This window comes from Rhinoraja longicauda, chromosome 8, assembly GCF_053455715.1.
Source record: "Rhinoraja longicauda isolate Sanriku21f chromosome 8, sRhiLon1.1, whole genome shotgun sequence".
In the NCBI taxonomy this organism is placed as follows: domain Eukaryota; kingdom Metazoa; phylum Chordata; class Chondrichthyes; order Rajiformes; family Arhynchobatidae; genus Rhinoraja; species Rhinoraja longicauda.
Genome location: NC_135960.1, coordinates 69,040,913 through 69,184,610, shown reverse-complemented (window position 1 = coordinate 69,184,610; position 143,698 = coordinate 69,040,913). Strand labels below are relative to the sequence as shown.

At 48.8% G+C, this 143,698-nt stretch overlaps 3 protein-coding genes and 1 long non-coding RNA gene across 7 annotated transcripts in view; 2 read left to right on the top strand and 2 right to left on the bottom strand.

Moving 5' to 3' along the window:
- LOC144596373 (ceramide synthase 6-like) overlaps positions 1-25,542 on the top strand; it is a 140,419-nt gene extending 114,877 nt beyond the window's left edge. The window contains exons 8-11 of the mRNA XM_078404630.1: positions 7,292-7,398; positions 15,944-16,100; positions 22,867-22,890; positions 24,662-25,542. Of these exons, the coding sequence (XP_078260756.1) occupies positions 7,292-7,398; positions 15,944-16,100; positions 22,867-22,890; positions 24,662-24,805 (432 nt within the window). The 3' untranslated portion in view covers positions 24,806-25,542. The remainder of the gene's footprint in view (positions 1-7,291; positions 7,399-15,943; positions 16,101-22,866; positions 22,891-24,661) is intronic.
- Positions 25,543-37,837: 12,295 nt separating this feature from the next.
- Positions 37,838-100,605, top strand: nostrin (nitric oxide synthase trafficking). The gene is made up of 16 exons (XM_078404590.1): positions 37,838-37,932; positions 47,024-47,109; positions 61,824-61,907; positions 65,127-65,189; positions 72,402-72,483; positions 72,617-72,679; positions 75,189-75,287; positions 76,520-76,645; positions 80,114-80,212; positions 81,878-82,003; positions 84,294-84,402; positions 85,054-85,142; positions 90,074-90,199; positions 91,941-92,151; positions 96,445-96,531; positions 97,950-100,605. Exons 1-16 carry the CDS (start codon positions 37,906-37,908, stop codon positions 98,078-98,080), a joined length of 1,608 nt encoding a protein of 535 aa, XP_078260716.1. The 5' UTR covers positions 37,838-37,905; the 3' UTR covers positions 98,081-100,605.
- On the bottom strand, positions 98,881-116,540 carry LOC144596068 (kinetochore protein Spc25-like). 2 transcript variants are annotated; one of them, XM_078404185.1, is made up of 7 exons: positions 116,474-116,540; positions 113,899-114,044; positions 111,310-111,375; positions 111,073-111,219; positions 109,122-109,226; positions 105,558-105,656; positions 98,881-100,853 (listed from the first exon to the last, which is right to left on the bottom strand). In XM_078404185.1, the coding sequence occupies exons 2-7, from the start codon at positions 114,038-114,040 to the stop codon at positions 100,735-100,737; spliced, it is 678 nt and encodes a 225-aa protein (XP_078260311.1). In that variant the 5' UTR covers positions 114,041-114,044; positions 116,474-116,540; the 3' UTR covers positions 98,881-100,734. The 2 variants fall into 2 exon arrangements, with proteins under 2 accessions (XP_078260311.1, XP_078260312.1); XM_078404186.1 differs by having other exon boundaries at positions 116,457-116,489.
- Positions 116,541-125,573: 9,033 nt separating this feature from the next.
- Positions 125,574-134,568, bottom strand: LOC144596341 (uncharacterized). Of its 3 annotated transcripts, none has more exons than XR_013547592.1 (7): positions 134,401-134,568; positions 133,776-133,855; positions 133,328-133,378; positions 130,978-131,056; positions 130,517-130,619; positions 127,153-127,231; positions 125,574-126,796 (listed from the first exon to the last, which is right to left on the bottom strand). It is a non-coding gene; the product is annotated as an uncharacterized LOC144596341 (long non-coding RNA). The 3 variants fall into 3 exon arrangements; XR_013547591.1 differs by having other exon boundaries at positions 130,569-130,619; XR_013547593.1 differs by having other exon boundaries at positions 130,573-130,619.
- Positions 134,569-143,698: the final 9,130 nt, after the last annotated feature.

Sequence of the window (143,698 nt, the reverse complement as noted above, 5' to 3'; positions counted from 1 at the left end):
AGAGGCGGTCCCGCCTGCACATTCAAGAAGTCGGCCATGGGGACGGATCTGCCCGCTCTGGCCGGGCCGGAGTTCCAGAGCCCCGGCCGCAGGGGGCTAATTCAACCCGCCGGTCGGCCGCGGAAGTCCCGATGAGGTCGGGATCGACCTCCTCACACGGCCTAGGGGACACATCTTCGGGGGGGAATCCCAGGGGGGATTAACGAAGGGGCAGGACCACTAGCCGGTCCACTTGAACCAATCTGATCTCCCGGTGGCTGAGCACTTCAACTCCCCCTCCCACTCCCAGTCTGACCTTTCTGTCATGGGCCTCCTCCAGTGCCATAGTGAGTCCCACCGGAAATTGGAGAAACAGCACCTCATATTTTGCCTGGGCAGTTTGCAGCCCAGCGGTATGAACATCGACTTGTCCAACTTTAGATAGTTCCTCTGTCCCTCTCTTCCCCTCCCCCTTCCCAGATCTCCCTCTATCTTCCTGTCTCCACCTATATCCTTCCTTTGTCCCGCCCCCCTGACATCGACCCGAAACGTCACCCATTCCTTCTCTCCTGAGATGCTGCCTGACCTGCTGAGTTACTCCAGCATTTTGTGAATAAATACCTTCGATTTGCACCAGCATCTGCAGTTATTTTCTTATACTAGCTGCCAGAAAATCAGTGGTGGATCTGTGATCGTATTTTGTGAAATGGCAAAGGAGAAAGTCACAAAAGCGAAGTTATATTTCCATTCGTTTTGCTTGCTTATTTCTATTTATTTGAACACTGATTGGGGACAGTTTCATGGATAGGATAGGTTTAGATGGGAACGGGCCAAACATGGGGCGGCACGGTAGCGCAGCGGTAGAGTTGCTGCTTTACAGCGAATGCAGCGCCGGAGACTCAGGTTCGATCCTGACTACGGGTGCTGCACTGTAAGGAGTTTGTACGTTCTCCCCGTGACCTGCGTGGGTTTTCTCCGAGATCTTCGGTTTCCTCCCACACTCCAAAGACGTACAGGTTTGTAGGTTAATTGGCTGGGTAAATGTAAAAATTGTCCCTAGTGGGTGTAGGATAGTGTTAATGTACGGGGATCGCTGGGCGGCACGGACTTGGTGGGCCGAAAAGGCCTGTTTCCGGCTGTATATATATGATATGATATGGGCAGGGGGGACTAGTGTAGATGGGGCACCTTGGTCAGCATGGACAAGTTGGGCCGAACGGCCTGTTTCCATGCTGTATGATTCTTCCGAACCTCTGCTTCTGATACCCCTTCTTCTGCTTAATGCGGCACAGTGGTGCAGCGGGTGGAGCTGCTGTCTCACAGCACCAGAGACCCTGGCTCGATCCTGACCGAAGATACTAGAGGAACAAGATAGACCACTCGACCCTCAAATCCACGGCGCCATTTTAGTAGGCAGAAACCTGCAGAAACATTTAAAAACAAAAATAACAAAAATCTGTGAATTGATAGATGAGATATATTCTGCATTTTAACGGTATCATCACACATACTGTTCCCCCAAAACACTGATTACACTGCGAGAGGCAGAGCGAACGGCGGGTTTTGCTTACCAAAATGGCTCCTTTGCGTACTACCCTTCAGTATAGGCGATTTCAACGGAGTGGTCCATCTTGTTCCTCTAGTATCTTTGATCCTGACCTCAGGTGCTGTCTGTGACATGCGTGGGTTTCCTCCGGGTGCTCCGGTTTCCTCCCACATCCCAAAGGCATGCGGGTTTGTAGGTTAATCGACCCCTCTGTAAATTGGCCCTAGAGTGTAGGGAGTGGATGAGAAAGTGGGATAGCATGGAACAGGTGTGAACGGGTGATCGATGGACTCGTTGGGCCGAAGGGCCTGTGTCCATGCTGCATCTTTCATTCAATCAATTCTGAAGGCATTGAGTGTTTGGTTTGACAATGTTTAATTTTCCTCAGTTTAACATCTTCATGCATGACACCAAGCTGTGTGTGCCAATCATATAGTGCCAGTGGCCCTAGTTACCACAGTCCAGGTCTCACGGAACACACTCAAAACAGAGCCAAACTCCGTTACTCTACTCTATCTGTTCAACATTAGTCGGTTCATTGGCAGCCCACTGATCTTTGCGTTTTAGCTGGAAAAAATACCCCAAAAAGTTGTTTGAGCAATAATGCAGTTTTAAGTAACGAACATCATATCCCGGTGCTGGAGTAACTCAGTGGATCAGGCAGCATCTCAGGAGAACATGGATAGGTGACGTTTTGGGTCGGGACCCTTCTTCAGACCCATTGAGCTTCCCTAGCACTTTGTGTCTTTCATTGGCAAACCAGCTTCAGCAGCTCCTTGTTTCTACGTCATCGTATACACTAGTTAGAATGATGGTTGAAATTAAAACTGGGAGGTTCAGTGGAAGTTGTGTCCTGGGACAGAATACATAGAAAATAGGTGCAGGAGGAGGCCATTCGGCCCCTCGAGCCAGCACCCCCATTCATTGTGATCATGGCTGATCATCTACAATCAGTAACCCGTGCCTGCCTTCTCCCCATATCCCTTGATTCCACTAGCCCCTAGAGCTCTATCTAACTCTCTTTTAAATTCATCCAGTGAATTGGCCTCCACTGCCCTCCGTGGCAGAGAATTCCACAAATTCACAACTCTCTGGGTGAAAAAGATTTTTCTCACCTCAGTTTTAAATGGCCTTCCCTTTATTCTTAGACTGTGGCTCCTGGTTCTGGACTCCCCCAACATTGGGAACATCTTTCCTGCATCTAGCTTGTCCAGTCCTTTTATGATTTTATCCGTCTCTCTAAGATCCCCTCGCATCCTTCTAAACTCCAGTGAATACAAGCCTAGTCTTTCCAATCTTTCTTGATATGACAGTCTCTCCGTCCCAGGGATTAACGGAGTTTGACTCTGTTTTACAGTAGATTAATACAGTAGAGTAACGGAGTTTGACTCTGTTTTACAGTAGATTAATACAGTAGAGTAACAGAGTTTGACTCTGTTTTACAGTAGATTAATACAGTAGAGTAACAGAGTTTGACTCTGTTTTACAGTAGATTAATACAGTAGAGTAACAGAGTTTGACTCTGTTTTACAGTAGATTAATACAGTAGAGTAACAGAGTTTGACTCTGTTTTGAGCGTGTTCCATGAGACCTGGGCCGATACTGGATGATAAAGAAAACAATATTCTAATTCCTGGTATGATCATCACTCACTTGACAAGTAGAACAGTCCAAAGTGCTTTTACGAATATCAGTCTGAAGAAGGGTGTCGACCCGAAACGTCGCCCATTCCTTCTCTCCCGAGATGCTGCCTGACCTGCTGAGTTACTCCAGCATTTTGTGAATAAATACCTTCGATTTGTACCAGCAACTGCAGTTATTTTCTTAGAAACATAGAAACATAGAAAATAGGTGCAGGAGTAGGCCATTCGGCCCTTCGAGCCTGCACCGCCATTCAATATGATCATGGCTGATCATCCAGCTCAGTAGCCTGTACCTGCCTTCTCTCCATACCCCCTGATCCCTTTAGCAAAAAGGGCCACATCTAACTCCCTCTTAAATATAGCCAATGAACTGGCCTCAACTACCTTCTGTGGCAGAGAATTCCACAGACTCACCACTCTCTGTGTGAAGAAATGTTTTCTCATCTCGGTCCTAAAAGACTTCCCCCTTATCCTTAAGCTGTGACCCCTGGTTCTGGACTCCCCCAACATCGGGAACAATCTTCCCGCATCTAGCCTCTCCAACCCCTTAAGAATTTTATATGTTTCTATAAGATCCCCCCTCAGTCTTCTAAATTCCAGCGAGTACAAGCCCAGTCTATCCAGTCTTTCCTCATATGAAATCCCAGGGATCAATCTGGTGAACCTTCTCTGTACTCCCTCTAAGGCAAGAACGTCTTTCCTCAGGTTAGGAGACCAAAACTGCACACAATACTCCAGGTGTGGTCTCACCAAGGCCCTGTACAACTGCAGCAGAACCTCCCTGCTCCTAAACTCAAATCCTCTTGCTTTGAATGCCAACATACCATTCGCTTTCTTCACTGCCTGCTGCACCTGCATGCTTGCTTTCAATGACTGGTGCACCATGACACCCAGGTCACGTTGCATCTCCCCTTCTCCCAATCGGTCACCATTCAGGTAATACTCTGCTTTCCTGTTCTTGCCGCCAAAGTGGATAACCTCACATTTATCCATATTATATTGCATCTGCCATGCATTTGCCCACTCGCCTAATCTATCCAAGTCACTCTGCAGCCTCCTAGCATCCTCCTCGCAGCTAACACTGCCACCCAGCTTCGTGTCATCCGCAAACTTAGAGATGTTGCATTCAATTCCCTCGTCCAAATCATTAATATACACTGTAAATAACTGGGGTCCCAGCACTGAGCCTTGCGGTACCCCACTAGTCACTGCCTGCCATTCCGAAAAGGACCCGTTTATTCCTACTCTTTGCTTCCTGTCCGCCAACCAATTTTCTATCCACCTCAACACTGAACCCTCAATACCGTGTGCTTTAAGTTTGTACCCCAATCTCCTATGTGGGACCTTGTCGAAGGCCTTCTGAAAGTCCAGATATAACACATCGACTGGTTCTCCCTTATCTACTCTACTAGTTACATCCTCGAAAAATTCTATAAGATTCGTCAGACATGATTTGCCTTTCATAAATCCATGCTGACTTTGTCCGATGATTTCACCTTTCAAATCAAATGTCCTTTTTTTGATTCAGTAAAACACAAAGTGCTGGAATAACTCAGCGGGTCAACCAGCAAGTCTGGAGAACATGGTTAGGTAACGTTTCAGGTCGGGACCCTGCTTCAGTCTAAAGAAGTGTCCAACCTAAAACGTCGTCTGTCTATTCCCTTCACTAACGCTGCCTGACCCTCAGTTTCTCAAGAATTTTTGTCTTTCACTCAAGATTCCAGCACCTGCAGTTCCTGGCGCCTCCTTTTCTTTACTGATATTTTAATGAAAGCATAGTTGACTAAGAAAAATGAATGATGTGACCGAGGGTGAGCTCAGAACAGCTCCTTTTCAGAGTTGGAATTCACAGTTCCTGCAGCTTTTCTGCAAAGATGTACAACGGGTGTGGAAGAGATTCACCAGGATGTTACCTGGCGTTGGGGACTTGAGTTACAGGGAGAGGTTGGACAGGCTAGGACTTTTTCTTTGGAGTGTAGGAAGCTCGAGGATGACTCTACTGAGGTGTACAAGGTCGTGAGGGGCATGGATACAGTGAACGCTCACGTACTTTTTCCCAGGGTAGAAGGTTCTAAAACTAGACGGCACGGGCTTAAGGTGAGAGGGGAGTGATTTAAGATGGGCCAGATGCAGGCAAACGGGACGAGCCCTGTCTGCCAACTAGGTCGGCATGGACAAGGTGGACTGAAGGGCCTGTTTCTGTGCTGTACAACTCGAAGGCCATTGATGTGGAATTCTCTGCCTCAGAAGGCAGTGAGGGCCAATTCTCTGAATGCGTTCAAGAGAGAGCTGGATAGAGCTCTTAAAGATAGCGGAGTCAGGAACGGGGTACTGATTGAGAATGATCAGCCATGATCACATTGAATGGCGGTGCTGGCTCGAAGGGCCGAATGGCCTCCTCCTGCACCTATTGTCTGTTGTCTATTGTCTCTAATGTTACAATTGCATGAAATGACTGCCAATCCAGCATGCAAAGATAATGATTGCAGGGATTATTTTAGTAATTTTTTTACAAATAGTAAACAACCAGTTTAAAGTTTCTCAAGTAACTCCACTGACGTCGTTACCCTGACCGCGGGTTTTCAGAGATCAGTGTAAATAATTTATCCCGGAATTAGTCATTGATTAAGAGATCAGCCACTTGATGAAAGCTCAATTTATTGTTCTTTATAAAGTATTTATGTACAAGCTGGCTGCATAATTGATCTTCTTATTTCATCCACATTATTTCCATTTTCTGAACCTAACATCTTGGCAATTGCATGTTCGTGTTTGCAACTGCAACTGTACAACTCCTCTTCCTTCTGTCATGGGGAAGACTGACTACCCCCCCTTCCCCCCCCTCCCCAATCTTTGCACACCCCCAATCCTGGACTTTCCACCAGGCACTTTAATTTCATGGTCCATGTATCTTGTTGTGTTTTACGACTGTTGGCAGGCCAATTTCCCCTCCTGGGATAAATAGGGTTCTATCCTGCCCCTTTTCCGGGGTTACGTCCGTGCCCGGGTGGTGTTGGAGAGGGACTACGCGCTGTCCACGGGCACCCTGGGGGGTTTCCGGGACCGCTGGGCACCGCGGGGGGTGGAATGTCTCCTTGACATTTTTCAGTCAGAGAGTTGTGAATCTGTGGAATTCTCTGCCTCAGAAGGCAGTGGAGGCCAATTCTCTGAATGCATTCAAGAGAGAGCTAGATAGAGCTCTTAAGGATAGCGGAGTCAGGGGGTTTGGGGAGAAGGCAGGAACGGGGTACTGATTGAGAATGATCAGCCATGATCACATTGAATGGCGGTGCTGGCTCGAAGGGCCGAATGGCCTATTCCTGCACCTATTGTCTATTGTCTATTGACAAGGAGTGTAAGATAGTTGTATAATAGTTTATTGTTTGTCTTGTAGTATGGTGGTGGCTTCTGTTTTGTTTTATTGTATTGTAAATATTATTTTAATATTTGAATAAATATTTTTAATTAACACTTTTTTTTTTAAAGTTCTATCGTGTCGTATGAGTTTGATGTAGGGATTATATTTAAATATACTCACCTTGTGACATTTGCTGCATGGAATAATTCTGTAATTTAATATTATTGGTGACTGGCCACGGATTAAGAACTCTGGTGCCACTTTTGATCTGCTTGTAAGCCCCCCCCCCCCCTCCTGAAGACGAGCGAATGAAAGATTTCCTAATGTAGACGCAAGGAACTGCAGATGCAGCACTACATCAAAAAATGACATACAGTGGTGGAGTAACTCAGAGGGGTCAGGCAGCATCTCTGGGGAACGTGGAAAGGTGATGTTTCGGGTCGGGACCTTTCTTCAGTCCAAAGAAGGGTTCGACCCAAAATGGTGTCTGTCCGTACCCTCTACAGATGTAACCTGACCCACTGAATTCATCCAGCACTTTGTGTTTTACTCAATGTTCTAGCATCTGCAGTTCCTCATGACTCCTTTTCTTTCAGTCAGTTGGTCTGAAGAAGCATTCCAACCCAAAACGTCGCCGATCCATGTTCTCTAGAAACTCTGCCTGACCCGCTGGGTTACTCCAGCACACTGGGTCTTTTTAAAGATTTCATAACATCAGTCAGATATTGAAAATCCGATACCAGTGTTTTTTTATTTGATTTGCAGGCAGCTAAGATGGCAAACTATGCCAAATGTCAAAGGCTGTGCGAGCTGCTGTTTGTAATATTTAGTTTGGTCTTCATAAGTACCAGGCTGGGTCTCTACCCAATATGGTAAGTAAACAGTTCCTCTGCACCCCAATATCTTCAAACACAAGATGCTTGATTTCACAATCATGTGTGCCAAATAATGATATCTTTTGTTTGTTTGTGTGTGTGTGTGTGTGTGTTTGTGTGTGTGTGTGTGTGTGTTTGTGTGTGTGTGTGTGTGTGTGTGTGTGTGTGTGTGTGTGTGTGCGCATGTGTATATATCTTTTGACATCAAGAGTCAAGAGTGCTTTATTGCCCTATGTCCCAGATAGAACAATGAAAATCTTACTTGCAGCAGCACAACAGAATCTGTAAACACAGTAAACATTGTAAATAATAATAATAATAATAATAATAATAATAATATTAGTCTATTGTAGTTCAGAGCTTATTTGAGGTTGTAGTGTTTAATAGCCTGATGTCTGTAGGGATGAAGCTGTTCCTGAACCTGGACGTTACAGTTTTCAGGCTCCTGTACCTTCTTCCCGATGGCAGGGGTGCAATGAGTGTGTGTCCAGGGTGGTGTGGGTCTCTGATGATGCTGGCTACCTTTTTGAGGCAGCGACTCCGATAAATCCCTTCGATGGTGGGGAGGTCAGAGCCCATGATGGACTGGGCAGTGCTCATAACTTTTTGCAGTCTTCGCTCCTGGGCGTTCAAGTTGCCGAACCAGGCCGTGATGCAACCAGTCAATGTGCTCACTGCTGTACACCTACCTGTAGATGTTCAAGGGAATCCTCACTGACATCACAAATCTCCGTAATCTTCTCAGGTAGTAGAGGCGTGGATGTAGATCGATCATGGCTGATCTATCTCTCCCTCCCAACCCCATTCTCCTGCCTTCTCCCCATAACCCCTGACACCCGTACTAATCAAGAATCTATCTATCTCTGCCTTAAAAATATCCACTGACTTGGCCTCCACAGCCTTCTGTGGTAATGAATTCAACAGATTCACTACCCTCTGACTAAAGAAATTCCTCCTCGTCTCCTTCCTAAAGGAACATCCTTTTATTCTGAGACTAGTGGAAATATCCTCTCCACACCCACTCTACCCAGGCCTGGAGTTTGTGTCTATCTTCAGTATAAACCAGCACTTGCAGTTCCTTCCAACGCAGAGCGTGATTATCAATGACTGTGAAGAGGTGCAGGCAATGGCCCGAGAGGAATGCAAATGGAAACCTGTTATCACCTTGCACACTTTTTAAACAATAGACAATAGGTGCAGGAGTAGGCCATTCGGCCCTTCGACCCAGCACCGCCATTCAATGTGATCATGGCTGATCATTCTCAATCAGTACCCTGTTCCTGCCTTCTCCCCATACCCCCTGACTCCGCTATCCTTAAGAGCTCTATCCAGCTCTCTCTTGAATGCATTCAGAGAATTGGCCTCCACTGCCTTCTGAGGCAGAGAATTCCACAGATTCACAACTCTCTGACTGAAAAAGTTTTTCCTCATCTCAGTTCTAAATGGCCTACCCCTTATTCTTAAACTGTGGCCCCTTGTTCTAGACTCCCCCAACATTGGGAACATGTTTCCTGCCTCTAACTTGTCCAACACCTTAATAATCTTATACGTTTCGATAAGATCCCCTCTCATCCTTCTAAATTCCAGTGTATACAAGCCTGGTCGCTCCAGTCTTTCAACAAATTATCTTAAATTGTTTTATTTATACGTCTACATCCTTAACGTTCAGGTTTAGGTTTATTATTGTTACGTATACCAAGGTATGGTGAAGAGCTTTGTTTTGCATGCTATCCAAACAGAGCAGATAATACTATCATCAGTTTAGTTTATGGTTCTAGTTATGGATCTAGGCAGACAAAACATGTAGGAAGGAAATACAGATGCTGGTTTAAACCGAAGATAGACACAAAAAGCTGGAGTAACTCAGCGGGACAGGCAGCATCTCTGGAGAGAAGGAATGGGTGACGTTCCGTGTCGAGACCCTTCTTCAGACTGAACCCGTAACGTCACCCATTCCCTCTCTCCAGAGATGCTGCCTGTCCCGCTGAGTTACTCCAGCTTTTTGTGTCCACCATAAACAGGCCGAGACTGTTTTTGTACACACAAAGTGCTGGGGTAATTCAGTGGGCCAGGCCACGTCTCTGGAGTAAAAAGATGGGCAACATTTCACGGTCACGGTGGCACAGCGGTAGAGTTGTTGCCTTACAGCGAATGCAGCGCCGGAGACTCAGGTTCGATCCTGACTACGGGCGCCGTCTGTACGGAGTTTGTACGTTCTCCCCGTGACCTGCGTGGGTTTTCTCCGAGATCTTCGGTTTCCTCCCACACTCCAAAGACGTACAGGTGTGTAGGTTAATTGGCTGGGTAAAATGTACAAATTGTCCCTAGTGTGTGTAGGATAGTGTTAATGTGCGGGGATCGCCGGGCGGCGCGGACTCGGTGGGCACTGTATCTCTAATTCTAAAAAAATAAATAAAAATTATTTCAAGTCGGAACCCGAATCTGACTAAATGTTCCGACCCGAAACATCACCTATTCCTTTTCCCCAGAGATGCTGCCTGTCCTGCTGAGTTACTCCAGCACCTTTAGTCTATCTTCAGTATATACCAGCACCTGGAGTCCCTCTCTACTCAGAGACTATTCATGGTTGCTAACCATCTTTAGCCATTCTAAGTATAACATTGAAATCTGTATGTGGCAGATAGTTTCAGCTCTGCACTGGTGAGGTTGAGGGATATTTGAAATAGCTTTCTATGAAATGGATGCTTGTGTACAACGGTGAGGCAAAGACTATAAAGAAGCACAACAAGCTGTCAAGAGAGTTTACAGCAACAATTCACAATGTGCCCCCCCGACATCTTTGACAGTTCAATGGATTTCCTGTCATCTAACCTATTGCCAGCAGTTTTATATCATAGATTGCACCTCACAGCAATTTCAGTAAAAATTTAAAGAGGCACAACGTCATCTTTAGTGTTAGAATTCTGTTTCAAACCATTAGCTTTAGCCTTTGTCTAATGAATAGCACTTTTACCGAGGGAGAACTTCAGGGCCAAGAATCTATGTTCATTTCTATTTAAAATCTAGCAGCTTTGAAGATATAAACTTAAAACATGTGTAGGAAGGAACTGCAGATGCTGCTTTAATGGTATGTTGGCATTCATAGCGAGGGGATTTGAGTATAGGAGCAGGGAGGTCCTGCTGCAGTTGTACAGGGCATTGGTGAGACCGCACCTGGAGTATTGCGTACAGTTTTGGTCTCCTAATCTGAGGAAAGACATTCTTGCCATAGAGGGAGTACAGAGAAGGTTAACCAGATTGATTCCTGGGATGGCAGGACTTTCATATGAAGAAAGACTGGATAGACTCGGCTTGTACTCGCTGGAATTTAGAAGATTGAGGGGGGATCTTATAGAAACGTACAAAATTCTTAAGGGGTTGGACAGGCTAGATGCAGGAAGATTGTTCCCGATGTTTGGGAAGTCCAGAACAAGGGGTCACAGTTTAAGGATAAGGGGGAAGTCTTTTAGGAGCGAGATGAGAAAGTTTTTTTTCACACAGTGGTGAATCTGTGGAATTCTCTGCCACAGAGGGTAGTTGAGGCCAGTTCATTGGCTATATTTAAGAGGGAGTTAGATGTGGCCCTTGTGGCTAAAGGGATCGGGGGTATGGAGAGAAGGCAGGTACGGGATACTGAGTTGGATGACCAGCCATGATCGTATTGAATGGCGGTGCAGGCTCGAAGGGCCGAATGGCCTACTCCTGCACCTATTTTCTATGTTTAACACCGAAGATAGACACAAAAAGCCGGAGTAACTCAGCGGGTCAGGCAGCATCTCTGGAGAATAGGAATAGGTGGTGTTTTGGGTCGGGGCCCTCCTTCAGACTGAGAGTCAGGGGAATGAGAGATGTAGACGGTACTGAGGAGAAATGAATGGAAAATATGCACAAGTCACTGATGATCAAGGAAATGTGGAGCACATGATATGCCATTGTTGGCTGTGGAACAGGTGATTAGGAGAATACAGACAGAAGAACTCACTGGGATGACAGTAGAACGACAACTAGGGTGGGGGGGGGGGGGGGGACAAGGGGGATGCAAGGGTTACTTGAACTTAGAGAAGTCAATATTCATACCACAGGGTTGTAAGCTGCCCAAGCGAAATATGAGATGCTGTTCCTCCAATTTGAGTTTGGCCTAGGACAGAAAGGTCAGTGCAGGAATCGAAGGGAGAGTGAAAATGTTTAGAATCGGGAGATCGCATAGGTCTAGGCAGACCAAGCAGAGATGTTCAGCGAAATGATCGCCCAGTCTGCACTTGGTCTCGCCGATATACAGGAGTCCACACCTGGGACAGCGGATACAGTAGATGAGGTTGGAGGAGGTGCAAGTCAACCTCCGCCCCACCTGAAAGGACTGTCGGGGTCCCTGGACCGAGCCGAGGGAGGAGGTCTAGGGACAGGTGTTGCACCTCCTGCGGTTGCAGGGGAAGGTACCTGGGGACGGGGTGGTTTGGGTGGGAAGGGACGAGTGGACCAGGGAGTTGCGGAGGGAACGGTCTCTTGCGGAAAGTGGAAAGGAGTGGGGATGAGAAGATGTGGCTAGCGGTGCGATCCCGTTGGAGGTGGCGGAAATGCTGGAGGATTACAACGGCCAGTTTGCAGAGGTTACAGGTTAATTGACCTCTGTAAATTGCCCCCTGCTGTGTAGGGAATGGGAAAGTAGTCCAACATAGAGCGACGTGTGAACGGGTGATTGATGGTACACACCCAGTTCTTCCACCGCCCCCCAGTCACCCTGCTCCTTTCCCCATTTCTGTCCTCTCATCTCCCATCCCTCAGTCCCCCATTTCTCTTCTATCCCCCCACTTTCCCCCTCCCTTGTCCCCTTCCACCCACTTCCCTCCCTCCAGCTTTACCTTTCACTCCTCCTCTTCTCTCCTTATCTGACACCCTGTTGTCTCCTGTTGACTTCCAGCCTTTGTCACTTACTCCACCCATCCGCCGATCACCCCCGCTCACCTGTATCCACCTATCACTCCCCAGGCTTTGTCTCGCTCCCACCTCTCTTTTCCAGCTTTCTCCCCCCCCCTACTCCATCAGTCTGAAGAAGGGTCCCGACCCGAAACGTCGCCTGTCCATCCCCTCCACTGATGCTGCCCGACCCGCTGAGTTCCTCCAGCACTTTGTGTTCTATCCAGGGTAAAGGCCTGTGACCAATCCATGCCACTCATTGCATGTATTTACCACTGAACAAGTTTCAGAAAAAAGTTTCCGTTTAGCGGTAGAGTTGCTGCCTCACAGCGCCAGAGACCCGGGTTTGATCCTGACTGCGGGTGCTGTCTGTACGGAGTTTGTACGTTCTCCCCCTGACCTGCTTGGGTTTTCTCCGGGTGCTCCGGTTTCCTCCCACACTCCAAAGACTTGCAGGTTTGTAGGTTAATTGTAAATTGTCCCTAGTGTGTGTAGGATAGTGCTGGTGCACACGGTTTCACTGGTCGGTGTGGACTCGGTGGGCCGAAGGGCCTGCTTCCACGCTGTATCTCTAAACTTTAAACTAAACTAAAAGATTTATATGACGGATAAAATCAAATTAAAATATCTCAAATGAATTGACCATAATTTGTCTCACTGCAGTGTTTAGCATCGGGAGACCGCATAGGTCTAGGCAGACTGAGCAGAGAAGTTCAGTCAACCCCACTCCTTTCCACTTTCCGCAAGAGGCCATTCCCTCCGCAACTCCCTGGTCCACTCGTCCCTTCCCACCCAAACCACCCTGTCCCCAGGCACTTTCCCCTGCAACCGCAGGAGGTGCAACACCTGTCCCTTTTGACCTAATTTTAAATGGACTGCTTTCCTTTGAGGCTTCGAACTGGGAGCCTGACAGCAGGACAATTGATTTCATAGCACCATTGTTAAATTCAATTTATAACCTATTTTGATCAAATGTGAACCTCAGGGATTCAGACGGTAAAGAAAACGGATTGCACAAATTAAAAAGATGAAGCTAATTTAAAGTTTATAAAACAAAGGCATTGCTAGTATTGATTCTGACTCTGAGAAATAAAAGATGAAACAGGTTACTGCCAAAAGATTCTTGTTTTGTTTGTGTGAATGGGGGCAAATATCAATAACATGGGTCAGATGATCTAATGTTTGGGCATGTTTTTACAACATTAACTGTGACTTGATCGTATGGATTCAGAACGGTCTTACTAACAGAAGGCAGATTTCTGGTTGCTGTTGAAGGACAATATTCACGCTGGAGGTCTGAACAGTGGAGTTCCGCAGGGATCTGTGCTGGGACCTCTGCTGTTTGCGATAGAGGTAAATGACTTGGACGTAAACATAGGTTCATAAGCTTGCAGATGACACTAAGATTGCTTGAGTCACGGACTGTGAGGAAGGCTGTCAAAGTATACAGCGGAATAGACAATAGACAATAGGTGCAGGAGGAGGCCATTCGGCCCTTCGAGCCAGCACCGCCATTCAATGTGATCATGGCTGGTCATTCTCAATCAGTACCCCGTTCCTGCTTTCTCCCCATACCCCCTGACTCCGCTATCCTTAAGAGCTCTATCTAGCTCTCTCTTGAATGTATTCAGAGAATTGGCTTCCACTGCCCTCTGAGGCAGAGAATTCCACAGATTCACAACTCTCTGACTGAAAAAGTTTTTCCTCATCTCTGTTCTAAATGGCCTACCCCTTATTCTTAAACTGTGGCTAAGAAACTGTGTAGAATGTAGATCAGCTACAGAAATGGGCAGAGGAATGGCAGATGGCAGTTCAATCCAAGAAAGTGTGAGGTGTTGCACTTTGGGAGGTCGAACGTGAAGGGAAAATATACAATGAATGGCTTGACCCTCAACTGCATTGATATACAGAGAAATCTCAGGGTCCAAGTCCATAACTCCCTGAAAGTGGCAACACAAGTAGATGGAATGGTAAAGCAGGCATATGTTATGCTTGCCTTCATCGTTCAGTGCATTGAGTACAAGTTTCATGAAGCCATGATGCAGCTTTGTAGGACTTTGGTCAGGCTGCATTTGGAGTCTTGCGTGCAGTTTTGGTCGCCCCATTACAGGAAGGATGTGGAGGCTTTAGACAGGGTGCAGAGGAGGTTGACCAGAAAGATGCCTGGATTAGGGGGCATTAGCTGCAGGGAGAGGTTGGACAGACTTAGATTGTTTTCTCTGGACTGCTAGTGGTTGTGGGGAGACCTGATGGAATTATATAAACTTATGAGAGGCATAAATAAGGTAGACAGTCAGAACCTTTCTCTCAGGATTGAAAAAATAAATACTAGAGGGCATAGCTTTACGGTGAGGGAGGCAAAGCTTAAAGAAGATGCACAGGGCAACTTTTTACACAGTCAGGTGGGTAGCTGTTACGTGCTGCCAGGGGTGGTGGTGGAGGCAGATACGATAGTGGTGTTTGAGACTTTTGGATAGGCACATGGATATGTGGGGGATGGAGGGATGTGGATCATGTGCAGGCTGATAGGAGAAGGTCTTGGCATCATGTTGAGCCCAGACATTGTGGGCCGAAGGACCTGTTCCTGGGCTGCACTGTCCAATGTTCATTGTTCTATGTTCTCTATTTGGCTTTGAGAAATAAGCTGCCACCTCAGCGATAAACATTAGGGGCAATGTCTGTCCTTGTGCCGTGCTCTTCGATGTACGACGATGAGTTTTAATCTGCTTTCTCGGCGATTGAAACTGTTTTCAGGAAAACTGTAACGTCCAGGTTCAGGAACAACTTCTTCCCTACAGCCATCAGGCTGTTAAACACTACAACCTCAAATAAGCTCTGAGCTACAATAGACTATTATTATTATTGTTATTATTATTGTTGTTATTATTATTATTGTTATTATTGTTGTTATTATTATTATTATTATTATTGTTATTATTATTATTATTGTTATTATTATTATTATTATTATTATTACTATTGTTGTTTTTATTATTATTGTTATTATTATTACTATTGTTTTTATTATTATTGTTATTATTATTATTATTATTATTGTTATTATTATTATTATTATTACTATTGTTGTTTTTATTATTATTGTTATTATTATTATTGTTATTATTATTGTTATTATTATTACTATTGTTGTTTTTATTATTATTGTTATTATTATTATTATTATTATTGTTATTATTATTGTTGTTATTATTGTTATTGTTATTATTATTATTATTAGTATTGTTATTTTATTATTATTGTTATTATTATTATTGTTATTATTATTATTATTGTTATTATTATTGTTGTTATTATTGTTATTGTTATTATTATTATTATTAGTATTGTTATTTTATTATTATTGTTATTATTATTATTGTTATTATTATTATTATTGTTGTTATTATTGTTGTTGTTGTTATTATTGTTGTTATTATTATTGTTATTATTGTTATTATTATTGTTATTATTATTATTATTATTATTATTATTTACAGCGTACTGTATTTACAGATTCTGTTGTGCTGCAGCAAGTAAGAATTTCATTGTCCTATCTGGGACATATGACAATAACACACTCTTGACTTACAGACGCACTCTCTGATGACCATTGTGTACCTTGTTTCAGGATATTAAACACGACCTTGTTTGAAAGTTGGGAGATAGTTGGTCCCTATCCATCCTGGTGGGTGTTCAACCTGCTGCTGTTGTTGCTACAGCTACTGCACAGCTTCTGGTCGTACCTCATCGTCAGGATTGCGTGTCGGGCCCTCGCCAGGGGGAAGGTAGGTCCTCCTCACCACTGTACTTCATCTCTGTGTCTTTCCACCGACTGAGAGCACACAGCAAAAGCTCTTCACACGTGACAATAAACTCAACTGAACTGAAACTGAAACAATAATGTGAATTGTCACGGTAATCTTTTTTAAGTTTGGTTTAGTTTATTTAAGATTCAAGATTCAATTTATTGTCACATGTACCAATTAAGGTACAGTGAAATTTGAGTTACCTTACAGCTGTACTAAGTGGAAAGCAACAAGACACACAGCCACATAAAGTAAAATGTAACATAAACATGCACCACAGCAGATTCCACATTCCTCATTTATTAATACAAACAAAATATTTCTCCTTTCTAAAGGTACATCCTTTATTGTGAGTCTCTGGTCGTAGACTCTCCCACTAGTGGAAACATCCTCTCTATATGTCTAATGTTCTGTGTGGTGTCCAGTCAAATCTCACTGTACATGAGTCCAATGGGTCCTCTTCTGGAACAGCAGAGAGTCGCCACGGTCCGACGCCATCTTGCAACGCGCCCAATCTCTGAAAAATCCGATCTTGTTCCAGGGAGATCTACAGTTCCTTATTGCCTCACGTGAAGGCCAGAAGCAAAGAGGTCCTTCTGCAGTTGTACAGGGCCCTAGTGAGACCGCACCTGGAGTACTGTGTGCAGTTTTGGTCTCCAGCGTAGGTTTACTAGGTTAATTCCCGGAATGGCGGGACTGTCCTATGTTGAAAGACTGGAGCGACTAGGCTTGTGTACACTGGAATTTAGACGGATGAGAGGGGATCTTATCAAAACATATAAGATTATTAAGGGGTTGGAAACGTTAGAGGCAGGAAACATGTTCCCAATGTTGGGGGAGTCCAGAACAAGGGGCCACAGTTTAAGAATAAGGGGTAGGCCATTTAGAACGGAGATGAGGAAAAACTTTTTCAGTCAGAGAGTTGTGAATCTGTGGAATTCTCTGCCTCAGAAGGCAGTGGAGTCCAATTCTATGAATGCATTCAAGAGAGAGCTAGATAGAGCTCTTAAGGATAGCGGAGTCAGGGGGTATGGGGAGAAGGCAGGAACGGGGTACTGATTGAGAATGATCAGCCATGATCACATTGAATGGCGGTGCTGGCTCGAAGGGCCGAATGGCCTCCTCCGGCACCTATTGTCTATTGTCTGTTGTGTCCTGGGGGCCCTGGATGGGTGAAGTAGGGGTGGGCCTGGCCCAGCGCCATGCCCTCGGCTACTTCCACCGCAGCTCCGTGCAGCTGCCACAGGCTGTGCTCCATCCGCGCACTCACTCGCCCGGCTGCTGGAGGACCTCCCACGGCCACCTCCACCGACACCGCCGCCCACGACCACGGCAAACCCACCGTCCATCCGTCACCTCCACCGACACCATGACCACGGCAAACTCACCGTCCATCCTCCACCGACACCACCGCCCACCACAAACCCACCGTCCGTCCATCACCGCCCATAACCACCGCAAAAAGCCTACCCCTTAATTAATTAATGAATAAGTTTATTGGCCAAGTATGTGCATATACAAGGAATGTGCCTTGGTGCTCCGCTCACAAATGACAACACCAACATACAGTTAACAATTAAGAGTAAAACATAAACACATCAAAACAATAAGGATACAACATTACGGTCTAAACATGTGGGTGAAAATAAACCAGAGCATAAAGGAGACTACAGACTTTGGTTATTGAGTGGAACTATCACTCGTGGAAAAAAGCTGTTTTTATGTCTGGCTGTGGCTGCTTTGACAGTCCGGAGTCGCCTTCCAGAGGGAAGTGCTTCAAAGAGTTTGTGGCCAGGGTGAGAGGGGTCAGAGATGATCTTGCCCGCTCGCTTCCTGGCCCTTGCAGTGTACAGTTCGTCAATGGGGGGGAAGGTTGCAGCCAACAACCTTCGTAGCTGTGTGAACGATCCGTTGCAGCCTCCGGATGTCGTGCTTGGTGGCTGAGCCAAACCAGACCATGATGGAGAAGGTGAGGACAGACTCTATGATGGCAGTATAGAATTGGACCATCATTGCCTGTGGCAGATTGTGTTTCTTCAGTTGCCGCAGGAAGTACATCCTCTGTTGGGCCTTTGTGACTGTGGAGTCAATGGTGGCCCCCCATTTAAGGTCCCTGGAGATGATGGTTCCAAGGACTCCACAGACTCCACACTCTGCTCCCGTGTGCTGGGGGTCTCCGGGTCCCGCTTCCCGAGCTGATCACGGAAATTTAAGGAGGTTTCCGAGGCTGCGGGAGGTGAGGTCACGGGCCGTTCACAGCCGCCATTTTTACCCTTCAACCCCCACCGCCGCCATCTTGGAATCATGCTCCTGAATGCTTCCGTTCCATTCCAGAAGTCACATTGGGTCGAACAAATACCAAGCATGTTCTAAATCTTCTCATCAACTGCAAACGTGCACCAGTACTGTGTGAAATGTCCTGCACCTTCTCAGGAAATTGCCCAAGCAATGCATCACGTCATGTTCAACATCTCCCCCCACATTTGCCTGTCTGAGCTCCTTCAATGAAAATTATCCCAGGAATGATTGGGTTAACATATGTTGAGCGTTTTATGGCACTGGGCCTGTACTCGCTGGAGTATAGAAAGATGGGGGAGGAGGGGGACCTCATTGAAACGTACCGAATAGTGAAACGCTTGGATAGAGTGGATGTGGAGAGGATATTTCCACGAGTGGGAGAGTCTAGGACAGGAGGCCAAAGCCTCAGAATAAGAGGATGAACCTTTAGAAAGGAGATGAGCAGGAATTTCTTTGGTGAGGGGGTGGAATTCATTGCCACAGACGGCTGTGGAGGCCAAGTCAACGGACATTTTTTAAGCGGAGATAGATAGATTCTTGATTAGTACGGGTGTTAAGGGTAATGGGGAGAAGGCAGGAGAATGGGGTTGAGAGGGAGAGGTAGACCAGCCATGATTGGATGGCAGAGTAGAATTGATGGGCCGAATGGCCTAATTCTGCTCTTATGACTGATGAACTTATAATGTTGACTCTCTGCCTCACCACTTGAAACCAGCTGACTGGAAGGAACAGATGCACGATTGACCCCAATTTGATTTGTGAGGAGCAGATTGAATCTGTGCCACTCCTGGCCCCAGCCCATGTGCTTCACTCCAATCCACTTTGAATAACATTTGATCGGCGGCAGGAAATTGCCATTTCCTCTCTCAGGAATACTCCCTGACAATATCGGGGAAGGCCGCGGCTGCAGAGGGATGATCACTCGGGCTGTTCCCACAGTCGGGATAAATATGGCTCGGGTTTCCTGAGGATCCAGGGTCGGTGTCCAAGGTTTCCTGCGATTGTCTTCATGCTGACGATTCCCGCCGGAAACAGTCTCCGTGTGTCCACGCATGCATTCAGCTGTGTGGTCGCGCTGCAGGAGGGGGCCGGGCTATCTTTCCAACCTTGATACCACCCTACGAGGAACCACGCATGTCCAAGGACCGGCTTGTAGTCTACAGATGTAAGATGATGCCCAAATCCATGCAGGGTACTGATTGTGAATGATCAGCCACGATCACATTGAATGGCGGTGCTGGCTCGAAGGGCCGAATGGCCTCCTCCTGCGCCTATTGTCTATTGGCTCTCTGTGTGCTGTTTCCAGCAGTGGATCTCCCAGTGGAGGCCAGTTCGTTGGATGCTTTCAAGAGAGAGCTGGATAGAGCTCTTAAGGATAGCGGAGTGAGGGGGTATGGGGAGAAGGCAGGAACGGGGTACTGATTGAGAGTGATCAGCCATGATCGCATTGAATGGCGGTGCTGGCTCGAAGGGCTGAATGGCCTCCTCCTGCACATATTGTCTATTGTCTATTATCACGTATTACAATTGCTTCACTCTTTCAAACCTCCCAGCGTCGTTCTCTTAACCCTGTATTCATACACTGTGAACGGCTTGATTGCGATCACCTATAGGCTTTCCGTTGATAGACACAAAATGCTGGAGTAACTCAGCGGGACAGGCAGCGTCTCTGGAGAGAAGGAACGGGTGACGTTTCGGGTCGAGACACTTCTTCAGGCTGATGTCAGGGGAGTGGGCGGTACATAGATAAGGAAGCGTAAGGTGTGAAAACAGGGCAAAGGGAATGGAGATCAAGGACAATATAGAATGGATCATTGTTAGTTGGGAGAAGGTAACAACAAAGCAAACAGAGATAAAAATGTAGTCGGAGACAATAGACAATAGGTGCAGGAGGAGGCCATTCGGCCCTTCGAGCCAGCACCGCCATTCAATGTGATCATGGCTGATCATTCTCAATCAGTACCCCGTTCCTGCCTTCTCCCCATACCCCCTGACTCCGCTATCCTTAAGAGCTCTATCTAGCTCTCTCTTGAATGTATTCAGAGAATTGGCCTCCAATGCCCTCTGAGGCAGAGAATTCCACAGATGTAAGACTGGGCAGAGAACTGGGAAGGGGAGGGGATGGAGAGAGGGAAAGCAAGGGCTACTTGAAGTGTAATCTACAGGTGCAAGATAGACATAGAAACATAGAAAATAGGTGCAGGAGTAGGACATTCGGCCCTTCGAGCCAGCACCGCCATTCTATATGATCACGGCTGATCATTCAAAATGGGTACCCCGTTCCTGCTTTCTCCGCATATCCCTTGATCTAAGAGCTAAATCTAACTCTTGAATACATCCAGTGAATTGGCCTTCACTGCCTTCTGTGGGCAGAGAATTCCACAGATTCACAACTCTCTGGCTGAAAAGGTTTTTCCTCATCTCAGTCCTAAATGGCCTCCCCTTATTCTTAAACTGTGACCCCCGGTTCTGGACTCCCCCAACATGGGGAACATTTTTCCTGCATCTAGCCTGTCCAATTCCTTAAGAATGTTATATGTTTCCTGCTTTCTCCCCGTAGCCCTTGATTCCGTTAGCCCAAAGAGTTATAGCTAACTCTCTCTTGCAAACATCCAGTGAATTGGCCTCCGCCGCCTTCTGTGGCAGAGAATTCCACAGGTTCACAACTCTCTCAGTCCTCTTCTCAGTCCTAAATGGCCTACCCCTTATTCTTACACTGTGACCCCTGGTTCTGGACTCCCCCAACTTAGGGAAACATTTTTCCTGCATCTAGCCTGTCCAATCCCTCAATAATTTTAAAAGTTGCTATAAGATCCCCTCCCAACCTTCTTCCTTTTGTTCTACCCCCTCTCCCCAAGCACAACCCGCCCTTTCCCCCAAACTGTAATCATTCCTTCCCGGTCACCATACTTCCTCACTAATTCCCTGTGCCATGTTTTACCACACCAATCCTTCCTTAATGCCTCATTCCCTCTTTACTATTCGGTCATTCCTTCATCTCCCCGCTCCTGTCCGGCAGAAGGTACAGAAGCTTGAAAGCATACACCACCACACTCAGGAACAGCTTCCTCCCCTCTGTTATCAGGCTTCTGAACGGCCATTCCATAAGCTAAGGCACTGTCCGATTCACCTCTACCCCATTGCGGACTTTGTCTTTGGAACTGATGCGCTACAATGCTGAGAACTATATTCTGCACTCCGTATCTTCCCCTTTGCTCCACCTGTTGTACTTGAGTTTGACTTGATTGCTTTTATGTATAGTATTATCTGATCTGTTTGCAAGGCATGCAAAACATAGCTTTTCACTGTAGCTCGGGACATATGACAATAATAAAGCTAAGCCTGAACCGCTGAGTTCCTCCAGCACTTTGTGTTTTGAGCAGTAAAGTCTCTTGTGGTTCCACAGCTGATCGTGTGGCTGCCCACAGTAAGCCAGAGTTGTAGACAGGACACTGTACCGCAAGAGTGACAGTACATAAGTTCATAAGTCATCGCAGCAGAATGAGACCATTCGTCCCATCGAGTCCACTCCACCACTTGATCATGCCTGGTCTGTCTTTCCCTCTCAACCCCTTTCTCCTGCCTTCTTCCCATAACCCCTGACACCCTTACTAATCAAGAACCTTTCAATCCATGCTTTAAAAATACCCAATGACTTGGCCACCGTCTGTGGCAATGAATTTCACAGATTCGCCACCCTCTGACTGAAGAAATTCCTCCTCATCTCCATTCTAAAGGGACGTCCTTTTATTCTGAGGTTGTGCCCTCTGGTCCTGGACTCTCCCACTAGTGGAAACATCCTCTCCACATCCACTCCATTCAGGGTTTTCACTATTAGGTGGGGTGATAGAGATGTACAGCACGGAGAGAGATGTACAACCCTTTGGGCCAACTGGTCCATGCCGACCAAGACGCCCCACCTAAACTAATCTACGAGGAAGTTACAGTACATTACTAGTCTAGCTTGTGTCTGGAGTAGGGTTGCCAACTTTCTCACTCCCAAATAAGGGACAAAAGGTGACGTCACCACCCCGCGGCCCACGTGACCTCACCCAGCCAGCGGCCATGTGCTCCCGCTCCACCAATGGCGGCCGCCCGGGCTGGGAGGCGGGTTGCTACACAACCTCCGTTAGGGGCCTCCGGGCCTACACTGCCCGGGCCCACACTGTCCGGGCCGACAGCGGCCCCCGGGCCTACAGTATCCGGGCCTATGCTGTCCAGGCCCACAGCGTCTGGGCTTACAGCGCCGCCCGGGCCTAATACGGGACAAGGGCGGTCCCATTCGGGACAAACCAATTTAGCCCTATATACGGGATGTCCCGGCTAATACGGGACAGTTGGCAACCCTAGTCTAGAGTTCATTTGTGATGAACATTTTTGGAAGTGGCTCCGTACTAATTGATTCTCTTTCTATCTGTCCTTTCTCTCCCTTGCACACACGCGGAAGTCCGGGAAGTGGAACCCTTTGCATGTAAGTTGTACTGGTTGAACCCTCGCAGCCCGTCGCCATAGTGCGTTCATCCTTTGCCTTGGATCACGGGCAATTTACCCCATGAACCATTGTGTTTCCAACGGGATCCTGTCCCCAGATGTTCATGGTTGTTACATGTCAGTCTGCAGGTGTCTAGTCGGCCTGCACTGACAATCTTGCTGTGAGATTTTCCATCTCTGCAGATGGAATTTCACTATTAGGTGCAGCTTGCATTGTGATTGCCGGCGGGAGATATTGGGATCCTCAGGTGTGTTCAGCAGATCTGGTGTACTTAGCTGTGGTAAAAGATTACGGGGAGATGGCAGGAGAATGGGGTTGAGAGGGAAAGATAGATCAGCCATGATTGAATGGCAGAGTAGACTCAATGGGCTGAATGGCCCAATTCTTTTCCTAGAACTTATGAACAAAATATTTGACATTCATCCTCTTCTAAAGTAAAAGTTAGAAGGCATTTCATGCCATCTCCCAGACCTACATAAAGGTGAGTGGTTAGTCAATGAGCTTGTGAAGAATGGAAAGTCATAGATGGCTGTGGGGGCCAAGTCAATGGATATTTTTAAGGCAGAGATAGATAGATTCTCGATTAGTACCGGTGTCAGGGGTTATGGAGAGAAGGCAGGAGAATGGGGTTTAGAGGGAAGGATAGATCTGCCATGATTGAATGGCGGAGTAGTCTCGATGGGCCGAATGGCCTAATTCTGCACCTATGACTTACAAACTTATATTGCAATACTCTCCTGAGGGGTGACCTGGGTGCTCACAGATCATCGCCATTGAATGGTGGACATCTCAAAAGGTTCTTGATTGTGTTGGCTACTTTCCTGAGGAGGAATTTCTTTAGTCAGAGGGTGGTGAATCTGTGGAATTCATTGCAACAGACCAGTGGTGGAGGCCAAGTCATTGGGCATTTTTAAGGTAGAGGTAGATGGATTCTTGATTGGTACGGGTGTCAGGGGTTATGGGAAGAAGGCAGGAGAAGAGTTGAGAGGGAAAGATAGATCAGCCATGATTGAATGGCAGAGTAGACGCGATGGGCCGAATGGCCTAATTCTGCTGCGATGACTTATAAGCGTATGAACTTTGTACGTTAATTGGCCCTCTGTAAATTGCCCCCGGTGTGTGCGCAGTGGATGAAAAAGGTGGGCTAATATAAATCTACTGCTGCACAGTGGTGCTCTGGTTTCCATCCCAAACACTTACAGGTTTGTAGGTTAATTGACTTCGGTAAAAAAGATTGTAAATTTAGTTTAGTTTCGTGTAGAGATACAGCACGGAAACAGGCCCCTCAGCCCACTGAGTCCGCACCGACCAGCGATCCCCGCATACTAACACCATCCTACACACAATTTACAATTATACCAAGCCAATTAGCCTACAAACCAGTACTTCTTTGGAGTGTGGGAGGAAACCAGAGCTCCTGGAGAAAACCGATGCAGTCAGGAGGATAACGTACAAACTCTGTACAGTTAGCGCCAATAGTCAGGATCAAATCTGGGTCCCTGGCGATGTGAGGCAGCAACTCTACCGCTGCGCCACTGTGCTGCCCCTAGTGTGTAGGATAGTGCTAGTGCACGCGGTGATCGTCAACAAGCGTGGGCTCGGTGGGCCGAAGGGCCTGTTTTTTGCGCTGTCCCTCTAAAGTCTAAGGAACTAGCCGTGTGAACGGGCGATTGATGGTCGGCGTGGGCATGCTGAGCGGAAGGGCTGTATCTCAAAACTAAACGCAACTAAAGTGAGCTTCATTCCTCAGGTATTGAAGGACGACCAAAGTGACATTGAATCCAGCTCTGACGAGGAAGACTCCACAGGGTCGGCCGCAAGTCGCGGGCACGCCGGCGCCACGAACGGGACCAACGGGTACCTTAGCGGCGGCGTTTACTTAGAGGAGCACTAGCCCCTCGGCCGGAGAATGTCACACAGCGTCGTGGGTCTGGTCGCTCCAAGCATTGCACGGACGGGCTGGCAATTCTACCCTGGGAGTATCTCACCAAGTGTGTTCCGATGCATTCTACTCATGTCTCTCCATCTCACACGAAGGTTTAGGAATATCAAACCCATCCCGATAGTGCACCGCCATCACCTGTATGAGAATGAATGGCAATAAACTTGTCGATGTGGGCATGCCCTGCATGTCGTGTCGTGTCGTGTCGTCCAGCGCAATGGGAACAGTATTTTCATATGTCTTGTCTTTGTATATCACATTATTTATTTTTATATGTTTGAGATTTGTGGGGGAAAGGTGGGGGGGAAGTGTTCAGTCTTTTACTCTTTGTTTGGGAAGAGTAGAGTGGTTTTAGATTAATCATGTTGCGCACTGCTCCAACTGCTGCAGACCTTTCACAAGCCGCGGGGTCACCTCCAGTTATCTACCCAGCAACTGTGGTTCAAGCAGCACTCGTGATATGTTTAGTGGGGTTTTTATTTTGTGTGTGTTTCTACTTCTTCTCTTTCAACGGTTCCTTTAGCCTGATGTTTGCACAAAGGCCTTTTTTTGTCCCCAGCGAGAGTCAAAATCAAAATCGCTTGAGATGACCAGCTAAACCTTCCGGCAAGATTGCTTTCAGTATATTTCCAGCTACTTCTGAACTTCTGACACTGACTCCTGATAAATAAAAAACGTCGTCCTGTGCCACGCCAACACAAAATGTCACTCTTCTTTGTGCATCACTTTCAGTTTAGGTTGATTATTGTCACGCGTGCCGAGGTACAGAGGAAAGCCTTGTTTTACATGCCGTCCAAACATATCAGACGTACCATACAGTCAAGTCAAACTCACAGCTAGAGCAAAGGGACAGATACAGGGTGCAGGATATAGCGCTCAGCATTGTAGCGCATCAGTTCCAGAGACAAAGTCCAATGCCCGCAATGGGGTAGAGGTGAATCGGACAGTAACCCTAGCTTATGGAAGACCATTCAGAGGTCTGATAACGGAGGGGAAGAAGCTGTTCCTGAGTGTGGTGGTGGGCGCTTACAACCTTCTGCCTGACGGGAGCTGGAAGATGAAGGAGAATGACCGGGGTGGGACAAGTCTTCCTGTGTCACACCAAGGCAGCGTTGTGTAGATGGAGTCGATGGTGGGGAGTCTGGTCTGTGCGATGCACTGGGCTCCATCCGCAACTCTCTGCAATGTCTTGTGGCCTTGGGCAGAGCTGTTCCCAAACCAAGCAGTGATGCGACAATAGACAACAGACAATAGGTGCAGGAGGAGGCCATTCGGCCCTTCGAGCCAGCACCGCCATTCAATGTGATCATGGCTGACCTGACAGTCTGCTTTCTACGGTGCTTTCTACGGTAGGCACCAGTTGTAGCACCGACCTTCAATTCCTATGTCCCGAGGAGAAGCTGCATGATTTATGAGAGGGAGAGAGAACTCTTTATCCATCTCCACACCCTGGAACTCTTCCAGCAGATCGGTAAATATAAAGGCAGGATTTTACGAACGGAGGTAAACAGAAAATGGCCACGCCATGGTGCGGTGGTCGAGCTGCTGCCTCACAGCGCCGGAGACCCGGGTTCGATCCTGACTACAGGTGCTACCTGTGTGGAGTTTGCACGCTCTCCCCGCGACCACATGGGTCGTCCGGGCGCCCTGGTTTCCTCCAACGTCTCGAAGACGTGCGGGGTTTGTAGGCTAATTGGCCCTCTTGTAAATTGTCCTTAAAGTATAGGGAGTGGATGAGAAAGTGGGAGAGCATAGAACTAGTGTGAACGGGCGATCGATGGTTGGCGCGGGCCGAAGGGCCGAAGGGCCTTGTTTCCACACTGTATCAATTTAATTGTAAATGAGGAACCATCAACCAAGTATATTAACATCAAGAATTTAATATGTATTTGCAATGGGGCAATAATACTCTCACCTGCTGCTGCTGAACAGGTTGATTAATCCCTCAACACTAATATACAATAACCAACAATACAATTAATCCATGATCAGTAACATGAGGTAACCTGACCATAACTGTGCAAAACCAAAGTCGGTAGTGGAAACAAAGACATGGACCATAGAAGATCGCAGTTGCTGAGTTTAGTGTGCAGCGTTCAAGAGTCTGATGGTTGCTGTGAAGAGGCTGTTATTCAACCTGGTGGTCACAGACATCCATTGATAAAGAACATAGGAAGAGCACAGCAAGTATTATGTGATGAGGTAAAGTCAACATGGTAAGGAGGAGATGGAAGCATTGCCTTGGAGGTAGGCAGCTTTGGAATCACACTGGGGACCTTTGTACCTCTCATGTTTGAGTATTCAAAGTGGACATGAGAAGGCACGACATGAAGGCACGGTGTGGTAGAGTTGCTGCCTTACAGCGAATGCAGCGCCGGAAACTCAGGTTCGATCCTGACTACGGGCGCCGTCTGTACGAAGTTTGTACGTTCTCCCCGTGACCTGCGTGGGATTTCTCCGAGATCTTCGGTTTCCTCCCACACTCCAAAGACGTGCAGGTTTGTAGGTTAATTGACTGGGTAAATGTAAAAATTGTCCCTAGTGTGTGTAGGATAGTGTTAATGTGCGGGGATCGCTGGGCGGCACGGACTCGGTGGGTCAAAGGGCCTGTTTCTGCGCTGTATCTCTAAATAATCTGAGAGATAGCTGGGTAAAGGTCAGCTGGTTCAGGGCAAGGAAACGACAAAGTGTATCTGATCCAGCATTCACAAGAAACTGCAGATGCTGTAATCTCGAGGACAAACCCAAAGTGCTGGAGGAACTCAGCGGGTCAGGCAGTATCTGTGGAGGGTGTGGACAGGCGTTGTTTTGGGTGAAGACCTTCAGGCTGTATCCATTCCTTGCACAGATGCTGCTGGACACATAAGTTGAGGGGGCAGAATTAGGCCATTCGGCCCATCAAGTCCACACCGCCATTCAATATGGCTGATCTGTCTTTCCTTCTAAAACCTCATTCTCCTGCCTTCTCCCCATAACCCCTGACACCGGTACTAATCAAGAATCTGTTAATCTCCACCTTAAAATATCCACTGACGATCTCCACAGCCTTCTGCGGCAATGAATTCCACAGATTCACCACCCTCTGACTAAAGAAATTCCTCCTCATCCCCAATATATGGAATGGGTGACATATCAGGTCGAGACCCTTCTTCAGACTGAAGAAGGGTCTCGACCCAAAACATCACCTATTCCTTCTCTCCAGAGATGCTGCCTGACCCGCTGAGTTACTCCAGCACTCTGTGAAACGTCACCTATCCATGTTCTCCAGAGATGCTGCCTGACCCAATGAGTTACTCCAGCACTCTGTGAAACGTCACCTATCCATGTTCTCCAGAGACGCTGCCTGACCCACTGAGTTACTCCAGCACTCTGTGAAACGTCACCTATCCATGTTCTCCAGAGATGCTGCCTGACCCGCTGAGTTACTCCAGCTTTTTGCTTCTTGTTTAGTTAATCAGCATCTGTAGTTCCCTGTTTCTGCCGATATTCCATTGCCAATTTAAGGAGCTTCGTTTACTCTTCAAGCAATAACAATGGGTATTTGAAAGCAGAGATGGGTACGGGTGTCAGGGGTTATGGGGAGAAGGCAGGGGAATGGGGTTGAGAGGGAAAGATATATCGGCCATGATTGACAGGCGAGGTAGACTCATTGATAACGAATAGCCTAATTCTGCTCCTATGACTTATGAACTTCTGAAGTTATTTGTAAACTAAATTCCTGTTCCCCTCCAATTCAAATATGTGAATACAATTGAAAACAAAAGTATCACCTTTCCAAAGCTAAAGGTCGCAAAGTGATAGCTAATCACTTTAATCTCTTCAAAGTAGTGAGGTAAGTCTGTAAGGTAAGAAAATAACTGCAGATGCTGGTACAAATCGAAGGTATTTATTCACAAAATGCTGGAGTAACTCAGCAGGTCAGGCAGCATCTCAGGAGAGAAGGAATGGGTGACGTTTCGGGTCGAGACCCTTCTTCAGTGAGGTAGCACATTTAGTGGCGTTCGCCAGGATATATTTCCTGACATTCATACCACATACGTTCATCATTACAGAGCGCAATTTAAGAGGCTTGTGGTTGATCTGATTGTGATCGCACCTTTACATTCCACCTGCCCTCAGGAACCCTACAGGGCGGCACGGTGGCGCAGCGGTAGAGTTGCTGCCTTACAGCGAATGCAGCGCCGGAGACCCGGGTTCCATCCCGAATACGGTTGCTGTCTGCACGGAGTTTGTACGTTCTCCCCGTGACCCGCATGGGTTTTCTCCGAGATCTTCGGTTTCCTCCCACATTCCAAAGACGTGCAGGTTTGTAGGTTAATTGGCTTTGTAAATGTAAAAATTGTCCCTAGTGGGTGTAGAATAGTGTTAGTGTGCGGGGATCGCTGGTCGGCGCGGACCCGGTGGGCCGAAAGGGCCTGTTTCCGCACTGTATCTCTAAACTAAAAAACTAAACTAAACTACATACTGTATCCCTACTAAACACAAAGATGTAAGTCAGTATAGTAGTATAGCAGTATAGTACACAAGAGTCGCCTCTTTACAGGTGTCATCTTCGACCCTTCACGTACGAAAGTGTACTCAGTAGAGCCTCAGAATAAAAGCAGAAGGGACTCGACCCGAAACGTCACCCATTCCTTCTCTCTGAGGAAGGATCTCGACCCGAAACGTCACCCATTCCTTCTCTCTGAGGAAGGGTCTCGACACGAAAAGTAACCCATTCCTTCTCTCTGATGAAGGGTCTCGACCCGAAACGTCACCCATTCCTTCTCTCAGAGGAAATGTCTCGACCCGAAACGTCTCCCATTCCTTCTCTCTGAGGAAGGGTCTCGACCCGAAACGTCACCCATTCCTTCTCTCCAGATTTGCTGCCTGTCCCGCTGAGTTACTCCAACATTTTGTGTCTACCTCAGAATAAAAGGACGTACCTAATGATTTTAAAAATATATATATATACCTGTGTCAATGTTTTACTGAAGCCATACTTTCCCACCAGCACGGAGCTTGCCTGGCAGATCTGAGAGGCCTGGGTCAGAATTGTTTGGTTAACTGTTGCCCCTCCACACCGCTGTGCTGTTAGCTTGGCCCTCTCCATCACATCACTGGAATCTGCAGAATGCAATCCACCACATCTGAGTTTAAAGATATAAGATAACATCCACTTTTGTGTTGGATGCCTTCAATCCTTTTCGTAAGTATTAAGTCCACACTAAGTTATAACCAATTCTTAGGATGTTTTGTAATATTTTAAAGACTATTATCTGTCTTGTTTTAGAGTTTACTTTTTTTTTTTACCATTAGGTTCTTTTTGGAAGGAGATGAGGAGGAATGTCTTTAGTCAGAGGGCAGTGAATCTGTGGAATTGTTTGCCACAGACGGCTGTGGAGGCCAAGTCAGTGGATATTTTGAAGGCAGAGATAGATAGATTCTTGATCAGTACGGGTTTAGATTTAGAGATACAGCGCAGAAACAGGCTCTTCGGCCCACCGGGTCCGCGCCGCCCAGTGATCCCCGCACACTAACACTATCCTACACACACTAGGGACAATTTTTACATTTGCCCAGCCAATTAACCTACAAACCTGTACGTCTTTGGAGTGCGGGAGGAAACCAAAGATCTCGGAGAAAACCCACGCAGGTCACGGAGAGAACGTACAAACTCCGTACAGACGGCGCCCGTAGTCAGGATCGAACCTGAGTCTCCGGCGCTGCATTCGCTGTAAGGCAGCAACTCTACCGCTGCGCCACGGTGCCGCCCGTTTATGGGTGTCAGGGTTTATGGGGAGAAGGCAGGAGAATGGGGTTGAGGGAGGGAGAGACAGATCAGCCATGATTGAATGGTGGAGTAGACTTGATGGGCCGAATGGCCTGATTCTTCTCCTATCACTTGTTCCCCAGCATCTGCATCTTGTGAACTATCCGACCCGTCCCCAACCAAGGGATGTGGATCACGTATCCGTCCCCTCCCCCTCTAACCCCCCCACCCTGCATCCTGTTGTCTGCTTTGCTAGTAGCCTTTCAACGCAGTGGAGTTGAAATGCACACTCCACTTTCTTCAAAATGATGCTCCGTGCCGGTGCTGTGGCAGGTGTTGGCAAGTCTGCACTTGTCCCGCCTGCCCGCATTTGGCCCATCTCCCTCTACCTGGCGAAATGTCTTTCAAATGCTGTTACAATCCCAGCTTCAACTAACCTGCTCCGGCAGCTCGTTCCATACCCCCACCCCCCCTCTGTGTGAAAACTTGCCTCTCAGCTTTCCTCCCTCACCTTAAACCAATGTCCTCTGGTTCTTGATTCCCACTTGCTCTGGGTAAAATTCTGTGCATTCACCCTATCTATCCCCCTTGTTTTCCCTTTCATTTTGGCTCGTATGGGTCCGTGCTACAGTGAGAGGTTGGGTCGGATGGGACTTTATCCCTTGGAGCGCAGGAGGATGAGGGGTGATCTTTTCAAGGCGTACAAAATCATGAGGGGAATAGATCGGCTGATGGACCCTTTGTGCTGCACAACTCTCTGAGGATAATTTGAAAAATGTGCAGGCTATTCAGTGTGTGTCATTGTCATTATTTATAATCATTGAACATTGAACAGTACAGCACAGGAACAGACCCTTCAGCCCACAATATCTGCACTGAACATGAGTTAAACTAAGCTCTCCCCCTCTCACCTTAAAGCTATGCTCCCTAGCATTTGACATCTCTACCCTGGGAGAAAGGTTCCGACTGTCTTCCCTGTCTCAGCCTCTCATCATTTTATATACACTTCTATCAGGTCTCCCCTCAGTCTCTGACGTTCCAGAGAAAACAAATCCAAGTTTGAGTTGAGGAAGCCTCCCGTGTAACCTTGCGAAACACTTCACAACCTAATGGTACTTCGCTCCCTACAGATAACGTTGTCTCGGTTGTGCGGCACGGTGGCGCAGCAGTAGATTTACTGCTTTACAGCGCCAGAAACCCGGGTTCGATCCTGACTACGGGTGCTGTCTGTACGGAGTTTGTACGTTCTCCCCGTGACCTGCGTGCGTGGGTTTTCTCCAAGATCTTCAGTTTCCTCCCGCACTCCAAAGACATACAGGTTTGTAGGTTAATTGACTTGGTATAAATGTAAATTATCCCTAGCATGTGTAGGATAGTGTTAATGTGCAGATATCGCTGGTCAGTGCGGACCCTGGTGGGCCGAAGGGCCTGTTTCCGTGCTGTATCTGTAAACTAAATAGTTTATTTTCACTACTGAGATTGTGCGCAAGGATTTGTATTTGAAGATCAATACAAAAATGAAACTTTACTTGCCTGTAAAAAGGTCAATTCAAAGGAAGTCTAAACATTTTCTGAACCAAAACAAAGTGCTTGACGAATGCCGTGGAGAATGGGATCCAAGCCCACAACAGGAAATGCAAGTCATTCCACTCATAACCATTTAAACTCAGGGGATTTCAGCCGGGGGCTGTTAACGACATGTTTCCATTGAATTCTGTGGAAATGTTCAGCCTCCGTGTGGCCTGTCAGAAAGCAAGAAGGGCGTAACATCACTAATAACTTCCACAAATTCATCATGTCAACATAACCTTGCAGGTACCATCGTTCCATTAAAGAGACACTTGGACAGGTAGGGTGTGGCAAGGAACCGCAGATGTTGGTTTAGGCTGAAGATAGACACAAAATGCCGGAGTAGCTCAGCGGGTCAGGCAGCATCTCTGGAGAGAAGGAATGGGTGACGTTTCAGGTCGAGACGAATAAGATTATTAAGGGGTTGGACACGTTAGAGGCAGGAAACATGTTCCCAATGTTGAGGGAGTCCAGAACCAGGGGCCACAGTTTAAGAATAAGGGGTAGGCCATTTAGAATGGAGATGAGGAAAAACTAGGGTGAGAACTATTTCATGCTTTGATTGTGTGAAGGAAGAACGAATTGCTGTTCACATCTGTCTTGGCAGCTGCGATCTCCAATTGAATCGAATCAGATGCCCTCGTTTGATTTAGATTTTTAGATTTAGGCCCTTTGACCCACCGAGTCCGTGCTGCCCAGTGATCCCCACACATTAACACTATCCTACACACACTAGGGACAATTTTTTACATTTACCCAGTCAATTAACCCACATACCTATACGTCTTTGGAGTGTGGGAGGAAACTGAAGATCAGAGAGAGAGAGAGAGAGGAAGAGGAAGAGGGAGAGGGGGAGGGAGAGGGAGAGGGCGAGAAAAGGGATCGAAAATATCCCTTTTCTCTAAGGTTTACAGTTGCACGTTCTCCAGAGATTAGGGCGGCGCGGTGGTGCAGCGGTAGAATTGCTGACTCGCAGCGCCAGAGACGCGGGTTCGGTCCTGACGACGGGTGCTGTCCGGGTGGAGTTTGCACGTTCTCCCCATGACCGCGTGGGTTTCCTCCAGGTGCTCCAGTTTCCACCAAAATCCCAAATTTGCAGGTGAATTGGCTTCTGTAACTTGCAGGCTCGTGCTGGTGGACAGGGTGATCGCTGGTCGGTGGGCCGAAAGGCCTGTTTCCACGCTGTATCTCTAAATTAAAAAGCAAGATTAAATCCTGCTCTGCGTTATCCCAACAGGTTGTGTTGCAAAGCTACACTGGTTGGCACAAGCGACTAGGCTTGCCAACTCTGGCTGGGACCCACTGGTCTGGACACACCCTTCATTTTCATACAAATTCCTCACCACACACCCACATTCTACCTTTCAACAGCTTCAACCATTTCGCAAACTTCAGGAGAGTGTGCAGAGGTGGGTTCACCAGAACGTTACAATGACTCACAGTGCTGGAGTAACTCTGCAGGTTCAGGCAGCATTTCTGGAGACCACGGATAGGTGACGTGTTCAGTCGACTCGAAACCCTTCTTCAGACTAGACCAGAATGCTAGCCTGGATTAGGGAGGTATTAGCTACCGGGAGAGGTTAGTCAGACCTGGACTGTTTTCTCTGGGATGTTGGAGGCTGCAGGGAGACCTGATAGAAGTATTTAAAATTATGAGAGGCAGAGAGAGGGTAGACAATCCCTCTGCAGTTGTACAGGGCCCTAGTGAGACCGCACCTGGAGTACTGTGTGCAGTTTTGGTCTCCAAATTTGAGGAAGGGTATTCTTGCTATTGAGGGCGTGCAGCGTAGGTTTACTAGGTTAATTCCCGGAATGGCGGGACTGTCGTATGTTGAAAGACTGGAGCGACTAGGCTTGTATACACTGGAATTTAGAAGGATGAGAGGGGGAATCTTATCGAAACATATAAGATTATTAAGGGGTTGGACACGTTAGAGGCAGGAAACATGTTCCCAATGTTGGGGAAGTCCAGAACCAGGGGCCACAGTTTAAGAATAAGGGGTAGGCCATTTAGAATTGAGATGAGGAAAATCTTTTTCAGTCAGAGAGTTGTGAATCTGTGGAATTCTCTGCCTCAGAAGGCAGTGGAGGCCAATTCTCTGAATGCATTCAAGAGAGAGCTAGATAGAGCTCTTAAGGATAGCGGAATCAGGGGGTATGGGGAGAAGGCAGGAACGGGGTACTGATTGAGAATGATCAGCCATGATCACATTGAATGGTGGTGCTGCCTTGAAGGGCTGAATGGCCTCCTCCTGCACCTATTGTCTATTGTCACAATCAGAACCTTTATCCCCAGGGTTGAATAATCAAAGACTAGAGGGCATAGCTTAAAGGTGAGAGGGGTAAAGTTTAAAGGAGGTGGGCGGGGGAAGTTTCTAACACAGAGGGTGATGGGTACGTGGAACGTGCTGCCAGGGGTGGTGGTGGAGGCAGATTCAATAGGGGTATTTAAGACTTTTAGATAGGCACACGGATATGCAGGGAATGGGTGGGTATGGATGATATACTGGCAGAGCAGATTAGTTTATCTTGGCATCGAGTTGAGCATTGACATTGTGGGCCGAATGGCCTGTTCCTGTGCTGTGCTTTTTACTTTAGACACAGCATTGCCCTTCGGCCCACCGAGTCCGTGCTGACCAGCGACCACCCCGTACACTACCACTATCCTACACACTAGGAACAATTTACACTTTACAGAAGCCAATTAACTTACAAGCCTGCACGTCTTTGGAGTGTGGGAGGAAAGCGTACAGGCGGCACCTGTGGTCAGGATCGAACCCAGGTCTCTGACACCATAAGGCAGCAACTCTACTGCTGCGCCACTGTGCCGCCATGTTCTATGTTCCATTACAGCTGCAAACAGAAAGAATTAAGGAGGAACTCATTTAAAAAGGTTATGGTGATCCCTTTAGTAGCACATGTGGGGACAGGATGGGTGGTCTTTATTCTGCTGCCTTGGTGCCATGTCATGATTCATAAAGAACAACACCCGCTCACCTCAGTTTGGGACATCAATTAAAGTCAACATTGCCTGCAAGTTGGACATTAGGCCTTGCACATTCCAGAGTATTACTGCATCAAGATTTCAAGATTCAATTTATTGTCACATATACCAATTAAGGCGCAGTGAAATTTGAGTTACCACACAGCCATATGAAGTGAAAAGCAACAAGACACCCAGCCACATAAAATAAAATGTAACATAAACATCCACCACAGCGGATTCCACATTCCTCACTGTGATGGAAGGTAATAAAGTTCAATCATCCTCTTTGTTCACCCGCGGTCGGGGCTGTTGAACCGTCCGCAGTCGCGGCTGCCGACTGTTTGAGGCCCTCGCGTCGGGATGATCGAAACTCCCCGCGTCGGGACGGTTGAAACTCGTGGAAACGCATGGAGCTCCCGAGTCGGCCTCTTCTTACCAGAGACCGCGGGCTTCACGGTGTTAAAGTCCACAGGCCCCGCGGTTGGAGCTCTCCAGAGCCGATCCCCGGCAAAGGACCGCAGCTCCACGATGTTAAAGTTCGCGCCGTGCCCGCGGCATGAAGCGCCGGGCCGGTCTCCAGGAAAGGCCACCAACTCCTCGACGTTAGGCCGCAGTGGGGACGGAGATACGATACGGGGACAAATCACATCTCCGTCGAGGTCAGAGGTTGAAGAAAAGTTTCTCCCAATCCCCAACTCACCACCCCACCCCCCCCCCCACATAAAACAAACCAAGGAACAATAAAACATACTTTAAAATAATAAAAAACAGTGGAAAGGACAGGCAGACCGTTGGCGCCCGGTGCATCTAACATCTGCTACATCTGGAGGCAATTGAACTAGCCATAATTTCCAGGTCACAAGTTTCTGGTCAGGATCCCCGCATCACTGAGTCACAGGGAAGTGCAGGCGCTGGAATCTGGAACTAAACCCACAAACTGCCGGAGGAACTCAGCGGGTCAGGCAACGTCTGTGGAGGTGATGCCGGGGAGAGGAGGAGAACGTCTTCCAAAAAAGGGTCCCGGCCCAATATGGGGCAACTAAACACAAATTGCTGGAGTAACTCAGCGGGTCAGGCAGCATCTCTGGAGAACATGGAAAAGTGATGTTTCACAGGGTGCCGGAGTAACTCAGCGGGTCAGGCAGCATCTCTGGAGAACATGGATAGGTGACGTTTCACAGAGTGCTGGAGTAACTCAGCGGGTCAGGCAGCATCTCTGCAGAACATGGATAGGTGACGTTTCACAGAGTGCTGGAGTAACTCAGCGGGTCAGGCAGCATCTCTGGAGAACATGGATAGGTGACGTTTCACAGAGTGCTGGAGTAACTCAGTGGGTCAGGCAGCATCTCTGCAGAACATGGATAGCAACGTTAGGGGTTGGGACCCTTCCTCTGGCTCACTGTAGCTTAGTGTAGGAATAGTGTAAATAGGTCAGCATGGACTTGATGGGCTGAAGGGGCTGTTGCTGTTCTGTCTCTGCAGTAACTGTGCTGTGTATTAGAAACATATAAAATTCTTAAGGGATTGGACAGGCCAGATGCAGTTAAAATGTTCCTGATGTTGGGGGAGTCCAGAGCCAGGGGTCACAGTGTAAGAATAAGGGGGAGGCCATTTAGGACCGAGATGAGGAGAAAACTATTTCACCCAGGGAGTTGCGAATCTGTGGAATTCTCTGCCACAGAAGGCAGTGGAGGCCAATTCACTGGATGTTTTCAAGAGAGAGTTAGATTTAGCTCTTAGGGCTAACGGAGTCAGGGGGTATGGGGAGAAGGCAGGAACGGGGTACTGATTTGGGATGATCAGCCATGATCACATTGAATGGCTGTATTTATTCACAAAATGCTAGTGTAACTCAGCAGGTCCTGCTGAGTTACTCCAGCATTTTGTGAACAAATACCTTCGATTTGTACCAGCATCTGCAGTTATTTTCTTACACATTTGAATGGAGGTGCTGGCTGGAATGGCCTACTCCTGCACCTATTTTCTGTTTCTATGTGTGACCTTCTGAGGGGCAATCTTGGCCTACACTTTTACAGTCAGCCTGTTAACTGACGACAGCTCTGAACTTGTGTGTGCAGCAGATCTGCCCAGTGTGTACTTGCATTCATACCAATCCTTGTCCATTGCGTAATAGTGGGTTACACCCATCCATAAACAATCCCAATCGGATGAGTAATTTAGATCAGTAAAAGCCACAAAGCCAGGTGATAATTTGATGGTTTATTTTACATTAGAATCCACCAAGACCACCCCCCCTGTTAACCATCTGGGCTCTCAGATCCACGCCACACAGTGTGTTTAGTTTGTACCCTGGTATCTAGATGTGTGTGTGTATATATATATATATATAGAATAAAGTATCTAACTGTGGTCTACATTTATCTATAGTGTAGATGGATGAGTAATAACTGTAATGGAAAAGCCACAACTCTTGGATTTTTTTTCCTCTCTCTCTCTCATGAGAATTGAACTAAAGTTGGGAGGTGAGGGAGGGGTTATATTTTGACAGTGGTTCCCCTCCTCGTTGCAGAGGACAGAGTCTAATCGTGGCCCCTCTGTGCCCAGGGCGAGAGGGTTGGACTGGATGTGTGGTGGGCGGGCGCTAGGACCCGGGCGGTCGCTGCTGTTGTTGCCTTTATCAGACGACTGCTCAAAGTTCAAGTGCAAACTCGCTGCCTGCACCTTATTCCCTGAAACTTGTGTTAGTCCGGGGGCAGACAGAGACACACAGGGAGAGAGAGCAAGATGAAAGACCCCGTCAATGGATGCACTGTAAGTCCCATCATTTTTGTCCAGGTTTCTTGCTAAACTAGTGAATGGGAGGTGATTAGAAATCCCCTTAATTTAAAGTTGGGCAAAAGTTTGGGGTAACTTCTGTGTGTTGCAGATGTCAACAGTGTCAAACGTTTTTTTTAACTTGTTGCCCTAATTGCTGGCTGCCCTGAAAATCCGGTTGCTGCTTCGTCCAGAACTGTTTAATTTCCAGTGCAAGTACAAACGTGGGTTGATCCATGGAGTGAGTGAGTGAGTGCCTTTGCACAGCCCCAGACAGGCGTTGTTATCCTGTAGGGAGGGAGCTGTGGCTCAATGGATAATATAAACTCGGTGCGAGAGTGTAGCAAGGAACAACTGCACAACATGCTGGTTTAAACCGAAGGTAGAGCTGGAGTAACTCAACAGCATCTCATAGAAAGATAGAAACATAGACAATAGGTGCAGGAGGAGGCCATTTGGCCCTTTGAGCCAGCACTGCCATTCAATATGATCATGGCTGATCATCCACAATCAGTAACCCCTGCCTGCCTTCTCCCCATAATCCCTTGATTCCACTAGCCCCCAGAGCTCGATCTAACTCTCTTTTAAATTCACCCACAAAATGCTGGAGTAACTCAGCAGGTCAGGCAGCATCTCAGGAGAGAAGGAATGGGTGACGTTTCGGGTCGAGACCCTTCTTCAGGTCAGGCAGCATCTCAGGGGAGAAGGAATGGGTGATGTTTCGGGTCGAGACCCCTCCTCAGACTGAAGAAGGGTCTCGACCCGAAACGTCACCCATTCCTTCTCTCCTGAGATGCTGCCTGACCTGCTGAGTTACTCCAGCATTTTGTGAATAAATACCTTCGATTTGTACCAGCATCTGCAGTTATTTTCTTATATTTTATATTCACCCGGTGAATTGGCCTCCACTGCCCTCTGTGGCGGAGAATTCCACAAATTCACAACTCTCTGGGTGAAAAAGTGTGTTCTCACCTCAGTTTTAAATGGCCTCCCCCTTTATCCTTAGTCTGTGTCCCCTGGTTCTGGAAGAGAATCTCTGGAGAGAAGGGAATGGGTGTTGTTTTGGGGTCGAGACCCCACTTCAAGGAAAGGATCACCGGTCAGTCTACATTTGAGCACCGAGCTGGGGAGGGGTAGAGCAGGGAAACGGGCCCTTCGGCCCACCAGTGACTACTGGAGTTTCGCAGGGGGCCGGTGCTGGGGCTGCCACTCGGCACGTTGTATATCAATGATTTGGATGAGGGGATTGAAGGCTTTGTGGCCAAGATTGTGGATGATACGGAAATAGGTGGAAGGGCAGGTACAATACAATACATACAATCTATCTTTATTGTCATTGTACAGGGGTACAACGAGATTGGGAATGTGCCTCCCATATGATGCAATAATTTAATTAGCTAGTCAGTATTAATTTAAACAACCCAACGAAACAAATTGTAACAGTTTTAAAACAGAATAAAGTGCAAGTAGATCTGTGCCGGATCACTGTGCGATGTGACCATCCGGCTCAGCAGGACCGGTTCATAGCAGCTATGGCCCTGGGGATGAAGCTGTTCCTGAGTCTGGAGGTGCGGGCGTAGAAGGCCTTGTATCGTCTGCCCGATGGTAGAAGTTCGAACAGACTGTTGCAGGGGCGTGAAGAGTCTTTGTGGATGCTGGTGGCTTTTCTGAGGCATCGTGTGTTATAGATGCCCTCCAAGGCTGGTAGCTGTGTTCCGATGGTCCTCTGAGCTCTATGGACTACCCGCTGAGAGGACCATCGGAACACAGCTACCAGCCTTGGAGGTAGTGCAGAAACTTACAAGTAGTGCAGAAACTTACAAAATAGGTGCAGGAGTAGGCCATTTGGCCCTTCGAGCCAGCACCGCCATTCGATATGATCATGGCTGATCATCCAAAATCAGTACCCTGTTCCTGCTTTCTCCCCATATCCCCTGATTCTGTTAGCCCTAAGAGCTAAATCTAACTCACTCTTGAAAACATCCAGTGAATTGGCCTCCACTGCCTTCCGTGGCAGAGAATTCCACAGATTCGCAACTCTCTGGGTGAAAAGATTGTCCTCATCTCAGTCCTAAATGGCCTACCCCTTATTCTGCAAAGAAAGCAAGGACTCTGCAGAAGGACTTGGGCAGGTTGGGAGAGTGGGCAGAGAAGTGGGTGATGCAATATAATGGAGCAAACTGTGGAGTCATGCATTTTGGTAGAAGGAATAAAGGCGTAGTCTATTTTCTAAATGGGGAGAGAATTCAGAAATCAGAGGTGCAAAGGGACTTGGTTGTGCTGGTGCAGGATTCCCAAAAAGTTCATCGGTAGTGAAGAAAGCAAACTCAATGCTCACATTCATTTCAAGAAGGCTTGTGTATAAAAACAGGGATGTAATGCTGAGGCTCTATTAGGTGCTGGTAAGGCCGCATTTGGAATATTGTGAGCAATTCTGGGCCCCATATCTGAGGAAGGATGTGCTGGCTCTGGAGAGGGTCCAGAGGAAGTTTACAAGAATGATCCCAGGAATGAGTGGGTTAACCTATGATGAGCGTTTGACGACACTGGGCCTGTACTCGCTGGAGTTTAGAAGAATGAGGGGGGACCTCATTGAAACCTACAGAATAGTGAAAGGCTTGGATAGAGTGGATGTGGAGAGGATGTTTCCACTAGTGGGAGAGTCTAGGACCAGTGGTCACAGCCTCAGAATTAAATGACATTCTTGTAGGAAGGAGATGAGGAGAAATTTATTTAGTCAGAGGGTAGGAATCTGTGGAATTCTTTGCCACAGAAGGCTGTGGAGACCAAGTCGGTGGATATTTTTAAGGCAGAGATAGATAGATAGACAGATAGACAGACAGGCAGGCAGGCAGGCAGACAGGCAGACAGACAGACAGACAGACAGACAGACAGACTGACTGACTGACAGACAGACAGACAGACAGACTGACTGACTGACTGACTGACTGATTGATTGATTAGTACAGATGTCAGGGGGTATGGGGAGAAGGCCAGAGGATGGGGTTAGGCGAGAGAGATAGATCGCCATGATTGAATGGCGGAGTAGACTTGATGGGCCGAATGGCCTAACTCTACTCCTATCACTTATGACCTAATGACCTTGCCTGTACGAACCAAAAGACTGCATTTGAGCATAGAGTCAAGGAGAGGTAGAGCAGGGACACTGGCCCTTCAGCCCACTTTATCTGTGCTGGACCAAGAGTGTCCATTTGAGCATCGAGTCTTGGAGTGGTACAGCAGGGTGACAGGCCCTTCAGCCCACCATGTTTGTGCTGACCAGGTGGGCATATTTGCCTGTGCGTAGCCTAAATCTCAGGGGATGATTAATGAATCTAGCTCCATGTTTTTCAGCAGATTGTTAGCGTGTTGAGGGGGTGGCCTTGGATAGTGCCTGCGGACAATCCCAGATTGTTAGCGTGTTGAGGGGGTGGCCTTGGATAGTGCCTGCGGACAATCCCAGATTGCATTAATTTAGGCGTGCAGATGATTATTACCGTCCTTACATAGAAACATAGAAAACAGGTGCAGGAGGAGGCCATTTGGCCCTTCGAGCCAGCACTGCCATTCATTGTGATCATGGCTGATCGTCCACAATCAGTAACCCCTGCCTGCCTTCTCCCCATATCCATTGATTCCGCTAGCCCCTAGAGCTCCATCTAACATCTATTTAACTTGCCTACCATCTAGCTCATTAGAGAACATTGGACTATCTTTAATTGGACGTTATCTTGCACTGAATGTTATTCTCTTTATCCTGTAAAAGTACACTGTGGTCGGCTTGATTGTAAATGTGTATAGTCTTCTTGTTGACTGGATAGCACGCAACATAAAAGCTTTTTGCTTGACCTCGGTACACATGACACTGATAAACTAAACTATCTAACTAGCAGAAGGACTGTATTGGTGGCAACTGTAGCAAATGACCTGATAATTGAGACCCGGGTTCGATCCTGACTCCGGGTCCTGTCTGTTCGTTGGCTGTTTGTACGTTCTCCCCATGAAAGGGCGGCACGGTAGCGCAGCGGTAGAGTTGCTGCTTTACAGCGAATGCAGCGCCGGAGACTCAGGTTCGATCCTGACTACGGGTGCTGCACTGTAAGGAGTTTGTACGTTCTCCCCGTGACCTGCGTGGGTTTTCTCCGAGATCTTCGGTTTCCTCCCACACTCCAAAGACGTACAGGTATGTAGGTTAATTGGCTGGGTAAAATGTAAAAATTGTCCCTAGTGGGTGTAGGATAGTGTTAATGTACGGGAATCACTGGGCGGCACGGACTTGGTGGGCCGAAAAGGCCTGTTTCCGGCTGTATATATATGATATGATATGATATGACCACGTGGGTTTTCTCCGGGTGCTCCGGTTTCCTCCCACACTCCATAGACCTGCAGGTTTGTAGGTGAATTGGCTTCGGTAAAATTGTAAATTGTCCCTAGTGTGTGTAGGATAGTGCTAGTGATCGCTGGACGGCGCGGACCCGGTGGGCCGAAGGGCCTGTTTCCGTGCTGTTTCTCGAAACTAAACTAGATTGGTGAAGGGGGAGAGGAGGCAGATTGTATTCAAACAGGAGCTAACCCAGAGTACATTAAACAAGGAGGTAAAATTCTGACCGATGGAGACGCGTTTTATTGCCGCGTGTCCTGAAACGGGAAAATTAAATATTTACTAGCAGCAGCACAACAGATATGTGAACATGTTGTTGGAAGGAACTGCAGACGCTGGTTTAAACTGAAGATAGACACAAAAAGCTGGAGTAACTCAGCGGGACAGGCAGCATCTCTGGAGAGAAGGAATGGGTAACGATTCGGATTCGAGACCCTTCTTCAGTCTAGTCAGGAGAGAGGGAAACGAGAGGTATAGACGATGATGTTCTAGAGAGACAACAATGAATGAATGATATGTAAAAAAAGTTGCAATGATAAAGGAAACAGACTTTTGTAAGCTGTTTGTAGGGTGAAAATGAGAAGCTATTGCGACTTGGGTGGGGGAGAGATGGAAAGAGAGGGAATGCCGGGGCTACCTGAAGTGAGAGAAGTCAATGTTCATACCACTGGGCTGTAAGCTGCCCAAGTGAAATATGAGAGGCTGTTCCTCCAATTTACGTTTGGCCTCACTCTGACAATGGAGGAGGCCCAGGACAGAAAGGTCAGTGTGGGAATGGGAAGGGGAATTAAAGTGTCCGGCAACCGGGAGATCAGGTAGGTTCAGGCGGGCTGAGCGAAGGTGTTCAGTGAAACGATCGTCCAGTCTGTGTTTGGCCTTGCTGATGTTTAAGAGTCCACACTTTGAACAACGGATACAGTAGATGAGGTTGGAGGAGGTGCAAGTGAACCTCTGCTGAACCTTAAAGGACGGTCGGGGTCCCTGGACAGAGTCGAGGGAGGAGGTATAGGGACAGGTGTTGCATCTCCTGCGGTTGCTGGGGAAGGTACCTGGGGAGGGGGTGGTTTGGGCGGGAAGGGATGAGTTAACCAGGGAGTTGCGGAGGGAACGGTCTCTGCGGAAGGTGGAAAGACGTGGCTAGTGATGGGATCCCGTTGGAGGTGGCGGAAATGTCCGAGGATTATATGTTGTGTGCGATGGCTGATGGGGTGGAAGGTGAGGACTAGGGGGGGCTCTGTCTCTGTTGCGACTAGGGGAGCTGCGGGGAGCAAGAGCGGAGCTGCGGGGTGCCGAGGAGACGTGCGATGGGCTCCTCTATGATGGGAGAGGGGAACCCCCGTTTCCTGAAGAAGGAGGACATCTCGGATGCCCTGGTACAGAACACCTCATCTTGGGCGCAGATGCGGCGTAGACGGAGGAATTGGGAGTAGGGGAGAGAGTCCTTGCAGGAAGCAAGGTGGGAAGAAGCGTTGTTGAGATAGTTGTGGGAGTCAGTAGGTTTATAATGGACGTCAGTCGATAGTCTATCACCTGTGATGGAGACGGTGAGATCAAGAAAGGGGAGGGAGGTGGCCAAGTGTATAGTGCTCTGTAGGAATTCAGGAGGAACTCAATTAAAAAGGAATTAATAATAATAATAATAATAATGCATTACATTTATATAGCGCTTTTCAAACACTCAAAGACGCTTTACAGGGATTTCTAGAACATAGAGAAGTGAATAAATAGATAAATAAGTAAACGAACAGAGAAAGGAGACAGAAGGTGAGGTGACGGTCAGTGGTTGAAGGCAGTGCTGAAGAGGTGAGACTTCAGTGATGTTTTGAATGTGGTGAGTGAGGGGGAGTCTCTGACGGTTTGGGGTAGTGAGTTCCATAGGGTGGGAGCAGCGATGGAGAAAGCCCTGTCCCACCAGGATCTGAGTTTGGTCCGGATGTGGGGGGATAGGAGATTGGCAGCAGCAGAGCAGAGGGTGCAGGTGGGAGTGTGGCCTGTGGAGGAGGTCAGTCAGGTAGGATGGGGCCAGGTTATGGAGGGCTTTGTAGGTCATGAGGAGGATTTTGGTGTGTGTGTGCCTGTGAGAATGCCCCCAGGTCTATATAGTTCGGAGCTTATTTGGAGGTTGTCGTGTTTATTAGGGGCTTGCTTATCCTAATAAAGGGACAATATCCTGTTGGGGATACAGGAAGTGTCAGTAAAATCATTTTACATTCAGAAATAAAGGACAAATGAATGACCTTTCCCTTTGGGGCCAACCAGAAACTGTGGAGCTGTGAGGGACTATCAATATCCAGTTCCACTAGATTACGGAGAATAAGAAGCCTTTGAGGGTTAAAGGGGCATGTGCTGTTCTACCCAGAGGTTTGCTACACAAAGGTGAGGAAGTAATGTTTCAATTGAATATATTTAAGGCAGAGATGGATAGATTCTTGATTACTACAGGTATCAGAGGTTATGGGGAGAAGGTGGGAGAATGGAGGTTTGGAGGGAGAGATAGATCAGCCATGATTGAATGGCGTTGACTTGATGGGCCGAATGGCCTAGTTCTGCTCCTATCACTTGTGATCTTGTAATTGAATGGACTGTTGTTTTTTCCTTCTTCAGACTAGTCGGGGAAAAGGGAAACGAGAGATATAGACGTCGATGTAGATCATTGATTTAAATGGCAAACAGCAATGGGCCCAGCACCGATCCCTGAGACACAGGCCTCCTGTCTGAAAAACAACCTTCCACTATCACACGGTCCATATTCCTCGTGGGTGCCTCGTAAAGCATGGTGGTGCAGCGGTAGAGTTGCTGCCATCACAGCACTTGCAGCGCCAAAAACCCGGGTTCCATCCCGACTACGGTTGCTGTCTGTACAGAGTTTGTACTTTCTCCTCGTGGGTTTTCTCCGAGATCTTTGGCTTCCTCCCACGCTCCAAAGAGGTACAGGTTTGTAGGTTAATTGGCTTGGTATCATTGTAAATTGTCCCTAGTGTGTGTACGATCGTGTTAGTGTGCGGGGATCGCTGGTCGGCGCAGACACAGTTGGCCGAAGGTCCTGCTACACTGTGTCTCTAAACTAAACTAAGTCACCCTGTGTTTCCTTCCATGACGCCAATTCTCTATCCAGTCAGCTAGCTCTCCCTGGATCCCATTGCGATCTAACCTTCCAGAGCAGCCTGCCGTGCAGAACCTTATCAAAGGCCTTACAAAAGTGTACAGAGACTACATCTACATTAGTTTAGAGATACAGTGTAGCAGGACCTTTGGCCAACTGAGTCCGCGCCGACCAGCGATCCCCGCACACTAACACCATCCTACACACACTAGGGACAATTTACAATTATACCAAGCCAATTGTAGTTGTACAGGGCCCTAGTGAGACCGCACCTGGAGTACTGTGTGCAGTTTTGGTCTCCAAATTTGAGGAAGGATATTCTTGCTATTGAGGGCGTGCAGTGTAGGTTTACTAGGTTAATTCCCGGAATGGCGGGACTATCATATTTTGAAAGACTGGAGCGACTAGGCTTGTATACACTGGAATTTAGAAGGACGAGAGGAGATCTTATCGAAACCTATAAGATTATTAAGGGGTTGGACACGTTAGAGGCAGGAAACATGTTCCCAATGTTGGGGGAGTCCAGAACAAGGGGCCACAGTTTAAGAATAAGGGGTAGGCCATTTAGAACTGAGATGAGGAAAAACTTTTTCAGTCAGAGAGTTGTGAATCTGTGGAATTCTCTACCTCAGAAGGCAGTGGAGGCCAATTCTCTGAATGCATTCAAGAGAGAGCTAGATAGAGCTCTTAAGGATAGCGGAGTCAGGGGGTGTGGGGAGAAGGCAGGAACGGGGTACTGATTGAGAATGATCAGCCATGATCACATTGAATGGTGGTGCTGGCTCGAAGGGCCGAATGGCCTCCTTCTGCACCTATTGTCTGTTGTCTATTGTCTATCCTGCCCTTGTCAACCTACTTGCTAACTTATTCAAATTTGTGAGACAGAATCTGCATCTGCATGCATCAAGCTACGGAGCGGCTACTTTGCAGATTTGCCTAATGAGAGTTAATGTTAAGAATCAAAGTATGAAAATGGTGGAGTCTGTTTGACTATCTTTAATTGACCTTTTTCTCTCGGAGGGTAGTCCGTGTGTGGAACGAGCTGCCAGAGGAAGCTAACGAAGTGGATATAAAATGCCTTTTAAAAGACATTTGGACAGGAGTATGGGTAGGGAGGGTTCAGATGGCTTTGGGCCAAATGCAGGCAAATGGGACTAGCCCAGTGTGCCAACTTGGCACACCATGGACACAGTGGGCCGAAGGGCCTGATTCCATGCGACTCTAGTTGGAGGTCCTGTCTGTGCATTCCAATGACTGTGCTGTAGAGGGTTACTGTGTGGGAAAAATAAATGATGCTAATTTGACGTAGACATGATGGGCCGAAGGGACTTGTGTTTATGCGACGTACAATCAGTGTTGTGCGCCTGCCTGTTTTTCGAAAACTTTTTAAAAAATGAATGTATAAAATGAGTAGCAATAATTTTAGGTTGTGATGAGACTGTGTCCCTTCAGGGTGTCGGGGGTTAATGGGGAGAAGGCAGGAGAATGGGGTTAGGAAGGAGGATAGATAGATCGGCCATGATTGAATGGCGGAGTTGACTTGATGGGCCGAGTGGCCTAATTCTGCTCCTATCACTAATTCACCGGTCTCTGATTGTTTTCAGTATGACCGCGTCTATCGGCACATCAAGAAGTTTGCCAAAACCGGTGACAACTACTGCAAGGAGCTCATCTCCGTCCTACAGCAGAGGTAGAGTACGTGCGGTCGGTGGCGACGTTGTGCGGCGTGGTGAAATCAGTCGTTTCATTGTGGAAGGATGACCTTGTGTCACGTACTCAATTAACTATTGGAAGGACGTTTTGTCCCAGACCGTGCTGGTCCGCCTACAGCAAGATGAGAAGTACTCTTGTGATGTTGTAGAGTCCCAGAGCTGTGCACCACGGCAGCAGCAGCTGGCCCTTCGGCCCACTTTGTCCATGTCCCATCAATTACTGGACGTTACCTTGCACTGCACGTGATTCCCTTTATCCTGTGACTGTAAACTGTGGACGGCTCGATTGCAATCATGTTTCGCCCACCCGCTGACTGGATGGCACGTAGTGAAAGCTTTTCACGGTAGCTCGGTGTAAAGTGACAATAAAGGAAACTAAACCAGTTGACACGTTGAGCTAGTCCCATTTGCCTGCATTTGGCCCATGTCCCTCTAAACCCTTCCCATCCATGTATCGGTCCAAATGTCCTTTAAATGTCATCATTGTTTCCATAGCTTCCTCTGGCAGCCCGTTCCAGTTACAGACTACCGTCCGAGTAAAACAGTTGCCCCTGAGGTCCCTCTTAAATCTCTCCCCTCTCGCCTTAACCCTGAGCCCTCTAGTCTTAGAATCCTCTACCCTGGGAAAAAGACTGTGAGCGTCCACTCTATCCATGCCCCTCACGATCATGTACACCTCAAAAAGTCACCCCTCACCCTCCTACTCTCCAAAGAAAAAAGTCCCAGCCTGTCCACCCTTGCACCGTAACTCAAGCCAGCAAGCCCAGGTAACATCCTGGTCAATCTCTTCTGCACCCTTTCCAGCTTAAAAGGGCCTGTCCCACTTAGGCGATATTTTAGGCGACTGCCGGCGACTGTCAAAGTCGTAGCAGATCGCCAAAATTTTCTTTTACCCGACGACAATGACCACGACAATGCCGAGTCAGGTCGAGATTACAGCGTCTTCTGAAACATCGTGAAATTCCCACGCTGTCAATGCTTCTCCGGCGTCCTAATTTTCGCTGAAATCACCGACAAGTCTGTAATTACTTGAGAGCTTTGAAATATAACATCTTGCCCGGGTTACTTGAAAACCAAGCTTCACGGTAACAAGGCATAAACTGGATTGACTTCCAGTTTACTAATAGCAGTATTAAGAAATTTAATTTTAAACGTGGTTAAATGGATTTTTGTGCGGAGTGTTGGCGTTCTTTGAAAATGTACGGGAGATGCATATCTGGTTTCTGGGTTGCATATCTGGGTTGGGAGCCCACTTTAAATGTAATCGCTGATGGCCATAAACATCGGGAAAATTCTCACGCTTACCTGACCGTCAAACTGTCGCCTCCAATCAACCTGTCAATTGTCCTGACGATAAATAAATTGGTTAAACACAAGTATTTTATGGTATCTTCAAATGACTTTTCTTATTTTAATATTACGTGCTTCCAAATGCATCAAAGAGAACCTAGCAAACCTGGGGACAGCATGCGACAGCGCCCGCAATAAGCTACGATACCTGGCGACAAGCCAGCTGTCGCCGAGAAATTTCATACTGGTTGATTTCTCAGCGACGCGCCGAGATCCACTACGATTCTTTGAAGACTCCTCACGATAATGCCCACGACACCCCGGCAAACTGTCGGCGACAGCCTAGTCACCGGCAGTCGCCTTAAAATCGCCTAAGTGGGACGGGCCCTTTAATGACATCCTTCCTGGAGCTGGGTGACCAGAACTGCACACAGTGCTCCAAGTACGGTCTCACCAACGACTTGTACAACTGCATTATGATGCCCCAACCTTTGTGCTCGATACCCTTAAGTTCAATTTCAATTCAATTTTTCTTCAATTGGAAATTTAATTAAAGCAAACGCAATAATAACACCACTCAGGTTCTTCAGATATTCCAGTTGATTTAGAAATTAGGATTGAATTTAGGACTGCACGGTGGCGTAGCGGTAGAGTTGCTGCCTCACCGCGCCAGAGACCCAGGCTCGATCCTGGCTACGGGTGCCGTCTGTACGGAGATTGTACGTTCTCCCCGTGACCTCCCGTTTCCTGAGTGCTCTGGATTCCTCCCACACTCCAAAGACGTGCGGGTTTGTGGGTGAATTGGCTTCAGTAAATTGTAAATTGTCCCTGGTGTGTGTAGGATAATGTTACGGACTCGGTGGGCCGAAGGGCCTGTTTCTGTGCTGTATCTCTAAACTAGTAAACTAAACTAGTAAGAAGAACTAGTTGTATCCTGTCAAGTAATTTTAAAGATGTGCCATTGTAAATATTGCTGGTTCATTCCAGATATATCCGTCATCAAATTTTAAAAAAAAAACAACAGTGATTGTTAGACAAAGCGAATCTTTGTTCTTGCTCACTGAATTATTTTAAAGTGTAATATTTAATATTTTAGTCATACTGCATGGCAACAGGCCCTTAGGCCCAACTTTCCCATACTAACCATGATGCCTCATCTAAGCTAGTCCCATTTGCATGCTTTTGGCCCATATCCTAAACCTCTCTATCTAAGGCCCCCTCGGTCATGGCTGACCGTGGGTGATGCATCCTAGTTGGCTGCTTGCTCCACACCTCGGCTAGACCAGCGTCGCTTGTGGCTGAAGAGACCAATGCGGGAGTGACAGTCTATGTCACAAAGGTCACATTTGTGTGTGGTCTCTGGTCTGTTGAAGTTGCTGCGCTCCTTTCTGCGTGCCCGCTTGTCTGCCGCTGCGTTCATCAGTTTCTCCTCCCCCGTTTTGAGATGTTGGTTCAGGGTACCACAAACCTTCTAAACCTTAGCTAGACTCAAAAAGCTGGGGTAACTCAGCAGGTGAGGCAGCATCTCTGCAGAACAGGAATAGGTGACGTTTCGGATCGAGACCCTTCTTCAGACTCTAATCCTTTCCTATCTGTGTACCTGTCCAAGTGTCTTTTAAATGTTGTTCTAGTATGTGCTTCAATTACTGCACCCCCTCTGGCAGCTCGTCCCATTTACCCACCACCCTCTGATTTTCACCCAACAAATTCAAATATGAATGACCAAGATATGAAGTAATGAAAAGGTTAGTAAAGAAAATGTTGGGAAAATATTTAAAGTTTTAAGCCAGCAACAGTTTTTGATAACTGCAAATCCTCTTGAAGCAGGAAGTGAGTGTTATTTTTTTTTGTCAACAAAAAAGTACTGGTTTGTAAGTCAAGTAAAGATTTAACTACATTTATCAACTATTTTTTCCCCTTAAATATAGCCTCTTCTATTTTCATTTTGTGATCAATCAACTTCCAATTTAAGAAGCCAATCAATAAAAAGTTTAAAATCTAATTAAAATTCTAAAAATGTGAAAATCTATCTTTTCAAAGGTGCATCGTAAAACATGGTGCATTCAGAGTTGCTGCCTTACAGCGCCAGAGACCTAGGGTTGCCAACTGTCCCGTATTAGCCGGGACATCCTGTATTTTGGGCTAAATTGGTTTGGTCTGTACGGGACCGCCCTTGTCCCGTATTAGGCCCGGACGGCACTGTAGGCCCGGACACTAGGCCCGAACACTATAGGCCCAGACACTGTAGGCCCGGACACTGTAGGCCCGGACGCCTCTGTAGACCCGGACAGTGTAGGCTAACGGAGTGTGTTATGGGAGCAGGTCTGAGTGGGTTCGCCGAACAGAGGTTGCGTAGCAACCCGCCTCCCGGCCCGGGCGGCCGCCGTTGGTGGAGCGGGAGCACGTGGCCGCTGGCTGGGTCAGGTCACGTGGGGCGCAGGCGGTGACATCATCTTTTGTCCCTTATTTGGGAGTTAGAAAGTTGGCAAACCAACAGAGACCCAGGTTCGATCCTGACGACGGGTGCTGTCTGTACGGAGTTTGTACGTTCTCCCTGTGACCGCGTGGGTTTTCTCCCACGCTCCAAAGACGTACAGGTTTGTAGGTTAATTGGCTTCTGGAAATTGTAAATTGGACTCTGCAGGCTGAAAGGCCTGTTTACACATTATATCTCTAAACTCTAAAGTTAAGCCTAAAGTAAATCCCAAAGACCTGCAGTTTGTAGGTTAATTGGCTTATGTAAATTGACCTCGATGTGTAGGATAGAACTAGTGATTGATGGTCGGTGGGCCAAAGGGCCACGCTTATCACTAAACTAAAAATCCCTTTGTAGAGATAATGATCTTCCACTGGTCATTGATACCGCTATGATTCATTTAGTCTGAGCAGCAAAGTGTTTTTCCTGTTAGCGCGTGTTCACAGCATGCTCCCCTGTGGCTGGATGTCAATGCCTATTTTTAGAATTGAATTGGAATTGAATACTTTATGTAACAAGTCGCTGTGAAATTCTTTGCTTGCACACCCAAGGTATGCAAATAGTCGCCACACAAAGGGCGCTGCCAAAGCATGGATGGCAGGAAGACTTGCATTTGACCCCTCTTCCATGGGTAACGGTGGCTGTTGGCACCCCTAAAGTCTAGTTGCCCTGGTATCTGGGAGACATGTTTCCCCGACACAAAATGTCCTTGCCCTGTGTGTTTTTTGACGGCTGAAATGCTACGCTTGGCTTAGTTTCCGATTGTGTGAAGAATGTTTAGCCATCGGTGTTGTATGTGGTCCATTGCTGCGATATTAATATCGAATAATGATTCTCTGTGGCGTTCCTTTGGTGGAAGGATTGTCAGCACGGTTCCCAGAATATAGTGTGGTTTAGCTGAGCTTTGACATTGCATTCCATGCTGTGGGCCAAACGTTTAATTATGTTTAATGCCAGGAACCAAGATCTGGTGATGCAACTGGAACGAACGGCTGGGAATGAGAAATTATTCCCAAACTCTGGTGTGTCTCGGGAAGTGATAAACGTCGAAAGCTCCAAGTGCCGCCGCAGATTCTGAGCATTGTTCTGCACTTAACCCACCGAACACCGGTTTCAGTTCAGGGCTCCGGCGTTTACAACAGTAAGCTTGGAGAATGAAAAGAAACTGTGAGCTGAGGCACCATAAATGATCTGACGTTAGATTTTGCAAGAAGAAGGGTCCCGACACCTAACGTCACCTATCCATGTCCTCCAGAGATGCTGCCTGACACGCAGGGTTGCTCCAGCACTTTGTGCCATAAAGTGATATAGCGTGGAAACGGGCCCTTCAGCCCGACCTGCCCACACCGACCATGCGGGCACGGTGGCGCAGCGGTAGAGTTGCTGCCTTACAGCAAATGCAGCGCCGGAGAATCGGGTTCGATCCCGACTACGGGCGCCGTCTGTACGGAGTTTGCACGTTCTCCCCGTGACCTGCGTGGGTTTTCTCTGAGATCTTCGGTTTCCTCCCACACTCCAAAGACGTACAGGTTTGTAGGTTAATTGACAGGATAATATGTAAAATTGTCCCTAGTGTGTGTAGGATAGTGTTAATGTGCGGGGATCGCTGGGCGGCGCGGACTCGGTGGGCCGAAGGGCCTGTTTCTGTGCTGTATCTCTAAATCTAAATATAAAAAATCTACACTAGCCGCACTTGCCCGTGTTTGGCCCATATCCTTCTGAAGGGCCTGTCCCACTTAGGCGGTTTTTTAGGCGACTGCCGGCAACTGTCAAAGTCGTAGCAGATCGCCGAAATTTTCTTTTACCCGACGACAATGACCACGACAATGCCGAGTCAGGTCGAGATTACACCGTCTACGGAAACATCGTGAAATTCCCACGCTTCTCCGGCGTCCTAATTTTTGCTGAAATCACTGACAAGTCTGTAATTACTTGAGAGCTTTGAAATATAACATCTTGCCCGGGTTACTTGAAAACCAAGCTTCACAGTAACAAGGCATAAACTGGATTGACTTCCAGTTTACTAATAGCAGTATTAAGAAATTTAATTTTAAAGGTGGTTAAATGGATTTTTGTGCGGAAAGTGGGCATTCATTGAAAATGTACGGGAGATGCATATCTGGTTACTGGGTTGCATATCTGGGTTGGGAGCCTACTTTAAATGTAATGGCTGATGGCCATAAACATCGCGAAAATTCCCACGCTTACTTGACCGTCAAACTGTCGCCTCCAATCTACCAGTCAAATGTCCTGACGGTAAATAAGTTAGTTAAACACAAGTATTTTATGGTGTCTTCAAATGACTTTACTTAATTTAATATTACGTGCTTCTAAATGCATCTAAGAGAAACTAGCAAACCTGGGGACAGCGTGCGACAGTGCCCGCAATAAGCAACGATACCTGGCGACAAGCCAGAGAAATCTCACTCCGGTTGATTTCTCAGCGTCGCGCTGAGATCCACTACGATTCTTGGTAGACTCCTCACGATCATGCCCGCGACACCCCGGCGAACTGTCGGCGACAGCCTAGTCGCTGGCAATCGCCTTAAAATTGCCTAAGTGGGACAGGCCATTAAACCAGTCCTGACCCTGTACCTGTCTAAATGTTTCTTAAACATTCTAATAGTACCTGCCTCAACGACTTCCTCCAGCAGCTCTTTCCATTCACCTGCCACTCTTGGTGTGTTAAAAAAAAAAAGTTGCTGCTCAAGTTCCTATTAAATCTTTCCCCCCTCACTTTAAACCTGTGATTCTCCATTCCCCTGCTCTGGGCAAAAGACTCTATGCATCTGCCGAATCTATTCCTCTCATGATTTTGTACACCTCTATGAGATCACCCCTCATCTTCCTGCGCTCCGTGGAATAGAGTCCCAGCCTGCTCAACCTCTCCCTGTAGCCCAGGTTCTCGAGTCTTGGCAACAATCTCGTAAATCTCCTCTGCGCCCTTTCTAGCTTAACAACATCGTTCCTATAACACGGTGACCAAACCTGAACACAATGTCTGAAGTGTGGCCTCACCAATGTCTTGAACAACTGTAACATGACCTCCTGACTTCCATACTCGACTAGGGTTGCCAATGGTCCTGTACCTTTTTTAGGTATGTGAAGAGGAAAAAATAGTCAAGGCAAATGTGGGTCCCTTGAAGTCAGAAGCAAGGGAATTTATTATGGGGAACAAGGAAATGGCAGACGAGTTGAACCGGTACTTTGGATCTGTCTTCACTAAGGAAGATACAAACAATCTCCCAGATGTTCTAGTGGCCAGAGATCCTCGGGTGACGGAGGAACTGAAGGTGATTCTCATTAGGCAGGAAATGGTGTTTGGTAGACTGATGGGACTGAAGGCTGATAAATCCCCAGGGCCTGATGGTTTGCAACCCAGGGTACTTAAGGAGGTGGCCCTAGAAATTGTGGACGCATTGGTGATCATTTTCCAATGTTCTATAGATTCAGGATCAGTTCCTGTGGATTGGAGGGTAGCTAATGTTATCCAACTTTTTAAGAAAGGAGGGAGAGAGAAAACAGGAAATTATAGACCAGTTAGTCTGACATCAGAGTTGGGGAAGATTCTGGAGTCAATTATAAAAGACAAAATTGCGGAGCATTTGGATAGCAGTAACAGGATTGTTCCGAGTCAGCATGGATTTACGAAGGGGATATCATGCTTGACTAATCTTCTGGAATATTTTGAGGATGTAACTAGGAAAATTGACAGGTGGATGTAGTGTACATGGACTTTCAGAAAGCCTTCAACAAGGTCCCACATAGGAGATTAGTGGGGAAAATTAGAGCACATGGTATTGAGGGTAGGGTACTGACATGGATAGAAAATTGGTTGACAGACAGAAAGCAAAGAGTGGGGATAAATGGGTCCCTTTCAGAATGGCAGGCAGTGACTAGTGGGGTACCGCAAGGCTCGGTGCTGGGACCGCAGCTATTTACAATATACATTAATGACTTGGATGAAGGGATTAAAAGTACCATTAGCAAATTTGCAGATGATACAAAGCTGGGTGGTAGTGTGAGCTGTGAGGAAGATGCTATGAGGTTGCAGGGTGACTTGGACAGGTTGTGTGAGTGGGTGGATGCATGGCAGATGCAGTTTAATGTGGATAAGTGTGAGGTTATCCACTTTGGTGGTAGGAATAAGAAGGCAGATTATTATCTGAATGTTGTCAAGTTAGGAAAAGGGGACGTACAACGAGATCTGGGTGTCCTAGTGCATCAGTCACTGAAAGGAAGCATGCAGGTACAGCAGGCCGTGAAGAAAGCCTAAGGAATGTTGGCCTTCATAACAACAGGAGTTGAGTATAGGAGCAAAGAGGTCCTTCTGCAGTTGTATAGGGCCCTAGTGAGACCGCACCTGGAGTACTGTGTGCAGTTTTGGTCTCCAAATTTGAGGAAGGATATTCTTGCTATTGAGGGCGTGCAGCATAGGTTTACTAGGTTTACTCCCGGAATGGCGCGACTGTCATATGTTGAAAGACTGGAATGGCTAGGCTTGTACACACTGGAATTTAGAAGGATGAGAAGAGATCTTATCGAAACATATAAGATTATTAAGGGGTTGGACACGTTAGAGGCAGGAAACATGTTCCCAATGTTGGGAGAGTCCAGAACCAGGGACCACAGTTTAACAATAAGGGGTAGGCCATTTAGAACTGAGATTAGGAAAACTTTTTCAGTCAGAGAGTTGTGAATCTGCGGAATTCACTGCCTCAGAAGGCAGTGGAGGCCAATTCTCTGAATGTATTCAAGAGAGAACTAGATAGAGCTCTTAAGGATAGCGGAGTCAGGGGGTATGGGGAGAAGGCAGGAACGGGGTACTGATTGAGAATGATCAGCCATGATCACGTTGAATGGTGGTGCTGGCTCGAAGGGCCGAATGGCCTCCTCCTGCACCTATTGTCTATTGTCTGTTGTATTAGCTGGGACATCCCATATTTTGGCCTAAATTGGTTTGTCCTGTACGGGACTGCCCTTGCAGTATTTGGCCTGCATTCCGACGCTGTAGGTCCCGACAGTTTAGGTCCCGACACTGTGACATTTTAGCTCCGGACTGTCTAGGTCCGGAGGCCCGGGCAACGCTGAACGGCTGCCATTAGTGGAGCGGGAGCACGTGGCCTCTGGCTGGGTGAGGTGATGTGGGGCGCGGGGTGGTGACGTCACCTTGTCCTGTATTTGGGAGTGAGGGGGTTGGAAACTCAACCCTATACTCTACACTCTGACTAATGAAGGCCGAAAGCCTTCTTCACCAGTTTCAGTTCAGTTCAGTTTTTTGTCACGTGTACCGAGGTACAGTGAAAAGCTTTTGTTGCGTGCTAACCAGTCAGCAGAAAGACAATACATGATTACAATCGAGCCCTTCACTATATATAGATGCATGATAAGGGAATAACCTGTAGTGCAAGGTAAAGCCAGTAAAGTCCACTCAAAGATAGTCCAACCGTCACCAATGAGGTAGATCGTAATTCAGCATTGCTCTCTGGTTGTGGTAGGATGGTTCCGTTGCCTGATAACAGCTGGGAAGAAACTATCCCTGAATCTGGAGGTGTGCGTTTTCACACTTCTGTACCTCTTGCCTGATGGGAGAGGGGAGAAGAGGGAGTGGCCAGGGTGAGACTGGTCCTTGATGATGCTGCTGGCCTTGCCGAGGCAGCGTGAGGTATAAATGGAGTCAATGGAAGGGAGGTTGGTTTGTGCGATGGTCTGGGCTGCGTCCACAGTTCACTGCAACTTCTTGCAGTCTTGGATGGAGCTGTTCCCAAACCAAGCTGTGATGCATCCCCCCAATCCACCCTCTGGCCAGCGTATCTGCACCCCTAGATACCTGCACCCCTAGATCCCTCTGCTCTCCAACACTCCTTAGAGACCTACCATTCAGTGTGAGAGATTGTGTAATCACCAACTGTACACTCTGGAAGCTTTTTGAATACTGTATTGCCCATGTCCCTGTGAGTCATCTCACAGTCTTGCAGTTCTTTTGTTTCCTGCCAAGTTCCCAGGAGCAAAAGGCGTCGGACTTGCAGTCATCTGCAGTCATGTGATACTTTGCTCAGCTGCCACCTCCGTCAGCCCGAAGCCACTCTGTGTGTAAGATCATGCGAGGAATAGATTGGGCAGATGCACTGTCTCTTGCCCAGAGTAGGGGAATCGAGGACCTCTTGCCCAGATTAGGGGAATCGAGGACCTCTTGCCCAGAGTAGGGGAATCGAGGACCCAGAGTAGGCAAATTGAGGACCAGAGGACATAGGTTTAAAGTGACGGGGAAAAGATTTAATAGGAATCTGAGGGGTAACTCTTTCACACGAAGGCTGGTGGGTGTATGGAACAAGCTGCCAGAGGAGGTAGTTGAGGCTGGGACTATCCCAACGTTTAAGAAACAGACGGGTACATGGAAAGGACAGGATTGGAGGGATATGGACCAAGCGTGGGCAGGTGGGACCAAATCCCCCACGGACCCATCCCTCCCAAACCCCTACGGACCCATCCCTCCCAAACCCCCTACGGGCCCATCCCCCCCAATCCCCTACGGGCCCATCCCCCCCAACCCCCTACGGGCCCATCCCTCCCAAACCCCTACGGACCCATCCCTCCCAAACCCCCTACGGGCCCATCCCCCCCAATCCCCTACGGGCCCATCCCTCCCAAACCCCTACGGACCCATCCCTCCCAAACCCCCTACGGGCCCATCCCCCCCAATCCCCTACGGGCCCATCCCCCCCAATCCCCTACGGGCCCATCCCCCCCAACCCCCTACGGGCCCATCCCCCCCAACCCCCTACGGGCCCATCCCCCCCAATCCCCTACGGGCCCATCCCCCCCAATCCCCTACGGGCCCATCCCCCCCAACCCCCTACGGGCCCATCCCCCCCAACCCCCTACGGGCCCATCCCCCCCAACCCCCTACGGGCCCATCCCCCCCAATCCCCTACGGGGCCCATCCCCCCCAATCCCCTACGGGCCCATCCCCCCCAATCCCCTACGGGCCCATCCCCCCCAACCCCCTACGGGCCCATCCCCCCCAATCCCCTACGGGCCCATCCCTCCCAATCCCCTACGGGCCCATCCCTCCCAATCCCCTACGGGCCCATCCCCCCAACCCCCTACGGGCCCATCCCCCCCAATCCCCTACGGGCCCATCCCCCCCAATCCCCTACGGGCCCATCCCCCCCAACCCCCTACGGGCCCATCCCTCCCAAACCCCTACGGACCCATCCCCCCCCAACGGACCCATCCCTCCCAAACCCCCCACAGGCCCATCCCTCCCAAACCCCTACGGACCCATCCCCCCCCAACGGACCCATCCACCCCAACCCCCCACGGGCCCATCCCCCCAACCCCCCACGGGCCCATCCCCCCCAACCCCCCACGGGCCCATCCCCCCCAACCCCCCACGGACCCATCCCTCCCAAACCCCCTACGGGCCCATCCCCCCCAATCCCCTACGGGCCCATCCCCCCCAATCCCCTACGGGCCCATCCCCCCCAATCCCCTACGGGCCCATCCCCCCCAACCCCCTACGGGCCCATCCCCCCCAACCCCCTACGGGCCCATCCCCCCCCAATCCCCTACGGGCCCATCCCCCCCAATCCCCTACGGGCCCATCCCCCCCAATCCCCTACGGGCCCATCCCCCCCAACCCCCTACGGGCCCATCCCTCCCAACTCCCTACGGGCCCATCCCCCCCAACCCCCTACGGGCCCATCCCCCCCAATCCCCTACGGGCCCATCCCCCCCAATCCCCTACGGGCCCATCCCCCCCAACCCCCTACGGGCCCATCCCCCCCAACCCCCTACGGGCCCATCCCCCCCAATCCCCTACGGGCCCATCCCCCCCAACCCCCTACGGGCCCATCCCCCCCAACCCCCTACGGGCCCATCCCCCCCAACCCCCTACGGGCCCATCCCCCCCAATCCCCTACGGGCCCATCCCCCCCAATCCCCTACGGGCCCATCCCCCCCAACCCCCTACGGGCCCATCCCCCCCAACCCCCTACGGGCCCATCCCCCCCAACCCCCTACGGGCCCATCCCCCCCAATCCCCTACGGGGCCCATCCCCCCCAATCCCCTACGGGCCCATCCCCCCCAATCCCCTACGGGCCCATCCCCCCCAACCCCCTACGGGCCCATCCCCCCCAATCCCCTACGGGCCCATCCCTCCCAATCCCCTACGGGCCCATCCCCCCAACCCCCTACGGGCCCATCCCCCCCAACCCCCTACGGGCCCATCCCCCCCAACCCCCTACGGGCCCATCCCCCCCAACCCCCTACGGGCCCATCCCCCCCAATCCCCTACGGGGCCCATCCCCCCCAATCCCCTACGGGCCCATCCCCCCCAATCCCCTACGGGCCCATCCCCCCCAACCCCCTACGGGCCCATCCCCCCCAATCCCCTACGGGCCCATCCCTCCCAATCCCCTACGGGCCCATCCCCCCAACCCCCTACGGGCCCATCCCCCCCAATCCCCTACGGGCCCATCCCCCCCAATCCCCTACGGGCCCATCCCCCCCAACCCCCTACGGGCCCATCCCTCCCAAACCCCTACGGACCCATCCCCCCCCAACGGACCCATCCCTCCCAAACCCCCCACAGGCCCATCCCTCCCAAACCCCTACGGACCCATCCCCCCCCAACGGACCCATCCACCCCAACCCCCCACGGGCCCATCCCCCCAACCCCCCACGGGCCCATCCCCCCCAACCCCCCACGGGCCCATCCCCCCCAACCCCCCACGGACCCATCCCTCCCAAACCCCCTACGGGCCCATCCCCCCCAATCCCCTACGGGCCCATCCCCCCCAATCCCCTACGGGCCCATCCCCCCCAATCCCCTACGGGCCCATCCCCCCCAACCCCCTACGGGCCCATCCCCCCCAACCCCCTACGGGCCCATCCCCCCCCAATCCCCTACGGGCCCATCCCCCCCAATCCCCTACGGGCCCATCCCCCCCAATCCCCTACGGGCCCATCCCCCCCAACCCCCTACGGGCCCATCCCTCCCAACTCCCTACGGGCCCATCCCCCCCAACCCCCTACGGGCCCATCCCCCCCAATCCCCTACGGGCCCATCCCCCCCAATCCCCTACGGGCCCATCCCCCCCAACCCCCTACGGGCCCATCCCCCCCAACCCCCTACGGGCCCATCCCCCCCAATCCCCTACGGGCCCATCCCCCCCAACCCCCTACGGGCCCATCCCCCCCAACCCCCTACGGGCCCATCCCCCCCAACCCCCTACGGGCCCATCCCCCCCAATCCCCTACGGGCCCATCCCCCCCAATCCCCTACGGGCCCATCCCCCCCAACCCCCTACGGGCCCATCCCTCCCAAACCCCTACGGACCCACCCCCCCCCAACGGACTCATCCCTCCCAACCCCCTACGGGCCCATCCCCCCCAATCCCCTACGGGCCCATCCCCCCCAATCCCCTACGGGCCAATCCCCCCCAACCCCCACGGGCCCATCCCCCCCAACCCCCCACGGGCCCATCCCTCCCGACCCCCTACGGGCCCATCCCCCCCACGGGCCCACCCCCCCCCCCAACGGACCCATCCCCCCCAATCCCCTACGGGCCCATCCCTCCCGACCCCCTACGGGCCCATCCCCCCCAACCCCCCCTATGGGCCCATCCCTCCCAACCCCCTACGGGCCCATCCCCCCCGACCCCCTTCGGGCCCATCCCCCCCAACCCCCCCTATGGGCCCATCCCTCCCAACCCCCTACGGGCCCATCCCCCCCCCAACCCCCTACGGGCCCATCCCCCCCAACCCCCCACGGGCCCATCCCTCCCAACCCCCCCTATGGGCCCATCCCCCCCCCAACCCCCTACGGGCCCATCCCCCCCAACCCCCCACGGGCCCATCCCTCCCAACCCCCTAGATCGCTGTGACATGTGGGCAGGTTTGGTCGTAGGGCCCGTGTCCACGCTGTATCACTCTGCGACTCTCTCCTTCCACCGTTCCACAAGTACGGCCCAAAGAACAGGAACCGGAGATGTCAGGGTGGATGAATGTTGCGGATGATGTTGACTTTGATCTGAGGTTGAGTGATGACGCCCCTTGACACGTGGGTTACACACCGCTGCTTCCAATGTGGATGTCCACCCACCACCCAACATAATGGGAGTCTTAAGAGAGACACAAAATAGCTGGATAACTCAGTGGGTCAGACAGCATCCCTGGAGAAAAGGATTAGGTGACGTTTCAAGTCGACACCCTTCTTCACATAAAGACTTGTCCCACCCCGGTCATTTCTCCTTCGCCCTGCTCCCCTCCGGCAGATGATATAGAAGCTTGAACGGCTTCCTCCCCTCTGTTATCAGGCTTCTGGACGGTCCTCCCATAAGCTAGGATACTGTCTGATTCACCTCTACCCCATTGTTGACATTGGACTTTGTCTCTGGAGCTGATGTGCTACAATGCTGAGAACTATATTCTGCACTCGGTGTCTTCCATTTTGCTCTACCTGTTGTACTTGAGTTTGGCTTGATTGTATTTGTATATGTTTGGATCGCATGCAAAATGAAGCTTTTCACCGTACCTCGTACATGTTAACCTGAAGTAAACCCATACCTAACAACAACAGACACATGTGTAGCATTGAGAATTGGAACAATGCGTATCAATGCATGAGTAACTCAGCAGGACAGGCAGCATCTCTGGAGAGAAGGAATGGGTTCGGAACGGAAGAAGGGTCTCGGCCCAAAACGTCACCCATTCCTCCTCTCCAGAGATGCTGCCTGTCCCGCTGAGTTACTCCAGCATTTTGTGTCTATCTTCGGTGTCGACCAGCATCTGCAGTTCCTTCCAATGCATCCATGCATGCGTGCTGGTCTTCGAAGGACGAAGGCTGGTTGATCAGCACTGGTATTTTACTCATCGATTAGATACGCACTAAATCACAGGGTGGTTTGTGATGTTTCTAGGGTCGACCTGGAGAAAATGTATGCTAAAGGACTGCACCGACTGGCAAGCAAAGTCACCAAAGCATCCAAGGACATGATCAAAAAGTAAGCACTGCCTTTTCAATATATCTTTTGGTTTATCTATGTACTAAAACGTTTGTTTGTTCCTGAACTACAGCCAAAACGGTACACGCTAGCACGACAATTTTAGGCCCACCTTACTCACCGTCGTCCCTTTGGTGCTAATGGAAGAAGTTTCATTGAAATCGGTGTTATGTTTTTTAAAATTAGTATTCACATTTTAAAGTTTAAATCTATCTCCTAGGGAGGGAGGGGGTGGATAAGGGGGGGTTGAGGGGGGATGGAGTGGGGGGAGGGAGGAGAAATGGAGAGGGGAGGAAGGGGAGGAGAGGGTGCTGCACCAATGCAGGAGAGGTTTGGGCCCAACAGGTCCACTTGGTCTAGTAATCTTATGAAATTAGGAAGCACCAGCAGGACTGATCTGTTTGAAGAAGGGTCCTGATCCTAAACGTCATCTGTGTATTCCCTCCACAGATGCTGCCTGACCCGCTGAGTTTAGTTTAGTTTTGAGATAGGGCGGGTAAATGGGGTAACTGAGACCACACCGACCGGCGATCACTACCGCACACGAGCACTGTCGTGCACCTTGGAACAATTTTACAATTACCAAGTCACAGAAGCCAATTAGCCTACAGACCCGCAGGAGTGTGGGAGGAAACCGGAGCACCCAGAGAAAGCCCACGCAGGTCTCTGGGAGAAAATACTGGCAGCATCCGAGGTCAGGATCGAACCCCGGTCTCTGGCTCTGTAAGGCAGCAACTCAACCACCGTGCCACCCTGGAGTTCCTCCAATACTGTGTCTCTTGCCACCCCTCCCCACCCCTCCCCACCTCACCCCCCCCCCACCTCCCCCCCCCCCCCCCCCCCCCCAGATTGTGATTGGGTTCATCACATCCAAGTTTAGATGCCAGGAATAATTCTTCTAAGGAGCTGCATTTTTAACCTTCCTCTAATCTGAATGCTATCCAGTTCTTTCATGTGTCCGAATTTTCTATCTCGGGGTCTCGACCCGAAACGTTGTCTCCACAGATGGAGCGTGACCCACTGAGTTCCTCCAGTACTTTGTGTTTTGCTTGAGGCTGCAGTTCCTTGTGCCTCCACCTTCTGTCTATGTTCCCACACCACATGCCCTGATTTTGTTTCCATTAACATTTGTATGAATGTCTTCATCGTCCAAAGACGTACAGGTTTGTAGGTTAATTGGCTTGGGTTTGTTTTCCTGTGCTTGGTCTAAGTGCAAATTGTTCCTAGTGTGTAGGGTAGTGTTCGTGTGCGGGGATCGCTGGTCGGTGCGGACTCGGTGGGCCGAAGGGCCTGTTTCTGCGCTGTATCTCTAAACTAAACCAGAGAGTTTCACCCAGAGTTGTGAATTTGTGGAATTCTCTGCCACAGAAGGCAGTGGAGGCCAATTCATTGGTTGAATTTAAAAGAGAGTTGGATAGAGCTCTAGGGGCTAGCGGAATCAAGGGATATGGGGAGAAGGCAGGCACGGGTTACTGATTGTGGATGATCAGCCATGATCACAATGAATGGCGGTGCTGGCTCGAAGGGCCAGATGGCCTCCTATTTTCTCTGTTTCTATGTTTCTAAACTAAACTTAAAAAAACAATTATTCTTCAATAAAGGGTTAAAATCTGACATTAGAATCTGCTCAAGGGGGTTTATCGTTTGTTTATGATCTGCTGGTAGCTCACTTTAGGAGGCCCCTGACAAGGCCCCTGAGGGCAGGGAGGGAGGTGCAGCGATCCGTGGGCTGCAGTTGGCAACAGGCCTATCCTCCACCAGTGCTCGGCTTTAATCTTCCCGCACAAAGCAGGCCAGATATCGTCCGAGATATCCTCTCTCGGCTGGGAATTCATGGAATCTGAAGACCCAAGGAAGGGGACGAACCTTGCAGCCTTCCGTGTTTCCATGGAAACTAAATCCCTTCTGTCAAAATGATCGAATACACAGCTCTTGGAATTTCTGTGGAAATATTCTGTGCCAGCGCTTTAGTGGAAAGTTAGTCATAGGGTTGTACAGACGGGAAACGGGCCCTTCGGCCCATCTTGCCCATGCCGACCAACATGTCCCATCTCCACTAGTTCCATTTGCCTGCATTTGGCCCATATCCTTCGAAACCTTTCCTATCCATGCACCAGTTGAAATGTCCTTTAAATATTGTTATAGTACCTGCCTCAATGACCTCCTCTGGCTGCTCGGTCCATGTACCCAGCACCCTCTGTGTGAAAAAGTTACCTCTCTGGTTCCTATTAAATCTTTCCCCTCTCATCTTGAACCTATGACTTCTGGTTCGTGATTCCCCTCCTCTGGGTAAAAGACTGTGCAATTTATCCTATCTAATCCTTATGATTTCATACACCTCTATAAGATTTTTTTTAGATTTAGAAATACAGCGCAGAAACAGGCCCTTCGGCCCACCGGGTCCGCGCCGCCCAGCGATCCCCGCACACTAACACTAACAGTATCCTACACCCACTAGGGACAATTTTTACATTTGCCCAGCCAATTAACCTACAAACCTGTACGTCTTTGGAGTATCTATCTCTAAGATCACCTCTATCAGTCCTAGACTGCCCAACCTCTCCCGATAGCTCAGGCCCTCAAGTCCTGTTGTGTTTTTAAAAAAAAAACGCCAGTCCACAACTAAGTATTTTACTGGAATGTTTCTGGATTGTTGAAAACATTTGTTTTCAAGTGCAATCACGTTGTAATTGTTATGGACAAAACACTGGAGGAACTCAGCGGGTCAGGCAGCATCTGTGGAGATGGTGGGCAGATGGTGTTTCGGGTCAGAACCCTTCCTCAGACTGGTGAAATCCAGATGGCAATCTGAAGAAGTGTCCCAACCCGAATCATCCTGAATCCGGAGAAGGGCACTTGACCCGAAACATCGTCTTTCCATTCCCTCCACAGATGCTGCCTGACCCGCTGAGTTCCTCCAGCGCTTTGCGTTTTGCTCAAGTTTTGAGCATCTGCAGTTCCTTGCGTCTCCATAATTACGTGTAGGGACGAACTGCAGATGCTGGTTTAAACCGAAGATAGACGTAAAACGCTGGAGTAACTCGGTGGGACAGGCAGCATCTCTGGAGAGAAGGAATGGGTGGTTGGGAGGAACTGCTGTTGGTGGAAACCATTTCCCCACAGATGCTGCCTGACCCGCTGGGTTACTCCAGCACTTTGTTCTATTCCCCATAATTATTCTGGGTGTTTTTTCTTAATGTTTTGCCTTTCCCTTTGCAGCTCCATATTTGAAGGCTGGAAATGTATCGCCCAAGAGATGACCTTCACTGCGGACTTACACACGTGAGTTTAAAGCTGGCCGCCGGTGGTCTGGGGGGCAATCGGAGTGAGGGTCATAGAAACATAGAAAATAGGTGCGGGAGTAGGCCATTCGGCCCTTCGAGCCAGCACCGCTATTGAATATGATCACGGCTGATCATCCAAAATCAGTACCCCGTTCCTGCTTTCTCCCCATATCCCTTGATTCCATTAGCCCTTAGAGCTAAATCTAACTCTCTCTTGAAAGCATCCAGTGAATTGGCCTCCGCTGCCCTCTGTGGAAGAGAATTCCACAGATTCACAACTCTCTGGGTGAAACAGTTTTACCTCATCTCAGTCCTAAATGGCGCAGCCTGTATCCGTCAATACAGGGTCTTCATTTAGCCTACACTTCCTTGTTTGGATTAAGCTCATCAACCTGAAATGTTCACTCCATTTCTCTCCCCACACATGCTGCCTGACTTGTGTAGTTTTATTTTAGTTAAGAGCAAAGATAATAGAGCAGAGCAAGATTGACCGCTCGACCTTAAAAACCGTAGTACGTCTTGGCGCCATTTTAGTGGGCAGAAACTTGCAGAAGCGTTTAAAAAATTTTTTTTTTTTAATCTGTGAGTTGATAGATGAGATATATTCTGCATTTATTTTTATGGTATCATCACACATATTGTTACCCCACAACATTGATTACACTGCGAGAGGCATAGCGAACGGCGGGTTTTGCCTACTAAAATGGCGGACGTTACACTCCTTTGCGTACTACACTTCAGTATAGGCGATTTCAACGGTGGTCCATCTTGTTCCTCTAGTATCTTTGGTTTAGAGACACAGCTTGGAACCGGCCCCTTTGGCCCAGTGATCACCCGATCACCAATTAACCTACAAACCTGCACGTTTTTGGGATGTGGGAGGGAACTGGAGCACCTGGGGAATACCCACGAGGTGTGTAGGATAGTGCTACTGGTCGGCGCAGACTCGGTGGGCCGAAGGGCCTGTTTCCACACTGTATCTCTAAACAAAGTGAACTAGTCCTTGGTGCATCGTCTTGTGGTGGGGGTGTCATGGTGGCGATGTGTGTGGTAATCTGCTCTCTCAATGTGATTCCATCAAAAACTGGCATTAAATTTCAGGAATGGAGTAATGAACCATCTGCCTCTCAAATATCCCTCCTCACCTGTCCACCGAGTACCTGCCAGGCATTGTCCTGCCCCTCCTCTATTCCAGCTTCCCCCCCCCCCACCCTCCATCAGTCTGAAGAAGGGTCCAGACCTGAAACGTCACCAGTCCATGTTCTCCAGAGATGCTGCCTACCCGCTGAGTTACTCCAGCACTCTGTGAAACGTCACCTATCCATGTTCCCCAGAGATGCTGCCTGACCCGCTGAGTTACTCCAGCACTCTGTGAAACGTCACCTATCCATGTTCTCCAGAGATGCTGCCTGACCCGCTGAGTTACTCCAGCACTCTGTGAAACGTCACCTATCCATGTTCTCCAGAGATGCTGCCTGACCCGCTGAGTTATTCCAGCACTCTGTGTTCTTCAAGGATAGAACACTCTTCACCCTTACCCCGCACCTACAAATGCCACAACCCCTCCAGGATGAATGTGTCTGCTTGCTGTGGCGTCTCAGTAGACAGCAGGGCAGTGTTTAAATGCTCCTCGCTAACGCTCAGCTCGAGCAAGATGTCTTTCCTTTACCCACAAGCTGACAGATGTGGGCTGAAATCAGGAACTTTTTCATTCTATAATGTAATAACCACAAACTGCAGACGCTGGTTTACACCAAAGATAGACACAAGATGCTGGAGTAACTCAGCGGGTCAGGCAGGCAGCATCGTGGATAGATGACATTTCAGGTTTAGTCCCTTCTTCACCCGACCCGGAACGTCACCTATCCGTGTTCTCCAGACTTGCTGCCTGACCTCTCTGAGTTACTCCAGCACTTTGTGTCTATCTTTATCATTCTATTTTGTCAATTGAAGAAAATACTTTGACTAGTTTTGAGGATTCTGTGAGTTTGCAAGGAGCATAGAACAGTGAAGCACAGGAACATGCCCCATGGCCCACAATCTCCCTGCACGTAGTCCATATCTTCCAATGTTCCCCATCTGTTCCAGTGTCCGTCTAAATGCCTTCCAACTGCTGCTGCTGTACCTGTCAACACCACTTCCTCTCACCTAGTGCTCCAGGCACCAACCACCCTCTGTGTGTGAGGGGGGAACAAAGCGTGCATTGTATGTCTCCTTTAAGCTTTAACGTAACTTTCATTAGAGGTATTCCAGCTAATAAGTCAAGTTTATTTGTCACATACACACACACACGGTGTGCAGTGAAATGAAAGTGGCAATGCCTGCGGATCGTGCAAAAAAAAAAAAATTACAATTACAGCATATAAATTAAAATTAATACCGAAAAGAAAATTTAGTCCCTGGAGTTATAATAGTTAACAGTCCTGATGGCCTGTGGGAAGAAACTCCGTCTCATCCTCTCTGTTTTCACAGCGTGACAGCGGAGGCGTTTGCCTGACCATAGCAGCTGGAACAGTCCGTTGCTGGGGTGGTAGGGGTCCCTTATAATTTTGCTTGCTCTCGATCTACACCTCCTGATGTATAGGTCCTGCAGGGGGATGAGTGTAGTTCCCATGGTGTGTTCTTCCGAACGCACTACTCTCTGCAGGGCCTTACTGTCCTGGGCAGAGCTGTTCCCAAACCAGACTGTGATGTTGCCGGACAGGATGCTCTCTACAGCCCCAGAGTAGAAGCAATAAAGGATCCTCAGAGACACTCTGAATTTCCTCAGCTGTCTAAGGTGGTAAAGGCGCTGCTTTGCCTTACCCACCAGTGCGGCAATGTGTGTTGTCCATGTCAGATCCTCTTTGATGTGGACTCCCAGGTATTTAAAGCTGCTCACCCTATCCACAGTAGACCCATTTATCTCCAGTGGCGTGTACGTCCTTGGATGTTGAGCCCTTCTAAAGTCTACAATCAGCTCCTTGGTTTTTGTGACATTTAAGAGGAGGCTATTGTCCCGACACCAGAGTGCCAGATCAACCACCTCCCGGTAGGCCTTCTCATCGTTGTCGGAGATCTGGCCTATAACAAGGCCACTTGTTATATTAAGGTAATATTTGACACTTCCACCCTGGGTTAAACACTCTACACTCTCTACGCCTCTCATGATTTTGTATATTGCTATCGGGTGTCCCTTCAACCTTTGTTCAAGAGAAAACAATCCACGTTTGTCTAGCCTCTCCCTGTAGTTAATAACCTCCACTGCAGGCAGCATGCTGGTGAACTTCTGCATCCTCTCCAAAGCCTCCATGTAATGGGGTGACCAGAACTACACACAAAACCCCAATTGTCACCTAACCAAAGTTTTATACAGCTGTAACGTGCCTTCCTGATTCTTGTACTCCATTTTGTGCCGTTTTGGAGTAATTTTGAAAGCTTTGCGCTGACATTTTTACCTTTCACATCATTCATTCATTTGTCCTATATGTCTCTACATCACCGCCTATATCTCTCGTTTCCCTTTCCCCTGACTCTCTGTCTGAAGAAGGGTCTCAACCTGAAACGCCGCCTATTCCTTCTCTCCAGAGATGCTGCCTGACCCGCTGAGTTACTCCAGCTTTTTGCATTGGATATATCACTGTTTCGAAAAAATCACTTATTCTGTCAATACAATACAATAAAACAATATATCTTTATTGACATTGTTCAGGGGTACAACGAGATTGGGAATGCACCTCATATACGATGCAATAAATTAATTAATTTAAACAACAACAACCCAACGAAACAAATTGTAACAGTTTTAAGACAGAATAAAGTGCAAGTAGATCTGTGCCGGTTCACTGTGCGATGTGACCATCCGGCTCAGCAGGACCGGTTCATAGCAGCTGGGGATGAAGCTGTTCCTGAGTCTGGCATCACAATCTGAGTGTGATGCTTAGAGCAGTATGTAGAGACCATCCTCCGTGTTTTAATTCTGCGGTGGCTGAATTAGATTATTTTTCTTTAGACTTTAGAGAGACAGTGCTGAAACAGGCCATTTGTGCCGACCAGCGATCGTCTGTTCACGAGTTGTGCAGGAAAATAACTGCAGATGCTGGTACAAATCGAAGGTATCACAAAATGCTGGAGTAACTCAGCGGGTCATGCTGCCTGACCTGCTGAGTTACTCCAGCATTTTGTGATCCGTTCACTAGTTCTATCCTACACACTAGGAGCAATCGCAGAAGCCAATCAACCTACAAACCCACGCATCATTGTTATAGGAAAGATGTTGTCGAGCTGGAAAGGGTGCAGAGAAGATTTACGAGGATTTTGCCGGGACTCGAGGGCCTGAGCTGTAGGGAGAGGTTGAGTAGGCTGGGACTCTATCCTTGGAGCGCAGGAGGATGAGGGGAGAGATCTTATAGAGGTACACAAAATCATGAGAAGAATAGATCGGGTAGGCGCACAGAACCTTTTCCTGAGAGTAAGGGAATTGACAACCAGAGAACATGGGTTTAAGGTGGAGGGAGAAGATTTAACAGGAGTCTGAGGGGTAACTTTCTCATGCAAAGTGCTTGTTGCCGGAAATATAGGAAATGATAAGTAAGATCTGTAGGGCGCATGGAGTGGTGGGTGTACGGAGCGAGCTGCCAGAGGAGGTAGTCGAGGCAGGCACTATCGCAACGTTTATGAAACATTCAGACAGGTACATGGATAGGACGGGTTTAGAGGGATATGAACCAAATGCAGGAAGGTGGGGGTCATGTTGGCCGGCGTGGGCAAGTTGGGCCGATGGGCCTTGACTCCACGCTGTATCACTCTATGATCATAATCCATGCAGCATCCATCCCTTCATTGCCTGCTGCACCAGCAATTCTCTCATCGATCCTCCTCTAGTTTTGCCTGCCACCCTTCCCTGCAGAGCGCGTCTGTGTCTGTGCGGCGGTCTTGCGACTAAATATAGATCCGAGCCTGGGAATAGGGAGTCTTGGGGACGTGACAATGTTTGAGTGAATGATGAGAAGCCGGCAATGTCAAATGTGACAGTATCTTTGAGATGACATTAAATTCTTGCCGTGTAAGGTTAGATGTTCCATCGTCATAAGTCACAAAATGAAACGGCTCATAGATCAGTGGTGAGTCTATCTAACAAGTCAGTTTATTGAAGGTCTTAACAGTAAACGCTCCTAAGAGAACCCAAAATGTTTCAAAGATACAAAGTGCCTACAACGTTTTATATTCTCATGACACAATGAGCGGTCACGGTGGCGCAGCGGTAGAGTTGCTGCCTTACAGCGAATGCAGCGCCGGAGACCCAGGTTCCATCCCGACTATGGGCGCTGTCTGTACGGAGTTTGTACGTTCTCCGCGTGACCTGTGTGGGTTTTCTCAAAGATTTTCGATTTCCTCCCACACTCCATAGACGTACAGGTTTGTAGGTTAATTGGCTTGGTAAATGTAAAAATTGTCCCTAGTGAGTATAGGATAGTGTTAATGTGCGGGGATCGCTGGGCGGCGCGGACACGATGGGCCGAAAGGGCCTGTTTCCGCGCTGTGTCTCTGAACTAAACTAAACTAAAAGATCAGTGGTGAGTCTATCTAACAAGTCGGTTTATTGAAGGTCTTAACAGTGCACATTGGGAAACACTCTAAGAGAACCCAAAGTGTGTCAAAGTTTCAAAATACCTATAACGTTTTATATTCTCATGACACAAAGGTTACTTGTGGATTTTTTTTTAGATTTTAGAGATACAGCGTGGAAACAGGCCCTTCGGCCCACCGAGTCCGCGCTGCCCAGCGATCCCCGCACATTAACACTATCCTACACACACTAGGGACAATTTTTACATTTACCCAGTCAATTAACCTACATACCTGCACGTCTTTGGAGTGTGGGAGGAAACCGAAGATCTCGGAGAAAACCCACGCAGGTCACGGGGAGAACGTACAAACTCCGTACAGAAGTATCTGAAATAAGTCATCATTAATCAACGTCTCTGTGACCTTTCATCTTTGTTTTCCTTCAGTTATCTTTAACCTTTTTATAACGTTTCCTGTTATTTAGAACACCCCTCTCCCGTATCTAACAAATGGGCAAAAGATCCATTTTGTGGGTATTTTATTACTTTCTGGTTTACAACCTCCAATGTTATTCTATCTAAGCTAGTTGTGCCAAGAGCCAAATACATTGACACATCTACAGTAATTACCTCTGAGCGCCCGATGTTGGCTATTTTCCCATCCTGTTCCCCAGTTTGTGAGCTCTCTGGTTGAACAGACTGCCCTACCGATCTTACTTATCATTTCCTATATTTCTGACAACCACCTCCCTCTGGCTTAACCTTTCACTCCTCCTCTTCTCTCCTTATCTGACACCCTTTTGTCCCCTTTTCACTTCTAGTCATAGAGTCATACAACACAGAAATAGGCCCTTCGGCCCAACTCGCCCATGCCGACCAAGATGCCCCATCTATGCTAGTCCCACCTGCCCGCATTTGGTCAATATCCCTCTCAACCGGTCCTATAGTTGTACCTGTGCAAGTGTCTTTAAAATGTTGAACAAAAAGTGCTGGAGTAACTCAGCAGGTCAGGCAGCATCTCTGGAGTACGTGGACAGGTGACCTTTTAGCTTGGGACCCTTATTCAATCTGAAGAATTGTCCCAACCCTAAACATCACCTGTCCATGTCATGCAGTGATACTGCCTGACCTGCTGAATTACTCCAGCACTTTGTGTCCGACACAAGATTCCAATGTCTGCAGTTCCTTCTGTATGCCTTTTAAACGTTGCGATAGTACCTTTAGAGTTTAGAGATACAGCGCGGAAACGGGCCCTTTGGCCCACCGGGGCCGCGCCGACCAGCGATCCCCGCACATTAACACCATCCTACACCCACTAGGGACAATTTTTACATTTACCCAGCCAATTAACCTTTACCAACCTGTATGTCTTTGGAGTGTGAGAGGAACCCGAAGATCTCGGGGAAACCCCACGCAGGTCACGGGGAGAACGTACAAACACCGTACAGACGGCGCCCGTAGTCGGGATGGAACCCGGGTCTCCGGCGCTGCATTCGTTGCGAGGCAGCAACTCTACCGCTGCACCAGCGGGACCGCCTTAAGTCTCAACTACCTGTCTGGGCAGCTCGTTCCTCTCATACACCACCCTCTCAGTGGAAAAGAGAAGGTCTCCTCTCGGCTTCTCTGGATTATTGTCGTGAACAAGTTCTTGTTATTTTGAACAGGGCGTTAGGTGGTGCTATTCACCAGGAAGCTGTGAAACCAATTTGTAAGATGCTGGAAGAACATACAAAAAGGAGAAAGTCAGTATGTATTGCCTTTTCCTACAAGTTAAATGTATGTCACCTTGCTTTGAGATGACTTATTTCTAATTTGCTGTTTGCATTAATCTTTCATGATCTTTCCAATCCTGAACTTCTAACTCCCCCCCACTCCCCAGATGGATAGTGCTGTTGAAAAATCTTCGAAGCTTGTCGTAGATAACTGGAGTCAACAGATTCGGGTACGATGTAACACTTTTAATAGTTCCCACACATGCAACTGCAGATGCTAGCTTACAGAAAGAAACACAGAGCGCTGGAGTACCTCAGCAGGTCAGGCAGCATCTCTGGAGAACATGGACAGGTGAAGTTTCAATAGACAATAGGTGCAGGAGTAGGCCATTCGGCCCTTTGAGCCAGCAACGTGATCACATTCAATGTGATCATGGCTGATCATTCTCAATCAGTACCCCGTTCCTACCTTCACCCCATACCCCCTGACTCCGCTATCCTTAAGAGCTCTATCTAGCTCTCTCTTGAATGCATTCAGAGAATTGGCCTCCACTGCCTTCTGAGGCAGAGAATTCCACAGATTCACAACTCTCTGACTGAAAAAGTTTTTCCTCATCTCCATTCTAAATGGCCTACCTCTTATTCTTAAACTGTGGCACCTGGTTCTGGACTCCCCCAACATTGGGAACATGTTTCCTGCCTCTAATGTGTGCAACCCCTTAATAATCTTATATGTTTCGATAAGATCCCCTCTCATCCTAAATTCCAGTGTATACAAGCTTAGTCGCTCCAGTCTTTCAACATATGACAGTCCCGCCATTCCGGGAATTAACCTAGTGAACCTACGCTGCACGCCCTCAATAGCAAGAATATCCTTCCTCAAATTTGGAGACCAAAACTGCACACAGTACTCGGGTCGGGACCCTTCAGGAGCAAAGAGGTCCTTCTACAGTTGTACAGGGCCCTGGTGAGACCACATCTGGAGTATTGTGTGCAGTTTTGGTCTCCTAATTTAAGAACATCCTTGCTATTGAGGCAGGTTCACGAGGTTAATCCCCGGGGTGGCGGGACTGTCATATGAGGAAATATTGGAAAGACTGGGCTTGTATTCACTGGAATTTAGAAGGATGAGAGGGGATCTTATAAAAACGTATAAAATTATAAAAGGACTGGGCAAGCTAGATGCAGGAAAAATGTTCCCAATGTTGGGGGAGTCTAGAACCAGGGGCCACAGTCTCAGAATAGAGCCCATTTAAAACTGAGGTGAGAAAAAACTTTTTCACCCAGAGAGTTTTGAATTTGTGGCACAGAAGGCAGTGGAGGCCAATTCACTGGATGAATTTAAAAGAGTTAGATAGAGCTCTAGGGGCTAGTGGAAACCAAGGGATATGGGGAGAAAGCAGGCACAGGTTACTGATTGTGGATGATCAGCCATGATCACAATGAATGGCGGTGCTGGTTTGAAGGGCCAAATGGCCTCCTCCTGCACCTATTTTCTATGTTCGGACCAATTGTAGTTGCGGGGGGGTTCGGAAGAGCGGTGGGGATGGGACAAGGCCTGGGGAGTGATAGGTGGATACAGGTCAAGGGGGTTGGATAGGGAGATAAGGAGAGAAGAGGCACAAAATGTGAAGTCGGCGGAAGGGATAGAGGTTGGATCTGCTGGGACTTTTTACATTGGAGTGTAGGAGGCTAAGGGGCGACCTTATTGAGGTGTACAAGATCATGAGGGGCATGGATACCGTGAACACTCAATCTTTTTCGCAGGGTAAGACAATAGACAATAGGTGCAGGATGAGGATTCTAAAACTAGAGGGCACAGGTTTAAGGTGAGAGGGGAGAGATTCAAGAGGGGCCTCAGGAGGAACATGGATAGGAAAGGTTTAGAGGGATGTGGGTCAAACGCATGCAGGAGGGATCAGCTTAGATGGGGCATCTTGGTCAGCATGGATGCGATGGGGAGAAAGTCTTGTTTCTGTGCTGTAAGACAGCATAAATACACCGATCAGCCAAAGCATTGTGACCACTGACAGGCGAAGTGAATAACATTGATTATCTCACACGATCTCACACCCGCTTCATCAGATCAAAGTCCTAATACAACTTATTGTGAATGATGGTGGACCAAATGTCACCATTATCTCGTTACAATGGCACCTGTCAAGGGGTGGGATATATTAGGCAACAAGTGAACAGTCAGTTCTTGAAGTTGATGTGTTGGATGCAGGAGAAATGGGCAGGAGTAAAGACCCGAGCGACTTTGACAAGGGCCAACTTGTTATGGCCAGACGACTGGGTCAGAGCATCTCTGAAACGGCAAGGCTTGTGGGGTGCTCCCGGTCAGCAGTGGTGAGTACCTACCGACAGTGGTCCGAGGAGGGACAAACCACAAACCGGCGACAGACAGGGTGTTGGGCGCCCAAGGCTCATCGATGCGCCAGGGCAACGAAGGCTATCCCATCTGGTCCGAACCGACAGAAGGTCTACTGTGGCACAAGTCACAGAAAATGTTAATGGTGGTCACGGGAGGAATGTGTCACAATACACAGTGCATCGCACCCTGCTGTGTATGGGGCTGCACACGGAGGACCAACAGCATATTAGGCAGGTGGTCGTAATGTTTTGGCTGATCAGGTCATAATGTTTTGGCTGATCAGTGTATATTCCAGCTTTATTAGAGGACAACCTTGCGTATCGGCCACTTTCTAATGCCGACTCTGATCTGTTGGTATGTTTCAGTGCAAGAAGAAGATGTTGGGGCTGACCAAGAGCCACGAAGCAATGCATCGCGCCGTGGAGAACAATAAACAAATAGTGTCTGAAAAAGAGAAAAAAAAGGTTCTGGTGCTAGTATTAATCTATGAATCAATTCAGCACGATGTCTGTTTTGTTTGACCTCCATCGCAAGTGAAATAAAGTGCTGGAGGAACTCAGCGGGTCAGGCGGCATCTGTGGAGGGAGTGGACAGACGATGTTTTGGGTCGGGACCCTTCTTCAGACTGATGGAGTTGGGGGAGGGGGAGAAAGCTGGAATAGAGAGGTGGGAGAGGGGCAAAGCCTGGTGAGTGATAGGTGGATACAGGTGAAGGAGGGGTGATGGGTGGAGTAAGTGACCAAGGCATTTAGGACAGGTGCATGGATAGGACAGGCTTAGAGGGATATACGGGCCAAACATGGGCAGGTGGGACTAGTGTAGATGGGGCATGTTGGTTGGCGTGGGCAAGTTGGGCCTGTTTCCGTGCTGTATGACCCGATGGCAAGAGGTGAAAAGAAGAGGTGCCAGATAAAGAGTGAAGAGGAGGAGTGAAATGCTAAGCCAGAGGGAGGGAGGGAAATGAGTGGAAGGCTATGGAGGGGGGGGGGGGGGGGCATGGGTGGAAGGAGCAGGGAACCCTGTATGCAGGTGGATGTGCAATGAATATTGGTTTAGTGTGGTTTAAGTTTAGTTTATTGTTATGTGTGCCGAGGTACAGTGGAAAGCTTTTGTTGCGTGCTAACCAGTCAGTGATAAGGCTGTACATGATTCCAATCAAGCCGTCCACAGTGTAGATACAGGATAAAGGAAGTGACATCATAATTTGAATAGAATTTGTTACTTTGTGTTTTATGATCATTCGTCGAACTTTAAAGCCGTATACAATCACACTTGTGAATGGTTGTCTGATAATGGCGGCACGGTGGCGCAGCGGTAGAGTTGCTGCCTTGCAGTGCCGGAACCGGGTTCGATCCCGACCACGGGCGCTGTCTGTACGGAGTTTGTACGTTCTCCCCGTGACCTGCGTGGGTTTTCTCCGAGATCTTCGGTTTCCTCCCGCACTCCAAAGACGTCCCGGTCTGTAGGTTAATTGGCCCGGTATAAATGTATAAATGTAAAATTGTCCCTAGTGTATGTGTAGGGTAGTGTTAGTGTGCAGGGATCGCTGGTCGGCGTGGACTCGGTGTGCCGAATGGGCAGCTTCCGCGCTGTATCTCTGAACTAAAAACCAAAGAAATATCAATATTTTTGTTCTATCTAGCGCAGATTCGAATCGTGTTACTAACTCTTTGCTGCGAATGTTTTGATTCTGCAGCTGCTAAAAAAGCTGACGAAATCGACGGAGACACTGCTGAAAGTGGATCAGCAGTACTACGAGATGAACCGGGCCGGTGAGGCCGTGCGGCTGAAGTGGGAGGCCATCTTTGAGCAGTCTTACCAGGCCAGTCAAACCTTCTCTTCAGATATCCGGTAGAAAGGACGAGAGGGGATCTTATGGAGACGTACAAAATTATGCAAGGACTGGACATGCTAGATGCAGGAAAAATGTTCCCAATGTCGGGGGAGTCCAGAACCAGGGGCCACAGTCTAAGAATAGAGACCATTTAACTGCCTTCTGCAGTTGTACAGGGCCCTGGTGAGATTACATCTGGAGTATTGTGTGCAGTTTTCATCTCCTTATTTGAGTAAGGACATCCTTGCTATTGAGGTAGTGCAGCGTAGGTTCAACTACCTTCTGTGGCAGAGAATTCCACAGATTCACCACTCTCTGTGTGAAAAAAAACTTTCTCATCTCGGTCCTAAAAGACTTCCCCCTTATCCTTAAACTGTGACCCCTTGTTCTGGACTTCCCCAACATCGGGAACAATCTTCCCGCATCTAGCCTGTCCAACCCCTTAAGAATTTTGTAAGTTTCTATAAGATCCCCCCTCAATCTTCTAAATTCCAGCGAGTACAAGCCGAGTCTATCCAGTCTTTCTTTGTATGAAAGTCCTGCCATCCCAGGAATCAATCTGGTGAACCTTCTCTGTACTCCCTCTATGGCAAGAATGTCTTTCCTCAGATTGGGCCTTACAGCGCTTGCAGCGCCGGAGACCCGGGCTCGATCACGACCACGGGCGCTGTCTGTACGGAGTTTGTACGTTCTCCCCGTGACCTGCGTGGGTTTTCTCCGAGATCTTCCTCTTTCCTCCCACACTCCGAAGTCGTACGGGTTTGCAGATTAATTGGCTTGGTAAATGTAAAAATCATCCCTAGTGTGTGTAGGATCGTGTTAGTGTGCGGGGATCGCTGTGTCTCTAAACCGGGAAGATTCCTCTCTCTGAGTGTAATGATCTTCTGCTCCTGGGAGGATAGTGGAGACTCAGTGCAAGAGCACTCACTGAGAGATTGAGAGGCTTTTGGACATGAAAGGAATTAAGGAATACAGCTTCACAGCAGGAAGTAGCTAAGATCTTACTGAACGACGGAATAGAAACATCGAAAATAGGTGCAGGAGGAGGCCATTTGTCCCTTTGAGCCAGCACCGCCATTCATTGTGATCATGGCTGATCATCCACAGTCAGTAACCCGTGCCTGCCTTCTCCCCATATCCCTTGATTCCGCTAGCCCCTAGAGCTCTATCTAACTCTCTTTGAAATCATCCAGTGAATTGGCCTCCACTGCCCTCTGTGGCAGAGAATTCCACAAATTCACAACTCTCTGGGTGAAAAAGGTTTCTTCTCACCTCAGTTTTAAATGGCCTCCCCTTTATTCTTAGACTGTGTGGCCTGGTTTGGGACTCCCCGGAATGCAGGTCACTCCCGATTTTCTGGCAGCTGGTATTCCGGCATCTCCTTTAATCTGGACAAAATTACGAGAGTGCACTTGAAATCCCCTACCCGCCCCTTCTGGAAGTCGTCCCCCCCCCCCCCAAAAAAATGTGGTGCCTCGGCCGGGAGAGGCGGCCGATCTCGACTTCATCGGGACTTCCGCGGACGATCTGTGGGTCCAATATTCCCCCCCCCCCAGACGGGACTCCGGAACTCCGGCTCGGCCAGAGCTGGCGGATCCGTTCCCATAGCCTACATCCGCGGCCATCTTTGTGGGCCAGTATCTTGGTCCCACCAAGGCCGTGGCCTCTGTTGGTCCGGCAAAACGTTTAATCCAGCAAGGCTCTGGAAGGAACCAAGGGTGCTGGAAAATCGGTGGAGGACCTGTATATGCGACGGACCAAAATGGTCCCCTTGGTCTCTCTGCTGTGGTCTTCAGCATTTGGACCTTGCGGGTAAGAACGTGAAACGATGACTAAGCATCGTGGTGCATTTGGCATTAGTGCCGAAGATACTGGAGTAACTCAGCAGGACAGGCAGCATCTCGGGAGTGAAGGGACGGGTGACGTTTCGGTTCGATACCCTTCTTCAGACTGGCTTCAGACTGATACTAGCGGATGCAGCAAACTCTCAGCCAGGACTTGCGCACATGCGCAGACAGGCTTATTGCCCGCCGAAATACTTCACAGCAAGTAGTGTAATTTAATACTGTCGTCTCTCCTGCTGAACAGGAATTGCAAGAACAGTGCAATCCTGATGCAACATTGAACAGTACAGCACAGAAACTGGCCCTTCGGCCCGCATTGTCTGTGCATGCCAAACATGATGCTATTGCAGATGCCGCCTGACCCACATGTTTGGTTTAGTTTACTTACTGTAGAGTTACAGGCCCTTTGGCCCACCGAGTCCGTGCGTGCCGACCAACTATCACCCCTGCGCTAGTTCTACCCACACACCAGGGGCAATTTACAGAAGCCAATTGGCCTACAAACCTGCACGTCTTTGGAGTGTGGGAGGGAACCGGAGCACCCGGAGAAAACCCACGCGGTCACGGGGAGAACGTACAAACTCCACACGGACAGCACCCATAACCCGGTAGAGTTACTCCAGCACTTTGTGCCTTTTTATTTGGTAAAGCAGCATCTGCAGCTCCTCGTGTCTGCAAGGGAGTGAACTCAGTGGGATTGCATCATAATCCGGGTGCTTCATTGTCACGAGCTTTAAGCCAGATTTATTTAATCGATTGCGTTTAAATTTCCATGGTGGTGGATTGTGTACTGACATCGAGTCATCGAGTGACACAGCGTGGAAACAGGCCCTTCATCCTAACTTGCCCACACCGGCCAACATGTCCCAGCTACACTAGTCCCACCTGCCTGCGCTTGGCCCGTAACCCTCTAAACCTGTCCTATATTCTTGCTATTGAGGGCGTGCAGCGTAGGTTTACTTGGTTAAATCCCGGAATGGTGGAACTGTCATATGTTGAAAGACTGGAGCGACTAGGCTTGTATACGCTGGAATTTAGAAGGATGAGAGGGGATCTAATCGAAACGTATAAGATTATTAAGGGGTTGGACATGTTAGAGGCAGGAAACATGTTCCTAATGTTGGGGGAGTCCAGAACCAGGTGCCACAGTTTAAGAATAAGGGTTATGCCATTTAGAACAGAGATGAGGAAGAACTTTTTCAGTCAGAGAGTTGTGAATCTGTGGAATTCTCTGCCTCAGAAGGCAGTGGAGGCCAATTCTCTGAATACATTCAAGAGAGAGCTAGATAGAGCTCTTAAGGATAGCGGAGTCAGGGGGTAAGGGGAGAAGGCAGGAAGGGGGTACTGATTGAGAGTGATCAGCCATGATCACATTGAATGGTGGTGCTGGCTCAAAGGGCCGAATGACCTACTCCTGCACCTATTGTCTATTGTCTATCCACATACCTGTCTTATCCCAGCCTCAACTACCTCCTCTGGCTGCTTATTCCATACATCCGCCACCCTTTGTGTAGAAAACGTTACCCCTCAGGTTCCTACCACTCACATGATTCATCCTTGCACCAAGCAAGTCCAACAAATTATAATCACTGTTGCCTTTTTCACCCTACAGGTAATTCATGATCTGGAGAAAGACAAAATAAATCTCCTGTGCAATATCTTAAATAAATACAGCCAGCACATTACTTATTTTGGAAGAACGCTTATAGAGGTAAGTAGTATAATTACTGTAACACTTGGCAGCATCAGGCACCAGGTTAATTCTCGGAATGGCGGGACTGTCGTATGTTGAAAGACCGGAGCGGCTAGGCTTGTATACACTGGAATTTAGAAGGATGAGAGGGGATCTTATCGAAACGTATAAGATTATTAAGGGGTTGGACACGTTAGAGGCAGCTAGAGCGCTAGATAGAGCTCTTAAGGATAGCGGAGTCAGGGGGTATGGGGAGAAGGCAGGAACGGGGTACTGATTGAGAATGATCGACCATGATCACATTGAATGGTGGTGCTGGCTTGAAGGGCCGAATGGCCTCCTCCTGCACCTATTGTCTATTGTCTATCATACAGCATGGAAACAGGCCCTCTGGCCCAACCCGTTCACACTGACCATGATGCCCCATCTAAGCTAGGTCCATTTGGCACATATCCCTCTTAAACCTTTCTATCCATGTACCTGTCCAAATGTCTTTTAAATGTTGTTATTGTAGCTGCCTCAACGACCTCCCCTGGCAGCTCGTTCCATATACCCACCACCCTCTGTGGAAAATGATATTAAATCTTTTCCTACTCACCTTAAACCTATGCCCTCTGGTTCTTTTTTTCTCCTCCTCGGGAGACAAGACTCTGTGCATTCAGCCAATCCCTCCCCCTCGTGATCTTGTACACCTCTGTAAGATCACCCCTCATCCTCCTGCACTCCAAGGAATAAAGTCCTAGCCTGCCGAACCCCACTCTAATAGCTTAGGAGTTCCTCGAATCCTGGCAACATCCTTGTAAATCTTCTCCGCACTCTTTCCAGCTTGACAACATCTTTCTGATAACATGGTGACCAAAACTGAACACAATACTCTAAGATGAAAGATGAAACCCTTGTGTCCTTGCAGCCCTGGTGCCCAGAGTTGACCTCCTTCCTCGATTTCTACTTGCTAAGTTTCGTACGTTAATAGTGGCACTTAATTCCCAGAGTTCCAGGGAAGGATTGCAGCCGAGCAATAATGAGCTGGGTGATGTTTAAATAGAAACTTAGAAAATAGGTGCAGGAGTAGGCCATTCGGCCCTTCGAGCCAGCACCGCCATTCAATATGATCATGGCTGGTCATCCCAAATCAGTGCCCCGTTCCTGCTTTTTCCCCATATCCCTTGATTCCGTTAGCCCTGGGAGCTGAATCTAACTCTCTCTTGAAAACATCCAGTGAATTGGCCTCCTCTGCCTACTGTGGCAGAGAATTTCACAGATTCGCAAATCTCTGGGTGAATTTTTTTTTCCTCATCTCAGTCCTAAATGCCTACCCCTTATTCTTAAACTGTGACCCCTGGTTCTGGACTCCCCCAATATGGGGAACATTTTTCCTTCATCTATCCTGTCCAACCCCTTAAGAATGTTACATGTTTCTTGGATCTTGGAATAGGAATTAACTCAGTTTTGTAACGAGTCAATAAAGTCGAACATACTTGCCCTCAATGGAGTCTAATAATCCCACAGTGATGTACATGGCAACAGTGAACAAGCATAAGGCCACACTTTCAAAACGCATCTTTCTCCATAGAAGCAGAATACTGACAATGCCCTAAACTGTCTCTGCTTTTTGTTTGGCCTTTTTTTTCTTTCTGGTTGAGTCTGTGTGATGTAAAGATTACATTGTTTGTTGTTATCCAGCGCCAAATGCAAATCCATGAAGTTGTGCAGTGTTTTGGCATTGATCAAGATATCCAGGCACTGTTGGACAACACGTCCGTTTTATCCAATGAAAACAAAATCGGATTTCTGCTGCCGGATTATTATGTAAGTAAGCGCTTTAACACGGTGGCGCGGCGGTAGAGTTGCTGCCTCATAGCGCCGGAGACCCGTGTTCGATCCTGACCACCGGGTGCTGTCTGGACGGAGTTTGTACTTTCTCTGTGACCACGTGGGTTTTCTCCAGGTGCCCCGGTTTCCCCCGCCCCACCACTCCAAAGACATGTGGGTTTGTGGTCTAATTGGCCCTCTGTAAATTGCCCCCTGGTGTGTCGGGAGTGGATGCAAAAATGGGATAACATAAAACTCGTGTGATCATTTTTGTCGGCGTGGACTCGATGGGCTGAAGGGCCTTCTTTCACACTGTATGTTTAAAAACTAAGAAGACTAAAGCACCGCTATTCAATGTCTGCGGGTATGTTCTCTTTTATTTCAATTGTTTAACGTGGCATTGGAATTAAAATATCTGAATACAGTACGATCTACTGCAATAGCACCAGGAAAAAAATAAACCAGTGTGAAACGGTGGCTGAGAATCCTAAACTGAGGGCATGTCACAAACTCGGCCTCCTCCACTGCCAGAGTATGGCCACGCGCAAACTGGAGGAACAGAAACTGCTACTCCACTTGGGTAGCTTACATTTACATAGAAACATAGAAAATAGGTGCAGGAGTAGGCCATTCGGCCCTTCGAGCCTGCACCGCCATTCAATATGATCATGGCTGATCATCCAACTCAGTATCCCGTACCTGCCTTCTCTCCATACCCCCTGATCCCTTTAGCCACAAGGGCCACATCTAACTCCCTCTTAAATATAGCCAATGAACTGGCCTCAACTACCTTCTGTGGCAGAGAATTCCACAGATTCACCACTCTCTGTGTGAAAAAAAACGTTCTCATCTCGGTCCTAAAAGACTTCCCCTTATCCTTAAACTGTGACCCCTTGTTCTGGACTAGGAGGCCGAGTGGGTTAACATGCGATCAGCGTTTGTCGGCACTGGGCCTGTACTCGCTGGAGTTTAGAAGATTGACGGGGGTGGGGGGGTGGGACTTCATTGAAACTTACCGAATAGCGAAAGGCTCGGATAGAGTGGATGTGGAGAGGATGTTTCCACTGGTGGGAAAGTCTAGGACTAGAGGCCATAGCCTCAGAATAAAAGGACGTACTTTTTAGAAAGGAGATGAGAAGGGATTTCTTCAGCCAGAGGGAGGGTGGTGAATCTGTGGAATTCATTGCCACAAACGACTGTGGAGGCCATCCGTGAATATTTTTAAGGCAGAAATTGACAAATTGGTGATTAGTACGTGTGTCGGGGATTATGGAGAGAAGGCAGGAGATGGTAGTTGAGAGGGAAAGATAGGTCAGCCATGATTGAATGGCGGAGCAGATTCAATGGCCTAATTCTGTTCCCAAGACTTATAAACTTATGAACCCAGCATTGAATACCCCACTTTGAATTATTCCCAGAGCACCCGGAGATAACCCATGCAGTCACGGGGAGAACGTACAAACTCCACACAGACAGCCCCCATTGTCAGGAGTGTACTCTGGTCTCTGGCACTGTGAGGCAACAACTCTACTGCTACACACGGTGCCATCCATCGGGGCCAATCCTGTAAATGTACAATTGAGTAACGGAGAGAGAGAAATGATCGTCAAGTGGGAGTCTTTGCATTTTTTATAATTATAATATTTACAATCAGAAAATTAATCATAATTTGAAAGTTGAAAGAAATAGAACTGAAGGCACAAAATTAAATCGACCTTGTGTCGCCCACTTTGTGTGTGTGTGTGTGTGCGTGTGTGTGTTCATCGTTGGCTTTCTTCCAACCGATCAAACCTCCTCCCCCCTCACCTTTGTTCACCTATGACCTGCTGGGCTTTGTCCTGCCCCTGCACTCTCCCACCCCTGCAATCAGTCTGCAGAGGGGTCCTGCCCCAAAACGTCACCTATCCGTGTTCTCCAGAGATGCTGCCTGACCCGCTGAGTTACCCCAGCACTCTGTGAAACATCACCTATCCATGTTCTCCAGAGATGCTGCCTGTCCCGCTGAGTTACTCCAGAGTCTCTGTGAAACGTCACTTATCCGTGTTCTCCAGAGATGCTGCCTGACCCGCTGAGTTACCCCAGCACTCTGTGAAACGTCACCTATCCATGTTCTCCAGAGATGTTGCCTGACCCGTTGAGTTGTTCCAGCACTCTTTCCAAATTAAGTTGAATGCTGTTGCTGTTCTTGCATGGTGATGTTGCCCATGACTGGCGGGTGACTGGGAGCTTTGCTACATGCTGAGCGGTGCAGTGAGGTGGATGTAGTTGTAATGTCTTCTCCACATAGGAGGAAGACACTCGCAACACAATGGATAAAGAGAGAAGGAAGACCGGACTGGAACTAAAGATACAACGGCTTCAGGATGACATCAGCAAAGTCAAGAAGGAAAAACAAGGTTGCTTTGTGCCCACTCTTCATAACTTAATTAGACACGAGCAGAATCAGGCCATTCAGCCCATCCAGTCTGTTCCGCCATTCAATCATGGCTGATCTATCTTTCCCTCTTAACCCCATTCTCCTGCCTTCTCCCCATAACCCCTGACACCCGTATTAATCAAGAATCTATCTCTGCCTTAAAAATACCCACTGACTTGTCCTCCACCGCTGTCTGTGGCAATGAATCCCACAGGTTCACCACCCTCTGACCAAAGAAATTCCTCCACATCTCCCTTCTGAAGGTACGTCCTTTTATTCTGAGGCTGTGCCCTCTGGTCTTAGACTCTCCCACTAGTGGAAACATCCTCTCCACATCCACTCTATCCGGGCCTTTCACTATTCGGTAAGTTTCAATGAGGTCCCCCCCTCATTCTTCTAAACTCCAGCGAGTACAGGCCCAGTGCCGACAAACGCTCATGATATGTTAATCCAATCATCCCCAGGATCATTCTCGTCAACCTCCTCTGGACCCTCTCCAACGCCAGCACATCCCTCCTCAGATATGGGGCCCAAAACTGCTCACAATGCACCTACTTGCCTAAAATTATACGACGTATCAGAATGAATGAATTCTAAAATAAAGATGTTGTTTGATCTGCGCACTCTACAGGTCTGGAGAGGATGAGTAGGACAAGTTTCAAAAGTTCATCATTTTCGGATTTGAAAATGGAGGAGACGAATGCAACAATGAGAGACGAGGTATTGTGGTGATCTTCAACAGAAAATGGTCTCGGGCCTGTGGGAAAAGGGATTAAAGACAAATTATTGTACTCGGCTTATACTCGCTGGAATTTAGAAGATTGAGGGGGGATCTTATAGAAATTTACAAAATTCTTAAGGGGTTGGACAGGCTAAATGCAGGAAGATTGTTCCCGATGTTGGGGAAGTCCAGAACAAGGGGTCACAGTTTAAGGATAAGAGGGAAGTCTTTTAGGACCGAGATGAGAACGTTTTTTTTCACACAGAGTGGTGAATCTGTGGAATTCTTTGCCACAGAAGGTAGTTGAGGCCAGTTCATTGGCTATATTTAAGAGGGAGTGAGATGTGGCCCTTGTGGCTAAAGGGATCAGGGGGTATGGAGCGAAGGCAGGTACAGGATACTGAGTTGGATGATCAGCCATGATCATATTGAATGGCGGTGCAGGCTCGAAGGGCCGAATGGCCTACTCCTGCACCTATTTGCTATGTTTCTATGTCTATTGAACAATAACTAACAGCACGTCAATGATTAGATCATTGACGGGCGGCACGGTGGCGCAGCGGTAGAGTTGCTGCTTTACAGCGAATGCAGCGCCGGAGACTCAGGTTCGATCCTGACTACGGGTGCTGCACTGTAAGGAGTTTGTACGTTCTCCCCGTGACCTGCGTGGGTTTTCTCCGAGATCTTCGGTTTCCTCCCACACTCCAAAGACGTACAGGTATGTAGGTTAATTGGCTGGGTAAATGTAAAAATTGTCCCTAGTGGGTGTAGGATAGTGTTAATGTACGGGGATCACTGGGCGGCACGGACTTGGAGGGCCGAAAAGGCCTGTTTCCGGCCGTATATATATGATATGATATGATAGATCAGCGATACTTGCATATAAGCAAATCTAATGCACTCAGAGTAAATATGGAAATTCTGATTTTCCAATTTCGATCAGTTTTATTTATTGCTTAGGAAGGAACTGCCGATGTTGGTTAACACCGAAGATAGACACAAAATGCTGGAGTAACTCAGCGGGACAGGCAGCATCTCTGGGGAGAAGGAATGGGTGACGTTTCGGGTCGAGACCCTTCTTCAGGCCGAGAGTCAGGGGAGAGGGAGACGCAGAGATAAGGAAGGGTAAGGTGTGGAAACGAGACATCAAAAAGAGATAAAGTTCAAGGAAAATGTGGAATAGATCATTGTTAGCTAGGAGAAGGTGGCAACAAGCTAGCAGAGATAAAATGTAATCGGGGACAGTCAGATTGTTTGGAGAACTGGGATGGGGGAGGGATGGAGAGAGAGGGAAAGCAAGGGTTATTTGAAGTTAGAGAAATCAATGTTCATACCGCTGGGGTGTAAGCTGCCCAAGCGTAACATGAGGTGCTGTTCCTCCAATTTGCGCTGGGCCTCCCTCTGCCATTATTTATTGCTTGCATTTTCTTGTTAAGGCATTATCTCAAGATTTGTGAAACTATCTGCATATACTCTTAATCAAAACTAAATGAAAATGCTCAATCCAGTGTATATATTAGTCGGGAGAGGTTGGGTAGTTTTCTCCAGAGTGTCGGAGGTTGAGGGGAGACCTGATAGAAAAATTATGGGACGCATAGAAACGGTAGATATTCAGAACCTTTATCCCTGGGGTGGAAATGTCAAATACTGCAGGGCATCTCCTTAAGCTACGAGGGGGAAAGATTCAAGATGTGCGTGGCAAGTGTTTTTTACACAGAGGGTGGTGGGTGCCTGGAACATGCTGCCAGGGGTAGTGGTGGAGGCAGATACGATAGTGGCATTGAAGAGGCTTTTAGATAAGCACATGGATATGCTGGGAATGGAGGGATATCGATCATGTGCAGTCAGGAGATTAGTTTCTCGTGGCGAAAATAGACACAAAAAGCTGGAGTAACTCAGCGGGTCAGACAGCATCTCGGAATAGGTGACGTTGTCTATCTTTGGTTTAAGCCAGCATCTGCAGTTCCTTCCTACAGTTTCTCTTGGCATCATGTCTGGGATGGACATTGTGGGCAGAAGGGCCTGTTGCTGCACTGCTCTGTGCTCACAGTAAGCTGGTTCTGCAGCAGTCCAGTGTCCCTGAGTGTCTCCCTCGTGCTTTATCTGCACGGTTGATGCAGAGACTGCCAGTGCAACAGAAGATGACTAAAAAGGCAATACGGGGAGAGAAGATGAGGTACGAAGGTAAGCTAGCCAATAATATAAAGGAGGATAGTAAAAGCTTCTTTAGGTACGTGAAGAGGAAATAAATAGTTAAAGCAAATGTGGGTCCCTTGAAGACAGAAGCAGGGGAATTTATTATGGGGAACAAGGAAATGGCAGACGAGTTGAACCGGTACTTTGGATCTGTCTTCACTAAGGAATCTCCCAGATGTTCTAGTGGCCAGAGATCCTAGGGTGACGGAGGAACTGAAGCAAATCCACATTAGGCAGGAAATGGTGTTGGGTAGACTGATGGGACTGAAGGCTGATAAATCCCCAGGGCCTGATGGTCTGCATCCCAGGGTACTTAAGGAGGTGGCGCTAGAAATTGTGGACGCATTGGTGATCATTTTCCAATGTTCTATAGATCCAGGATCAGTTCCTGTGGATTGGAGGGTAGCTAATGTTATCCAACTTTTTAAGAAAGGAGGGAGAAAGAAAACGGGAAATTATAGACCAGTTAGTCTGACATCAGTGGTGGGGAAGATGCTGGAGTCAATTATAAAAGACGAAATTGCTGAGCATTTGGATAGCAGGAACAGGATTGTTCCGAGTCAGCATGGATTTACGAAGGGGAAATCATGCTTGACAAATCTTCTGGAATCTTTTGAGGATGTAACTAGGAAAATTGACAGGGGAGAGCCAGTGGATGTAGTGTACCTTGACTTTCAAAAATCCTTCGACATAGGAGATTAGTGGGCAAAATTAGACTACATGGTATTGGGGGTAGGATACTGACATGGATAGAAAATTGGTTGGCAGACAGAAAGCAAAGAGTGGGGATAAATGGGTCCCTTTCAGAATGGCAGGCAGTGACTAGTGGGGTACTGCAAGGATCGGTGCTGGGACCGCAGCTATTTACAATATACATTAATGACTTGGATGAAGGGATTAAAAGTAACATTAGCAAATTTGCAGGTGACACAAAGCTGGATGGTAGTGTGAACTGTGAGGAAGATGCTATGAGGTTGCAGGGTGACTTGGACAGGTTGTGTGAGTGGGCAGATGCATGGCAGATGCAGTTTAATGTGGATAAATGTGAGGTTATCCACTTTGGTGGTAAGAATAGGAAGGCAGATTATTATCTGAATGGTGTCAAGTTATGAAAAGGGGACGTACAACGAGATCTGGGTGTCCTAGTGCATCAGTCACTGAAAGGAAGCATGCAGGTACAGCAGGCAGTGAAGAAAGCCAATGGAATGTTGGTCTTCATAACAAGAGAATTTGAGTATAGGAGCAAAGAGGTCCTTCTGCAGTTGTACAGGGCCCTAGTGAGACCGCACCTGGAGTACTGTGTGCAGTTTTGGTCTCCAAATTTGAGGAAGAATATTCTTGCTATTGAGGGCGTGCAGTGTAGGTTCACTAGGTTAATTCCCGGAATGACGGGACTGTCGTATGTTGAAAGACTGGAGCGACTAGATTTGTATACACTGGAATTTAGAAGGATGAGAGGGGATCTTATTGAAACATATAAGATTATTAAGGTGTTGGACACGTTAGAGGCAGGAAACATGTTCCCAATGTTGGGGGAGTCAAGGGGCCACAGTTTAAGAATAAGGGGTAGGCCATTTAGAACGGAGATCAGGAAAAACCTTTTCATTCAGAGAGTTGTAAATCTGTGGAATTATCTGCCTCAGAAGGCAGTGGAGGCCAATTCTCTGGATGCTTTCAAGAGAGAGCTAGATAGAGCTCTTAAAGATAGCGGAGTCAGGGGGTATGGGGAGAAGGCAGGAACGGGGTACTGATTGTGAATGATCAGCCATGATCACATTGAATGGCGCTACTGGCTCGAAGGGCCGAATGGCCTCCTCCTGCACCTATTGTCCATTGTCTATTGTGGGGATGTCACTGAACACACCCACTTGGTGAACTGGCTTCTCTGTAAGGATGTAATTAAATTAACACCAGTGAACATCAGCAGTTTGTATCTGATGATGCTCTAAAGGTGCACCTTTGTGCCAGCATTGATTCAGCTTTATGTAGGAAACATGGAACTGCAGATGATGGCTCACAAAAAAGGTTTAGACACTAAATGGTGGAGTAACTCAGCGGGACAGGCAGCATCTCTGGAGAGAAGGAATGGGCGACGTTACAGGTCGAGACCCTTCTTCAGAAACGTCACCCATTCCTTCTCTCCGGAGATGCTGCCTGTCCCACTGAGTTACTCCAGCATTGTGTGTCTATCTTCGGTGTAAACCAGCATCGCTATCTATAATCCCTCCTATACAAAAAATGTTAGTGTGGTTTAAAACAAGTCTTACATTTTGGAGAAGGATAATGGTAAAATTGGCCAACATGGTGCAGAGAACTTAAAGGTCATGTTAGTTTAGTTTATTGTCACGTGTACCGAGGTACAGTGACTTTTTTTTTGTTACGTGCTATCCAATCAGTGAAAAGACCATACGTGACTACAGTGCAGCCATCCACAGTGTACAGACACAGGAGAAATAGAATAATGTTTAGTGCAAGTTAAAGTCTGAATAGAGATTGTCCTAGGGTGTCTGATGTGGTAGATGGGAGGTCAGGACCGACGTGCTGGAGTAACTCAGCGGGTCAAGCAGTATTTCTGGATATGTGCCACCCTTCAGAATCTGGGGTCCTGACCCAAAACGTCACCTAACCATGATCTCCAGAGATGTCGCCTGATCCGTCGAGTTACTCCAGCACTCTGCCGCTTTTTATTATATGAGTTTTATGCATTTTAAGAATGATAAACGTTTGCTTTTAGGCAGCACTGAAGCTAACCCTCTTGGAGGTGAATTTCTACAAACTTGCATTGTCCATGGCAGAACTGGAGGGCAATCCCAAACCATCCCACCCACTCAGTGACTGCATCACCAACTGGAAAGATAAGGTGAGGTTGGCTCAGCTTAGAGATACAGCGCAGAAACAGGTCCTTCGGCCCCTCCAGGTCCGGGCTGGCCAGCGATCACCCGTACACTAGTTCCACCCTACACACTGGGTAGGCCGACAATTTACAGAATCCAATGGACCTGCACGTCTTTGGAGTGTGGGACGAAACGGGATCTCCCGGAGAAAACGGACACGGCCTCAGGGGGAACGTTGGCAGCGCCCGTAGTCAGGATTGAAACTGGGTCTCTGGCGACATCTCTGGAGATCATGGTTAGGTGACGTTTTGGGTGCTGCACCACCTGTGCAGTTCATGCTCAAATTAACGGTAGTGAGAAATTCAGAGTGCTTGTTGGGTGGGGAGGGTTGAGCAAGCCAGGGATTCACAGAGAGTGGTTTCTGCAGAAGGTATGAGGAGACGAAAGTTTACTCGTGCTGAAACTAAGAAACGTCTACTGTGTCTTGTCGTCCGATCAACAATGACATTTTTTGTAGACATTGATAGAGCCTTGCTTGGATTTGGGGATCTGTTTCCATTCTAGAACGGGTCATGGAGTGATACAGCGTAGAAACAGGCGCTTCAGCCCAACTTGCCCACACCGGCCACCATGTCCCAGCTACACTAGTCCCACCTGCCCACATTTGGTCCACATCCCTTCAAACCTGCCCTATCCATGTTCCTGTCTAACTGTTTCTTAAACGTTGGGATGGTCCCAGCTTCAACTACCTCCTCTGGCAGCTCGTTCCACACACCCTCCTCCCTTTGTGTGAAATGATGCGTAGATATTTATTGTATGACCATGTTGATAAGACTGGCCGATTATGGTCAGAATTGGCCTCCACTGCCTTCTGAGGCAGAGAATTCCGCAGATTCACAACTCTCTGACTGAAAAAGTTTTTCCTCATCTCCGTTCTAAATGGCCTACCCCTTATTCTTAAACTGTGGCCCCTGGTTCTGGACTCCCCCAACATTGGGAACATGTTTCCTGCCTCTAACGTGTCCAACCCCATAATAATCTTATACGTTTCGATACGTATACCCAACACCCCGTCCAAGTCTATTCAAGAGGGAGGTTTTTAGATGTTAAAGGAAGCAAGGAATATCTGGTCAGCACAGCAAAGCAGCATTGAGAGAACCATGATCTCACTGAGTGCTGGAACAGACACCACCGTTTACAATGCTCCCTGCTACTATTTTTAAGGGGCTTTCACTGCTGCTTGATCATCACGAGTGTACTTCACATAGATCGCTGATCTCAAAGCAATCTGATAATCGAGTTAGAAAGAAGGTAGACACAAAATGCTGGAGTAACCCAGCGGGTCAGGCAGTGTCTCTGGACCAATCATCAGACTGAGAGTAAATAGTTATAAATATTGGTATGTTGCATTAGAAAATTGTTAGTGTAGAGATACAGCGCGGAAACAGGCCCTTCGGCCCAACGAGTCCGCACCCACCAGCGATCCCCCCACATTAACACTATCCTACACCCACTAGGGACAATTTACATTTATACCAAGCCAATTAACCTACATACCTGTACGTCTTTGGAGTGTGGGAGGAAACCGAAGATCTCGGAGAAAACCCACGCGAGTCACGGGGAGAACGTGCAAACTCCGTGCAGACAGCACCCGTGGTCGGGATGGAACCCGGGTCTCCGGCGCTGCAAGTGCTGTAAGGCAGCAACTCTACCGCTGTGGTCCGAGCTTTCTTTGCCTGGTTATTACATCTGATTTGTATTTGGCAGGAGTATTATCACAGCCTGGTCCAGATATCTCGTCCTGTGAAAATGAGAAGCAGGCATCAGAACAGCACGAGAAGCCCCGTGTTTGTGGACTCCGGTGACGCTCATGAACCCAGCCCTGTGCAGGTGGAGGAGCCGATCTACGCCAACCATTGCAACCATTTACCCACGCCAGTGCACCCATCCGAACCCGGCCCGGGGGCAGCTGACTACGGTAAGCGGGGAAAAACCACTCCACTCCGGGGGGAAATTATTAAAATTATTAAAATTTATCTCTAAATCTAAAAAAAAAAAATCTAAATCTAAAATGATCGTTGTACTCCCAGATGTCTTACTGTTTTGTTTTGAAAAATTCCTTTGTGGGGGGGGAAATCACCCCATCACCCCAAGTAGATTAAACTTATTAAAATTGGTTCTCACAGTTTTCATTTTCTTTCGAGTATAGACAGTGTTTGTACACTTAGTTTTAGTTTATTGTCACGTGTACCGAGGTACAGTGAACAGCTTTTTGTTGCGTGCTGTCCAGTCAGTGGAAAGACAATACATGATTACAATCGAGTCACTTACAGTGTATAGATACATGAGAAGGGAATTCCAAGTACAGCAGGGAAACAGGCCCTTCAGCCCAACTTGCCCATGCCGACCAAAATTCCCCCATCTACACTACTTCCTTGGTCCTACCTGCCCACGTTTGTCCCACAAAACTCTAAACCTGTCCTATCCATGTCTCTTAAACGTCGCCATAGAACCTGCCTGACTACCTCTTCTGGCAGTTTGTTCTATATATCCACCACCCTTAGTGTGTAATAAAAAGTGAGCCTTCAGTCGTCCATTAAATCTTCCCTCCCCCCGCCACCTTAAACCTATGTTCTCTGGTTCTTGATTCTCCTACTCTGGGCAAAAGACTGTACATTTACTCTATCCATTCCTTTCAAGGAGTTGGACACGTTAGAGGCAGGAAACATGTTCCCAATGTTGGGGGAGTCCAGAACCAGGGGCCACAGTTTAAGAATAAGGGGTAGGCCATTTAGAACTGAGATAAGGAAAAGCTTTTTCAGTCAGAGAGTTGTGAATCTGTGGAATTCTCTGCCTCAGAAGGCAGTGGAGGCCAATTCTCTGAATGCATTCAAGAGAGAGCTAGATAGAGCTCTTAAAGATAGCAGAGTCCCTGTAGCTCAGGCCCTCGAATCCCAACAACATGCTGGTAAAAATGCAAACGGTTGCTTTCTATTGCATTTGGGAAGCTTCTGGCATTGGCAGTGAATCTGCACAAAATATAAGATTTACGAGGATGTTGCCAGCACTGGAGGGTCTGAGCTACAGGGAGAGGTTGAGTAAGCTGGGACTCTATGCAGGAGGATGAGGGGTGATCTTATGGAGATGTATAAAATCATGAGAGGAATAGATCGGGTAGATGCACAGAGCCTCTTGCCCAGAGTAGGTGAATCGAGGAAATAGGTTTAAGGTGAAGGGGAAAAGATTTAATAGGAATCTGAGGGGTAACTTTTTCACACAAAGGGTGGTGGGTGTATGGAACAAGTTGCCAGAGGAGGTAGTTGAGACAGGGACTAGATAGAGCTCTTAAGGATAGCGGAGTCAGGGGGTATGGGGAGAAGGCAGGAACGGGGTACTGATTGAGAATGATCAGCCATGATCACATTGAATGGTGGTGCTGGCTCGAAGGGCCGAATGGCCTCCTCCTGCACCTATTGTCTATTGACTATCCCAATGTTTAAGAAATGGTCAGACAGGTACATGTATAGCACAGGTTTAGAGATATGGATCAAACGCAGGCAGGTGGGACTAGTGTAGCTGGGACACGTTGGCTGGTGTGGGTAAGTTGGGCCTGTTTCCACACTGTATCACTCTAGGACTCTATGACTAAGATTCCAAAGTATTTTGGAGTTTCAGATATCACCACAGTTTCTCCTCTGCTATTACCCTCTTTATCGAAAGCTTCAAATTGCCTAGGAGATGGAGGGTAAAAGTGGTAAAGGGTAAATTGGGACTCCACAGAAAATTAAAGTTGCCTGAAGAAACCAAGATGTTTCACTGCGAGCACTTTCCCTGCAAAGAAAGATAAATTCAATGGAGGTAGAATTTTAATACTTAGCTATCGTTCTGACTACATTTTTTAAGTTTAATGTGAATAGATCTTAAAACAAGACCAAATAAATCAATGGGATTTGGAGTAATTTTAGCAGCTCCTGAAGCATTGATCGTGGCAGTTTGGAAAATTTACTGGACAGCATAGGTTTAAGGTGAGAGGGACAAAGTGGAAAAGGAAATGTTCAGGGCAAGTTGTTTTTTACACACAGACAGTGGTGCGTGCCTGGAGTGTGCTGTCAGGGGTGGCGACTAGGCTTGTATACACTGGAATTTAGAAGGATGAGAGGAGATCTTTTCGAAACGTATAAGATTATTAAGGCGTTGGGCACGTTAGAGGCAGGAAACATGTTCCCAATGCATCCAAGAGAGAGCTAGATAGAGCTCTTAAGGATAGCGGAGTCAGGGGGTATGGGGAGAAGGCAGGAACGGGGTACTGATTGAGAATGATCAGCCATGATCACATTGAATGGCGGTGCTGGCTCGAAGGGCCGAATGGCCTCCTCCTGCACCTATTGTCTATTTTGGTGGAGGCAGATACCACAGTGGGCCATAGTGAGGCCCACCGGGAGGAACAGCACCTCATATTTCGCTTGGGCAGCTTGCAGCCCAGTGGTATGAACATTGTCTTCTCCAACTTTAGATAGTTCATGTCCCTCCCTTCCCCTCCCCCTTCCCAGTTCTCCCACTGTCTTCCTGTCTCCACCTATATCCTTCCTTTGTCCCGCCCCCCCCTGACATCAGTCTGAAGAAGGGTCTCGACCCGAAACGTCACCCATTCCTTCTCTCCTGAGATGCTGCCTGACCCGCTGAGTTACTCCAGCATTTTGTGAAATAAATACCTTCGATTTCTACCAGCATCTGCAGTTATTTTCTTACACCACAGTGGGGTTTAAGTGGGTTTTGGATGGGCACGTGGATGTGCAGGGAGTGTTTGGGGTGACAGTAGGTACATGGACAGGACAGGTTTGGAGGGATATGGGCCAAATGGGGGAAAGAACAAAGGTGGAGCTGGTGCGGGATACTTTGTAACGTTGCCGGCGCCCTTTATGTGGAGACCATTGCATACATTGGATGCAAGCAGAGAATTTCACTGTAACTTGTCACACAGGCCTGTGAGTGAGGTAAAAAAAAAGAGAAAGAGCAGAGCACTTGCACGAGACCGGCAGCGGGGGTCAAAAAATTGGAACATTTTTGAAAATTTACACAAAATTACCATTTTCAAGCCTTTTTTTAGTGCATTTCAAAGTTAAAAGGCATTACAAAATAATGTGAATGTCACTGTACACTAATAACATTTTGAAGTAAATTCGAACATTAATTGTTAATCAGCCCAAAAAGGTGGTAATTGGCTTTTCTGCTGTGTGTTATATTTTAACCCTGTCTTAATTAATTTAGATTTAGATTTAGAGATACAGTGCGGAAACAGGCCCTTCGGCCCACCGAGTCCGCGCCGCCCAGCGATCCCCGCACATTAACACTATCCTACACACACTAGGGACAATTTTTACATTTGCCCAGCCAATTAACCTACATACCTGTACGTCTTTGGAGTGTGGGAGGAAACCGAAGATCTCGGAGAAAACCCATGCAGGTCACGGGGAGAACGTACAAACTCCGTACAGACGGCGCCCGTAGTCAGGATCGAACCCGAGTCTCCGGCGCTGCATTCGCTGTAAGGCAGCAACTCTACCGCTGCGCCACCGTGCCGCCCGGTTTAAGTTATATAATTTTGCACTTAAATTTAATATTTACTCATTAGTGCCACCACTGATTTTCCAGCACTCTTGGTTCCAGAGCTTTGCTGGTTTATCCAGCAGGCCAAGGAAGTCGGCTATGGGGATAGATGTGCTGGCTCCAGCTGGGCTGGAGTTCCAGAGCCCCGGCCGCAGGTTGCAAATTCAACCCACCGATCGGCCGTGGAAGTCCCGATGAGGTTGAGATTGGCTGCCTTGCCCAGCCTAGGTGCCACATTTTCGGGGAGACTTCCAGGGCGCGCGGGGGGGGGGGGGGGGGGGGATTTCTCGCGGAACCCCTAGCGACCTCTAGTGTTCATTACAAGTCTATACATCGGGTTTTTTTCTTCGTTATTTTTTTCGATCCGTTTATTTGGCAAAGTGAAAAACACAGAAATCATGCAAAAAGCACGGAGAATGGATTTTAAAAAACGCAGAAACCTCACATGCCAGGTGACAATATTCATTCATTCAGGTGGGACGAGTGTAGCTGGGACAGGTTGGCCGGTGTGGGCAAGTTGGACCTTTTCCACACTCTGACTTTTGCAGCATTAGAAACACTGCAACCGTTCTACTCTCGTCTAGTCATAATAAGTTAGTTTAAACTAGAAGTGTCAGTGAGAATAAGACCGAGCACGCACTAAGAATGTTGTTTTACTCTGCAGTAAATGACCCTATTCTGGAGATTGGAACATGCAAGGCTTTGTATGACTATCAGGCTACTAGAGATGATGAGCTTAACTTGCAACAAGGTAAGGACGCTCGTACCCAAGACAAATGGGTTTTACCTATAATCTCTAGGTTTAATTGCTGGAGATATCCTCGAAATCAAGTGATGTGGTAGCATTGAGAGAGAATGGTATTGAATTGTGCATTATAGGTTAAATACAGTGGCTCAGGCAGCATCTTTGGAGAAAGGCAGATGTTTCGAGCTAGGACCCTTCAGTCTCTAGAACGCTAGACTCTGAAGAAGGGTCCCCACCTGAAACATCGTCTGCCCATTCCCTCCACAGATGTTGCTTGACCCCCTGAGTTACTCCAGCACTTTGTGTTTTGATCAAGATTTCTGCAGTTCCTGGTGCCAGCATTGTAAGTTAGGTTTATTCCTGTCACCTGTACCAAGGTACAGTGAAAAGCTTTGCTTTGCTGGCTGCACAGATCAGATGTACCAGATATGGTTAGTGGCCATAGGGTATAAATGGATAGCAACAATTATTACTGCCACGCTTCATAGTTTAGTCCTACACATTCGGGGCAATTTACAGAAGCCAATTCACCTACAACCGACATACCTGGAGTACTGTGTGCAGTTTTGGTCTCCAAATTTGAGGAAGGACATTCTTGCTATTGAGGGCGTGCAGCGAAGGTTCATTAGGTTAATTCGCGAAATTGCGGGACTGTCGTATGTTGAAAGACTGGAGCGACTAGGCTTGTATAGTTTAGAATTTAGGATGAAAGGGGATCTTATTGAAACATATAAGATTCGAGGCAGGAAACATGTTCCCAATTTTAGGGGAGTCCAGAACCAGGGGCCAGTTTAAGAATATGGGGTAGGCCATTTAGAACGGAGATGAAGAAAAACTTTTTCAGTCAGAGTTGCAAATCTGTGGATATTTCTGCCTCAGAAGGCAGTGGAGGCCAATTCTCTGGATGCTTTCAAGAGAGAGCTAGATAGAACTCTTAAAGATAGCTGAGTCAGGGGGTATGGGGAGAAGGCAGGAATGGGGTACTGATTGTGGATGATCACATTGAATGGCGGTGCTGGCTCGAAGGGCCGAATGGCCTCCTCCTGCACCTATTGTCTGTTGTCTATCTTTGGGATGTGGGAGGAAACCCACAGGGAGAATGTACAAATACTGCAGACAGCACCCGGAGCCAGGATCCAGCCTCACAGCGCCAGAGACCGACCGGGGTTTGATCCTGACTCACAGCGCCAGAGACCGACCGGGGTTTGATCCGAAGCCAGGAGCAAACCCCAGTCGGTCTCTGGTGCTGTGAGTCAGGATCAAACCCAGGTCTCTGGCGCTGTGAGTCAGGATCAAACCCAGGTCTCTGGCGCTGTGAGTCAGCAACTCCACCAGTTGGGCCACTGTGCCGCTGCCCCTGCCATTGATCAGAGAACGATCGCTTTGGGTCCAAGATGTGACTTTTGATGTTTTCCCTTCCGCAGGTGATGTACTTAGCGTTTACAAGAAGGACGCCACTGGCTGGTGGCTTGGCAGCCTGCGGGGAAGGAAAGGCATTTTCCCAGCCACCTATGTGGAGGAGTTGCCGCAGGTTAGCGACACGTCAGAGGCGTGAAGGCTTAGCGAGCCATGACATTCCTGCCCTTTGGGGAAACACCCAAACACTGCCGACCGGCTAAAGAAAACACTGGCACGTGGATTTGTAACATTTAAAATCAAAGCTGACTGTATTTTGGACACAGATTTTCTATCCTGTCGCACTGCATCAGTTTTCTCTTAAAACAAAGGCAAAATGTATCGATTGTGGAGGATGGTACAAATGTGATTCAGGGGGTGTGAAGGAAGGGGTGCAGACTGAGCATCTAAAATCTACATCAGGCTGAAGGATTTGAAGCAGGAATTGTCAATCCAATGTCAATATTAAACGTAAAAGGTTGAAACCCAGTAACAAGGTGCTCCAGGTTAACAAAAACTTCAATTCTTAAAACATGAGGGAGGAGAAATTCACATTGAATATTTGGTATAGATTAAGATTAAGATTTACCGTGAGATTGAAAGGCATCAGAACGCTTCCTGTGGTGTATTGAACCTTTCTATCATGGCGTGCCGGAACTTTGCATTCTTCAGCTCACTCGGGACACAGAGGCAGGCGTGAGAACCTCATTCACAAGCAACGTAGAGAGGACTGGCATCCCCCTGGGCACTAGTGTTCACGGTCTCACTCACAGCTCACCTGCCATTGCTATCTGCAGTGTTGCTGAGCTCCACTCTGCATACCAGCCAACTCCAGGCAACATCAAGTCATAAGGACACGCAATCAGTACAAATCCTCAACCGCTTTCAAAATAGAATTGAAATACTTGTTCACGTCGCAACACAAGCAAGAGATGTTTAAATTATGTTTTATTCTGTGGTTATTCAGTATTTTCAAAGTAACACCCCATTTATATACTGTTGCCATAAACAATTGTGTGGTCTGTTACCTTAAGACTTAGTTGGGCACCTTTCACCATCAAAACAGAAGCAATATTATACCCAAGTACAACTGAAAGATGGTCTAAGAAAAATGGAGTGTCAGACAGTGCAATGCACAATTAACCCGAGCTCAATCACAAATAAAAGTGTTAAAAGTAACTATATCTGTTGATGCTCACTCGTACTTACGCAAATCTTACACAGGCAAGATTCACGGGCGCTATTTCATTCTTCAAAAATTGAATGAAATGTTTTGTCACATCAGTTAATCATTTTTTTTAAATGTCGGCATAGGGGAGTCCAGAACCAGGGGCCACAGTTTTAAGAATAAGGGGTAGGCCATTTAGAACGGAGATGAAGAAAAACTTTTTCAGTCAGAGAGTTGTGAATCTGTGGAATTCTCTGCCTCAGAAGGCAGTGGAGGCCAATTCTCTGAATGCATTCAAGATAGAGCTAGATAGAGCTCTTAAGGATAGCGGAGTCAGGGGGTATGGGGAGAAGGTAGGAACGGGGTACTGATTGAGAATGATCAGCCATGATCACATTGAAGGGCCGAAGGGCCTCCTCCTGCACCTATTGTCTATAATACGATAAAACATCTTTAACAAAATGAAAAGACACACAGAGCTGGAGCATCAGTGGAGAAAATGGACAGGCGACGTTTCGGGACGCGACACTTTTCTTCGGATCGATTGTGTGGGGGGGGGGGGAAGGAAAACTGGAAGAGACGTAGCAAGTGATGGGTGGATACAGCTGAAGGGATTTTTAGATTGATGGATGATAGGACAAAGGCCAGGGACAAGAGGACAAAAAGGTGTGAGGTAAGGAAAGGGGAAGGTGCAAAATTAATACCGAGCCCTTAAACAAACATTAGTTAAGTTTGACAGACACAAAAAGCTGGAGTAACTCAGCAGGTCAGGCAGCACCTCTGGAGAAATGGAATAGGAGGCGTTTCGGGTTGAGACATTCCGAAGGGTCTCGACCCGAGACGTCACCTGTTCCTTTTCTGTACCAGTACGGTACAGAATCAACTTCAAGCTCCTCCTATTCACATACAAAGCCCTAAACGGGCTTGCCCCCCACTATATCAAAAATCTTCTAACCCACCACTCTATCTCCAGGTCCCTCAGGTCGGCCGACTTGGGGCTACTGACTATCCCGCGGTCTAGGCTTAAGCTCAGGGGTGACCGCGCTTTTGCGGTTGCAGCTCCTAGACTGTGGAACAGCATCCCTCTCCCCATCAGAACTGCCCCCTCCATCGACTCCTTTAAGTCCAGGCTCAAAACCTATTTCTACTCCCTAGCGTTTGAGGCCCTCTGAGGGGGCGCTGTGAACTGTTTATGTATGTGCTGTTATGTTGTGTGCCATTGTATGTTCGTTCTTAGTACCTGAACTGATGTACAGCACTTTGGTCAACGTGGGTTGTTTTTAAATGTGCTATACAAATAAAATTGACTTGACTTGACTTTTCTCCAAAGATGCTGCCACAACCTGCTGAGTGACTCCAGCTTTTTGTGTCTATCTTCAATTTAAACCAGCATCTGCAGTTCCTTCTTACACAGATAAGTCTGACATTTCGTACAGATGGGAAAAGAAAACATTTTTCAATCGCAGCTGGAGCAAACTTTGATATCAAAAGTATCTTGAATTACCGTCAGAAATGATTTAAATTACCATTGACCTATAATCAGCAAAATATACAGGCACAGTAGTATATTTCCATGAAGTCTGTGGATGGCAAATATAATAGAGGAAGCTTGCATTTCTTAAGTTGAACACAAATGCAGCTAGGAGTTACACCAGTGCAGTAAAGGCCTTCCTGACGTTTGCAAGGAATGCAGAGAAATTGTTGTGTTCTTTGAGCTTCCCCTGCAGCAGCGGCATACACTCCAGCGGTGGATCGCAGGACACGACTGAAAATGTGAGAGGAATCCAGCGTCAGTAATGTACCGTTACACTTGAGACAAACCACATCTTCTACAGTGATGGCAGGGGCTTCCCATTTGTACAAACAGCAAGCTATGGGACCGGAGTACTCTGGGCTAATGAAAGGCGGCCATGGTGGCGCAGCGGTAGAGTTGCTGCCTTGCAGCGCCAGAGACCCAGGTTCGATCCCTGCTATGGGTGCTGTCTGTACGGAGTTTGTACGTTCTCCCCGTGACCGTGTGGATTTACTCCCACACTCCAAAGACGTACAGGAGTGTAGGTTAATTGGCTTGGTAAATGTAAAAACTGTCCCTAGCCCGTGGAGGATGGCGTTAATGTGCGGGGATCGCTGGGCGGCGCGGACCCGTTGGGCCGAAGGGCCTGTTTCCGTGCTGCATCTCTAAACTACAACATGTTTCAGTATTAGTTCCGAGAACACTGACTGGAGATCGTGCGGCACGGTGGCGCAGCGGTAGAGTTGCTGCCTTACAGCGAATGCAGCGCTGTATCTCTAAATCTAAAAAAAATAAAATCAAGTGACCAAACCCTTTGACTTATATTTAATTTGTCCAGTAAACAACCAGAATTCTGCTTGTTTTAATTCACAGTACGGCTCCACCACTGATTTTCCGCCACCCTTGGTTCCAGAGGCTTTCTGGATTGTCCGTTTTGCCGGACCGACAGAGGTCACGGCCTCTGAGAGGCGTCCAACGGTACGGGAACGGTCTGCTGGGCCATGAGTCTGGCCCGCAAAGACGGCCTGGGATGTCGGCTATGGGAACAGATCTGCCGGCTCTGGCCGGGCCAGAGTTCCAGAGCCCCAGACTTTGCAGGGGGCACATTCGACCCGCGATCGGCCATGGAAGTCCCAATGAAGTTGAGACCGGCTGCCTCACTGGAATTGGGCGCCATGTATTCGGGGGACTTCCAAGGGGTGATTTCAAGTGTGCTCTCGAAAATTTGTCTGCATTAAAGGAGGTGCTACAAATATTTTAGTTTAGTTTACATACAGTGAGGAAACAGGCCCTTTCGGCCCACCGGGTCCGCGCCGACCAGCGATCCCCGCACATTAACACTATTCTACACACACTAGGGACAATTTTTACATTTACCAAGCCAATTAACGTACAAACCTGTACGTCTTTGGAGTGTGGGAGGAAACCGAAGTTCTTGGAGAAAACCCACGCAGGTCATGGGGAGAACGTACAAACTCCGTACAGACGGCGCCCATAGTCAAGATCGAACCCGGGTCTCTGGCGCTGCATTCGCTGTAAGGCGGCAACTCTACCGCTGCGCCACCGTGCCGCACAAATTCTCCTGCCTGTTTTTAACTCAGAGTACAAGGTCAATCACTTGCCACGTGCAATCCTTTTCCCTCCTCTGATCAATTTTAGGCACTTAGAACATAGCACAGCACAGGAACAGGCCCATCGACCCACGGTGTCTGTGCTGAACATGACCAACTCTGATCAGCCTGCACATAATCCACTCTTCCTCCATTCCCTGTACATCCATCCACGTGCCTATCCAAGTCATTCAAACGCCACTATCGTATCTGCCTCCACCACCACCCCTGACAATGCGCTCCACGCACCCACCACCATCTGTGTAACAACACTCGTTTGAACCCGGGTGAATGACTGAGGAAATACAAGGGCTGCAGGACTAACAAACTGACACCACTCTATCGAGGATGAAATAATCATTTTGGATCTACAAAAAGACAATGTGGATCAAACTTCCATCTTGCTCACAATTTTGAGAGGCAATGAAAGAACACATAAAACAATTCTAATGACAGTGTGCAAATACCATATAACCATATAACAATTACAGCATGGAAACAGGCCCGTTCGGCCCTACCAGTCCACGCCGACCACTTTCTCTGACCTAGTCTCATCTACCTGCTCTCAGACCATAACCCTCCAATCCCCTCCTATCCATATACCGATCCAATTTACTCTTAAATAATAAAATCGAGCCTGCCTCCACCACTTCCACCGGAAGCTCATTCCATACAGCCACCACCCTCTGAGTAAAGAAGTTACCCCTCATGTTACCCCTAAACTTTTGTCCCTTAATTCTGAAGTTATGTCCCCTTGTTGGAATCTTCCCCACTCTCAAAGGGAAAAGCCTACCCACGTCAACTCTGTCCGTCCCTCTTAAAATTTTAAAAACCTCTATCAAGTCCCCCCTCAACCTCAAACTCAAGTTATTAACTATTCGTGGGGCACACTTCCTAGGACTTTATTCCTTGGAGCGCAGGGGGACGAGGGGTGATCTTTATAGAGGCTTATAAAACCATGAGGGGAATAAATTGGGTGAATGCACAGAGTCTTTTACCCAGTCTCAGGGAATCGAGAACCAGAGGACACAGATTTAAGGTGAGAGGTTCCAGAACCAGGGGCCACAGTCTAAGAATAAAGAGGAGGCCATTTAAAACTGAGATAAGAAGAAACCTTTTCACCCAGAGAGTTGTGAATTTGTGGAATTCTCTGCCACAGAGGGCAGTGGAGGCCAATTCACTGGATGAATTTAAAAGAGAGCTAGATAGAACTCTAGGGGCTAGTGGAATCAGGGGATACAGGAAGAAGGCAGGCACGGGTTACTGATTGTGGATGATCAGCCATGATCACAATGAATGGCGGTGCTGGCTCAAAGGGCCGAATGGCCTCCTCCTACACCTATTTTCTATGTTTTTATGTGAGAGAGGAAAGATTTAATAGGAACCTGAGGGGCAGCGTTTTGTTTACACATAGAGGGTGGTGGGTATATGGAACGAGTTTCCAAGGTTGGGAGAAAACTGGAGCTGTGGAAGCAGCTCCCTCTCTAAAATAGGGAAACATTTGGTCATCAGGTGAGAGGTGCTCTCGGGGCTGCTGTACCTGGCGCAAGTGTGGCCCGTCCCTCCCTCCTACGTCACAGGGATCACCCGGGCCGTCTTCCAGTTTATCTGGGGGTCGGCGATGGACCGGGTGCAACGGGCCACAATGCACAAGTCGGCAGACAACGGGGGTAAAAGCGTGCCCAACGTCGCCCTCATCCTGATGGCCACCTTCGTGTGTGGCTGCATCAGGCGGAGCATAGAGCCAAGGCACGTGGGCACCAAATGCCACTACCTGCTGAGGTTCTACCTGTCCCCGGTGTTGCGAAGGATGGGCCTGGCGCAGATGCCACGCAATGTGCCAGTCAGCTGGACATTGCCGAACCATCTGTCGCATGTGGAAAGGTTCTTCCGGACCAACACCTTTGACCACAAGTCCATCGGGCAGTGGTCAGCATGGAACGTCCTGCAGGCACTGCAGGGGAATGACTCCATGGATCCTGTGGCGTGGTTCCCAGAGCAGACTGCCCAGCTTGTCTGGCAAAATGCCTCATCGCCAGAACTCACCAACAAGCACCAAGACCTGGCTTGGCTGGCAGTGAGGGGAGCCCTCCCAGTCAGATCCTTCCTGCACCGCCGGAACCTCACTACCGGCGCATGCTGCCCTCGGGACGGCTGCTACGGAGAGGAGACGGTGGCCCATCTCTTCACAGAGTGTGGATTTGCCAAGAGAGTCTGGAGAGGTTTGCAGGGGTCCCTGTCACGATTTATTCCGAGCAGCTCCGTCACAGGGGACTCTGTGATCTACGGACAGTTCCCAGGGACGCATTCGGAGACCGACATCGAGCGCTGCTGGAAGGTCATCAACTCGGTGAAAGATGCTCTTTGGTCGGACCGAGCTTTGTTGACCTCCCAGCGGAGCGAGCTGTCCGTCGGGGAATGTTGCCGACTGGCAGTCCTGGCAGACTGCAGGAGTACGTGCTGAGGGACGCACTGAAGCTTGGTGCAGTCAACGCCAAGGCCCTGTTGGGGAGGACCACAGTCTAGGGTCCTTCCGCTGCTGGACATGGGGGGCAGGGTGTGGTGGAGAGAGACGCCCCTCAAAATAAAGGATGGGATTCCACGCCAGTGGGCCACATGAGTAGCAAGGGTAGGGACTAAAATATTTGTGAACACTACGTTACGACGCATTGAATGTATGTATAGCCTCTGGGAATGTTTTGCATGGTACCTGTTTTGTATATTTTTTTACTTTGAATAAAGTTTATTTTGTTTTTTTAAAAAGAGCTGCCAGAGGAGATAGTTGAGGCAGGTACTCTATCAACATTTAGTTTAGCTTGGAGATACAGTGCAGAAGCAGGCCGACCATCGATCCCCGCACATTAACACTATCCTACACACACTAGGGACAATTTACACCTACACCAAGCCAATTAACCTACAAACCTGTACGTCTTTGGAGTGTGGGAGGAAACCGAGGATCTCGGAGAAAGCCCACGCAGGTCACGGGGAGAACTTACAAACTCCGCACAGACAGCACCCGTAGTCGGGATCGAACCCGGGTCTCCGGCGCTGCATTCGCTGTAAGGCAGCAACTCTACCGCTGCGCCACCGTGCCTCACCATGAAAAATATTTAAAAGACACTTGGAAAGGTACGTGGATCGGAAAGGTTTGGACATGGCTAACAGGAACCAGACCTCCACACCCGCAATGCTCATTGGAGCTGTGAGAATTGTGTTATCTTTAGCGATCAAGAAACATTTAAATAAAAACAACTGCTGGAATGTGAAGGCAACTTCACGATGGGACGGGGCCAACTCTCATCACCTCTTCTTTCAAACGCCATAGTTATCAAAAATGCCATACCTTCATAATTTCCTTCTTCATTAAATTTCAGTAAGAATGTAAACAGCTGCCCGGGGGCTTTGCTGTTGATGTTTTTGAAGATGAATTGCAGTTGTTCACCTTTTGAGAGCCAAACAAAAAATTGATATTAAATAAACACGCCAAGACAACAGGTCAAAAATTTGATGCAAACATTCAGGGACACTGCACCATAGAGGAATCTTTGTGATTTTCTTTCATGGTGTGCAAGTGAATTTTAACTTTGATCAAATGGCAAAAGTGAACCGCGATTTAGAAACATAGAAAATAGGTGCAGGAGTAGGCCATTCGGCCCTTCGAGCCAGCAGCGCCATTCAATATGATCATGGCTGATCATCTAAAATCAGTACCCTGTTCCTGCTTTTTCCCCTATATTCCTTGATTCCGTTAGCCCTAAGAGCTAAATCTAACTCTCTCCTGAAAACATCCAGAGAATTGGCCTCCACTGCCTTCTGTGGCAGAGAATTCCACAGATTCACAACTCTCTGGGTGAAAAAGCCATTCCTCATCTCAGTCCTAAATGGCCTTCCCCTTATTCTTAAACTGTGACCCCTGGTTTTGGACTCTCCCAACATCGGGAACATTTTTCCTGCCTCTAACGTGTCCAACCCCTTAATAATCTTATAGGTTTCGCTAAGATCTCCTCTCATCCTTCTAAATTCCAGTGAATACAAGCCCAGTCGACCCATTCTTTCATTAAATGTCAGTCCTGCCTTCCTGGGAATTAACCTGGTGAACCTACGCTGCACTCCCTGAATGGCAAGAGTGTCCTTCCTCAACTTTGGAGAACAAAACTGCACACAATACCTCAGGTGTGGTCTCGCCAGGGCCATGTACAACTGCAGTAGGACCTACTCAAATCCTCTCGCTATGAAAAATATTTAGAAAAACATTGCTCTGCAGAAAGGTATAACAGGACAAAGACGTGTGGGTTTGTAGGTTCACTGGCCGACATTCAAACCACGTATGAAAAGGCGGATGGAGTTTAATTTTTAGATTTAGAGATACAGCGCGGAAACAGGCCCTTCGGCCCACCGAGTCCGCGCCGCCCAGCGATCCCCGCACATTAACACTATCTTACACACACTAGGGACAATTTTTACATTTACCCAGTCAATTAACCTACATACCTGCACGTCTTTGGAGCGTGGGAGGAAACCAAAGATCTCGGAGAAAACCCACGCAATCTGAGCAAGTGCAAGGTATTTTACTTTGGGAGGGTAAATGTTAGACCAAAACCCCAATTAATGGCATGGCCCTTATCGGCATTGTTGGAGAAAGGGATAATGTGGTCCAAATCCATCACTCCCCAAAAGTGGTAAAGGCAGCATATGGTATGCTTGTCTATTGTCTATTGCTTTCATAGGTTGGGGCATTGAGTATAATGGTTAGAAAGTCATGATGTAGCTTATTGGGACTTTGGCCAGGCCACATTTGGGGGGTTGCGTACAGTTCTGGTCCATCCCATAACAGGGAGGATGTGGAGGCTTTGGAGAGGCTGCAGAGGAGGTTTACCAGAATGCTGCCTGGATTAGAGGGTACTAGCTACATGGAGAGTGTTCGGACAGACTGTTTTCCCTGGAACGCCAGAGGTTGATAGAAGCAGATAAAATTACGAGGGGATAGGGCAAACAGTCAGACTGTTTTTTCCGGGATGAAAAAATCGAGGCAACGTTTAAAGGAGATGAGTGGGGCAACTTTCTTTTACACAGAGGGCAGTGATTGCCTACAACGCGCTGTCAGGGTTGGTGGTTGAGGTAGATACGATAGTGGCATGTAAGAGACTTTTGGATAGGCGCATGGATACGATGGCACTATGTTCGGCACAGACGTTGTGGGCCGAAGGGCCTCTTCCGTTGCTCTAGTGTTCTATGTAGACAGTGGATGAGAAAGTGGGATAATGTAGAACTAGTATGAACAGGTGAACAGATGGTTGGCGTGGCCTGTGAGCTCGAGGGCCTCATTCCATGCTGTATCTCCAAACTAAATGCTGCATCTATACAGAGCCTTTATATTGCAATTAAAATATGAAGTTAACGTTTCAAAATTAATGAGGTTTCGTTTTAGGGATAGAGCATGGAAACAGTCCCCCTGAATCCGTGCCGACCATCGATCACCCATTCACGCTAGTTAGAAACATAGAAAATAGGTGCAGGAGTAGGCCATTCGGCCCTTTGAGCCTGCACTGCCATTCAATATGATCATGGCTGATCATCCAACTCAGTATCCCGTACCTGCCTTCTCTCCATACCCCCTGATCCCTTTAGCCACAGGGCCACATCTAACTCCCTCTTAAATATAGCCAATGAACTGGCCTCAACTACCTTCTGTGGCAGAGAATTCCACAGATTCACCACTCTCTGTGTGAAAAAAAACTTTCTCATCTCGGTCCTAAAAGACTTCCCCCATATCCTTAAACTGTGACCCCTTGTTCTGGACTTCCCCAACATCGGGAACAATCTTCCTGCATCTAGCCTGTCCAACCCCTTAAGAATTTTGCAAGTTTCTATAAGATCCCCCCTCAATCTTCTAAATTCCAGCGAGTACAAGCCGAGTCTATCCAGTCTTTCTTCATATGAAAGTCCTGCCATCCCAGGAATCAATCTGGTGAACCTTCTCTGTACTCCCTCTATGGCAAAAATGTCTTTCCTCAGATTAGGAGACCAAAACTATATGCAATACTCCAGGTGTGGTCTCACCAATGCCCTGTACAAGTGCAGCAGAACCTCCCTGCTCCTATACTCAAATCCCCTCGCTATGAATGCCAGCATACCATTCGCTTTCTTCACTGCCTGCTGCACATGCATGCCTACTTTCAATGACTGGTGTACCACGACACCCAGGTCTCGTTGCATCTCTCCTAATCGGCCACCATTCAGGTAATAGTCTGCTTTCCTGTTCTTGCCACCAAGTTCTATGAAGACACAAGGGGCTGCAGTTGTGGGTTTGCAACTAGTTCTAAAGTTCACCCCACTTTTGCATCCAACACACTCGGAGTAATTTACAGAAGCAATGAATCTACATAGGGCGGCATGGTTGCGCAGCGGTCGAGTTGCTGCCTTACAGCGAATGCAGCGCCCAAAACCCGGGTTCGATCCCAACCACGGGTGCTGTCTGTACGGAGTTTGTACGTTCTCCCCGTGACCTGCGTAGGTTTTCTCCGAGATCTTCGGTTTCCCCCCACACTCCAGACGTACAGGTTTGTAGGCCAATTGGCTTGGTAAATGTAAAAATTGTTCCTAGTGTGTGTAGGATAGTGTTAATGTGCGGGGATCGATGGGCGGAAGGGCATGTTTCCGCGCTGTATCTCTAAACATACCGACACATCTCTTGGGGTGTGGGAGGAAACCGGGCACTCTGAGGAAACCCACGCAATCACAGGGAGAACATGCAAACCCCGTACAGACAGCACCCGTAGTCAGGATCAAACCCGGGTCTTGGGCGCTGAGAGGCAGCGACTCTACCGCTGGGTCACTGTGATTACAACCAGCTTTGCAGCTCAGCACATACGTCAATCTGTTCTAGAGAGATGTTCCATCTTCCTACCATGCACTCTGCGGACTTCCAGACCCATTCTCTTCTTGAACAACTCTGCCGATGTATTCAGTTCCTTCAGCTTTGCCTTGTTCTCCTGCTTTTGTGTAGAAATTGCTATTTGTGGAGGGGGAAAGAAAGGCATTACTTTCATGTCGCCCAAAACCAGAAAGAACAGTTTCCAATCAATTAAAGGTATGGACACTCATTTTTTTAGTTTAGGTAGACACAAAATGCTGGAGTAACTCCGCGGGTCAGGCAGCATCTCTGGAGAGAAGGAATGCGTGACGTTTCGGGTCGAGACCCTTCCTCAGACTGATGTCAAGGGAGGGGGCGGGACAAAGATAGGATTTAGTAGGGGACTGGAAGGCAGTGGGAGAACTGGGATGGGGAGGGGAAAGAGAGGGATAGAGGAACTGTCTGGTTAGAGAAATCAATGTTCCTACCGCTGGGCTGCAAGCTGCCCAAGTGAAATATGAGGTGCTGTTCCTCCAATATCCGGTGGGCCTCACTATGATGCTGGAGGAGGCCCATGACAGAAAGGTCAGACTGGGAGTGGGAGGGGGAGTTGAAGTGCTGAGCCACCAGGAGATCAGGTTGGTTAAGGCGGACTGAGCGAAGGTGTTGAGCGAAACGATCGCCAAGCCTGCGTTTGGTTTCGCCGATGTAGAGAAGTTGACATCTGGAGCAGCGGATGCAATAGATGAGGTTGAAGGAGGTGCAGGTGAACCTCTGTCTCACCTGGAAAGACTGTTTGGGTCCTCGGATGGAGTCGAGGGGGGAGGTAAAGGGACAGGTGTTGCATCTCCTGCGGTTGCAGGGGAAAGTGCCCGGGGATGGGGTGTTTGGGAGGGAAGGGACGAGTGGACCAGGGAGTTACGGAGGGAATGGTCTCTGCGGAAAGCAGAAAGGGGAGGGGATGGGAAGATGTGGCCACGGGTGGGGTCCCGTTGGAGGTGACGGAAATGTTGGAGGATGATTTGTTGTATACGACGGCTGATGGGGTGGAAGGTGAGAACAAGGGGGACTCTATCCTTGTTACGAATGGGGGAGGGGGAGGGGGAGCAAGAGCGGAGCTGCGGGATATAGAGGAGACTCTAGTGAGAGCCTCATCTATAATGGAAGAGGGGAAGCCCCGTTTCCTAAAGAATGAGGACATCTCTGATGCCCCAGTGTGAAACACCTCATTCCGGGCGCAGATGCGGCGTAGATGGAGGAATTGGGAGTAGGGGATAGAGGTTTTACAGGAAACAGGGTGGGAAGAAGTGTCGTCAAGATAGTTATGGGAGTCAGTAGATTTGTAGCTGATGTCAGTCACTAGTCTGTCTCCTGTGATGGAGATGCTGAGATCCAGAAACGGTAGGGAGATGTTGGAGATGGTCCAAGTGTATTTAAGAGCAGGATGAAGCAGGATTAGTTTAGTTCAGTTTAGTGATAAAGCATGGCAACAGGCCCCTCGACCCAAGCCCAGACCGACCATCTTGTGAACCGACTGTTCACACTACTTGTGTGTTATCCCACTTTCTCTTCCACTCCCAGGAGCAATTTACAGAGGGCCAATTTACCTGCAAACCCGCTCGTCTTTGGGGTGTGACAGGAAACCGGAGCACCCGGAGGAAACCCACGCGGTCACAGGGGGAACATGTAAACTCCGCACAGACAGCACCCGTAGTCAGGATCGAACCACCTGCGTCATTGAGCTGTCCAAATAATCCATTCGATGACACGTTTTCCACGGAGAATGGAACTGCAGATGCTGGAATCCTGAGCAAAACACAACAGTGCTGGAGGAACTCAGCAAGTCAGGCAGTATCTGTAGAGGGAATGCCATCTGTCCATTCCCTCCACAGATGCCGCCTGACCCGCTGAGTTCCTCCAGCATTTTGTGTTTTCTTTTTAAACAGATTTTCCTTGTCATTTTCCTTGTCAACCATGTTGCTCCCTGAACCGGAAACATACGTACATTCCTGCTTTTTGGCAAGTTCTTCTTTCAGTTGCTTGATCTTTTCTACCAATTCCTGCTTCATCTTTTCCTGACTTTGAAAGCGTTGGTTTGCGAGGCGTATATCTTCTCGCATCTTCTCCAACAAGGTGCTCTGCTCACCAACAACTGCGGGGAAATGGCAGCTCCTGTTAGGCACGGGTTATTCCAGGCGCGCGGGAATCAGCATTGGGGATCAGCAGTTTTGTGCGTACATACCCCTTTTGGTTAATTGGGCCTTATCACGCATCTGTTTCTCCTCTTCATATATTTCAACGCACTTGTCTGTAAAACAGATTAACAGCTTCAGCAACGTTTTTGAGGGGAAAGAAAATTAATTCTTATAAATGAGCGGAGTTCAATGCAGATAAGTGCAAGGTGGGAAGTCGCAGGGCCCTGGGGAGTGTTGTGGAGCAGAGCGCTCGACGACTGCAGGTACATAGTTCCCTGAATATGGACAGGTGGATAGAGTGGTCAAGAAGGCTTTTGGTATGTTGGACTTCAACAGTCTGGGTATTGAGTATAGAAGTTGGGATGTTACATTGCAGTTGGACAAGATGTTGGTGAGGCCCCACTTGGGAGTGTTGAATTCAGTCACCCTGCTATAAGAAGGATGCCGTAAAGCTGGGAAAAGTGTAGAGAAGATTTACGAAGATGTTGTCAGGACCTAGGGCCTAAGCTATAGGGGGAGGTGGGCTGACTAGGACCTTGTTCCTTTGAGCGCAGGAGGCCGGGCTGACTAGGGCCTTGTTCCTTTGAGCGCAGGAGGCTGGCGGGTGATCATAAGGAAGTATATAAATTCATGAGGGTTAATAGATGGGGTGAATGCACAGGCTAGGGGTATCAAAAAAACAGAGGACACTGGTTTAAGGTGTGTGGGGAAAGATTGAATAGGAACCCGAGGGACAACTTTTTTGGGGGTATGAGACAGGAACGTGCTCAAGTTGACTGGAGTAGATTTAGTTTAGTTTAGTTTAGAGATACAGCGCGGAAACAGGCCCTTTCGGCCCACCGGTTCCACGCCGACCAGCGATCCCCGCACATTAACACTATCCTACACACACTAGGGACAATTTTTTACATTTTACCAAGCCAATTAACCTACAAACAAAACCTGTATGTCTTTGGAGTGTGGGAGGAAACTGAAGATTTCAGAGAAAACCCACGCAGGTCACGGGGAGAACGTACAAACTCCGTACAGACAGCGCCCGTAGTCAGGATCGAACCTGGGTCTCCGGCGCTGCATTCGCTGTAAGGCAGCAACTCTACCGCTGCGCCACCGTGCCGCCCACTCTTTAAAAGATGTTTTACTTTTTCATAAGTTCATTAGTTGCCAAACTCTGACTAAAGAAATTCTTCCTCATCTCCTTCCTAAAGGTATGCCTTTTTGTGGTGAGGCTGTGACCTCTGGTCCCAGACTCTCCCATTAGTGGAAACATCCTCTCCACATCCACTTTATCCAGGCCTTTCACTACTCGGTAAGTTTCAATGTTCATTGTTCAGCACATATATAAATGTGCGAATATACGCTCGAATGAACTATTTACAAAAGATAGTCCATTGTAAAAGCATCTAATCCGTTAATATACCTCCATTTCTTACAAGCTTGCAACCAAAACAATACAAGCATGCCTTTGTGGGAGGGTCACAGTAACACTTGGTCTTAAACCACCAAATTGCTTAAATTCTTAAACAACCCACACTGCCACACCGTCACAAAGCAGGATAATAGTTAATATGGAATACGAGATATACAATTTTTGTTTGATTCAACTCTTGTGCAAGATCAGATCCACGAGGGATTACGGTCGCAGTCAGTATTACGGCCGCAAATGTGCTGATGGTCCTGACGTATTTGAAGATAGACAAATCTCCCGGGCCTGATCAGATATATCCGAGGACACTATGGGAAGCTAGAGAGGAAATTGCAGGAGCCTCCGCTGAGATTTATGAGTCGTTGCTAAATACAGGCGAGGTGCCAGAAGACTGGAGGGAGGCAAATGTTGTGCCTCTATTCAAGAAGTGCTGCAGTGAAAAGGCTGGGAATTACAGGCTTGTGAGCTTAACATCTGTAGTTGGAAAGGTACTAGAGTGTATTCTGAGGGATAGGATATAAATGCACTTAGATGGACAAGGGCTGACTAGTGATAGTGAACATGATTTTATACGTGGGAGGTCCTGTCTCACGAATCTGATTGAGTTTTTTGATGATGTGACCAAAAGGTTGATAAGGGCAGAGCTGTAGATGATATATATATACAGCCAACGTTCACCTTTCCAAGATAGCACTTCCCGAGAGAACTAAGCTCACAGCTACGATTATTCTTTCAAGTCCATTTATAATTAAACTAGGGAATCAAATGTGCATCAAACATTGTGCCTATCCTGTCCTACATAGTTACTTTAAAAGATGTTTTACTTTTTCATAAGTTCATTAGTTGCCAAACTCTGACTAAAGAAATTCCTCCTCATCTCCTTCCTAAAGGTATGCCTTTTTGTGGTGAGGCTTTCCACTAATGGTCCCAGACTCTCCCATTAGTGGAAACATCCTCTCCACATCCACTTTATCCAGGCCTTGCACTACTCGGTAAGTTTCAATGAAATCCCCCCCCCCCCCCCTCATCCTTCTAAACGCTCATCTTATGTTAACCCAATCATTCCTGGGATCATTCTCACAAACCTCCTCGGGACCCTCTCCAACGCCAGCACATCCTTCCTCAGATATGGGGTTCAGACAGCTCCCACTACTCCACACTCTGAGGTTAATGAGTGCACACAGTAGATAGTGCAGCAAGATGCAGACTGTACCTCTGGTGATTTTCAGGGATTCTCCGTATCTCGCTTTAAATCCTTCTGGATTACAGCTCTCCCACAAGCTGAAAAATTTCACTCTGGTTTCACTGAGCTTTTCATCCAGCTGACTGTGCATATCTCCTTTGAAGTTATCCATCGATCTATGACAAGTGTGTAAAAAAATATTCCACGTTTACAAAACGGGAGCTATCAAATTTGTTAGGGTGTATAGGCCAACACATAACAATAGATGCTGGTTTAATACACAAAGGGACACAAGAGTGCTGGAGTAACTCAAAGGTAGACACAAAATGCTGGAGTAACTCAGCGGGTCAGGCAGCATCTCTGGAGAACATGGATAGGTGACATTTCACAGAGTGCTGGAGTAACTCAGCGGGTCAGGCAGCATCTCTGGAGAACATGGATAGGTGACGTTTCACAGAGTGCTGGAGTAACTCAGCGGGTCAGGCAGCATCTATGGAGAACATGGATAGGTGACGTTTCAGAGTGCTGGAGTAACTCAGCGGGTCAGGCAGCATCTCTGGAGAACATGGATAGGTAACATCGTGGTATGAGACCCTTCTTCAGACTGGGAGGGAAGAAAGCTTGAAAAAGAGAGAGGCAGAGCAAAGCGTAGCAGGTAACAGCTTGACACAGGCGATGGGGGGTCAGGATAGGCAGATGATTGGAACAAAGCAAGAGGTGAGAACAATATGTGTGTCACAGGTGTTAAGACATGCGGATTGTGAAGTCAGAGGGAGCAAAGTAGACAAAAGGAAAGTGTGTGTGTGTGTGTGTGGGGAGGGGTAGGAACGCGTGAGTGAGTCTGATGAAGGGTCCAGATCCAAAACGTCGTCAGGCCATTCCCTCCAGAGATGCTGCCTGACCCGCAGAGTTACTCCAGCACTCTGTGTCTGGCTCAGATGGACATTCAAGACCGTACATCCCACACACACCACCCTACCCCCTGTACACACCCCCCCCTGTACACACACACACCACCCTCTCCCCGTACACACACACCCTCCCCCCTGTACACACACACCACCCTCTCCCCTGTACACACACCACCCTCCCCCCTTACACACACACCCTCCCCCGTACACACCACCCTCCCCCCTGTACACACACACCACCCTCTCCCCGGTACACACCCCACCCTCCCCCGTACACACCCTCCCCCCTGTACACACCCTCCCCCCTGTACACACACACACACCCCCCCCCCCGTACACACACCACTCTCCCCCCTGTACACACACACCACCCTCCCCCCTGTACACACCCTCCCCCCTGTACACACACACCCTCCCCCTGTACACACCCTCCCCCCTGTACACACCCTCCCCCCTGTACACACACACACACCCCCTGTACACACCCTCCCCCCTGTACACACCCTCCCCCCTGTACACACCCTCCCCCCTGTACACACACACCCTCCCCCTGTACACACCCTCCCCCCTGTACACACCCTCCCCCCTGTACACACCCTCCCCCCTGTACACACCCTCCCCCCTGTACACACACACACACACCCTGTACACACCCTCCCCCCTGTACACACCCTCCCCCCTGTACACACACACACACCCCCTGTACACACCCTCCCCCCTGTACACACCCTCCCCCCTGTACACACACACACCCCCCCGTACACACACCACCCTCCCCCCTGTACACACACATCCCCCCCGTACACACCCTCCCCCCTGTACACACCCTCCCCCCTGTACACACACACACACACCCTGTACACACCCTCCCCCCTGTACACACACACACACACCCCCTGTACACACCCTCCCCCCTGTACACACCCTCCCCCCTGTACACACCCTCCCCCCTGTACACACCCTCCCCCCTGTACACACCCTCCCCCCTGTACACACCCTCCCCCCTGTACACACCCTCCCCCCTGTACACACCCTCCCCCCTGTACACACCCTCCCCCCTGTACACACCCTCCCCCCTGTACACACCCTCCCCCCTGTACACACACACACACACCCTGTACACACCCTCCCCCCCGTACACACCCTCCCCCCTGTACACACCCTCCCCCCTGTACACACCCTCCCCCCTGTACACACACCCTGTACACACCCTCCCCCCCGTACACACCCTCCCCCCTGTACACACACACACACACCCTGTACACACCCTCCCCCCTGTACACACCCTCCCCCCTGTACACACCCTCCCCCCTGTACACACCCTCCCCCCTGTACACACACCCTGTACACACCCTCCCCCCTGTACACACACACACACCCCCTGTACACACCCTCCCCCCTGTACACACCCTCCCCCCTGTACACACCCTCCCCCCTGTACACACACCACCCTCCCCCCCGTACACACACGCACCCCCCCCGTACACACACCACCCTCCCCCCTGTACACACACCACCCTCCCCCCTGTACACACACGCACCCCCCCCCCTGTACACACACGCACCCCCCCCCCCCGTACACACACGCACCCCCCCCGTACACACACACCACCCCTCACCCCTGTACACACACCACCCCTCACCCCTCACCCCTCACCCCTCACCCCTCACCCTCACCCCGCGCTGTTGCTCACTTTGTCCCCGTTTGAATTTGCCGCCAGTCTCCAACCGCCGCCGCCCGAGCAACTGCCGGCGGAAGTGCTGGGGGAGAGCGGAAATACAGAGAGGGAGGGGGAGAGAGGGAGAGAGGGGAGTGAGAGAGAGGGGAGTGAGAGAGAGAGAGTGATAGAGGGGAGACAGCAAGGGAGGGAGAGAGAGAGGGGGAGAGACAGAGAGAGGAGGAAGGAGAGTAAGAGAGAGGGGGATGGAGAGAGAGAGGGGGGGGTGAGATGGGAAGAGTGAGAGAGGGGGATGGAGGTAGTGAGAGGGGGATGGAGGTAGTGAGAGGGGGCCCTGGAGGTAGTGAGAGGGGGATGGAGGTAGTGAGAGGGGGATGGAGGTAGTGAGAGGGGGCCCTGGAGGTAGTGAGAGGGGGATGGAGGTAGTGAGAGGGGGATGGAGGTAGTGAGAGGGGGCCCTGGAGGTAGTGAGAGGGGGATGGAGGTAGTGAGAGGGGGCCCTGGAGGTAGTGAGAGGGGGCCCTGGAGGTAGTGAGAGGGGGATGGAGGTAGTGAGAGGGGGCCCTGGAGGTAGTGAGAGGGGGATGGAGGTAGTGAGAGGGGGATGGAGGTAGTGAGAGGGGGATGGAGGTAGTGAGAGGGGGCCCTGGAGGTAGTGAGAGGGGGCCCTGGAGGTAGTGAGAGGGGGATGGAGGTAGTGAGAGGGGGCCCTGGAGGTAGTGAGAGGGGGATGGAGGTAGTGAGAGGGGGCCCTGGAGGTAGTGAGAGGGGGCCCTGGAGGTAGTGAGAGGGGGATGGAGGTAGTGAGAGGGGGCCCTGGAGGTAGTGAGAGGGGGCCCTGGAGGTAGTGAGAGGGGGATGGAGGTAGTGAGAGGGGGCCCTGGAGGTAGTGAGAGGGGGCCCTGGAGGTAGTGAGAGGGGGCCCTGGAGGTAGTGAGAGGGGGCCCTGGAGGTAGTGAGAGGGGGATGGAGGTAGTGAGAGGGGGATGGAGGTAGTGAGAGGGGGCCCTGGAGGTAGTGAGAGGGGGATGGAGGTAGTGAGAGGGGGATGGAGGTAGTGAGAGGGGGCCCTGGAGGTAGTGAGAGGGGGATGGAGGTAGTGAGAGGGGGCCCTGGAGGTAGTGAGAGGGGGATGGAGGTAGTGAGAGGGGGATGGAGGTAGTGAGAGGGGGATGGAGGTAGTGAGAGGGGGCCCTGGAGGTAGTGAGAGGGGGATGGAGGTAGTGAGAGGGGGATGGAGGTAGTGAGAGGGGGCCCTGGAGGTAGTGAGAGGGGGCCCTGGAGGTAGTGAGAGGGGGATGGAGGTAGTGAGAGGGGGCCCTGGAGGTAGTGAGAGAGGGATGGAGGTAGTGAGAGAGGGGGATGGAGGTAGTGAGAGGGGGATGGAGGTAGTGAGAGGGGGCCCTGGAGGTAGTGAGAGGGGGATGGAGGTAGTGAGAGGGGGCCCTGGAGGTAGTGAGAGGGGGATGGAGGTAGTGAGAGGGGGCCCTGGAGGTAGTGAGAGGGGGATGGAGGTAGTGAGAGGGGGATGGAGGTAGTGAGAGGGGGCCCTGGAGGTAGTGAGAGGGGGATGGAGGTAGTGAGAGGGGGATGGAGGTAGTGAGAGGGGGCCCTGGAGGTAGTGAGAGGGGGCCCTGGAGGTAGTGAGAGGGGGATGGAGGTAGTGAGAGGGGGCCCTGGAGGTAGTGAGAGAGGGATGGAGGTAGTGAGAGAGGGGGATGGAGGTAGTGAGAGGGGGATGGAGGTAGTGAGAGAGGGGGATGGAGGTAGTGAGAGGGGGCCCTGGAGGTAGTGAGAGAGGGGGATGGAGGTAGTGAGAGAGGGGGATGGAGGTAGTGAGAGGGGGCCCTGGAGGTAGTGAGAGGGGGATGGAGGTAGTGAGAGGGGGCCCTGGAGGTAGTGAGAGGGGGCCCTGGAGGTAGTGAGAGGGGGATGGAGGTAGTGAGAGGGGGATGGAGGTAGTGAGAGGAGGCCCTGGAGGTAGTGAGAGGGGGCCCTGGAGGTAGTGAGAGGGTGCCCTGGAGGTAGTGAGAGAGGGGGATGGAGGTAGTGAGAGGGGGCCCTGGAGGTAGTGAGAGGGGGCCCTGGAGGTAGTGAGAGGGGGATGGAGGTAGTGAGAGGGGGATGGAGGTAGTGAGAGGGGGCCCTGGAGGTAGTGAGAGGGGGCCCTGGAGGTAGTGAGAGGGGGCCCTGGAGGTAGTGAGAGGGGGCCCTGGAGGTAGTGAGAGGGGGATGGAGGTAGTGAGAGGGGGCCCTGGAGGTAGTGAGAGGGGGATGGAGGTAGTGAGAGGGGGATGGAGGTAGTGAGAGGGGGCCCTGGAGGTAGTGAGAGGGGGATGGAGGTAGTGAGAGGGGGATGGAGGTAGTGAGAGGGGGCCCTGGAGGTAGTGAGAGGGGGATGGAGGTAGTGAGAGGGGGATGGAGGTAGTGAGAGGGGGCCCTGGAGGTAGTGAGAGGGGGATGGAGGTAGTGAGAGGGGGATGGAGGTAGTGAGAGGGGGCCCTGGAGGTAGTGAGAGGGGGCCCTGGAGGTAGTGAGAGGGGGATGGAGGTAGTGAGAGGGGGCCCTGGAGGTAGTGAGAGAGGGATGGAGGTAGTGAGAGAGGGGGATGGAGGTAGTGAGAGGGGGATGGAGGTAGTGAGAGAGGGGGATGGAGGTAGTGAGAGGGGGCCCTGGAGGTAGTGAGAGAGGGGGATGGAGGTAGTGAGAGAGGGGGATGGAGGTAGTGAGAGGGGGCCCTGGAGGTAGTGAGAGGGGGATGGAGGTAGTGAGAGGGGGCCCTGGAGGTAGTGAGAGGGGGCCCTGGAGGTAGTGAGAGGGGGATGGAGGTAGTGAGAGGGGGATGGAGGTAGTGAGAGGAGGCCCTGGAGGTAGTGAGAGGGGGCCCTGGAGGTAGTGAGAGGGGGCCCTGGAGGTAGTGAGAGAGGGGGATGGAGGTAGTGAGAGGGGGCCCTGGAGGTAGTGAGAGGGGGCCCTGGAGGTAGTGAGAGGGGGATGGAGGTAGTGAGAGGGGGATGGAGGTAGTGAGAGGGGGCCCTGGAGGTAGTGAGAGGGGGATGGAGGTAGTGAGAGGGGGCCCTGGAGGTAGTGAGAGGGGGCCCTGGAGGTAGTGAGAGGGGGATGGAGGTAGTGAGAGGGGGATGGAGGTAGTGAGAGGAGGCCCTGGAGGTAGTGAGAGGGGGCCCTGGAGGTAGTGAGAGGGGGCCCTGGAGGTAGTGAGAGAGGGGGATGGAGGTAGTGAGAGGGGGCCCTGGAGGTAGTGAGAGGGGGATGGAGGTAGTGAGAGGGGGATGGAGGTAGTGAGAGGGGGATGGAGGTAGTGAGAGGGGGATGGAGGTAGTGAGAGGGGGCCCTGGAGGTAGTGAGAGGGGGATGGAGGTAGTGAGAGGGGGATGGAGGTAGTGAGAGGGGGATGGATGTAGTGAGGGGGGGCCCTGGAGGTAGTGAGAGGGGGATGGAGGTAGTGAGAGGGGGATGGAGGTAGTGAGAGGGGGCCCTGGAGGTAGTGAGAGAGGGGGATGGAGGTAGTGAGAGAGGGGGATGGAGGTAGTGAGAGAGGGGGATGGAGGTAGTGAGAGAGGGGGATGGATGTAGTGAGAGGGGGCCCTGGAGGTAGTGAGAGAGGGGGATGGAGGTAGTGAGAGAGGGGGATGGAGGTAGTGAGAGAGGGGGATGGAGGTAGTGAGAGAGGGGGATGGAGGTAGTGAGAGGGGGCCCTGGAGGTAGTGAGAGAGGGGGATGGAGGTAGTGAGAGAGGGGGATGGAGGTAGTGAGAGGGGGCCCTGGAGGTAGTGAGAGAGGGGGATGGAGGTAGTGAGAGGGGGCCCTGGAGGTAGTGAGAGAGGGGGATGGAGGTAGTGAGAGGGGGCCCTGGAGGTAGTGAGAGAGGGGGATGGAGGTAGTGAGAGAGGGGGATGGAGGTAGTGAGAGAGGGGGATGGAGGTAGTGAGAGAGGGGGATGGAGGTAGTGAGAGGGGGCCCTGGAGGTAGTGAGAGGGGGCCCTGGAGGTAGTGAGAGGGGGCCCTGGAGGTAGTGAGAGAGGGGGATGGAGGTAGTGAGAGAGGGGGATGGAGGTAGTGAGAGAGGGGGATGGAGGTAGTGAGAGAGGGGAATGGAGGTAGTGAGAGGGGGATGGAGGTAGTGAGAGGGGGATGGAGGTAGTGAGAGAGGGGGATGGAGGTAGTGAGAGAGGGGGATGGAGGTAGTGAGAGGGGGATGGAGGTAGTGAGAGGGGGATGGAGGTAGTGAGAGAGGGGGATGGAGGTAGTGAGAGGGGGATGGAGGTAGTGAGAGAGGGGGATGGAGGTAGTGAGGGGGATGGAGGTAGTGAGAGGGGGATGGAGGTAGTGAGAGAGGGGGATGGAGGTAGTGAGAGAGGGGGATGGAGGTAGTGAGAGAGGGGGATGGAGGTAGTGAGAGAGGGGGATGGAGGTAGTGAGAGAGGGGGATGGAGGTAGTGAGAGGGGGATGGAGGTAGTGAGAGAGGGGGATGGAGGTAGTGAGAGGGGGATGGAGGTAGTGAGAGGGGGATGGAGGTAGTGAGAGAGGGGGATGGAGGTAGTGAGAGAGGGGGATGGAGGTAGTGAGAGGGGGCCCTGGAGGTAGTGAGAGAGGGCCCTGGAGGTAGTGAGAGAGGGGGATGGAGGTAGTGAGAGAGGGGGATGGAGGTAGTGAGAGGGGGCCCTGGAGGTAGTGAGAGAGGGGGATGGAGGTAGTGAGAGAGGGCCCTGGAGGTAGTGAGAGAGGGGGATGGAGGTAGTGAGAGAGGGGGTTGGAGGTAGTGAGAGGGGGCCCTGGAGGTAGTGAGAGAGGGGGATGGAGGTAGTGAGAGGGGGCCCTGGAGGTAGTGAGAAAGGGGGATGGAGGTAGTGAGAGAGGGGGATGGAGGTAGTGAGAGGGGGATGGAGGTAGTGAGAGGGGGATGGAGGTAGTGAGAGAGGGGGATGGAGGTAGTGAGAGAGGGGGATGGAGGTAGTGAGAGGGGGATGGAGGTAGTGAGAGAGGGGGATGGAGGTAGTGAGAGAGGGGGATGGAGGTAGTGAGAGAGGGGGATGGAGGTAGTGAGAGAGGGGGATGGAGGTAGTGAGAGGGGGCCCTGGAGGTAGTGAGGGAGGGGGATGGAGGTAGTGAGAGGGGGATGGAGGTAGTGAGAGGGGGCCCTGGAGGTAGTGAGAGAGGGGGATGGAGGTAGTGAGAGGGGGCCCTGGAGGTAGTGAGAGAGGGGGATGGAGGTAGTGAGAGGGGGCCCTGGAGGTAGTGAGTGACACAGACAGCCCCAGGTGACAATGACTGCACACACCCACACACACACTGAATGGCTGAGAGATGTGCCTGCTTCATCTGCATTTTACTGCTTTCTTGCAGGTAAAGTTTACTTTGGAATTACAAATGCCACAGGGAGTATTGGCTCATTCCCTTTCTCACCTTCATGTCTCAGCCCCCCCCTCCATTTTGCCAGCGAGAGTCGAGTGTTGAACTCTCATGTGCATCGTATTGTGAGCAGTGTTCGGCACCATATCTGAGGAAGGATGTGCTGTTGGGGAAGTCCAGAACCAGGGGTCACAGTTTAAGGATAAGGGGGAAGTCTTTTAGGACCGAGATGAGAAAACATTTCTTCACACAGAGTGGTGAGTCTGTGGAATTCTCTGCCACAGAAGGTAGTTGAGGCCAGTTCATTTGCTATATTTAAGAGGGAGTTAGATGTGGCCCTTGTGGCTAAAGGGATCAGGGGGTATGGAGAGAAGGCAGGTACAGGATACTGAGTTGGATGTTCAGCCATGATCATATTGAATGGCGGTGCAGGCTCGAAGGGCCGAATGGCCTACTCCTGCACCTATTTTCTATGTTTCCATGGTATTGCAGAGGGTCCAGGCGAGGTTTACAAGAATGATCCCAGGAATGAGTGGGTTAACCTATGATGAGCGTTTGACGACACTGTCCCTGTACTCGCTGGAGTTTAGAAGAATGAAGGGGGGGGGCCTCATTGAAACATTCAGGATAGTGAAAGCCTTGAACAGAGTGGATGTGGAGAGGATGTTTCCACTAATGGGAGAGTCTAGGACTAGAGATCACAGCCTCAGAATAAAAGGGCGCTCCTTTAGGAAGGAGATGAGGTGGAATTTCTTTTGTGGTGAACCTGTGGAATTCATTGCCACAGACGACTGGAGGGGTGGCCAAGTCAGTGGGCGACTTTTAAGGCAGAGATTAACAGATTCTTGATTAATACGGGTGTCAGGTTTTGTGGGGAGAAGGCAGGAGAAAGGGGTTAGGAGGGAGAGACAGATCAGCCATGATTGGAATGTTGGAGTAGACTTGATGGGCCGAATGGCCTCATCCTGCTCCTAGAACTTATGAACTGTCAACACAGCAATGAAATTCCTAACTGCTGCAGTTCAATAGGGCTGTGGGGCCAAGGAAGGAGCGTTCACGACACGGCCCTGCTTCCACCAATCTTTCCACCACCGCGCACAAGCGCGAGACCCAATTGTAGGCAGATGCCGAGAAGGGTATTCAGCTCTGGCTAAACAATTTCTAATCTTGTGATGTTGACTTGGTAAATGCAATGACATAGACGAACAAAAATTCATGTAAATATGCACAATGCGTGTAAACACCCCTCAAAAGTCTTCAGTGTAAACAAAGTCAGTCCATGGTTCATAGTTGAGACTAGTGATGCGTGATGTTCCAAGAGCCTGATGGTTCCAAGACCCAAACTGCACTCGCTTTCCTTAAACCCGGTGGTTCGCTTATCCCGCCCCCTCCCCAGTACCTTCCCCTGCAACCACAGGAGAAACAACACTTGTCCCTATACCCCCTTCCTCGTCTCCATCTCGGGACTCCTGCAGTCCCTCCAGGTGAGACAGAGGTTCATGTGTGCCTTTAATCCCATCTTTAATTTAGTTTATGTATTTGAAAATAACTGCAGATGCTGGTTCAAATGGAAGGTAGGCACAAAATGCTGGAGTAACTCAGCGGTTCAGGCAGCATCTCGGGAGAGAAGGAATGGGTGATGTTTCGGGTCGAGACCCTTCTTCAGGCTGATGTTTAGTTTAGAGATACAGCGCGGAAACAGGCCCTTCGGACCACCGGGTCCGCGCCGACCAGCGATTCCCCGCACACTAACACTATCCTACACACACATGGATCATTTTTACATTTACCAAGCCAATTAACTTACGTACCTGTACGTCTTTGGAGTGAGGGAGGAAACCGAAGATCTTGGAGAAAACCCACGCAGGTCACGGGGAGAACATACAAACTTCGTACAGACAGCACCCGTAGTCAGGATGGAACCCGGGTCTCCGGCGCTGCATTCCCTGTATGGCAGCAACTCTACTGTTGTGCCACCGTGCCCTCCTTAAAAATAAGGGCGCTTATCTATTGCATTCGGTGTTGCCAATGTGGCCTCCTGCACGTCGGCGAGACCAAACGCAAATACATTGATCATTTCATCGGACACTTGTGCTGCAAGTGGAGTTGCTCACCATTTCAACTCCTCTTTCTATTCCCAGTGACTTTCTGTCCTGGGCCTCCTCCACTGCCACATCGAGACCACATGCAAACTGGAGGAACAGCACCTTGTATTCCACTTGGGTATCTTGCAACCCAACAGTATGAACACTGAATTCTCCCATTTCAAGTAATATCCCCTGCCCCACCCCACACATGTGCATCCATTCTCCCATCTCCTCCTGGGTCAGCTTGGTCCTTCCTCTTCTTTAACCACCCCTTTCCCTGGCCGTCTCCAACCCTGGTGCCCAGAAGGTCAGAGACAATGTACAGTGCGGGACACCAGCTACTTGGAAATGTTCTGCATCTCTTTTAGCGCAGTCAATGCCGCAAATGCAACACGAAGGATTTGTTGAAACAAGAAACTGCAGATGCTGGTTTGTACCAGAGGGACACAAATTGCTGGAGTAACTCAGCAGGTCAGGCAGCATCATTGGAGAAAATGGATAGGTGGTGTTTCGGGTCAGGACCTGTCCTCAGATGAAGGATTTGTTTGGCTTGGTAGCTTTAAATCAACTCACAAAGGGGTCTTTCTTTTGTGGATAATTCCACAGGTTAATTTTTCAAAGCAAAAAAGGGGTGTCCAACAACTGAATCAGGCAACTGAATCATCATCCTATATCCTATTAAGCAGTCCTGAATTACCCAACTACCTCATTGGTGAACATCAGGCTATCTTTGTTCGGACTTTACTGGCCACATCTTCCATTAAACATTATACCCGTCTCATGTATCTGCATACTGTAATTGGCCCCGATTGCAATCATGTATTGTCTTTCCGTTGACTGGTTAGCATGCAACGAGAGCTTTTCACTGTACCTCGGTACACGTGCCAATAAACTAAACTGACCAAAGATTCAGTGGTGTACAAGGAAGCCAATCACGAGTGGGTGCTCCAGCATGGTAATGTGCTCATCCCCATTCCCTCATTTACAGTATGTGCGGCACGGTGGCGCAGCGGTAGAGTTGCTGCCTTACAGCGAATGCAGCACCGTAGGACTCAGGTTCGATCCTGACTACGGGCGCCGTCTGTACGGAGTTTGTACGTTCTCCCCGTGACCTGCGTGGGTTTTCTCTCAGATCTTTGGTTTCCTCCCACACTCCACAGACGTACAGGTATGTAGGTTAATTGGCTGGGCAAATGTAAAAATTGTCCCCAGTGGGGTGTAGGATAGTGTTAATGTGCGCGGATCTCTGGGTGGCGTGGACCCGGTGGGCCGAAGGGCCTGTTTCTGCGCTGTATCTCTAAATATAAAAAATATATATATATTTTTTTTTAAATCCCTCCTCTTTCCTCTGTCTCCTTCCCCGTCCAACTCTGCATTTCACTTCCACCTTTCCCTAAATGCTGAAAATCTGCAAAGATTTCTAATGCCCCTTCTTGCAGCAGAGCTGCATTTCTCAGCGAGCCTCCAAAGCCAAAAGAACTCTGCGGTTCCGAGAGTTTGCTGCCCACGTTTCCAGCATGGGAGAAGAATATTAAATGTCTATCTCTAGAGCCAGGCAAAATTGAAATGTCAGCCGTTGTGTTTTAGAAAAGTATTTGCTTTATTTTGGAATATACATCCATAAACAGAATACAAATGCTCCTTCACTTACGATGCTTCGACTTACCATATTTCCACTTTACCATGGTGCAAAAGCATTCTACATTCAGTAGAAACCGTACTTCAAATTTTGAATTTTGATCTTTTCCCGGGCGAGCGATATCAGTTTTAGAAACATAGAAAATAGGTGCAGGAGAAGGCCATTCGGCCCTTCGAGCCAGCACCGCCATTCATTGTGATCATGGCTGATCGTCCACAATCAATGACCTGTGCCTGCCTTCTCCCCATATCCCTTGATTCCACTAGCCCCTAGAGCTCTATCTAACTCTCTCTTAAATCCATCCAGTGATTTGCCTACCACTGCCCTCTGTGGCAGAGAATTCCACAACTCTCTGGGTGAAAAAGCACCCACCGCCACCGACCGAAGTGAATGTACTGAACTTGGTAAGGGTGGGACAGAATATTCATGGTCCATTTGTGGTGGAATGCGTACGAATTAAGAAACTAGCTTGACATGCCTTTGCCAGCAATCCTCAGCGTTGTATTGCCAACTAAGGTGCAAAAGTGTTATCACTGAATTATTTTAAAGTGTCATATTTCATATTTGAATCATACTGCATGGAAACAGGCCCTTCGGCCCAACTCGCCCATGCCAAGCATGACGCCCCATCAAAAAAGTTAGTCCCATTTGCCCACGTTTGGCCCATATCCCTCTAAATCTAAGATAGACACAAAAAGCTGGAGTAACTCAGCGGGACGGACAGCATCTCTGGAAAGAAGGAATGGGTGACGTTTCGGGTCGAGACCTTTCTTCAGACTGGTTAGGGATAAGGGACAAGAGATATCCCTGGCCTGAGGTGGTCAAAGCAGGGACACTCTCAAAACAAAATGTCCACCATCCAGGGCAGAGGGAAAACATTTCTTTACACAGAGGGAGTGAAGATCAAACAACACCTAAAGACTTTTCCTCAAGTGGACATTATTTTAAATGCATATGAAGCCTAAATGAGAAAAATCTGCAGACTGTCATTACACTAAAAGAGAAACTGCATCAAGCAGTTTGACAAGTAGTTTGACAAAGTCCATTTTATTATTATCTCATGTAACAAAACAGTTTTACAACTAAAATCAGAATGCAATTTTAAAATAATTCATTTCAAAATATAAAAAACTGTACACCTTCAAGATAAAGTCATCGGCTTGCTGTCTCCATAATCACGCTAACATTTACCTACACAAAAGGACCTCCATGGCCATATTGTCGAAGTACACAGACCACATCTGTAAAATATAAGAATACTCATGTTATACTCATTGTTCAGCACATATATAAATGTGTGAATATACGCTAGGATGAACTATTTACAAAAGATAGTCCATTGTAAAAGCATCTATTCAGTTAATATACCTCCATTTCTTACAAGCTTGCAACCAAAACAATACAAGCATGCCTTTGTGGGAGGGTCACAGTAACACTTGGTCTTAAACCACCAAATTGCTTAAATTCTTAAACAACCCACACTGCAACACCGTCACAAAGCAGGATAATAGTTAATATGTAATACGAGATATGCAATTATTGTTTGATTCAACTCGTGCAAGATCAGATCCACTAGGGAAAACAGAAGGCATCTTACCAGAGCTTTAGTTGTATTACTGGGGGAAGCCCTTTTCACAAAGCCAGGACATCACTTTACAAATGCAGCTTCCAAAGAGCTAGAAAAAAGAGATATATTAAAAGTCAGAACAATTGCAAAACTCTAAGATGGCTGCAAAGTGGAATCTCAGTACTTTAAACCCGAATTTGTTGGAATTGATGTATACCGGCCAGCGAACGGAGCAAATCACGGCCAGTCGTACACACACCCCCCCCTGTACACACACACACCCCCGTACACACACACCCCCCCCCCCCTCTGTACACCCCCCCCCTGTACACACACACCCCACGTACACACACACCCCCTGTACACACACACCCCCTGTACACACACACTTCCCCCCGTACACACACACCCCCTGTACACACACACGGGGGGGGGGGGGGGGTGTGTGCACAGGGTGTGTGTGTGTGTACAGGGGTGTGTGTGTGTACATGGGGGTGTGTGTGGACAGGGGTGTGTGTGTGTGTGTACAGGGGGTGTGTGTGTGTACAGGGGGTGTGTGTGTACAGGGGGGTGTGTGTGTACAGGGGGGTGTGTGTGTACAGGGGGGTGTGTGTGTACAGGGGGGTGTGTGTGTGTACAGGGGGGTGTGTGTGTACAGGGGGGTGTGTGTGTACAGGGGGGTGTGTGTGTACAGGGGGGTGTGTGTGTACATGGGGGTGTGTGTGGACAGGGGTGTGTGTGTGTGTGTACAGGGGGTGTGTGTGTGTACAGGGGGTGTGTGTGTACAGGGGGGTGTGTGTGTACAGGGGGGTGTGTGTGTACAGGGGGGGTGTGTGTGTACAGGGGGGTGTGTGTGTACAGGGGGGGTGTGTGTACAGGGGGGGTGTGTGTACAGGGGGGTGTGTGTGTGTACAGGGGGGTGTGTGTGTACAGGGGGGTGTGTGTGTACAGGGGGGTGTGTGTGTACAGGGGGGTGTGTGTGTACAGGGGGGTGTGTGTGTACAGGGGGGGTTGTGTGTGTACAGGGGGGGTTGTGTGTGTACAGGGGGTGTGTGTGTACAGGGGGTGTGTGTGTACAGGGGGTGTGTGTGTACAGGGGGGGGTGTAAAGGGTGTGTGTGTACAGGGGGTGCGTGTGTACGGGGGGGGGGGTGCAAAAGCGAAAGAAACCATACTTCAAATTTTGATCTTTTCCCGGGCGAGCGATATCAGTTTTAGAAACATAGAAAATAGGTGCAGGAGGAGGCCATTCGGCCCTTCGAGCCAGCACTGCCATTCATAGTGATCATGGCTGATCGTCCACAATCAATAACCCGTGCCTGCCTTCTCCCCATATCCCTTGATTCCACTAGCCCCTCGAGCTCTATCTAACTCTCTCTTAAATCCATCCAGTGATTTGCCTTCCACTGCCCTCTGTGGCAGAGAATTCCACAAATTCACAACTCTCTGGGGTGAAAAAGCTCCTCAGTTTTAATGAAAAAGTTCCTTCTCACCTCAGTTTTCGACTTACGATATTTTTGATTTACGATGGGTTTATCGGAACGTAACCCCATCGTAAGTCACGGAGCATCTGTAATAGATTGTCACATTATACAGCACAGGCATTAGAACTAAATAGCGGTTGGAACATAAACACTGAAATGATTGCGGCTACGTTTAATTTCGCAACACATTACCTTCTATTAATCCCTCAAAATCATCGAAAATTACAAATTTCCTGTCATGTTTCCACAATTTGACAAGCAAATTTTCTGATATCACAAATATTTTCTGAGGCTTCATTCCATCGATGAATTCCATTTTCTATTTTTTGAACATTTATTTGTGGTTTCAGTACAAAAATGAAACATTCCATGATTCAATTTTTGATAAAACTTTAAAAAATGTAAATATTTAAAATGTAAATATTATCTGACCCGTCACTGTGTAGAACTTGCAAAACTTGCATATTTTGGGGTCTAACGGCCCTGATGTCTAGCTGAAAAGAATTCTTACCTTGTTTGTCCAGACAATAAATACAGGCCTGGACACAAAAAGCTGGAGTAACTCAGCGGGCGGGACAGGCAGCATCTCTGGTGAGAATCTTCTCTCCAGAGATACTGCCTGTCCCCCTGAGATACTCCAGCTTTTTCTGTCTATCTTCGGTTTAAACCAGCATCTGCAGTTCCTTCTTACACGGGATCATTTGCAGGTTGAATCGGCAGGAAGGAAGGCAAATGCAATGCTAGATGAGACACAAAATGCTGGAGTAACTCAGCGAGACAGGCAGCATCTCCGGAGAGAAGGAATAGATGACATTTTGGATCGAGACCCTTCTTCAGATGTCTGAAGAGGGTCTTGACCCAAAATGTCACCTATTCCTTTTTTTCCAGAGATGCTGCCTGCCCCGCTGAGTTACTTCAGCTTTGTGTCTATCTTAGATTTAGAGGGATATGGGCCAAAACGTGGGCAAATGGGACTTGCTTAGATGGGGCGTCATGCTTGGCATGGGCGAGTTGGGCCGAAGGGCCTGTTTCCATGCAGTATGATTAAAATATTAAATATTACACTTTAAAATAATTCAGTGATAACACTTTTGCACCTTAGTTGGCAATACAACGTTGAGAATCGCTGGCAAAGGCATGTCAAGCGAGTTTCTTAATTCGTGCGCATTCCACCACAAATGGACCATGAATATTCTGTCCCAGCTTTACCATGTTCAATACATTCACTTGGGTCGGTGGCGGTGGGTTAAAGTTGTTCCACGGGGAGAGATTACGCAGAATGTTTGAAGATTATGGGGCGGTTTCATTGAAACGCAAAATTCACATCTGATTCAAGGCCAAAGTCAGTTTATTGTCACATGTACCAATTAAGGTGCAGTGGAATACGAATTACCAACTCAAAGCAACACAATAGATGCAGGGAAGAGATATCCCGGTGTAGGAACTGCAGATGCTGGTTTAAACCGAAGATAGACACAAAAAGCTGGAGTAACTCAGCGGGACGGACAGCATCTCTGGAAAGAAGGAATGGGTGACATTTCGGGTCGAGACCTTTCTTCAGACTGGTTAGGGATAAGGGACAAGAGATATCCCTGGCCTGAGGTGGTCAAAGCAGGGACACTCTCAAAACAAAATGTCCACCATCCAGGGCAGAGGGAAAACATTTCTTTACACAGAGGGAGTGAAGATCAAACAACGTCTAAAGACTTTTCCTCAAGTGGACAATATTTTAAAGGAATATGAAGCCTAAATTAGAAAAATCTGCAGACTGTCATTACATTAAAAGAGAAACTGCATCAAGCAGTTTGACAAGTCCATTTTATTATTATCTCATCTAACAAAACAGTTTTACAACTAAAATCAGAATGCAATTTTAAAATAATTCATTTCAAAATATAAAAAACTGTACACCTTCAAGATAAAGTCATCGGCTTGCTGTCTCCATAATCACGCTAACATTTACCTACACAAAAGGACCTCCATGGCCACATTGTCGAAGTACACAGACCAACATCTGTAAAATATAAGAATACTCATGTTATACTCATTGTTCAGCACATATATAAATGTGCGAATATACGCTCGGATGAACTATTTACAAAAGATAGTCCATTGTAAAAGCATCTATTCCATTAATATACCTCCATTTCTTACAAGCTTGCAACCAAAACAATACAAGCATGCCTTTGTGGGAGGGTCACAGTAACACTTGGTCTTAAACCACCAAATTGCTTAAATTCTTAAACAACCCACACTGCAACACCGTAACAAAGCAGGATAATAGTTAATATGCAATATGAGATATGCAATTATTGTTTGATTCAACTCTTGTGCAAGATCAGATCCACGAGGGAAAACAGAAGGCATCTTACCAGAGCTTTAGTTGTATTACTGGGGGAAGCCCAATTCACAAAGCCAGGACATCACTTTACAAATGCAGCTTCCAAAGAGCTAGAAAAAAGAGATATATTAAAAGTCAGAACAATTGCAAACACTAAGATGGCCGCAAAGTGGAATCCCAGAATTTTGTTGGAATTGAACAAACGGAGCAAATCACGGCCAGTCGTACACACACCCCCCCCCCCGTACACACACACACACCCCTGTACACACACACACCCCCTGTACACACACACACCCCTGTACACACACACACCCCGTACACCCCCCCCCGTACACACACACACACCCCCTGTACACACACCCCCGTACACACACCCCCCCCTACACACACCCCCCCGTACACACACACACACCCCTGTACACACACACCCCGTACACCCCCCCCGTACACACACACACCCCCCCTGTACACACACACCCCCCCGTACACACCCCCCCGTACACACACACCCCACCGTACACACACACACCCCTGCACACACACACCCCCCCTGTACACATCCCCCCCTGTACACACACACACACACACACACACCCCCTGTACACACACACGGAGCAAATTATGGCCAGTCGTACACACACACACACACACCCCCCCCCCCCCCCCATTTTTTTCTGAGGCTTCATTCCATCGATGAATTCCATTTTCCATTTTTTGAACATTTATTTGTGGTTTCAGTACAAAAATGAAACATTCCATGATTCAATTTTTGATAAAACTTTAAAAATGTAAATATTAAAAGCAATTTGGTATGTGTCAGTGTTATCTGACACGTCATTGATTAGAACTTGCAAAACTTGCATATTTTGGGGTCTAACGGCCGTGATGTCTAGCTGAAAAGAATTCTTACCTTGTTTGTCCAGACAATAAATACAGGCCTGGACACAAAAAGCTGGAGTAACTCAGCGGGCGAGACAGGCAGCATCTCTGGTGAGAATCTTCTCTCCAGAGATACTGCCTGTCCCCCTGAGATACTCCAGCTTTTTCTGTCTATCTTCGGTTTAAACCAGCATCTGCAGTTCCTTCTTACACGGGATCATTTGCAGGTTGAATCGGCAGGAAGGAAGGCAAATGCAATGCTGGATGAGACACAAAATGCTGGAGTAACTCAGCAGGACAGGCAGCATCTCCGGAGAGAAGGAATAGATGACATTTTGGATCGAGACCCTTCTTCAGATGTCTGAAGAGGGTCTTGACCCAAAAAAGTCACCTATTCCTTTTTTTCCCAGAGATGCTGCCTGCCCCACTGAGTTACTCCAGCTTTTTGTGTCTATCTTAGATTTAGAGGGATATGGGCCAAACGCGGGCAAATGGGACTAGCTTAGATGGGGCGTCATGCTTGGCATGGGCGAGTTGGGCCGAAGGGCCTGTTTCCATACAGTATGATTAAAATATTAAATATTACACTTTAAAATAATTCAGTGATAACACTTTTGCACCTTAGTTGGCAATGCAACACTGAGAATTGCTGGCAAAGGCATGTCAAGCTAGTTTCTTAATTCGTGCTCATTCCACCACAAATGGACCATGAATATTCTGTCCCACCCGTACCATGTTCAATACATTCACTTGGGTCGGTGGCGGTGGGTTAAAGTTGTTCCACGGGGAGAGATTACGCAGAATGTTTGAAGATTATGGGGCGGTTTCATTGAAACGCAAAATTCACATCTGATTCAAGGCCAAAGTCAGTTTATTGTCACATGTACCAATTAAGGTGCAGTGGAATACGAATTACCAACTCAAAGCAACACAATAGATGCAGGGAAGAGATATCCCGGTGTAGGAACTGCAGATGCTGGTTTAAACAGAAGATAGACACAAAAAGCTGGAGTAACTCAGCGGGACGGACAGCATCTCTGGAAAGAAGGAATGGGTGACATTTCGGGTCGAGACCTTTCTTCAGACTGGTTAGGGATAAGGGACAAGAGATATCCCTGGCCTGAGGTGGTCAAAGCAGGGACACTCTCAAAACAAAATGTCCACCATCCAGGGCAGAGGGAAAACATTTCTTTACACAGAGGGAGTGAAGATCCAACAACGTCTAAAGACTTTTCCTCAAGTGGACAATATTTTAAAGGAATATGAAGCCTAAATTAGAAAAATCTGCAGACTGTCATTACATTAAAAGAGAAACTGCATCAAGCAGTTTGACAAGTAGTTTGACAAAGTCCATTTTATTATTATCTCATCTAACAAAACAGTTTTACAACTAAAATCAGAATGCAATTTTAAAATAATTCATTTCAAAATATAAAAAACTGTACACCTTCAAGATAAAGTAATTGGCTTGCTGTCTCAATAATCACGCTAACATTTACCTACACAAAAGGACCTCCATGGCCACATTATCGAAGTACACAGATCAATATCTGTAAAATATAAGAATACTCATGTTATATTCATTGTTCAGCACATATATAAATGTGTGAATATACGCTAGGATGAACTATTTACAAAAGATAGTCCATTGTAAAAGCATCTATTCAGTTAATATACCTCCATTTCTTACAAGCTTGCAACCAAAACAATACAAGCATGCCTTTGTGGGAGGGTCACAGTAACACTTGGTCTTAAACCACCAAATTGCTTAAATTCTTAAACAACCCACACTGCAACACCGTCACAAAGCAGGATAATAGTTAATATGCAATATGAGATATGCAATTATTGTTTGATTCAACTCTTGTCCAAGATCAGATTCACTAATAATAAATAAATGAATATTATTATTATTATTATTATTAGGGAAAACAGAAGGCATCTTACCAGAGCTTTAGTTGTATTACTGGGGGAAGCCCTTTGCCACAAAGCCAGGACATCACTTTACAAATGCAGCTTCCAAAGAGCTAGAAAAAAGAGATATATTAAAAGTCAGAACAATTGCAAAACTCTAAGATGTCCGCAAAGTGGAATCTCAGTACTTTAAACCCGAATTTGTTGGAATTTATGTATACCGGCCAGCGAACGGAGCAAAATCTATGCTGGTTTAAACCGAAGATTGACACAAAAAGCTGGAGTAACTCAGTGGGACGGACAGCTTCTCTGAGAGAAGGAATGGTGACGTTTCGGGTCGAGACCTTTCTTCAGACTGGTTAGGGATAAGGAACAAGAGATATCCCTGGCCTGAGGTGGTCAAAGCAGGGACACTCTCAAAACAAAATGTCCACAATCCAGGACAGAGGGAAAACATTTCTTTACACAGAGGGAGTGAAGATCAAACAACGCCCTAAAGACTTTTCCTCAAGTGGACAAAGTTTAAATGAATATGAAGCCTATATTAGAAAAATCTGCAGACCTGTCATTACACTAAAAGAGAAAGCATTTGCATCAAGCATTTGATTCAACTCTTGTGCAAGATCAGATCCACTAGGGAAAACAGAAGGCATCTTACCAGAGCTTTAGTTGTATTATTACTGGGGGAAGCCCTTTTTCACAAAGCCAGGACATCACTTTACAAATGCAGCTTCCAAAGAGCGAGAAAAAATAGAAATATTAAAAGTCAGACCAATTGCAAAACTCTAAGATGGCCGCAAAGTGGAATCTCAGTACTTGAAACCCGAATTTTGTTGGAATTGATGAATACCGGCCAGCGAACGGAGCAAATCACGGCCAGTCGTAGATAACTTCCGTTTTGCTCTTCCTCCACATGGACTTCTGTAACATTCACAAGTCAACATTGTACTGGAGGGTTTTCAGATGCGTAACCCGCACTCATAACTTAGAATATTCCAAACCACTCCTCTTACTAAAAACCAGGCTCCTCCCTCTCCACAAATATCCCCCACCCCCATCACAGCCCTCTCCCAAACTATACTTCAAACAGAAAAATCAGACATGAACTGCGACATTTATAAATCACAGAAGAACCTTTTTGTTCAACTGTGTATTGAATATCATTTAATTTTTTTAACACAGAATCTGACATAGAGAACAGAAATGCTGGAAGAACTCAGCAAGTCTGGCAGAATCTGTGGAAAAAAATTATTGTTTCAGGCTGGAGGACCACCCGGTCGTGAAGCAGTTCTTAGACCCTTGATCAAACTCAGCTTCGATCAAAGGTCCACGACCAGGAATGTTAGCCAGTCTCTTTTCCATGAATGTTGCCTGATCTCCTGAGTTCTTCCACCATTTTCTGTTTTGATATCCGTTTCATTCGCGAGAGGCACTTTACCCAGCTCATGATATTTCAATTCTGTATCGACCAATTTTTTGACATAAAAGGTATCAAGGGATATGAATGTCGTTTGAAGAGAGAGGTGCCGATGTAAAACATTAGCAATGATCTAATTGACTAGTGAAGCAGGCACGAGGCATGTTGGGACTCTACGGTCAAACTGAGTCTTCAGGGAGAACGTACAAACTCCGTACAGACGAACACCTATGGTCAGGATCAAAGCCGAGTCTCTGGCGCTGTAAGGCAGTAGCTCTACTGCTACGCCACCGAGCCACCCAAACTAAACTGAAATGCTATTTTATATCATTCAAGCAAATTTGCTCATATTTTACTGCTGAGTAACCAAGCAATGTAATGCACATTGGGGACCTTTATGGTAACATTTAAAAATAACAATAGTTATCCATGAATGGACCAAGGTCAACAATGTCATATAAGAAAATAACTGCAGATGCTTGGTACAAATCGAAGGTATTTATTCACAAAATGCTGAAGTAACTCAGCAGGTCAGGCAGCATCTCAGGAGAGAAGGAATGGGTGACGTTTCGGGTCGAGACCCTTCTTCAGTCTCGACCCAAAACGTCACCCATTCCTTCTCTCCTGAGATGCTGCCTGACCTGCTGAGTTACTCAGCATTTTGTGAATAAATACCTTCGAAGTCAACAATGTCTGTCAGCATCCACACCTGGAATCCCACACTGCCCAGTATTACGGTTATTAATTGATTGTATTATAGAATATTTAATAGTATCTGTGCATTATTACCTATTAGACAAAAGGAAAGCACTTGCACCAAAATAATTGGGTGTGACAGAGGGAAATGCAAAGAGTAGTTATGTTTATCCCACCTTATAAAACAGTTTCACAAATGGTACATGAAATGGCCGGTTAAGCTGCAGCAAGTGGGAATGTCATTGTTTCACTGTTGGCACATATGACAATTAAAACACTCTTGACTCTACAAATGTGTGATTACTGCCTCAAGTTCAAACCATATAGACACTGACCAAGGCCAAGCATTTACCATTCCAAACTGTCCTTAACATGACAAACGGTCACAGGTCAGCCACATTACTGTGGGGATACTTAAAAAATAAGGCGAAAAACATTTATCTCCCAGAAAATATGTATCAGTCAAGCAAAAACTAATAATTGCACTGTTAACAATATTGCCACTGACCTTTCTAATTTAAAAACTCCAACTAATTTAGCAGGATGTGGACTGCTGAAGGTTGTCCAGGCAGGTTATTGTCCTTCTTCGCTGCTCCACAGCAGAACCGTTTCACCACACGTGGCATCACAGGGGAAAATCCACTGTTAACAGTGAAACACAAGAGTGCTGCAGGAACTCTGCGGGTCAGGCAGCAAGCAGTGGAGGGGCAACGTGGCAGGTTGCCACCCTTCTTCAGACCCTAATGGTCAGTCGTACAGCATGGAAACTGGCCCTTCAGCCCATTCCGACCTGGATGCCCATCTAATTACACATGATACACTAATCCCACCTGCCCACGTTTGGCCCTGTAAACCTTTCCTATCCATTAACCTGTCCAGATGTCTTTTAAATGTTGTTATAGTACCTGCCTCAACTACCTCCTCTGGCAGCTTGCACCATACACCCACCCACCACCCTGTGGCAGCTTGCACCATACACCCACCCACCACCCTGTGGCAGCCTGTACCATACACCCACCCACCACCCTGTGGCAGGCTTGCACCATACACCCACCCACCACCCTGTGGCAGCTTGCACCATACACCACCCACCACCCTGTGGCAGCTTGCACCATACACCCACCACCCTGTGGTAGCTTGTACCATACACCCACCACCCTGTGGCAGCTTGTACCATACACCCACCACCCTGTGGCAGCCTGTACCATACACCCACCCACCCTCTGGCAGCCTGTACCATACACCCACCCACCACCTGTACCATACACCCACCACCCACTGTGTAAAAGAGTTTCCCCTCAAGTTCCCATTAAACCTTTCCCCCTCATAACCTGCCATGTCCTCTGGTTCTTGACCCCCCTACTCTGTAGGGTGAAAGACACTGTGCACTCGCTCTAATCTCTTCCCTCATGGCTTTATACACCTCCATAAGATCACCCCCCTCATTGAGGGAGGCTGCACCCACCCAAGGGAGAGGTCACCCACCCAGGGGGGAGAGGTCACCCACCCCCAGGGGGAGAGGTCACCCACCCAAGGGGAGAGGTCACCCACCCAAGGGGAGAGGTCACCCACCCAGGGGGAGAGGTCACCCCACCCAGGGGGAGAGGTCACCCACCCCAGGGGGAGAGGTCACCCACCCAGGGGGGAGAGGTCACCCCACCCAGGGGGAGAGGTCACCCACCCAGGGGGAGAGGTCACCCACCCAGGGGTGGGTTACCAGCCTGTTACCCCAACCCTGTCCCCACTGAGGCAGAGTGGGCCCAGCTCCCCCTCTCCCCCACCGTCTGTCTCCCCCCTCAGTCTCCATGTGTCTCCCCAGTCTCTCTCTCCCTCCCTCTCCCTCCCTCTCTCTCTCCTTCCCTCTCTCTCTCCTTCCCTCCCTCTCTCCTTCCCTCTCTCTCTCCTTCCTCTCTCTCTCCTTCCTCTCTCTTCCTCCTTCCCTCTCTCTCTTCCCTCTCTCTCATCTCCTCTCTCCTTCCCTCTCTCTCCCTCCCCTCTCTCTCTCCTTCCCTCTCTCTCTCCTTCCCTCTCTCTCCTTCCTCTCTCTCTCTCCTTCCTTCTTCTCTCTCTCCTTCCTCTCTCTCCTTCCCTCTCTCTCCTTTCCCTCTCTCTCCCTTCCCTCTCTCTCTCCTTCCTCTTCTCTCTCCTTCCCTCTCTCCTCTCCCTCTCTCCTTCCCTCTCTCCTTCCCTCTCTCTCTCCTTCTCTCTCTCCCTTCCCTCTCTCTCCTTCCTCTCTCTCTCCTTCCCTCTCTCTCCTTCCCTCTCTCCTTCCCTCTCTCCTTCCCTCTCTCCTTCCCTCTCTCTCTCCTTCCCTCTCTCTCTCCTTCCCTCTCTCTCTCCTTCCCTCTCTCTCTCCTTCCCCTCTCTCTCTTCCCTCTCTCTCTCCTTCCCTCTCTCTCTCCTTCCCTCTCTCATCTCCTCCCCTCTCTCCTTCCCTCTCCCCCTCCCTCTCTCCTTCCCTCTCTCCCTTCCTCTCTCTCCTTCCCTCTCTCTCTCCTTCCCTCTCTCTCTCCTTCCCTCTCTCTCTCCTCCTCCTCTCTCTCTTCCCTTCCCTCTCTCTCTCTCCCCCTCTCTCTCTCCTTCCCTCTCTCTCTTCCCTCCTCTCTCTCCTTCCCTCTCTCTCCTTCCCTCTCTCTCTCCTTCCCTCTCTCTCTCCTTCCCTCTCTCTCTCTCTCCCCCCCTCTCTCTCTCCTTCCCTCTCTCCTTCCCTCTCTCTCCTTCCCTCTCTCTCTCCTTCCTCTCTCTCCTTCCTCTCTCTCCTTCCCTCTCTCTCTCCTTCCTCTCTCTCTCCTTCCTCTCTCTCCTTCCCTCTCTCCTTCCCTCTCTCCTTCCCTCTCTCCTTCCCTCTCTCCTTCCCTCTCTCTCTCCTTCCCTCTCTCTCTCCTTCCCCTCTCTCTCTCCTTCCCTCTCTCTCTCCTTCCCTCTCTCTCTCCTTCCCTCTCTCTCTCCTTCCCTCTCTCTCTCCTTCCCTCTCTCTCTCTCCCCCCTCTCTCTCTCTCTCTCTGTCTCTCTCTCTCCCCCTTCCCTCTCTCTCTCTCTACCCTCCTCTCTCTCCCCCTCTCTCTCTCTCTCTCTGTCTCTCTCTCTACCTCTCTCTCTCCCTTCCCTCTCTCTCTCTCCCCCTCTCTCTCTCTCTCTCTGTCTCTCTCTCTCCCCTTCCCTCTCTCTCTCTCCCCCTCTCTCTCTCTCCCTCTCTCTCTCTCTCTCTCTCTCTCTCTCTCTCTCTGTCTCTCTCTCCCCTTCTCTCTCTCTCTCTCTCTCTCTTCTCTCTCTCTCTCTCTCTCTCTCTCTCTCTCTCTCTCTCTACTCTCTCTCTCACCGTCTCTCTCTCTCTCTCCGGGGCCGGGTCGGTCGGGCGGCGTGAGGGTTTGGAGCAGCGAGGCAGCTGCAGGTCCCCCCCCCCCTCCCCCGGGCCGGCGTGGGCTCGCCCGGTGGCCACGCTGTCCCTCCACTGACTGCAGTACTGCCGCCCCCACCGTCAGCGGCGCTGTCCCTCCGCTGACTGCAGTACCGCGGCCCCACCATGAGCGGCGCTGTCCCCCACCGACTGCAGTATCGCGGCCCCCCCGGGAGTAGCGCTGTCCCCAGCGGCTGCAGTACCGCGGCCCCACCGTCAGCGGCGCTGTCCCTCCGCTGACTGCAGTACCGCGGCCCCACCATGAGCGGCGCTGTCCCCACCTGCTGCAGTACCGCGGCCCCACCATGAGCGGCGCTGTCCCCACCGACTGCAGTATCGCGGCCCCCCCGGGAGTAGCGCTGTCCCCACCTACTGCAGTACCGCAGCCCCACCATGACCGGCGCTGTCCCCCACCGACTGACTGCAGTACCGCGACCCCCGGGGGCAGCGCTGTCCCCACCGGTTGCAATACCGCGCCCCCCCGGGCGCGGCGGTGTTGAGGCCGTGAATGGATATTGTTAAGGCAGAGATAGACATACACCGATTAGCCAAAACATTATGACCTGATGAGCCAAAACATTATGACCACGTGCCTAATCTGCTGTGGTTCTCCGTGTGTAGCCCCATACGCAGCAGGGTGCGATGCACTGTGTATTGTGACACATTCCTCCCGTGACCACCATTAACATTTTCTGTGACTTGTGCCACAGTAGACCTTCTGTCGGTTCGGACCAGACGGGATAGCCTTCGTTGCCCTCGCGCATCGATGAGCCTTGGGCGCCCAACACCCTGTCTGTCGCCTGTTTGTGGTTTGTCCTCCTCGGACCACTGTCGGTAGGTACTCACCACTGCTGACCGGGAGCACCCCACAAGCCTTGCCGTTTCAGAGATGCTCTGACCCAGTCGTCTGGCCATAACAATTTGGCCCTTGTCAAAGTCGCTCAGGTCTTTACTCCTGCCCATTTCTCCTGCATCCAACACATCAACTTCAAGAACTGACTGTTCACTTGCTGCCTAATATATCCTACCCTTGACAGGTGCTATTGTAGCTAGATAATCAATGTTATTCACTTCACCTGTCAGTGGTCACAATGTTTTGGCTGATCAGTGTATTCTTGATTAGTACAGGTGTCAGGGGTTATGGGGGGAAGGCAGGAGGATGGGGTTAGGAGGGAGAGATAGATTGATTGAATGGCGGAGTACATTCTGCACCTAAAACTTATGATTAAAGATAGTACGAGGATCTCCGATGAGGTAGAACAGTAGTTCAGCACCGCTCTCTGGTTGTGGTAGGATGATTCAGTTGCCTGATAACAGCTGGAAGAAACTGTCCCTGATTCTGGAGGTGTGAGTTTTCACACTTCTGTACCTCTTCCCCGATGGGAGAGGGGAGAAGAGGGAGTGGCCAGGGTGCGACTGGTCCTTGATTATGCTGCTGGCCTTGCCGAGACAGTGTGAGGTGTAGAGGAACCAATGGAATGTGATGGTTTGGGCTGCCTGCAATAACTCAGTAATTTCATGTAGTTTTGGATGGAGCTGTTCCCAAACCAATTTGTGATGCATCCTGATAAAATGCTTTCCAGGGCAAATCTGTAGACGTTGTTGGGGACATGCCAATCCGATTAAGGCTTCTAAGGAAGTAGAGGCGTTGGTCTGCTCTCTTGGCCATTGCTTTGCTATTCTGCTTTTTTCTTTTCTGCTTTCTACTGCACAAACACCAACAACTGGGCTATCTCGTGCAGGTTTCGCTTGGGTGGGTACTGGTTTTCAAAAGGGTTATTTAGATTTTTTACGTGGGCAAGTTTGGTGAAATGATCCGTGTCCTAGTTGCCGAGCTGTGACTTGAAGTGTGACGAGGTTGGTGCACATCAAGGTGGTGTCGGGAGGGATGTTCCACTCTGGGATAGTCCATGGACATCGTGACTGTAGGTGGCTATTTTTGTTTGCTCTAATTCTAGTATAGATGAAGTGACCTGAGGACTGTCTTGTAAATGTCTGGGTATTGGATTGAATGAAGTGAGATATGTTACTGGGAATGATGCCATGAGTCTCTTTGTAGACAGTACATATGCGGGCTTTGGTGTGTCTTGACTCCAGCGACTCCCAGCCAAGGCGATTTAACATATCGGAGACGCACGACTGTCTTGAGTGTAAGAAAATAACTGCAGATGCTGGTACAAATCGAAGGTATTTATTCACAAAATGCTGGAGTAACTCAGCAGGTCAGGCAGCATCTCAGGAGAGAAGGAATGGGCGACATTTCGGGTCGAGACCGTTCTTCAGACTAAATACCACTGACTGTCTTGAGTAGTCATCACAAACATACCGTGCTGCACGCCTCTGAACCTTGTCAAGGGTGTCAGTGTTATTTTTCTGGTGAAGGTCCCATATTGTGAGGTTATTCACTTTGGAAGTAAGAATAGAAAGGCAGATTATTATCTGAATGGTGTCAAGTTAGGAAGAGGGGATGTTCAACGAGATCTGGGTGTCCTAGTGCACCAGTCACTGAAAGGAAGCATGCAGGTACAGCAGGCAGTGAAGAAAGCCAATGGAATGTTGGCCTTCATAAACAAGAGGAGTTGAGTATAGGAGCAAAGAGGTCCTTCTGCAGTTGTACTGGGCCCTGGTGAGACCGCACCTGGAGTACTGTGTGCAGTTTTGGTCTCCAAATTTGAGGAAGGATATTCTTGCTATTGAGGGCGTGCAGCGTAGGTTCACTAGGTTAATTCCCGGAATGGCGGGACTGTCGTATGTTGAAAGGCTGGAGCAATTAGGCTTGTATACACTGGAATTTAGAAGGATGAGGGGGGATCTTATTGAAACATATAAGATAATTAGGGGATTGGACACATTAGAGGCAGGAAACATGTTCCAATGTTGGGGAAGTCCAGAACAAGGGCCACAGTTTAAGATAAGGGGTAGGCCATTTAGAACGGAGATGAGGAAGAACTTTTTCAGTCAGAGAGTGGTGAAGGTGTGGAATTCTCTGCCTCAGAAGGCAGTGGAGGCCAGTTCGTTGGATGCTTTCAAGAGAGAGCTGGATAGAGCTCTTAAGGATAGCGGAGTGAGGGGGTATGGGGAGAAGGCAGGAACGGGGTACTGATTGAGAGTGATCAGCCATGATCGCATTGAATGGCGGTGCTGGCTCGAAGGGCTGAATGGCCTACTCCTGCACCTATTGTCTATTGTCTATTGTCTGGCAATATTCCAACAGTGGGCGGACAAGTGTTTTGTACGCGACCTCCTTTGTTGGTTTGTTCTTACTTGCTGCAGTTTAACAGGCCCATAAACACAATCAATACACTGATAAATATACAGTCAATAATACAATTAATCAATTATCAGTAATACAAATAATCAATAATCAGTAATCCTCGACTTCCTGACCAACAGACCTCAATCAGTGAGGATGGCGGACAAATTATCCTCCACGATAATCCTCAACACTGCTGCTCCACAAGGATAAATTTCTCTGGAGAAGGCCCAAAGTTCTGTTTGCCTTTGTGGCAATCTGGTTTCTGTGTATGTTCCCAGGCTAGGCCGGACGTGAGTTTAACTCCCAAGGTATGGGTGGTGATCAACTTCTTTAAGCCTCATAACATGGCCATGAATAATATGTCCACGGAGTTTGCAGACAATTGGGTGGTCCAGGACAAGTTAATGGTGACATCTACTTCTAGTGACTTGAAGTTTTCCACCATCTTCACTTTGGTGCTGTCAATGTATGCTGGGTGTGTGTGCTGCCTGAAGTCGATCACTGTCTCCTTTGTCTTGCTGACATTGAGAGAAAGGTATCACAAAATGCTGGAGTAACTCAGCAGGTCATACAGCATCTAGGAGAGAGGGAATGGGTGACGTTTCGGGTCGGCACGGTGGCGCAGCGGTAGAGTTGCTGATTACAGCGAATGCAGCACCGGAGACTCAGGTTCGATCCTGACTACGGGTGCCTGCACTGTAAGGAGTTTGTACGTTCTCCCCGTGACCTGCGTGGGTTTTCTCCGAGATCTTCGGTTTCCTCCCACACTCCAAAGACGTACAGGTTTGTAGGTTAATTGACTGGGTAAATGTAAAAATTGTCCCTAGTGGGTGTAGGATGGTGTTAGTGTGCAGGGATCGCTGGGCGACGCGGACGGTGGGCCGAAGGCCTGTTTCCGCGCTGTATCTGAAAAAATATAATATGAGACCCTTCTTTCTTTGAGAGAAAAGGTTGTTGTCTCGACACCAGGACACCAGGTTCTCAATCTCCTTCCTGTGTTCCGTCTGATCATTTTTTGACATCCGGCCCACAACGGTGGTATCGTCTGCTAATTTGTAAATTGAAGATTGGCACAAAATGCCTCAGATTGGAAGCCTGAGGAAGGGTTCCGACTCAAAACGTTGTCTGCTCCTTTTCTCCAGAGATGCTGCCTGACCCGCTGAGTTGCTGCAGCATTTTGTGTCCATCTT

Coding starts and splice junctions, on each gene's coding strand:
- nostrin (XM_078404590.1), top strand. CDS start 37,906: ATGAAAGACCCCGTCAATGGATGCACT. Junction 72,484..72,616: donor ATACAAAAAGGAGAAAGTCA/GTATGTATTGCC, acceptor CCCACTCCCCAG/ATGGATAGTGCTGTTGAAAA. Junction 80,213..81,877: donor TTGGAAGAACGCTTATAGAG/GTAAGTAGTATA, acceptor GTTGTTATCCAG/CGCCAAATGCAAATCCATGA.
- LOC144596068 (XM_078404185.1), bottom strand. CDS start 114,040: ATGGATAACTTCAAAGGAGATATGCACAGTCAGCTGGATGAAAAGCTC. Junction 111,220..111,309: donor GGCCCAATTAACCAAAAGGG/GTATGTACGCAC, acceptor ATTTCCCCGCAG/TTGTTGGTGAGCAGAGCACC. Junction 109,227..111,072: donor ACTTGCCAAAAAGCAGGAAT/GTACGTATGTTT, acceptor CTCCACAAATAG/CAATTTCTACACAAAAGCAG.